This window comes from Scyliorhinus canicula, chromosome 9 (genome assembly GCF_902713615.1).
Source record: "Scyliorhinus canicula chromosome 9, sScyCan1.1, whole genome shotgun sequence".
Classification (NCBI taxonomy): domain Eukaryota; kingdom Metazoa; phylum Chordata; class Chondrichthyes; order Carcharhiniformes; family Scyliorhinidae; genus Scyliorhinus; species Scyliorhinus canicula.
In genome coordinates this window covers 171,888,676-172,032,854 of record NC_052154.1, presented here as the reverse complement: position 1 = coordinate 172,032,854, position 144,179 = coordinate 171,888,676, and the positions used below count along the sequence as shown (strand labels likewise).

At 45.9% G+C, this 144,179-nt stretch overlaps 1 protein-coding gene across 4 annotated transcripts; it reads right to left on the bottom strand.

The window, feature by feature from the left end:
• Nucleotides 1–45,400: 45,400 nt before the first annotated feature.
• On the bottom strand, nucleotides 45,401–115,645 carry chka (choline kinase alpha). Of its 4 annotated transcripts, none has more exons than XM_038808198.1 (12): nucleotides 114,898–115,645; nucleotides 106,544–106,652; nucleotides 87,452–87,508; nucleotides 66,000–66,113; nucleotides 63,032–63,165; nucleotides 60,639–60,743; nucleotides 57,565–57,623; nucleotides 57,295–57,382; nucleotides 50,567–50,675; nucleotides 47,677–47,783; nucleotides 45,948–46,029; nucleotides 45,401–45,742 (listed from the first exon to the last, which is right to left on the bottom strand). In XM_038808198.1, the coding sequence occupies exons 1-12, from the start codon at nucleotides 115,119–115,121 to the stop codon at nucleotides 45,683–45,685; spliced, it is 1,248 nt and encodes a 415-aa protein (XP_038664126.1). In that variant the 5' UTR covers nucleotides 115,122–115,645; the 3' UTR covers nucleotides 45,401–45,682. The 4 variants fall into 4 exon arrangements, with proteins under 4 accessions (XP_038664126.1, XP_038664129.1, XP_038664130.1 ...); XM_038808201.1 differs by lacking the exon at nucleotides 114,898–115,645 and adding an exon at nucleotides 90,317–90,388; XM_038808202.1 differs by lacking the exons at nucleotides 106,544–106,652; nucleotides 114,898–115,645 and adding exons at nucleotides 90,317–90,388; nucleotides 93,579–95,603.
• Nucleotides 115,646–144,179: the final 28,534 nt, after the last annotated feature.

The window sequence follows — 144,179 nt, the reverse complement described above, 5'->3', positions numbered from 1 at the left end:
CTTTCCAGTTGGATGAAGCTTGCCATGTCGTTTAACCAGGTGTTAACACTTGGTGGCCTTGTGTCCCTCCACTGAATCAAGATCCTTCTCCGAGCTACCAAGGACGCAAAGGCCAATATTCCGGCCTCCCTTGCCTCCTGTACTCCTGGCTCCACCCCAACCCCAAAAATCGCTAGCCCCCACCCTGGTTTGACCCTGGTTCCCACCACTCTCGATACCGTCCCCGCCACCCCCTCCCAGAACTCTTCCAGTGCCGGACACATCCAGAACATATGTACATGGTTCGCAGGGCTTCCCGAACACCTAACACACCTGTCCTCCCCCCCGAAGAACCGACTCATCCTAGTCCCCGTCATATGGGCTCTGTGCAGCACTTTAAATTGGATGAGGCCCAACCTTGCGCACGACGACGACGAATTGACCCTCTCTAGGGCATCCGCCCATGTCCCATCTTCTATCTGCTCTCCCAGCTCCGCTTCCCACTTGTCTTTCAGATCCTCTATCGGTACCTCCTCCACCTCCTGCATTATTTTGTAGATGTCCGAGACCTTCCCTTCTCCGACCCAGGCCCCTGACAGCACCCTATCACTCGCCCCTCCATCGGGAAGCAAGGGGAATCCTTCCACCTGTCGTCTGGCAAATGCCTTCACCTGCAGGTATCTAAACGTGTTCCCCGGGGGGAGCTCAAATTTCTCCTCCAGCTCTCCCAGGCTCGCAAACCTCCCCTCTATGAACATGTCCCTCAGTTGCCTGATGCCCGCCCTGTGCCAGCTCTGGAATCCCCCGCCAGTGTTCCCCGAGACAAATCTGTGGTTCCCTCTCAGTGGCGCCGCCATCAGACCCCCCACTTCCCCCCTGTGTCGCCTCCACTGCCCCCAGATTTTAAGGGTGGCCGCCACTACCGGACTCGTGGTATACCTTGTGGGGGGGAGCGGCCATGGTGCCGTTACTAGCGCCCCCAGGCTTGTATTGCCGCAGGACGCCCTCTCCATACGTTTCCAAGCTGCCCCCTCCCCCTCCATCATCCACTTGCGCACCATCGATGCGTTCGCCGCCCAGTAGTATCCGGAGAGATTGGGTAGCGCTAATCCTCCACTGTCCCTACTCCGTTCCAAGAAAATCCTTCTCACTCTAGGGGTGCCATGCGCCCACACATAGCCCATAATGCTGCTAGTTACCTTCTTGAAGAAGGCCCTGGGGAGGAAGATGGGCAAGCACTGGAACAGAAACAAGAACCTCGGGAGGACCGTCATTTTGACTGACTGCACCCTCCCTGCTAGCGACAGCGGTACCATGTCCCACCTCTTGAACTCCTCCTCCATCTGCTCCACCAGCCTTGAAAAGTTCAGCTTGTGGAGGGTCCCCCAGTTCCTTGCCACCTGCACCCCCAAGTACCTGAAGCTCTTTACTGCTCTCTTAAAGGGGAGCCGCCCAATTCCCTCCCCCTGATCTCCCGGGTGTATCACAAAGACCTCACTTTTACCCACATTTAATTTATATCCCGAAAAGTCCCCAAACTCCGCTAGTATTTCCATTACCTCCGGCATTCCCCCTTCCGGATCCGCCACATACAACAACAAATCATCCGCATAGAGTGATACCCGATGCTCCTCCCCTCCCCTTGTCAGTCCTCTCCAACCCCCTGAACCCCTCAGTGCCATCGCCAACGGTTCGATCGCTAATGCAAATAGTAAGGGGGATAGGGGGCATCCCTGCCTGGTACCTCGATGGAGCCCAAAATACTCCGACCTCCTCCCGTTTGTAACCACACTCGCCATCGGGGCCGAATACAGCAGCTTCACCCACTTGATAAATCCCTCCCCAAACCCAAACCGTTCCAGCGTCTCCCACAGGTATTCCCACTCCACCCTATCGAATGCCTTCTCCGCATCCAGTGCTACCACTATCTCAGCCTCCCCCTCCACTGCTGGCATCATAATTACATTCAACAGCCTCCGGACATTTGTATTAAGTTGTCGTCCCTTTACGAAACCCGTCTGGTCCTCATGGATTACCCCTGGCACACAATCCTCTATTCTGGTTGCCAGGACCTTTGCCAACAGTTTGGCATCTACATTCAAGAGGGAGATAGGCCTGTAGGACCCGCACTGTACAGGGTCTTTGTCCCGCTTCAGGATCAAGGAGATCAGGGCCTGTGACATTGTCGGGGGCAGAGCCCCCCCCTCTCGTGCCTTATTGAAGGCTCGCACCAGCACTGGACCCACCAAGTCCACGTACTTCTTATAAAATTCCACCGGGAACCCATCCGGCCCCGGCGCCTTCCCCGCCTGCATCTGGCCTATCCCTTTAACTAGTTCCTGCAGCTCTATCGGCGCCCCCAGCCCCTCCACCCGTTCCTCCTGGACCTTTGGGAACCTCAATCTATCGAGGAAGTTCTCCATTCCCCCCCTCCTCCTGGGCGGCTCAGACCGGTACAATTCCCTGTAGAAATCCCTGAAGACCCCGTTCACCTCTTGCCCCTTCTGCACTACGTTCCCTCCCTTCTCTCTCACTCCCCCAATCTCTCTGGCTGCATCTCGCTTGCGCAGCTGGTGTGCTAGCATCCTGCTCGCCTTTTCCCCATACTCATAGACCGCACCCTGTGCCCTTCTCCATTGCGTCTCCGCCTTCCTAGTGGTCAGTAGGTCAAACTGGGCCTGTAAACTGCGCCGCTCCCTCAACAGCCCCTCCTCTGGTGTCTCCGCATATCTCCTGTCCACTTCTATAAGTTCCCCCACCAGTCTCTCCCTCTCCTGCCTCTCCTTCCTTTCTCTGTGTGCCCTTATGGAGATCAGCTCTCCTCTGATCACTGCTTTCAGGGCCTCCCAGACTACCCCCACCTTCACCTCGCCCGTGTCGTTCGTGCCCAGATATCTCTCAATGCCCTTCCGGACCCTTCCGCACACCTCATCGTCCGCCAGCAGCCCCACATCCAGGCGCCACAGCGGGCGCTGGTCCCGTGCTTCCCCCAGTTCTACCTCTACCCAGTGTGGTGCATGGTCCGAAATCGCAATGGCCGAGTACTCCGTGTCCTGCACTCTCGAAATCAGCCCCCTGCTCAGTACAAAGAAGTCTATTCTGGAGTACACCCTGTGGACGTGGGAGAAAAAAGAATACTCCCTCGCCCTTGGCCTGCCAAATCTCCAAGGGTCTACCCCCCCATCTGCTCCATGAACCCCCTTAGCACCTCCGCCGCTGCCGGCCTCCTATTCGTCCTGGAACTCGATCTGTCCAGCCCAGGGTCGAGCACAGTGTTGAAGTCCCCCCCCATGATCAGGCCTCCTGCCTCCAGACCCGGAATGAGGCCCAACAGGCGCCTCATAAACCCCGCGTCATCCCAATTCGGGGCATATACATTTACCAGCACCACATTCTCTCCCTGCAGCCTACCCTTCACCATCACGTACCTACCCTCCTTATCTGCTACCACCTGCGACGCCACGAACGACACCCTCTTTCCCACCAAAATCGCCACCCCCCGGTTCTTTGCGTCCAAGCCTGAGTGGAACACCTGTCCCACCCACCCCCTTCTCAGGCGCACCTGGTCTACTACTCTCAAGTGAGTCTCCTGCAACATTGCCACATCCGCCTGCAGTCCCTTTAGGTGTGAAAAAACCCTTGATCTCTTGACCGGTCCGTTCAGCCCCCTCACATTCCAAGTAATCAACCGGGTCGCGGAGCGACCCGTCCCTTTCCCCTATCTATTAGCCATGTTCTGTCCCCTGTCCGCCCCGGGTCGACCCTCCCCTTCTGACCCGTTCCCCATGGCAATGGCCCCCCCCCCTCTCTCCTCCCGTTCTTCCCTTCCCGTCCTCAGCCTTTCCAGCAGCAACCCGGTATCCCCCCCTAACCCCCCTCCCACCCCCCCCCCCCCCCCCCCCTGGCTAGGACCCCTCCTAGCCGCGGTGTATCCACCATCGTACTCCCGAGAGTCAGCTGGTTTTCGCTGACCCGGCTGCCCCTGCCACACTCCGACTCCTCCCGATGTGGGGGGGGAGGGGCCTCCCCCCCCCTTGCCATCCCTCTCTGACCCCGCTTCAGCGCGGGAAAAGCCGCCATTGCTGGCCACACCCCACTCTTCTCTCCTCCCCCTTCCTCCGTCCCGCGCGCGGGAAACAGGGGAGAGCCCGCGCTTTCGCCCGGCCACACCCTTCCCCGCCATCTTCAATTCCACCCCCGTCCCCATCCACACCGATAACAAAGCCCCCTTAAAACGAGAGGAAGAAGAAAGAGAAAAAGAAAACACGCATAACCCACCTGCTCCCCCCCCGTCCCGCCTCCCCAACTTAACAATATAACAATATAAATAACAAATCGCAAATAAATACATAAATACATAACTATGCCTGCATAACTAAATAACTAAATAACTACCCAATAATAACGTACTTAACCAACAGTAACCATAACCCTTAAAGAACAGATCCAAAAAACAGTAAAAAAGCCCCCCCTACAACAAGAATAATTAAGGGAAGTTGGCAACGGGAAGAGACACACAAAAAGGGAACAAAGAAACCCCCCATAACACAAGTTTCAAAGAAACCAAATGATCCATCAACTTTAACCAAGTTCCGACCTGGCCTAAGAAAGACATGGGCCACTTGATCAGTCAAGGGTACTCGGGCGGCTTCGACCGCCGGCGTTCCCAAGTTCTAGTTCAGGTCCAGCTTTTCCTCCCGAACAAAAGTCCATGCCTCCTCTGGGGTCTCAAAGTAATGGTGCTGGTCCTTGTAGGTGACCCACAAGCGCGCTGGCTGCAGCATTCCAAACTTGATCCTTTTTGCGTGCAGCACCGCCTTCGTTCGGTTAAACCGGGCCCGCCGCTTTGCCACCTCCGCACTCCAGTCCTGATATATCCGCACCGGCGAATTCTCCCATTTGCTGCTTTTCTCCCTCTTGGCCCACCTCAGCACTTTCTCCCGATCGCAGAGACGCTGGAACCGCACCAGCACCGCCCTCGGGGGCTCGTTTGCCCTAGGCCGCCTAGCCATGACCCGATATGCTTCTTCCAGCTCCAGGGGCGATGGACCGGCCCCCTCTCCCATCAGGGAGCTCAACATCTCCGCTACATATTTCGGGAGATCAGGCCCCTCCAGGCCTTCTGCTAGGCCCAGGATCCTCAGGTTCTTCCGCCTCATTCGCGTATCCAGCTCCTCAAAGCGGCTCTGCCATTTCAGGTGGAGTGCCTCGTGCACCTCCACCTTCCCCACGAGGACCGTGGCTTCCTCCTCCCTCACCGCCATCTCCTGCTGCAGCTCTCTTATCGACGCCTCTTGGGTCGCCTGGGCCCCCATCAGCCTTGTGGTCGTCGCGTTCATGGACTCTAAGAGTTCCACTTTCAGCTCCGTAAAACACCGGAGGAGAGCGGCCTGCTGCTCCTCCGCCCATTTTCTCCAATCTTCTAGTGCGCCCCCGGCCGCCATTTTGGTCCTCTTCCCCCGCTTTTTTGGGGGAGCTGCTGCCGCATTTTTTGTCGCCCCTCTCCGAGTACCGACCATAAAGTTGGTCTCACTCTCCTCAGGGAGCCTTCCCCCACCGGGATTCGTCTTTACAGTACCGTCGGGGCCCTCCAATCGGCCCTTAAACACCTTTGTCGCAGGAGCTGCCAAATGTGCGACTTAGCTGGTCATAGCCGCAACCGGAAGTCATTTTCTCCCAAATTTACACCCACCAACAATAAACAATAATCAGTGACGAATGCAATCCAATTCCCATATCAACAACAACATCCCATCCTCCCATCAAACCCCCAAACAGCAGCCCGCATGTTAACAGAAACAAATAACAAAAAGGAATCAGGAATCACCCATAGTCACCATTAACACAAACAGTGCCCCTCCTCCCAACCCCCCCTAATGTTCGATGTTATCCAATTCTTGAAAGTGCATAATGAATAACGTCCGTGAATTGTAGAACCCTGTCATCCTTCCCCTCAGTTCAAACTTAACCTTCACAAGAGTTAAGAATTCCAGCAGGTCCCCTCGCCACGCCAGGGCACAGGGTGGAGAGGTTGATCTCCATTCCAACAGGATCCGCCTTCGGGCGATCAACAAGGCGAAGACTACGACATCTGTCTCCGCACCCGTTTTGAACCCCAGCTGGTCCGACACCCCGAATATGGCCTCCCGAAGGCTCGGGTCCAGTTTCACGTGCACCACTTTAGAGATTACCCTAAAAACCTCCTTCCAGTAATCCTCCAGCTTTGGACAGGACCAAAACATATGAACTTGATCCCCCCCCCCCCCCCCCCCCCCCCCCTCCCCCCCACCCCATCCCCCGCAACGTTCACACACATCTTCTAGGGAGGTGTGCTCTATATACCACGTTCAGCTGTATCAGCCCCAACCTCATGCACGAGGTGGAGCACCTCACACCAAAACCCCTCCTCCATACCTTCTCCCAATTCTTCCTCCCACTTTGCCTTGATCCCTTCCAGCGGTGTGTTCTCCTCTTCCAAAATAGCCCCGTAAACGGCCGACACTACCCCCTTCTCCAGTCCCCCTATCGTCAGCACCTCCTCCAGCAATGTGGAGGCCGGCTCCACCGGGAAGCTCTGTATCTCCTTTCTGGCAAAATCACGAACCTGCATGTATCTAAACATTTCTCCCTGCTCCAGCCCATACTTCGCTCCCAGCTCCTTCAATCTTGCAAACCGACCCCAAGAAACAAATCTTTTAGTGTCTTAATCCCCTTCTCCTCCCATCTCTGAAAATTTCCGTCCCACTTCCCTGGCTCAAATCTATGGTTCACCCGAATCGGCATTTCCCTTGACCCTGCCCCCAACCCGAAGTGTTGGCGAAACTGCCTCCAAATTCTCAATGAAGCTATTATTACCGGACTCCCTGAGTAATTCCCCGGGGCCATCGGGAGCGGCGCTGTTGCTAGTGCCTTCAATCCCGACCCCCTACACAAACTCTCCTCCAATCTGGATGTGAAGTAATTCACGATGAATGCAAGCTTTTAGAGGACAGAGACAAGAGTATGAAACACCATTCTGATATGGGAAATACAAAAATACAGTACTGACAGAGAACGGAAGATGATTTTACAGAAGTACAGTGCATTTCTCCCATAATGAAATGTACTGATGGGAATTTCTATTTTTGCACACAGAATGAGAATGTTATTTTTTTAATCTACCTACTGTGTATATATAATATAAAGATGTACCTTAAAGCTGCTGTGGTCATGATTCTCAGACCAATTCTTGGGTGCGGATCTATTGCACTGCTGGAGATGATGCTATGTAAACAAATTGTTACCTGGGAGTACGCACTTCGGCCCCCCCCCCCCCCCCCCCCCCAACCCTCCAGTAATTTCTGCTGCAGCCCACACAGCATACCAAGCTGAGAAGGGTTCTCGCACGGGCATCCCTGCAGTTGCCAGAAGCAGCAGAAGTGGCAGATCTGACACCCATTTTGCACATCTGGATGACGCAGGTCCGTTCTACAAGTTCTCTTGTCACTCACCAAAGATCAAGTATTCAGCTGCAGGAGTGGCCCAGCACTTGTGTTACTCCAAGGACCAGGCACCCGACTTGCAGCAGAGGTGATTTTGAATAACCACTGCCATTGTAAAGTTTCTGTAAGTACTGGGCGGTGAGGTTCTGGATTTGGGTGGTGTGTTGCTGTTTGCTCGCAGGGAGCACGGTAGCATGGTGGTTAGCATAAATGCTTCACAGCTCCAGGGTCCCAGGTTCGATTCCCGGCTGGGTCACTGTCTGTGTGGAGTCTGCACGTCCTCCCCGTGTGTGTGTGTGGGTTTTCTCCGGGTGCTCCGGTTTCCTCCCACAGTCCAAAGATGTGCGGGTTAGGTGGATTGGCCATGCTAAATTGCCCGTAGTGTCCTAAAAAGTAAGGTTAAGGGGGAGTTGTTGGGTTACGGGTATAGGGTGGATACGTGGGTTTGAGTAGAGTGATCATTGCTCGGCACAACATCGAGGGCCGAAGGGCCTGTTCTGTGCTGTACTGTTCTACTGAGGGTAGAAGATTTGAAGGACAGTTCACACAAAGGTTGCAATGGGTACGAGGGCTCACTGGCAGAAGCTCTGGATCTGCAGCACGGCAGCGAGATGGAGCCTAAACTGCAGAGAGAACAGATTCTGTGCAATATCCTGTGGAGCAGTGATAGGCAGCTGTCTGGCACCCAACATCTTGGTGTGTACATCCATCAGCTTTCCCATGAAGAAATCTGAGGTTACGTTAAAATAACTTATCTGTGACCTTGCTGACTTGAACTGGCACACGACCTGGCCTGACCGTAGCCCACTTATGTCTAGTGATTCACTATATGATGATCCCAACTCTGTGAACGGGCTGGTTTAGCACAGGGCTAAAGAGCTGTCTTTTAAAGCAGACCAAGGCAGGCCAGCAGCGCGTGTTCAATTCCCGTACCAGCCTCCCCGAGCAATGTGGCGACTAGGGGCTTTTCACGGTAACTTCATTTGAAGCCTACTTGTGACAATAAGCGATTTTCATTTCATTTCATTTACAGGTCTCCCAGGTACGTACAGTGTTAGTATCTGAGCCGGTGGCTGCAACGGTCGTACCAAGTGACGCAGCCTCTCTATCAGTACTGTGTTGTTCATTTCCCTCCTCGGTGAAGTGCAGTGGCTGGGTAGGTGGGTGGCAGCTGTTTGGTGTCTGAGATTAGATAATCAGAATGGGAATGTTGGAGTGAGGGAAGAGGGGCTGGGGGTGGTAAGAGGTCCATGGAGACGGTATTGTGCATGATAATAGCAGCGGGATAAAGGTAGGCTGTGAGTTCAAAAGGGGCATAAGGCAAGGTGTAATAGCCCTAATGAGACCCACGGGGATTAGGCAATTGATCTCTCCATGGGGACTTGTGGAATATGAGCTCTCCCTCTGAGGGGAGGAGACCTAGCAGCTGAGGCTCGTGAAATTAAATCTGAAAAGCCAGCTCAGGTTGGGTCCGGCATGATTGGTAGTCCTGGCTGGGACCTATATGCTTTATGCCACGTTGTGACCTTTACTTGTCCCTTAAGAATAAGCCTGTGTATCTATCATCTTCTCAGGACTTCTGAAGATTTTGGGCGGGATTCTCTGACCCCCCCCCCCCCCCCCCCACCGGGTTGGAGAATCCCGGGGACCGCCCCGACGCCGGCTGCCGTATTCTCCGGCGCTGTTTTTCGAGCGGGGGCGGGATTCCCGGGCCCCGATGGGCCGAGCGGCCATCCATTTTTGGCCCGTCTCGCCAGCATGAATCACTCAACTCTGGCACCGGCGGGACCTGACAGGTCAGTATGCCTGGACGGTCCTTGGGAGGGGGGGGGGGGGGGATCCAAACCAGGGGGAGGCCTCCATGGTGGCCTGGCCCACAATCAGGGCCCACCCAAAGAGAACACCACACCCATGCGGCAAAGTACGACGCCCGGTCTGCGCATGCATGGGATCACGGCGGCGGTTCTGCGCATGCGCGATCTCACGCCGGTCCTTTGACAGCAGCTGGAGCGGCGCCAACCCCTCTGGTGTCCACCTAGCCCCCGAAAATGCGGAGAATTCCGCACTTTCGGGGGCTGTTGACGCCAGAATGGTTGGGGCCGGTTCTCCCCCCGGCGTGGGGACTTAGTCCCCGGAAGGGAGAATCCTGGCCATAATACTGGCGACGAGGAAAAACTACGGCTGCAATTCTGGACGTCTGGACCGCACTTGAATTCCTCAGCGTGAGAGCAAGGTCAGAGCAAATTTTAAAATGCCATTTTTTGAAAGGCTTGAAACTATTTCAGCAGGCGTGGAGGATTGAGACCAGTGTACTGAACAGATGCAATAGTACTTCAAAGCGAATGCTTGTATAGGAGACAACCAACAAAAGGTAATATTCCTGACCACCTGCAGAGCCCAAGTGTGATCAAAGGCCTTACCTACCTGGCAGCCCCAGGTTTGAAGACCTTTATTGAGCTGGTTGCATTTGTTAAAGAACAATACGATTCCAAACCATCAGTGCTTGTGCAGAGGTACCAGTTCAATATGGCTGGACGAACCCCAGGGGAGTCGGTCACGGAATTCCTGACGTGCCTTCGCTAACTGGCCAAGCATTGCGACTGTGGGCCATCCCTCCCAGAGATGTTGCGAGACCGCCTAGTGTGTGGCATTAACAGCATGGCGACCCACCGTAAGAATCTTCTTTGGACTTAAAAAGGGCCAAGAATTATCCCTCTCAAGTGAAAATGTGGAAAAGGGAGTCCAGGAGCTCCAGGGCTCCACGGATGTACATAGCACTGGCTGCCTCCCTTCCAGAGAGCCTGTGGGACCTGGTCGCCACTCAAGCAATGTTTTGTCAGACCCATTGGCCAACAGTCACTGCAGCCCATCGAGACACCTGTCCTGAGCTCCAGAAAGAAGACTCACAATGGTGCTGCACTTGTGGTCGCAGAAACCAGTGGAGTTAGGAACCCCAGAATCGACAGTGAGTGGGTCTCCTTGGTTGGATGAAACAACTACCCATAACCAGGGCTTTACACTTAGCACAACCTGTGAGAATGATTTTATGCAACTAAATTGCATTACAGCACCACATATAGCCCCCATTACAAGATCGCCATCCAGGTAAAGGGTCACCTATTAGAGATGGAAATAGATAGAGGGGTTCGATCATTCAACAACAAAAGCACCGGAACATTCATATGGGGATCCAGCACCTGGACCTTAGGGACACTAAGGCACGGTTGGCGACATACACGGGAGAGCCATTAATCATCATTGGGACAACGACGAATCCGATTACCTACGGGCAACAATCAGTTTGCCTACCACTGATAATGATGCAAGGGCCCAGGCCCAGCCTTTTGAACCTCGGCTGGTTACAGAGACTCTGCCTAGACTGGCAGCAGATCTTTAGAATGGGTGCAGGTGGAGTGTATGAGGAGCTGGAGGTTTTCCAAGATGGTTTAGGGAAGAGAAAAGGAGCCGTGGCTGAAATATGGCTGGACCCAGATGCCCAACCCAAGTATTTCGGGACCCACCCAGTTCATTATGTCCTATTGCCAAAAGTGGACGATGAGGTCAGCTGGCCGGAGAACTTGAGGTCCATTCACCCAGTTCAGTCCGCGGAGGAGGTAGCGCCAGTGGTCCCGGTGCGGAAGGCGGGCAAGACCATCTGCCTGTGCGACAATTATAAAATGACGGCCCCCTTTCCGTGAGGAGGTGTCGTCAGTGGCGGTGGAGGGCAGATGGACGAACGGAGAAAATGTTGTGTGGCTGTGCGGATTTTACAGCTCCGAAGAACATGGCGCATATGGAATGGACCCAGGTGGTGTTATTGAAAGTAACTGGAATGAAATTGTTGATAACTTTGATGTCATGAACCTGAAGGAGACCCTTCTTAGAGGAATTTGAAATGAAAATCGCTTATTGTCACAAGTAGGCTTCAAATGAAGTTACCGTGATCGAACGTTACCTAGTCGCCACATTCCGGCGTCTGTTCGGGAAGGCTGCTACGGGAATTGAACCGGGCTGCTGGCCTGCCATAGTCTGCTTTAAAAGCCAGCTATTTAGCCCAGTGTGCTAAACCAGCCCCTGGCCTGGATCCATGCATATGGATGCTGAACAGCAGAAGGAAATCAAGCCATGTATTAAAGGTTTTGGTGTCTTTGCCCAAACCCAATCTGGAACTGGTAAAACAGCCACATTTGCAATCTCAATCCTACAACAGGTAGAACTGGATATGAAAGAATCAGAGGCCTTGGTGCTGGCTTCTACCAGAGAACTGGCACAGCAGATCCAGAAGGTAATCCCTGGGGGACCACTGTTGTTTGTGATATACATAAATGATCTGGACGAAGGTATAAGTGGTCTGATGAGCAAGTTTGCAGACTGGTGGAGTTGCAGATAGCGAGGCGGACTGTCAGAGAATACAGCAAAATATAGATAGATTGGAGAGTTGGGCAGAGAAATGGCAGATGGAGTTCAATCCAGGCAAATGCAAGGTGATGCATTTTGGAAGCTCTAACTCAAGAGCAGACTATATGGTCAATGGAAGAGTCCTGGGGAAAATTGATGTACAGAGAGATCTGGGAGTTCAGGTCCATTGTCCCCTGAAAGTGGCACCGCAGGTCTATAGAGTGGTCAAGAAGGCACACAGCATGCTTGCCTTCATCGGACGGGGTATTGAGTACAAGAGTCGGCAGGTCATGTTACAGTTTTATCGGACTTTGGTTAGGCCACATTTGGAATACTGCGTGCAGTTCTGGTCGCCACATTACCAGAAGGATGTGGATGCTTTAGAGAGGGTGCAGAGGAGGTTCACCAGGATGTTGCCTGGTATGGAGGGTGCTAGCTATGAAGAAAGATTGAGTAGATTAGGGTTGTTTTCATTGGAAAGACGGAGGTTGAGGGGAGACCTGATTGTGGTCTACAAAATTATGAGAGGTATGGACAGGGTGGATAGCAACAAGCTTTTCCAAGAGTGGGTTTGTCAATTACAAGGGGTCACGATTTCAAGGTGAGAGGGGGAAAGTTTAAGGGAGTGGAAAGTTTTTTACGCAAAGGGTGGTGGGTGCCTGGAATGCTTTGCCAGCGGCGGGTACGATAGCATCATTTAAGATGCACCTGGACAGATATATGAACGGGTGGGGAACAGAGAGAAGTAGACCTTGGAAAATAGGCAACAGGTTTAGATAAAGGATCTGGATCAGCGCAGGCTTGGAGGGCCGGACGTGGCACCAATGCAGGAAATGAGATCAGAAACTGAATGCAGAAGCTTCCAACATTGCTGTAGGAACTCCAGGGTGGGCATTGGACATGTTGAACAGGGGATATATATCTTCTAGATGGATCAAGACGTTTGTTTTAGATGAAGCTGATGAAATGTTGAGTCATGGATTCAAAGATCGACAAGGCCGGGATTCGCGGATCCCGCCCCAGGTGGAGGGGTGCGAGAATCCCATCACGCCGCTCCAGCGCCAGGCCGTCGATTCTCCGGTCACCGGAGAATCGGCGGCAATCGCACCTGCGCAGTCGCCACGGCGCCAGTCAAAGCCGTTGAAAGCGTCCCCCGCGGCGATTCTCCGCGCTCGATGGGCCGACTTCCCGCCGTGTTCCGCTGAATCCCGCCGCCGTGGTTTACATACACATTCTTCCAGCAGGTTATGGAGTGCATTCCTCAAGGGTTCACAAGGATGTCCCAAGACTACCTGGACGCCGTGTTGATTGCAGGAGCCACTGAAAATGAAAAATGAAATGAAAATCGCTTATTGTCACGAGTAGGCTTCAGTGAAGTTACTGTGAAAAGTCCCCTAGTCGCCACATTCCGGCGCCTGTCCAGGGGAGGCTGGTATGGGAAGGAACTGAGACGGAACACTGAGATAAATTAGAAGTTCCCCCGTCATATCGCGGAGGCAGGTATCAGCCTGAAAAGGGGCAAGAGCATCTTTCAGGAGAGAGAGGTCACAGGACCAGTACAGGTTTGGAGGGCCGAAGGGCCTGTTCCTGTGCTGTATTGTTCTTTGTTCTTTGTACCTGAGGTAAAGGGTTGACAAGGACGGTTTACACCCGAAGGAATAGAAGGTTTGAGTTATTAAGTGGGCACCAACACCAGAGAATATGACGAAGCTATGGGCATTACTAGGGCTCGTTAATTATTATGGAAAGTTCATTCCAAATCTGCCGACCATACTGGCATCGACATGCGCTCTTAAAGCAGCAGCAGGAATGGGCATGGAAGGCGCTACAAGAGGAGGCATTTGCCAAAGTAAAAAAGCTTACCGTTATCCTTTAAGCTTCTAACACATTACGATCCTTCTAAACTGCTCGTAATCACGTGTGATACCGCCTCATATAGCATTGGGGTGATGCTGTCCCAATGGTGGGATGATGGGCCTATGCTTGAAGAGCCTTGGCTGACACAAAGCACAGGTGCCGTCAGATTGAAAAGGAGGGACTGGCAGTGATTTTAACGGTGAAAGAGTTTAATCAGTATGTCTATGCATGGCACTCGGCAATCAGCACTGACTACAAACCCTTACTCGGCCTCTTCAAAGAAGACAAGGTGATACCACCAATATCGCTGGCCAGGATCCAGCAATGGGCATTACTGCTGGCAGCGTATGAGTATACCTTCAAGTATCACCTGGGTGTGCAGATAGCTCATGCAGATGCCCCTAGCCGACTCCCATCGCCTATACATGCCACCTCCCCCCCCCCCACCCCCTCCGCACCCATCCCCCACACCCCCTCCACATTCCTCGCCAGTAGCGGACAAAGTCCTGTTGCCGCTAAATTTTCTGGACACGTTGCCTGTCACAGCCTCACATATTCGTGTGTGGACTCAAAAGGATCCTACGTTGGCAAAGTTGTGCCATGTCGCCCCACATGGGGGACTACAGGGGAAGCTGCCTGAAGAACTGCAACAGGAGCTCAGTGTGGGAGATGGCACTCTCCTGTGGGGAGCTCACGTATTAGTCATGAGGCAAGGCAGGAAAACCATTCTACAGGACCTGCACAATGGACATCCAATATTCTGGTTCAAATATGGAGGCGGAATCCTCCATAACTCGGATGACAAGTTGGTCAGGGAGATACCGCCGATGGGACCCCTCCAACGGTCACCGTGGAAGCAACGCTCCCCGACCTATTACCCGCTGTTACCACCACCACCCCCAGACCCACCCCACAGCTGTTTGAAGTGCAGCCGCGGGCAAAGCAGCGAAGGAGACCACCTCTGCCTCCAACAACAGAGGAACTGCGAACTTCAGGGGGGCAGGGATGTAATAAACCTCACGAGACCCACGAGGATGATCAACTTGAATATGGGCACTCCCACTGAGTGGCGGAGGCCTTGAAACTAACATAGAACATAGAACATAGAACGATACAGCGCAGTACAGGCCCTTCGGCCCACGATGTTGCACCGACATGGGAAGTCAAAACTAAAGCCATCTAACCTACACTATGCCATTATCATCCATATGCTTATCCAATAAACTTTTAAATGCCCTCAATGTTGGCGAGTGCACTACTGTTGCAGGTAGGGCATTCCACGGCCTCACCACTCTTTGCGTAAAAAACCCTACCTCTGACCTCTGTCCTATATCTATTACCCCTCAATTTAAGGCTATGTCCCCTCGTGCTAGCCACCTCCATCCGCGGGAGAAGGCTCTCACTGTCCACCCTATCTAACCCTCTGATCATTTTGTATGCCTCTATTAAGTCACCTCTTCACCTTCTTCTCTCTAACGAAAACAACCTCAAGTCCATCAGCCTTTCCTCATAAGATTTTCCCTCCATACCAGGCAACATCCTGGTAAATCTCCTCTGCACCCGTTCCAAAGCTTCCACGTCCTTCCTATAATGAGGCGACCAGAACTGTACGCAATACTCCAAATGCGGCCGTACCAGAGTTTTGTACAGCTGCAACATGACCTCATGGCTCCGGAACTCAGTCCCTCTACCAATAAAGGCCAACACACCATAGGCCTTCTTCACAACCCTATCAACCTGGATGGCAACTTTCAGGGATCTATGTACAGTGGACACCGAGATCCCTCTGCTCATCCACACTACCAAGAATTTTACCATTCGCCAAATATTCCACATTCCTGTTATTCTTTCCAAAGTGAATCACCTCACACTTCTCCACATTAAACTCCATTTGCCACCTCTCAGCCCAGCTCTGCAGCTTATCTATATTATACTGATATCACACAGGCACATTGATGTGGGCAGCACGGTAGCACAGTGGTTAGCACTGTTGCTCCACGGCGCCAGGGTCCCAGGTTCGATTCTCGGCTTGGGTCACTGTCTGTGCTGAGTCTGCACGTTCGCCATGTGTCTGCATGGGTTTCCTCCAGGTGCTCCAGTTTCCTCCCACAAGTCCCGAAAGACGTGCTTGTTAGGTAATTTGGACATTCTGAATTCGCCCTCTGTGTACCCGAACAGGCGCCGGAATGTGGTGACTAGGGGATTTTCACAGTAACTGCATTGCAGTGTTAATGTAAGCCCATTTGTGTCAATAAAGATTATTATTATATCATATTGATCTTGTAATGATTGGAAAATGTTAAGAAAATTGGATCATAAATGTAGTGAGCAATTTAAGGGTTAAACGCCTGGAGTTGGAATGTGTTGTTGAAAAAGGATTTTGTCTTGCTTCTAGGAAACAGCAGGTGAAGTTGCCCAGGAATGTGTTTATCAGTCTGGGCTAATGCATAGTGGTTTGCCTGGGGAAGTCCCTGTGGAGTTAATGTGGTTTTGCAGCCTGCAAAGAGAATTTCTTTTCTTGAGCTTTGGGAGATGAGATCATTACTGGGTGGAGCCAAGGAAGGTAGAGAGACATTTCGAGAGCTGTGGAGAGAGGCAATGTTGGAGAAAGCAGTTCGCTAGACAGGGTTTTTGGAGGAAGGCTCTTGGAAGTGAAGTCTGATCCCTGATCTGGCAACCCTTGTTTTTCTTGAGTCCACAATTAAAGGTAGTTTTCTTTTCAAGTTGGATAGATAAAAAAAACAGTAATAATATTTTAAAACAGAGCAGTCTTGTCTGAAGACAAGAGGCTGAAACAACTTAGTTGAAGCAGATATTTGAATATATTCAGCCAGAGTCTGAAGTGGTTCCAACCAGAGCCAAAGCAAGTATTACTCTATGCCCTGCTAATTTTAAGATGGATCAAGAGCTGTATGTTTCTCTTCTTGTTGTTTAATGGAAAATTATTTAGTTGTATTAAGGGGTAAGCTGTTCTTTTCAGGTGTGAAGTTGAAAGTTTAATATTGCATTCATAATAAAGTTTGCTCTTAGAAATGCCAAAGCCCTATTCGTTCATGCAATCACTCCTGGAGCGAGTCATTCTTTCCACACAGTCTTAAAATAAATGAAAATATTGGGGTTTCAGTCCAATATCCTAGCCACTGTTGGGGTCTGGTCTGGGATTGTAATAATATTGCACTGACATCATATTGATATGCTGATATCATACAGATACAAGACTGATATCATATTGATATACAGCAACACTGATATATTGATATCATACTGATATCAATACAGATATACTTATTGCATACTGATACAACACTGATATAATACTGATATCATATTGATATCATACTGATATACAGATATACTTATAATAAACTGACATACTGATATATAGGAACAAAACTGATATTATACTAGTTTCATACAGTTACACTGATCATATTGATATCATGTTGATGTCATACAGATATTCTGATATCACACTGATACAACACTGATATCATACTGATATCTTACAGATAAACTGATATCATACAGATAGTAAACGTAAAGTCGCCATAGTCCCAGATGACCATTGACCTTTGAGGGGGAGAGCTGACAGGTGCTGATTTAACCTGAGGATCACCATTCCTCAAGCGAGGGGCAAGGCTGAGAAGGTGGAGCCTTCATGAATAACCTCAGCCAGTTGGGGAATTGAACCCGTGCCTCGCTCGTTCATGAACCAGCTGTCCAGCTAACAGAGCTAATCCAGAGATATGTGTTCAATAATCCAGAGATATGTGTTCAATAATCCAGAGATATGTGTTCAATAATCCAGAGATATGTGTTCAATCCCTCCATGACATTTTCTGAATTTGAATTCAGTTAATTTTATAAATTTGGATTGAAAACCTAGTGCCATGGATTGTCCTAAAATACCAACTGGCTCATCAGTTCTCTTTGAGGAAGGCTCCAGGCCCACAGCAATGTGATTGAAATGGCCCAGCAAGCCACTCGGTTCTATAAAACTGCAACAAAATGTCATACAAGAATAAAACCAAATGGTCTACTCAACATCAACTTGGGCATCGGACACAGCAAAAGCACATCCACACAATCAATTCTGCAAAATCCTGCTCACCAACATCTGATTGGGAGATCTGTCCTATAGACACCCCAACAACAGCGTGGCACAGTCACACTCACAGGATTATACCTATGATGCACGATCAATAACTCTCGAAGCGAGATTGAAGTACAATTGAAGGCTTTATTGGACTAGATGTTTCCCCCAGCAGCGCAGGTACAGAATGCAGCAGCTGGGGAGACACAGACTCTTATACTCCGCCTTACTGGGTGGAACCAGCAGGCAGGCTTCACCAATGATATTGCTGTCTCAGGTACCTCCCACACCAATGATCTTACAGCCTCAACCTGGGTACCGTAATACCCCTAATACTGACTACCACACCCTATTAATCATTGTCCCAGATTCCTCCATTACAATTCCTGGGTATTTACAGACCCACTAGAGATTGCAGCATCATGGCACTCAGCCTGGAGTACTCAGGATTGACTCTGGACCCCAGGAGGTCTCACGGCAACAGGTCAAACATTGGCATGGAAGCCTCCTCGCTTCCATGATCAACACCTATTGCCCTAGCCCAGCCCTCAACTGGCAAACCAGTATTTCTCCATGTTGAATGCAACTCGAAAGAAGCACTGAGCGACAGCACAGAAGGGAACTGATCAAATGTACGCAAGAGACATAACATGCAGTTACGGTAGCACAGTGGTTAGCACTGTTCCTTCACAGCACCAGGGACGCGGGTTCGATTCCCGGCTTGGGTCACCGTCTGTGCGGATTCTGCACGTTCTTCCCGTGTCTCCGTGGGTTTCCTCCAGGTGCTCCGGTTTCCTCCCACAAGTCCTGAAAGATGTGCTGTTAGGTGAATTGGACATTCTAAATTATCCCTCAGTGTACCCGAACAGGCGCCGGAATGTGGCGACTAAGGGATTTTCACAGTAACCTCATTGCAGTGTTAATGTGAGCCTACCTTGTGATGCTAATAAAGATTATTATTAAAAAAACAATGAACGAGCGCCCCGCAGCCGCGTCCACATCCGGCCCCCCGCGCAGCCTCCAAAAAAAAAAAAACAATGAACAGAGGTAAGTGGTTGCATAACTAATAGATCAGATCTAAGCTCTGCAGTCCAGGGGTCCAGTTGTGAATTGAACAACTAACAAGAGGAGGAGGCTGCATGAACAATCTCATCCTCAATAATGGTGGAGCCCAGTAAGGAGCACAAATAACAAGGCTGGAACATTCGCAATCATCTTTTGCCAATTACTGCCTCATCAGGCTGACTCCTACCAATCTCTCCCTGGCATTCAATGGCAAAACCATCATTGAATGTTCCACCACCAATATTTAGGAGGGGCCACTATTGATCAGAAACTTAACGAGACCTGCCGCAGTGGCTACGAGAGAGGGCCAGAGGCTGGGAATCCTGCAGCTACTGGCTCCCGGAAACCTTACGACAATCTACGTGGTGGCACAGGCCAGACTGATGGGTTGCTCTCCACTTGCCTGAATGAATGCAGCTCCAACAACACCTGAGTGTAATGATATGTATATATGTAGACAAGTGAAGGGTTAATTATTACATCTTGGTGTAACACAACCACTAGAGGGCACCACTAGTTGCCAGTATAAATATAAGAACTCAGGGAATCTTGGGTATTCACGCCAGCAGAGTGAAAGCAGAGAGAGATAGATCACAGCACCTGTACCACTGAGAAGGACAAGGGCAGCAGGCAAGTGGGAACACTAGCATCTGGTGCCTCCATAGTCACACACTATCCAGGCTTGGAGACACATCACCATTCCTTCAGTGTTGCTGGGACTGAACTCTGAGATATCCGACATAACAGTAACTTGAGCGTACCATCACCATGCAAACTGCAGCAATCCAAGAAGGCAAATCAACCATCTCCTGCAGGTCAATTAGGGATGGGCAATAAATGCAAGCCTCACCAGCATTGTCCACATCGCATGACTGAACAAGTAAAGAAACTTGCAGAAACAACATCTCCATTTCATGTGATCAAATATTTTCTGCTTTTTATTATAATCAGGAACTAATGAGAGTGGAATGATTGCCGTAACCAAGGCTACGCATTTTGCTTGCGGCTGAGCAGTAATAAAATGAAATAATTCAACGTAAATAAGCCAGTATCTACATCAGCACAAGGCGTGCCTGTTATATAAAACATTATGTTGCTGATTTATTTCAGCTATTGCAAAAATTCTGTGACGAATTGATGCCAAGATATGTTTACGCTTTACTGGGCGACTCTGGCAAATGCAGAAAAGATTATTAGTTTCAAAAAAGCGAAAAATGCAGCGACCCAGATTTGAAAGGCTAAAGCGTAGCGTTCCGCAAACATTTGACACTTATTCTGGTGGCCATCAGTGAGACCGTATGCAAAGCAGTTGGCCTAGGAATTTTAAAAAAAAATTAATTTACAGGATGTGGGCATCGCTGACTAGGCCAGTATTTATTGACCATCCCTAGTTGCCCTTCAGAAGGTGGCGGTGATCTGCCTGCTTGAACCGCTGCAGTCCTTCGGGTGTAGGTACACCCACTGTGCTGTTGGGGAGGGAGTTCCAGGATGTTGCCCCAGCGACAGCGTAGGAATTGGCGACAAATTTCCAAGTCAGGGTGGTGAGTGACTTGGAGGGGAAACTCCAGGTGGTGGGGTTCCCAGGTATCTGCTGCTCTTGCCCTTCTAGATGGTAGTGGCCGTGGGTTTGAAAAGTGCTGTCGAAGGAACCTTGGTTAGTTGCTGCAGTGCTTCCTGTAGATGGTACACACGGCTGCAACTATTCGTCTGTAATGGAGGGTTTGAATGTTCGTGGAAGGGGGAGAAATCAAGTGGACTGCTATGTGCTGGATTGTGTCGAGCCTCTTGAGTATTGTTGGAGCTGCACACATCCAGGGAAGTGGAGAGTATTCATTGCACTCCTGACTTGTATCTTGTAGACGGTTGATAGGCTTCGGGGGGGGGTGGTGGGGGGGGTGGCGGTGGGGGGGGGGGGGGGGGGGGGGGGGGGGGGTCAAGAGCCACGGTGCATTCAAGGCTCCAGAGACAGCTTGCTGGTTGCAAGGAGCCAGCTAGATTGGCCAGCTCAGACACTGGTCCAGGGAGAGTAGGCAATTGGACTGAGCAATGGTGAACAGCTGCCATTTCTTCAATGTAAAGGAGCAGTGTGTTTCTCCTGGATGGTCAGTGAAAAACGCAAACTTACCTTCTGGGTACCAGCGGTGAGCAGTCCCTTTAAGAACGAATGCTGTTCACCTCAAAAAAGAACAAATAAAACCCAAAGAACAGGCATTTATATAGCACCATTCACAATCTCAGGGTATCGCAAAGTGCTTTTCAACCAATTATGCATTATGGAAGTGTAGTCACCAATGTGGTCACAACCACTTGCCGCAAAAGGCAATAGAATAAATAACTAAATCATTTTAGGTGCTAGTTGCAAGAAATATTGGCCTGGGCCCCCAGGAAGACCGCCCTGCTCTACTTCATGTAGCGCCATGAGAGCTTTTATGTTCAACTGAAAAGGCAGACTGTGCCCCAGGTTAGAGTCTGGAAGACAGTACCTCGAACAGTGCAGCACTGCCTCAGTACTGTACTGAGGTGCCGGCCTGGATTATGTGCAGACACCAATCGCAGCATTGACAGTACCTAGTGTGGTTATTCACAATCCATTTTACCACAGTTGGATAAGTCAAGGTTTGCAAATCCTCCAGGATTATCCTGAAGTCCCCAAGTATTGAAGATCAATCTCCAAGATCTGCTGGAAGAAAACAAGGCAATAAAACCAGAGGAGCATTGAAGACATTTTCTTTGAAGACTTATGTATTTTAGTTATAAAGTATAGGAGTGGCCAAAAACAAAGTCCACTTGACCGTATGCAATCATCAACATGAATCAGAAAGAGTTTGCTTGCTTTCGAATTTTCAGGGAAGGCAGCGTTCCATGGGAAGGCAGTACTCCATAGGAAGGCAGTGTTCCATGGGAAGGCAGCGTTCCATGGGAAGGCAGCACTCCATGGGAAGGCAGTACTCCATGGGAAGGCAGCGTTCCATGGGAAGGCAGCGTTCCATAGGAAGGCAGTACTCCATGGGAAGGCAGCGTTCCATAGGAAGGCAGTACTCCATGGGAAGGCAGCACTCCATAGGAAGGCAGCGTTCCATGGGAAGGCAGCGTTCCATGGGAAGGCAGCGTTCCATGGGAAGGCAGCACTCCATAGGAAGGCAGCGTTCCATGGGAAGGCAGCACTCCATAGAAAGGCAGCGTTCCATGGGAAGGCAGCGTTCCATGGGAAGGCAGCGTTCCATGGGAAGGCAGTACTCCATGGGAAGGCAGCACTCCATGGGAAGGCAGCACTCCATAGGAAGGCAGCGTTCCATGGGAAGGCAGTACTCCATGGGAAGGCAGCGTTCCATGGGAAGGCAGCACTCCATAGGAAGGCAGCGTTCCATGGGAAGGCAGCACTCCATAGGAAGGCAGCGTTCCATGGGAAGGCAGCGTTCCATGGGAAGGCAGCGTTCCATAGGAAGGCAGTACTCCATGGGAAGGCAGCACTCCATGGGAAGGCAGCACTCCATGGGAAGGCAGTGCTCCATGGGAAGGCAGTACTCCATGGGAAGGCAGTATTCCATGGGAAGGCAGCGTTCCATGGGAAGGCAGTACTCCATGGGAAGGCAGTACTCCATGGGAAGGCAGCACTCCATGGGAAGGCAGTACTCCATGGGAAGGCAGTACTCCATGAGAAGGCAGCATTCCATGGGAAGGCAGCACTCCATAGGAAGGCAGCGTTCCATAGGAAGGCAGTACTCCATGGGAAGGCAGCGCTCCATGGGAAGGCAGCGCTCCATAGGAAGGTAGCACTCCATGGGAAGGCAGCGCTCCATGGGAAGGCAGCGCTCCATAGGAAGGTAGCACTCCATGGGAAGGCAGCACTCCATGGGAAGGCAGCGTTCCATGGGAAGGCAGCACTCCATGGGAAGGCAGCATTCCATGGGAAGGCAGTACTCCATGGGAAGGCAGCACTCCATGGGAAGGCAGCGTTCCATAGGAAGGCAGTACTCCATGGGAAGGCAGCGTTCCATGGGAAGGCAGCACTCCATGGGAAGGCAGCACTCCATAGGAAGGCAGCACTCCATAGGAAGGCAGCGTTCCATAGGAAGGGAGTATTCCATGGGAAGGCAGCGTTCCATGGGAAGGCAGTACTCCATAGGAAGGCAGCACTCCATAGGAAGGCAGCGTTCCATAGGAAGGGAGTATTCCATGGGAAGGCAGCGTTCCATAGGAAGGCAGTATTCCATGGGAAGGCAGCGCTCCATAGGAAGGCAGTACTCCATGGGAAGGCAGTACTCCATGGGAAGGCAGTACTCCATGGGAAGGCAGCGTTCCATGGGAAGGCAGTACTCCATGGGAAGGCAGCGTTCCATAGGAAGGCAGTACTCCATGGGAAGGCAGTACTCCATGGGAAGGCAGCACTCCATGGGAAGGCAGTACTCCATGGGAAGGCAGCACTCCATGGGAAGGCAGCGTTCCATGGGAAGGCAGCGTTCCATGGGAAGGCAGCACTCCATGGGAAGGCAGCGTTCCATGGGAAGGCAGCGCTCCATGGGAAGGCAGCGTTCCATGGGAAGGCAGTACTCCATGGGAAGGCAGCACTCCATGGGAAGGCAGCGTTCCATGGGAAGGCAGCGTTCCATGGGAAGGCAGTACTCCATGAGAAGGCAGCGCTCCATGGGAAGGCAGCGTTCCATGGGAAGGCAGCGTTCCATGGGAAGGCAGTACTCCATGGGAAGGCAGCGTTCCATGGGAAGGCACTATTCCATGGGAAGGCAGTACTCCATGGGAAGGCAGCACTCCATAGGAAGGCAGCATTCCATGGGAAGGCAGCGTTCCATGGAAAGGCAGCGTTCCATGGGAAGGCAGCACTCCATGGCTAGGCATCGTTCCATGGGAAGGCAGTACTCCATGGGAAGGCAGTACTCCATGGGAAGGCAGCACTCCATGGAAAGGCAGCGTTCCATGGGAAGGCAGTATTCCATGGGAAGGCAGTACTCCATAGGAAGGCAGCACTCCATAGGAAGGCAGTACTCCATGGGAAGGCAGCGTTCCATAGGAAGGCAGTACTCCATGGGAAGACAGCGTTCCATGGGAAGGCAGCATTTCATGGGAAGGCAGCTTCCATGGGAAGGCAGTACTCCATGGGTAGGCAGCATTCCATGGGAAGGCAGCGCTCCATGGGAAGGCAGCGTTCCATAGGAAGGCAGTACTCCATGGGAAGGCAGCACTCCATGGGAAGGCAGCATTCCATGGGAAGGCAGCACTCCATGGGAAGGCAGCGTTCCATGGGAAGGCAGCACTCCATGGGAAGGCAGCATTCCATGGGAAGGCAGCACTCCATGGGAAGGCAGCATTCCATGGGAAGGCAGCGTTCCATGGGAAGGCAGTACTCCATGGGAAGGTAGTACTCCATGGGAAGGCAGCGTTCCATGGGAAGGCAGCACTCCATGGGAAGGCAGTACTCCATGGGAAGGCAGTATTCCATAGGAAGGCAGCATTCCATAGGAAGGCAGTACTCCATGGGAAGGCAGCGCTCCATGGGAAGGCAGCGTTCCATAGGAAGGCAGTACTCCATAGGAAAGCAGTACTCCATGGGAAGGCAGTACTCCATAGGAAAGCAGTACTCCATGGGAAGGCAGCGTTCCATGGGAAGGCAGCGCTCCATGAGAAGGCAGCGTTCCATGGGAAGGCAGTACTCCATGGGAAGGCAGCGTTCCATGGGAAGGCAGCGTTCCATGGGAAGGCAGCACTCCATGGGAAGGCAGCGTTCCATGGGAAGGCAGCACTCCATGGGAAGGCAGCGTTCCATGGGAAGGCAGCGTTCCATGGGAAGGCAGTACTCCATGGGAAGGCAGTACTCCATGGGAAGGCAGCACTCCATGGGAAGGTAGTACTCCATGGGAAGGCAGCGTTCCATAGGAAGGCAGTACTCCATGGGAAGGCAGTACTCCATGGGAAGGTAGTACTCCATAGGAAGGCAGTACTCCATGGGAAAGCAGTACTCCATGGGAAGGCAGTACTCCATGGGAAGGCAGCGTTCCATGGGAAGGCAGTACTCCATGGGAAGGCAGTACTCCATGGGAAGGCAGTATTCCATGGGAAGGCAGCGTTCCATGGGAAGGCAGTACTCCATAGGAAGGCAGTACTCCATGGGAAGGCAGCGTTCCATGGGAAGGCAGCACTCCATGGGAAGGCAGCACTCCATGGGAAGGCAGTACTCCATGGGAAGGCAGTACTCCATGGGAAGGCAGTACTCCATAGGAAGGCAGCATTCCATGGAAAGGCAGCACTCCATGGGAAGGCAGTACTCCATGGGAAGGCAGTACTCCATAGGAAGGCAGCATTCCATGGGAAGGCAGCACTCCATGGGAAGGCAGTACTCCATGGGAAGGCAGTACTCCATAGGAAGGCAGCGTTCCATGGGAAAGCAGTACTCCATGGGAAGGCAGCGTTCCATAGGAAGGCAGTACTCCATGGGAAGGCAGTGCTCCATAGGAAGGCAGCATTCCATTGCCACATTGGACGGCCAATGGAGAGAACCTGAAGGTGAGCATTGGGAGATGGCAAGTCCTTTAATGAAGCCTGTCATATAAAATATTATGTTGCTGACTTATTTCAGATACTGCAAATATTCTGTTAAGTATTGGTGTCTAAGTTACGTTTAGATTTTACTGGGGGGTTGCCCTGGTAAATGCAGAAAAGGTCTTCACATCCAAGAATACATTCAACCAGATTTACCAACCCAAGTTGCATACATGATGGACTTAAGGCCAATTGCAGGGGCACGTTCAATGTGTCCCAAATCAGCATTACAGCTCCTCAAAAAATAACAGTTAACAGCCAGCTCAAGCTGGTCAAAGAGGTCTCCAAAAATGGTGCTATCTTAAAATGGCAGTTGGGTACCTTAGAACATCTGAAAGATAACTGAAACAGGTAGACTTCTGTAAAAATCAGAGTGCTGGCCCAACATCTGAGGTGCTGTACCCAGCAAGTGTCAATGATAAGAGTAAAGTGAGAGGATTGGGGAGACAAGTCTAACATTCCACCAACCCAGAGCATACATTATTGAAATCCATAAGCACTCACAAAGCGAAGTATCTGCACCTTGGACTGAATTCAAAGCAATCATCTTCTTTTTGCTTGCCTGTGATCTACAGCCGATGGATGTACAGTCCATGTCAAAGGATTAGAACCAAAACCCACTAATACTTTTAAAATTGAGCACAGGGGACGTACTCCACATTCTCTCTGTCATCTAATGGAAAATTGGAGGAAATGAATGTCATTCCTTCTGTTTATGTTGGAATATTGTTTTACTTGTTTTAATAAACTGAGAAACAAATATTTAACTATTTAATGAATAAATGTATTATTTCAAAAAAGATTATTTTGCTCTAATTGGCAAGTTTAATTATTCCAATATCACTGGCGACATCAATCATGTGCTTTTTACACCCCAATATCAGTTGATCACATATTATATATTTTTTAATATAAATTTAGAGTACCCAATTCTTCTTTTTTTCCAATTAAGGTGCAATTTAGCGTGGTCAATCCACCTACTCTGCCCATTTTTGTACTATGGGTGGGGGTGAGAGACCCACGCAGACACGGAGAGAATGTGCAAAGTCCTGGAAGTCGTGAAGTTGATGTTCTCAAGTTAATTTTTCTGAAGAAATACTCAGTGGGTGTGGATTTACAAAAAAAAACATTTGATAAGTTTCAACAATAACAAGATAATGTCAAACTAATGGGGCTGATGCGCACACTTACAATTTCCTAAAAAAATGACCACGGTCTTGGTTATGTTTAGTACCCAGAACCATAAGCTCTGAAATTTGGTTTGAGCCGAGACTGAAACCAGGCCTATCTTTCGATTAGTTCGATATTGGACCGAACCTTTGACATTGACTGTGACAGCCCATTTAATTTTAAATTCGCCTGTGCGTGATTCAGCAGACAAACGTTGAAGTCCACTTTTGGGCATGCTTAGTGGGGTGTTACGCAGTAGCGCCCAGAAACACCCCCTTATTCAACAGAACTTTGATTTTTGGTTTGGTCTCAGGCAGTTTCTCTTCTCCAAGGCCACGCTTAAGAGTCATTTCCTGCTGGCGAGCTGATCTCACCAATTTGCTGATTTTTTTCAGCATAGTCACAACAACATGAGAAGGTTTAAATCTTTTTCACCTTTAAGCCTGATCTAATCCTGATGATAACATGAAAGGTAACCAGGAAATGGCAGCCAGCTGACCAAATTATATTCTTTCATGCAGAAACGGCATCAAACGGGCAATTCTGCTTTGGCCTCAGCTGCAGTATTGGGTTGATATCTTGGCCCCACATTGAAGGCCTTAGAGAGAAAATGAAATGAAAATCACCTATTGTCACGAGTAGGCTTCAATGAAGTTACTGTGAAAAGCCCCTAGTCGCCACATTCCGGCGCCTGTTTGGGGAGGCTGGTACAGGAATTGAACCGTGCTGCTGGCCTGCTTGGTCTGCTTTCAAAGCCAGCAATTTAGCCCTGAGCTAAACAGCCCCTGTAAAGAGCCCCTGAGAGAGCTGAGGACACTCACAGGACATGTATGAGGGGTACGGGATCAGTTACACGGGACGATTAAAGAAATTCGGATTGTTCTCCTCAAAGCAGATAGGTTTAAGAGGAGATTTTTTTAAAGTGTTCAAAATCATGAAGGGTTTTAATGGAGCAAATTAAAGAGATATTACCAGTGGCATAAGGGGATAGTTAGTAGCCCGAGCACAGATATTTACAAGAATCGTCAAAACAACTAACGAGGAGTAGAAAATTATTTTTATGCAGTTCAAGGTGCCTTACAAAAGGTTGCTGCATAAGATAAAGATGCATGGCATTAAGGGTAAAGTAGTAGCATGGATAGAAGATTGGGTGTTTCTCTGGTTGGCAATCAGTAGCTAGTGGTGTCCCTCAGGGATCCGTGTTGTGCCCACAGTTGTTCACAATTTACATAGATGATTTGGAGTTGGGGACCAAGGGCAATGTGTCCACTTTTGCAGATGACACTAAGATGAGTGGTAAAGCGAAAAGTGCAGAGGATACTAGAAGTCTGCAGAGGGATTTGGATAGGTTAAGTGAATGGGCTAGGGTCTGGCAGATGGAATACAATGTTGACAAATGTGAGGTTATTCATTTTGGTAGGAATAAAAGCAAAAGGGATTATTATTTAAACAATAAAATATTAAAGCATGCCGCTGTGCACAGAGACCTGGGTGTGCGGGCAGGTTGTTTCCACTGGCGGGTGAAAGCAGAACTAGGGGACATAGCCTCAAAATAAGGGGAAGTAGATTTAGGACTGAGTTTAGGAGGAACTTCTCCACCCAAAGGGTTATGAATCTATGGAATTCCTTGCCCAGTGAAGCAGTTGAGGCTCCTTCATTAAATGTTTTTAAGGTAAAGATAGATAGTTTTTTGAAGAATAAAGGGATTAAGGGTTATGGTGTTCGGGCCGGAAAGTGGAGCTGAGTCCACAAAAGATCTGCCATGGCCTTTTTGATGAAGCTCGTGTCATCCCTGTTGGGCGCGTACACGTTAACTAGTACCATCCGTGCCCCATCCAGGGCCCTGCTGACCATGACGTACTGCCGCCCCTGGATCTGTAACCCTCTTTGTCGCCCTAAACATCGTCCTCTTGTTGATCAATATTGCCACCCCCCTGGCCCTCGTCCCATAGCAGGAATGGTAGGTTTGTCCCACCCAGCCCTTTCTTACCCGCAGTCGGTCCTGCTCCCTCAGGTGCGTCTCTTGGAGGAAGACTATGTCGGCCCTCATGAGGTGGGTGAGGACTCTGGATCTTTTCACTGGGCCGCTGAGTCCCCTTACGTTCCAGGTGACTATCCTGGTGGGGGGCTTCTGTCCCCTCGTTCCTGTGGGATTAACCATAGTTACCTGGTGGAACTGCCCCTGCCCTCCGGGGTTTCCCTTTGTTAGGGGGCTGTCCAGGATGGCTGCTGTCGCTGCTCCCTCCATGTGGGTAGTCCCCTGCCCTCGGGGTCTGCCTTCGCCCAGAGACCATACTGGGTGGGTGCTTGCAGCGACTCCTTGTTCCGAGCCCTTGGTTGTGGCACTTTGTAGCCCTACTGTTATTTCCTTTCTAGCCTTGTTTGTCCCCCTTCCCTGTGTCCCCCCCGTCCCTCCCTTCCCCCCTCTCTTCCCCCCCCCCCCCCTCTCCCGTATACCCCTCTTTTGTCCCTCTTTCCCCTGTTTCTATCCCCGTTTGCTCTCCCGACTCTGTTGAGTGCCAGCCCCCCCCCCCTCCCCTGCCTGGCGCCTTCCCCCCTGTTGTGGGCACGCTGCGGCCCTGTTTAGTTCCATGCCCCCAGCGCTAGCTTTACTGCTGGTTCAGTGGCCCCCATCTCGGGAGTTACTGTCTCGCTTCTCCCTTGCCTGACCTCTGCCATTTTCCCCCGTCCTACCCAGCACTCCTCTCACTTGCTCTCCCTTCTCCGCTACTCTCGTTCCCCCGTGCTGGGGTCTGGCCTCCCACCTGAAGCGGTCCCTCGGGTAGTGATTTGCTTTTTGTTCAGGGTGCGCTCGCCGTGGCGGGGATGTTGGCGGGGGGGGGGGGGGGGGGGCCTGGCGTTGCTTCACCCCTTCCCTCCCCACTGTCGGAGTGTTGTTGCCCCTTGCCAGGGGCCCCTTCGTTTCTACCCTTCCTGTTGGTTTTCCAGCCGGTGTTCCTCGACAAACTTGTTTGCTTCGGCAGGGGCTGTGAAGAAGTATTCTCTTTCTTGGTGTGTGACCCAGAGTTTCGCTGGGTACAGCATACCAAAAGGCACTTCGTTCTTGTGAAGAGCTGCTTTCGCTATATTGAATTCGGCCCGTCTCCTGGCTAGGTCTGCTCCAATGTCCTCGTACACTCTAATGAAGCGTCCTTCCCATTTGCAGGTTCTGTTTTGCCTGGCCCAGCGCAGGATTGTCTCCCTATCCCGGTACCGGTGCAGTTTGGCTATGACTGCTCTCGGGTGGTCCCCTGCCTTGGGCTTCGGGCGCAGCGACCGATGTGCTCTGTCCATTTCCAGTGGTTTGTTGAAAGTTTCCCTCCCCACTAAGTTGCCCAGCATCTCAGCCACGTATGCCGTGGGGTTTCTACTCTCGATCCCCTGTGGTAGGCCCACTATCCTTACATTTTGCCTTCTCGAGCGGTTTTCCCGATCGTCCACTCTGTCCTTCAGGCTTTCCTGCATTGTGACCAGTTTCACCACCTCCTTCTCCAGGGCGTGACCCGGTCGCTCAAGTCAGTCGTGGCTTTTTCCAGCTCCTTAATGGTCACCTCTTGGGCTTCCAGTTTCTCCTCTTGGGCTTCCAGTTTGTCCTCTGCTCTGCCCAGGGTGAGCTGCACCTCTGCCAGGGCCTTGGCTATTGCTGCCTGCACTGCAGCCTCCATGTCTGCTCTGGACTCTGCCTTGTTTTACTGCTGATGTTCCTGATGCGCTATCAATTGCACTTAAAGACTCGAATCGGTACAAGCGAGGCTTTATTACAGTGAGATGTTTAACCTCCGACTGCAGCTGGTAGAATGGCAGCTCAGGAGAACTCATGCATATTTATACGGCTCCCTGTGGGCGGAGCTAGCCGGCAGGGGCTACCGAAGAACCTGTAATACAGGTACTGCTGTACATCCCCTAATACAGGCACACACACAATTACACATTGGTGGATCACCACATTCACCCCCTGTTAAAAATGAGTCCGGCGGGGGTGATGTGGAACTATATACAGAATCCGTGAATTATTTACAGAGGGGAGGGGGAAAAAAAATTAAGTGTTCATCTTGCAACCCGGTGCCCGTCAGAGGTAAAGTCTGTCCGGTGGTCTGACGGTTCGTTGGGAGCGACGCAACAGCGGTGGCGACGTCTGTACAGGCGGTGTCGGCGTTGACGGCGTCGGTGCTGGCGGTGTTGGTGCTGGCCAGTGGCTGGATGACTCCGGGAGCGTACCAAAATCTTCCAGGGGAAGGAGGGATGGACCTGGTGGGGCTGATGCTGGGAGCGCCGGGGGAGGGGAGGGTGGCGCGTGGGTGGGGAGGTGTGTGGGTGTGGGATCGGCACCCGAGGGAGCCAGGTCCCTGAGCGAGACTGTATCCTGGCGGCCGTCGGGGAACTCCACGTAGGCATACTGGGGGTTAGCGTGGACCAGGTGTACCCTGTCCACCAGAGGGTCCGCCTTGTGGAGTCTGACATGCCTACGCAGTAGGACCGGCCCTGGAGCTGCGAGCCAAGTCGGGAGCGACACCCCGGATGTAGACTTCCTAGAGAAGCTAAAAACACGTTCATGGGGCGTGTTATTCGTAGCAGTGCATAGTAGAGGCCGGATGGAGTGCAATGCATCCGGGAGGACCTGCTGCCAGCGAGCGGCTGGGAGGTTTCTGGACCGTAGGGCCAGCTGGACGGCCCTCCAAACCGTCCCGTTCTCCCTCTCTACCTGCCCGTTTCCCCGGGGGTTGTAGCTGGTCATCCTGCTGGAGGCGATACCCCTGCTGAGCAGGAACTGACGCAGCTCATCGCTCATTAATGAGGATCCCCTGTCGCTGTGGATGTAGTCGGGGAAACCGAACGGAGCGAATATGGAATCGAGGGCCTTGATGACGGTGGCAGACGTCATATCGGGCATGGGATAGCAAATGGGAACCTAGAGAATTCATCGACCACACTAAGGATATACGTGTTGCGGTCGGTGGAGGGAGGGGCCCATTGAAATCCACACTGAGGCGTTCAAAGGGGCGGGACGCTTTCACCAGGCGCGCGCGGTCTGGCCGGTAGAAGTGCGGCTTGCACTCCGCACAGACCTGGCAGTCTCTGGTGACTGTCCGTACTTCCTCGACGGAGTAGGGCAGGTTGCGGGCTTTCACGAGGTGGTACAATCGAGTGACCCCTGGGTGACAAAGGCTGTTGTGCAGGGCACGGAGTTGGTTTACTTGTGCGCTGGCACATGTACCTCGGGAGAGGGCGTCTGGGGGCTCGTTGAGCTTGCCGGGGCGATACAAGATCTCGTAATTATAGGTGGAGAGCTCGATTCTCCACCTCAGGATTTTATCATTTTTGATCTTGCCCTGCTGCCTGTTGTTCAACATGAAACCTACCGACCGTTGGTCAGTGAGGAGAGTGAATCTCCTGCCGGCCAGATAATGCCTCCAGTGCCGCACCGCCTCAACGATTGCCTGGGCCTACTTTTCAACAGAGGAATGCCGAATTTCGGAGGCGTGGAAGGTGCGGGAAAAGAATGCCACGGGTCTGCCTGCCTGGTTTAGAGTGGCGGCAAGGGCGACATCTGAAGCGTCGCTCTCTACTTGAAAGGCCAGTGACTCATCTACTGCACGCATCCCGGCCTTGGCTATGTCTGAGCGAATACGGGCGAAGGCATGTTGTGCCTCGGCTGTGAGGGGAAATTGAGTGGACTGTATCAGTGGGCGGGCCTTGGCCGCGTATTGTGGGACCCACTGGTCGTAGTAGGAGAAGAGCCCCAGGCAGCGTTTCAGGGCCTTGGGGCAGTGGGGAAGGGGGAGTTCCATGAGGGGGCGCATGCGGTCGGGATCGGGCCCCAGTAGTCCGTTTTGGACTACGTAGCCGAGGATGGCTAAGCGGTTCATGCTGAATACGCACTTCTCTTGTTGTAAGTGAGGTTGAGGAGAGATGCGGTGTGGAGAAATTTGGCAATGTTGACGTCGTGGTCCTGCTGGTCGCAGATGGTGACGTTGTCCATGTACAGAAACGTGGCCCGCAGTCCGTACCGGTCAACCATTCGGTCCATTTCTCTTTGGAATACCGAGACCCCCGTTAGTGACGCCGAAGGGAACCCTAAGAAATTGATACAGTCGACCGTCTGCCTCGAAGGCAGTGTAGGGATGGTCCGATTTATGAATGGGGAGCTGGTCGTCGGCGGATTTAAGGTCAATCGTTGAGAAGACCCAGTACTGTGCAATCTGATTGACCATATCAGATATGCGAGGGAGCACGCGTCGAGCTGCGTGTACCGATTGATGGTCTGGCTGTAGTCCACGACCATCCTGTGTTTCTCCCCAGTTTTAACCACTACCACTTGGGCTCTCCAGGGGCTATTGCTGGCCTCGATAATACCCTCCCGAAGCAGCCGCTGGACTTCGGACCTGATGAAGGCCTTGTCCTGGGTGCTGTACCGTCTGCTCCTGGTGGCGACAGGCTTGCAATCTGCAGTCAGGTTGGCAAAGAGGGAGGGAGAGTCAACCTTAAGGGTCGTGAGGCCACAAACGGTGAGTGGGGGTAGGGGTCCGCCGAATTTGAGGGTGAGACTCTGGAGGTTACATTGGAAATCCAGGCCCAGTAACAGTGTAGCACAGAGATTGGGGAGAACGTACAGGCGGAAACCGCTGAATTCAACGCCTTGTACAGTGAGGTTGACTACACTGAAACCTCGGATATGGACAGAGTGGGATCCGGCAGCCAGGGAGATCCGCTGGTTGGCGGGATGGACCGCGAGGGAGCAGCGCCTTACCGTGTCCGGGTGGATGAAGCTATCGGTGCTCCCGGAGTCTAGTAGGCAGGAGGTCGCGTGGCCGTTGATTAGCACCGTCGTCGAAGCGATGGCCAGGTTGTGAGGACGGGACTGGTCCAGCGTCATGGAGGCAAGCAGCGGGCGGTCGTCCGAGGATTCCGACGAGGAGCAGCAGCGACCCGGGTCCCGCGGTCCAGTCCCGAGGGGAGGACAAAATGGCGGCGTCTGAAGTACCTGTGGGGAAGAAGATGGCGGCGCCCATGCAGCGCACGTTGCGGACGCGGGGCAAGATGGTGGCACCCACTGGCCGCACGTGGACCTGGGGGGGGAGATGGTGGCGCCCATGTTGCGCATGTTGTGGGGGAGGTGCAAGATGGCGGCGCACATGGGCCGCACATGGCCCCGGGAGAAGAGGATGGCGGCTAAGGGAATGGAGAGAAGTTGGGCGCGATAGCGGCAACTGCGCGGGCCTGGCATACCACCGCAAAATGGTATGCCATTTTCTTGCCACAGGATTTACAGGTGGCGGCGCGGGCTGGGCAGCGCTGGTGGGGGTGCTTCTGTTGGCCACAGAAGTAGCAGCGGGGACCCCAGAGTGCGCGGTGTGGCGAGCAGCGCAGGCATACTGGGCGGGAGCGGACCCAGTCGGGGGGGGAGGGTCGGTTGCGGGGTCCACGAGGTGTAGGATGGGTGGGCCGCGTGGCGGGCGGGGTAGGACTGTACATTACGGGAAGCGACCGTCATGGAGAGCGCTAAAGTTTTTGTCGCCATTAGGTCGAGCGCGGCCCCTTCCAGCAGTCGTTGCCGGATGTGGTCCGATGCAATCCCCATAGCGAATGCATCACGCATGAGGAGATTGGAATGTTCCGTGGCCGTGACGGCCTGACAGTCACAGTCCCGTACTAGAGGGAAAAGGGCCCGCCAGAAGTCTTCAATCAACTCATCAGGTAGTTGTACGCGAGTGGCGAGTACATGCCTTGCAAACAGAGTGTTCGTCTTCCGGACGTAATTTTCTTTAAGGAGTTCCATGGCGCGTGCGTAATTCAGTGCCTCCTATATCAGCGGGAACACGCTGGAGCTCAAACTTGAGTAGAGAAGTTGAATTTTCTGAGTTTCCATCGGTGCGGGATCCGCTGAGGTGATGTAGGCCTCGAAGCAAGCCAGCCAGTGATTAAAGTCTTTTCTGGCGTTTGGCGATTGCGGGTCCAGCTGCAAGCGATCTGGTTTGATCCTGATGTCCATGATGCGGAAAATCTCACTGTAATAAATTGATGCGCTAACAATTGCACTTAAAGACTCGAATCGGTACAAGAGGGGCTTTATTACAGTGAGATGTTTAACCTCCGACTGCAGCTGGTAGAATGGCAGCTCAGGAGAACTCATACATATTTATATGGCTCCCTGTGGGCGGAGCTAGCCGGCAGGCGCTACCGACGAACCTGTAATACAGGTACTACTGTACATCCCCTAATACAGGCACACACACAATTACACAGTGGTGGATCCCCACAGTTCCCTCAGCACCTCGGCAAAGGCTACCTTCCAGTTCCAGTTCCCCCCTGGCCTAAGGGGAAAGTGCTCCAGCTCTTTTTGTTGCGGCAAACTTTCCGTTCTGCAGCTTCATGCGCCGGGCCGGTTAGCTTGTCTGAGCTGACTCGCCTATGGCCCCTTCTGCTTGTGGTGCCCTTTCTCCCTCTGCTTTGGCTCCCTTCTGGCTTTTCTTTCCCCCCTTCCTTCTTTTCTCTCTTTCCCCCCTTTTTCCCCCTTCTTTTCTTTCCCCTCCCTTCTCTCCTTTAACCCTTCTTTCGCCCCCTTAAACCCCTTTTTCAAAAAATGTTTTCAAAAAAGTAGAAAAAAGGTTCTTTCTCTTTAAGAGTCTTCTTTTTTAAGTATTAAAATATTTTTAAAAAGGAAGTTAATTTTTTCCCTCACTCACCTACACACTGGGTCAGTAGGGTCGAGAGAAAGAGAGGCTTCTGGTCGGGCCAGAAGTCCTCCTTTGTTCCGCTGCCTGCCTTGTGGTTGCGGTCGTGGGGGTGGGGTGGTGGGGGTGGGGGGGGGGGGGGGGGGGGGGGTTTTACTCCCACTGGCTCGGTCCCCGCTTTGGTCTGGGCTGCTCGTCGTGTCCCGCGTCCTCCTGCCGTGCGGGGGTGGGGCAGTCCGGCCGGTTTGCGCATTTTTCTTTTCCCCCTGTGGAATGGGACACGACTGCCGGAGGAGCTCCTTTGCCCCCCGACCGCTCTCCTCCCCTGCCGGAAGTCGAATCCACCATCAGGAGCATTGATACTCGGAGAGATCTGGGCGTGCAGGTCCACAGATCCTTAAAAGTGGCAGCACAAAGGGATAGGAAGCATGCAGTCGGGGAAGGCGCCAGGTCCGGATGGGTTCCCGGCTGAATTTTACAAGGCGTATGCAGACCTGTTGGGTCCCCTGTTGGTTAGGACCTTTAACGAGGCGAGGGAAGGGGGGGCTTTGCCCCCGACGATGTCTCGGGCGATGATCTCCCTGATTCTTAAGCGGGACAAGGATCCCCTGCAGTGTGGGTCATACAGGCCGATCTTACTTTTGAATGTGGATGCCAAGTTGTTGGCAAAGATCTTGGCCGTGAGGATAGAGGACTGTGTGCCGCAGGTTATCCACGAAGATCAAACGGGGTTTGTGAAGGGGAGGCAGCTGAACACCAACATAAGGAGGCTCTTGAACATTATAATGATGCCGGCAGTAGAAGGGGAGGCAGAGATTGTGGTGGCGCTGGACGCGGAGAAGGCCTTTGATAGGGTTGAGTGGGGATAATTGTGGGAGGTGTTGGAAAGGTTCGGGTTTGGGGAGGGGTTTGTTAGTTGGGTGAGGCTGTTGTATGAGGCCCCGATGGCGAGCGTGGCCATGAATAAGAGGAGGTCGGAGTTTTTTTGGCTATTCCGAGGGACAAGGCAGGGGTGTCCCTTGTCCCCTCTGCTCTTTGCGCTGGCAATTGAACCCCTGGCTATGGCGTTGAGGGAGTCGGGGAGTTGGAGGGGGCTGGTCCGGGGTGGGGAGGAGCACCGAGTGTCGCTCTATGCGGATGACCTATTGTTGTATGTGGCGGACCCGGTGGGGGGAATGCCGGAGGTGATGGGGATTCTCCGGGAATTTGGGGATTTCTCAGGATACAAGCTCAACTTGGGGAAGAGCGAGCTGTTTGTGGTACACCCAGGGGATCAGGAGGGGGGAATCGGCAGGCTTCCACTGAAAAGGGCGGAGAGGAGCTTCAGGTACTTGGGGGTTCAGGTGGCCAGGAGTTGGGGGGCCTTGCATAAGCTTAATCTCACGAGGCTGGTGGAGCAAATGGAGGAGGAGTTTAAGAGATGGGACATGTTGCCGCTGTCTCTGGCGGGTAGGGTACAGTCAATCAAAATGACGGTGCTCCCGAGGTTTCTGTTCCTGTTCCAGTGCCTCCCCATCCTTATCCCGAAGGCCTTTTTCAGGCGGGTTAATAAGAGCATTACGGGGTTTGTGTGGGCACACGGGACCCCGAGGGTGAGAAGGGTGTTCTTGGAGAGGGGCAGGGACAGGGGGGGCTGGCGCTGCCCAACCTCTGTGGGTACCACTGGGCTGCCAACGCAGCGATGGTGCGTAAGTGGGTGATGGAGGGGGAGGGGGCAGCATGGAAGAGGATGGAGATGGCGTCCTGTGTGGGCACAAGCCTGGAGGCGCTGGTAACGGCGCCGCTGCCGCTCCCTCCAACGAGGTATACCACGAGCCCGGTGGTGGTGGCTACCCTCAAAATTTGGGGACAATGGAGACGGCACAGGGGTGAGGTGGGGGCCTCAATGGGGACCCCGATACGGGGCAACCACTGGTTTGTCCCAGGGAGAATTGATGGCGGGTTCCTGAGTTGGCACAGGGCAGGTATCAGGAGGTTGAGGGACCTGTTTGTAGACGGGAAGTTTGCGAGCCTGGGTACGCTCGAGGGGAAGTTCGGGCTCCCCCTGGGGAGCGCCTTTAGGTACATACAGGTAAGGGCGTTTGTCAGGCGGCAGGTGGCGGGGTTCCCCCTGCTGCCGCCACGTGGGGTCCAGGACAGGGTGCTCTCGGGGGTGTGGGTTGGTGAGGGGAGGATCTCGGCAGCGTACCAGGTGATGCAGGAGATGGATGAGGCCTCGGTCGAGGAGCTGAAGGGTAAATGGGAGGAGGAGCTGGGTGAGGAGATAGAGGAGGCGACGTGGGTGGACACCCTGGGGAGGGTGAACTCCTCTTCTTGTGCGAGGCTTGGCCTCATACAGTTTAAGGTTCTACATAGGGCTCACATGACGGGGACAAGGATGAGTCGGTTCTTCGGGAGTGAGGACAGGTGTATCAGGTGCTCGGGGAGCCCAGCAAATCATGCCCATATGTTCTGGGCATGCCCAGCGCTGGGGGAATTTTGGAAGGGGGTGGCAGCGACGGTGTCGAGGGTGGTAGGATCCAGGGTCAATCCGGGCTGGGGGCTTGCAATTTTTGGGGTTGCAGTGGAGCCAGGAGTGCAGGAGGCGAAAGAGGCCGGTGTTCTGGCCTTTGTGTCCCTAGTAGCCCAGCGGAGGATTCTTCTTCAGTGGAAGGATGCGAGGCCCCCAAGCGTGGAGGCCTGGGTCAACGATACGGCAGCGTTTCTTAAACTAGAGAAGGTGAAATTTGCCCTAAGGGGATCAGTGCAGGGGTTTTTCAGGAGGTGGCAGCCATTTCTGGATTTCCTGGCAGAACGATAGGAATAAGGCCAGCAGCAGCAGCAGCAGCCTGGGGGGGGGGGGGGGGGGGGGGGGGGGGGGGGGGGGAGGAAGGGGATGGGGGGGTTGTTTCATTGTTTTGGACCGGAGGGACGGGCATAGTTGCTCTATGTTAATGGCGGGCGATGATTTATTTCTTCCTCTACGTATACACGGGGAGGGGGGGGGGTTTGTCGAAGGGGCGGGCGCGTGTTTTGTGCGAATGGCGGGTGTTAATTTACCTCTTCCTTTGTCTATGCGCGGGGGGGGGGGGGGGGGGGGGGGGCTGTTTTTTCTTTTTTCTGTTCTTTGTAAAAAAAAATTACTTTTTCAAAAAATTTTGAATAAAAATTATTTTTAAAAAAAGGTTGCAGCATAGGTGGAAATGGTGGTAAAGAAAGAATATGGCGTGCTTACCTTCATCGGACGGGGCATCGAGTGTAAAAGTTCACAAATTATGTTACAGTTATATAGAACGTTGGTTCGGCCACATTTGGAATACTGTGTCCAATTCTGGTCACCACACTACCAGAAGGATGTGGAGGCTTTGGAGAGAGGACAGAAAGGGTTTACCAGGGTGTTGCCTGGTATTGAGGGTGTTAGCTATGAGGAGAGATTGAATAAACTGGGATTGCTCTCCCTAGAAAGACGGAGACTGAGGGACGACCAGATAGAAGTTTTTTAAATTATGAGGGATATAGAAAGGGTGAACAGTTGGAGGCTCTTTCCCAGGGCGGAAATGACAATTACAAGGGGCACAAGTTCAAGGTGAGGTGGGAAAGGTTCAGTGGAGATGTGTGGGGGAAGTTTTTTTACACAGAGGGTGGTGATGGTCTGGAATCCACTGCCAAGTGAGGTGATTGAGGCAGACATGTTAGCGACCTTTAAGACATATCTGGATAGACACACGAAGAGACAGGGTATTGAAGGATACATGTGGTTGGTCTAGTTAGGACACATGATCTGCGCAGGCTTGGAGGGCCGAAGGGCCTGTTTCTGTGCTGTACTGTTCTTTGTTCAACTCGTCTTTCATTTCCCTCAGATCCTTCACGGATGATTGAGGTGATGACGAGGGGAAGAGGAACACACTGAGGATGCACTGTTGCATGACTCCTGCGTACTCTCCACCAATGCAGGTATACACACACCTTGGTGGATCCTGCATTACAGCTAGATTGGGTGGTACATGATGAAGCGCACATCACATGTGAGCAGGAGGAGGTGTTGGAGACAGGGACAGCAGTGGGGAGTCCCTGTTGAAGAATGCAGGGTTGTCCAAGTTCTGCTCAGTTGGACACAGGTGCTGGGCCTTGGGTGGGTCATATATAAAAAGAAACTTGTGGGAAATGTGTGTGCTGCTGTCAGCATTTCCAGAGGCACCGGATAACCTTGGAGAGAGATTGGAGGAGTCCATCTCTGGCATTACAGCCATGATGTCTCAGGCATTGATGGCCACCTGCATGGAAAGAGTGGCCATCCCTGTGGAGAATCAGATGAGACAGGACACGGAGTGCTTGCTGGGCCTGACCAATGGCCTGCCCAGGCTGACTGCCTCATTACGCAGGATGTGGTAAAGACTCATCTCGGTGACACGCAGCCAAATGCTCTCCTTATTTTGACCAGCTAGTAGGTGGGCCCTGACAGAGAGGGGCAACATGGCAGTGAGGTATCTTCTCAAAGCTCCCCCACTTTCCCCTGCCCTCAGACAACGTCACACATACTACCTCTGAGTCTGCCCCTGGTGCCAGTGGAGAAGTCTTTGACAGGGCTCTCAAGAGCTGCAAGAATGTCCACCACCAGCATCTAAACCATGAGAGCCGGTTAACAGACAACCTGCCTCCAGCTCAACTAGAATGGAACAAAGTATCAGAAATAGGTCTTAGGGATTCACTTGGTTGCTTACAAGTGTTAGTATTTGATTAATGCTCTTTATTTCAATGACAGCACGCATTTCGTGGGAACTCTTCATTGTTATGGCCTCTATATTGTTGCATACCTCATTCATCCTGGACATCAGCTGTCTGGTGAATGCTATGATTATCCTTTACAGGAAGCAAAGAGTGTGAATTTGATTGTTAATGTTCGCAGCTTGACTATTAGTATGAGGTGTTAGGGCAGAATGGGGGAAGGGGTTGCCAGAGGGTTTGTGATGGAACTCAAGTCACACATTACGTTCAGTGCACATGATGAGTCCACTGCAGGATTCCCAGCGGCAGCTAGATGGGCAGCTGCAGACTCCAGTTCCTCAGAGTGAGCTTTGACTCCGTTGATAGCACCCACTTTTGAATCACTGTGTTCTGGGTGCAAGTCCCTCTTCAAGGTTTGGGAACAAATATCAGGCCCAAGATCCAGTGCTGCATTGTTCGAGCCTTTAGCAGCCCTTCTGGGATGGGTTCAGAGATGGAAAGGCTGACAAAGTGGCATCTTGCCATCAAGCCATTTTGCCAGTGGCAGGGAAGGTGGTAGACAATTTACCTGCCTGGAGCCCAATTGAACCATTTAAGTAACCAATTAAAGGTCTCTTCCAAACCGTGGGCATTTTGCCTACTTTCAGAGGGCTCACTAATGTGGGGACAGATTACCAGGTAAACTCTGGCAGCTTTCCTGCCTTTTGTCAGGAAGAGTTTAGGGTGGAGTGGAAGTCCTTCTGTTAATCTTGGTGCACCTTTATTTGGTGTAACTCTTGGTCCACAGAGGGGTTCCTGGTGGCAATGGCTGACATTGTGGTAATGACATCACCTGTCCTCAGTGACACTCCCTCCATGCTCCCTCCCTCCATCACTGGGCCCTGACCAACTAATTCGGACTCCTCCACAACCCCAATCTACAGACTTTGAAGACATATGGCCCTCTGATTGGACATTTGAGGAAGGCACAGTCCTCAATAGTGGCTGTTGCCAGCAGAACTTGGTGCCAGGTTATGCCACCCACGGAACTGGGATCACCCCCCACCCCCACCCTGCTTTCATCCCGTGATCTAGGGAGATCTTCTGCCTCCTCTTCGGCACATCGTCTTTTGGATGAGGCATTAAACCAAGGCCCCATCTACCTGCTCAGGCGGCTATAAGGAGCTGCAGCTGAAGATTTGGAGGGCTGTGGTAAGTCATTGCCATCGTGTGGCCACCTGCTCTTCTTGGGAGGAAATCTGCTTCCTGAAGCCTGAGCTTCCTGATTCACAATTTCTCTGACGTCTTGAGGAAGCTCACATACCCATCCTTCGAGCTGGAGCTGAAATGTGGGGCAGCACAATGGTTAGCACTGCAGCCTCAAAGCACCAGGGACCCAGGCTCAATACCAACGTCTGGTAACTGTGTGGAATTTGCATGTTCTCCCAGTGTCTGCATGCGTTTTCTGCAGGTGCTCGATTCCTCCCACAATCCAAAAATGTGCGGGTTAGGTGGATTGGCCATGCTAAATTTCCCTTCGTGTCCAAAGGTCAGGTGGGGGTGGTTACAGGAATAGGGCCAGGGATTGGGCCTAGGCAGGGTGTTCTTTCGAGGGGCGGTGCAGACTACATGGGCTGAATGGCCTCCTTCTGCACTGTAGATTGTATGATAAATAAGTGCTAAACGTTGCTGCTGCCTCTGAAATCATTTCAGGTTGACAGAAGTGATCCTGTCAACAGAAGCCTGGGTAACCATGAACTTGCCAATGTTCATTTAAAGGTTTTCAAACAAAATAATTGATCACTCCCCACTATACACCCGCCTCATCCACCCAAGCACTCGGTATTAAAGCCAGAATGCATTGATTAAAGTGGGACTTAATGATCTCTTTGGATATCTTAATTACTTAACACCTCCACCCCATCCCCATAACCCAGCAACCCCACCCAACACTAAGGGCAATTTTGAACACTAAGGGCAATTTATCATGGCCAATCCACCTAACCTGCACATCTTTGGACTGTGGGAGGAAACCGGAGCACCCGGAGGAAACCCACGCACACACGGGGACAACGCGCAGACAGTGACCCAAGCCAGAATCAAACCTGGGACCCTGGAGCTGTGAAGCGATTGTGCTAGCCACAATGCTACCGTGCTCCCTAATAAAAGTGGACTTACTTCCCTTTGGAACATCCATTATGTTAATGGTAACAATGATTAACCCGAAAATCTCCCATAAATCCCCTTGAGCTATAAATTATAACGGAATAAAAGGGGTAAAAATTATCCACAGTTAAGAAACTGGGACCGAATTTCCTATATACCAGTCATCTTCAGTGGGATCAAAAGCACACAAAATATGTTGGGTGGGTGCCATGATCATTAAGCACACGATTGGGAGGGAGGAGGAAGCACGGTGGCACAGTGGCTAGCACTGCTGCCTCAAGGCGCCGAGGATCCGGGTTGGATCCCGGGTCACCATCCGTGTAGAGTTTGCACATTCTCTAGGTGTCTGCATGGGTCTCACCCCCAAACCCAAATATTGGCCACGCTAAATAGCCCCTTCATTGGAAAAAGAAGAATTGAGTACTAGGAAAATGCTGCTCCTTTGCTGGTCTGCTGATCCTAGATTTTGGACCTTAAAAACTTAACAAAATGCTTTCAGCCGTGGCAAAAATATTTGAACCGGCCTAGTGGTTACAAGTTGCCTCATGGCAAAACTCTTCACGCTTCCCTAAAATAAGACCCACTAGATGGCGAAAATGAAGCTAGCAGGAGGAACTGAAAGCTCTGAAAGTTATGGATTTCAAAGTGAGTGAACATACATTATGAATCCATTCTGAATTTTGCCATAGTCTTGGAAGTGAATTATATTCGCTTTGTCTATTTCATTAGCTTTGTTTGTATTTCCTATTTCACAGGCCCTATTTCAACCAGGTGGCAGAAATATATGACATCTTACATTGAGTAATTAAAAGGCAGGAAAGGACAATGAAATAGTTTCTATTTGGGGATTTTAGTTCCAATGCTCTGCATTCATTGCAATCACAGTACAAGGAACTATATGCATTTAGAAATTTCTATTAATTTGATCGGAATTTATGGCCATCTTTAGCCATTTTGACATAGACAGCAAAATGAATAGTCTTCAATCAGTATTTCCTTATGCCACCAGGGAAAAAAAAAAGCTTTAATAAAAGTTTTGATGTCAGTACATAAACTGTGCATACAGTGAGATTTTACAAAAATACAACTGATTTGGCATCAACATAATAAACATAATGCACCACATCACTGCATTAAAAATGTAAAAGCATTTGTCATATTTTCTTTTATAACAAATCAATTCTCCAACACACAAGGTAAATTCTGATTGCTTAAACTGCAATTCCACAAGTGCAATTTACTCTGTCTTACAGAAAAGATCACCGTGTAAGGTGCCCATGCACCTTCCTAGTAAAGCAGAAGTACTACACGAAAGTAACAATGTTGGTTATTGTCAGAAACAATGCAACATTGCACCAAGAATTATTCAGTGCTACCCAAATGTAATACTGTACTAAAAATTTACATTTTAATTGAGTGTCATTAGCTTAGTCTGACTCGGAAACAGCTCTTTAAACAGTATTTTTAACAAACAAGTTTATTGCAATAGGATTTGGAACTTTACCGGAAACTGGGTGTTTACTATGTCCATATCCAGTAAGAAACTTAATTATGATGAGCTAAAATCTACTCATTTGCCATACTTCATTTACTGCAAAAAAATGTACAAACCTACACGTAGGTGTTAACATGTATGTTAGTGACAGGTTCATTAATAATATTGTGCTCAAGATACTTCAAGAAGTAGTGTCAAGACGGACATATCGTCAGAATTTTAAACTAATTTGCAAAGTACCTCGTTCCAATCAGTTTTGGCTTTGGTCTTAACATCTGAACTCACCATACTATTTACACAGTATAACATGTTCAACAAGACAAAGGCAAAGGCTCAGGTGTTAGCTTAAATGCCTCCATGTGGGCACATCAATTGGGTTACAGACAATACACAATAGAATACAAAAAACTATGAATAAATATTGGTCACTGTCATTCTACCTCATGCACAGAAAACTGACAACAGTAGTACTCAAAGTTCATAATGCAATTTTCCTGGGAATTTGCGAATGAAACTACAAAACAGGCTGCCGCAGAAATAGGTCAGGAAGTGGCATACTGGAGTTGAAACGGAGTTTCAGCAAGGGAACAGAACATGTGATAGCAAACTGGCTGCCCATTATACATCCTGCCCCACTCACTTTAACTTGACTGAAAGCAAAATTGGGCTGGGCATATAATGAGCAACTAATCTTCCATTATGCATTTTGGGTTCTTGCCAAAACCGTATTTCACCTTTTTTTATGACTAGTTTTAAAGCAGAAGAGTACTTCTGCTAATTTTTTTCAGAGATTTGACTGCAAATAATACAGGTTTCAAACTTACAACTAAAAACATATTACCTTGCTTATTCTACATTTTGTTATTTAGAAATAAGAATAACAACATTAATGAAATTGTATTTTTTCAAAAGCTGAGGCTCAGCTGCATAATGACAAACAACAAACAAGAAACGCCATAAAACCACTACAACTTAATATCTCAAACTATGATTTTTTTTCCCGTCTTCTAAACTATGACATGTCAGAAAGAATTATCATTCACAACTTTCCACATCAGTCTACCGAGAAATACACATTATTTGACTATCTATTGCCAGAGTTCACATTTTCTTTCCTAGCGGCATGCTCCGTATAAGATCAAAATAAATGTAGGCACAGATTGGCACCAGCTATAAACTAGAGATTACCCAAGCGTATGTAATGCTACTCATGGAGTTTAACAGGTTAAAAATGTGCAGATTGCAGCACAGTTCACTGAAAAATATTCCGATGCTAAAGCAGCTAGGCCCCCCCCCCCCCCCCCCCCCCCCCTCCCACCCACACCCCACCCCTTTCGAGTCCCATCAGTCAGCTAACTGGTCAATCATCAACAGGGTCATTTGTACTACTGCCCCGTCTGGCTCAGATGTCAGTCTGTTGTATTAGAACAACTTGGTTCCAATATTCTTTCACCAGCCGTGTCATTATTGAAGCAAAATTAGATTGTGTTGGACATGCAACCTCAGCTTCAGGAGGTTTACCGATTTTCACATTGTACTACATATAGCGATGAGTCTGTCTTTTAATATAGATTTCTAGGCAAGTACTTCCAGGTTTTGAATCAACTTTTCTCTCTCTTTACCCAAAAGTTGTTTTGTCAACAAAAAAAAAACACAGAACATGTAAAAAGCACTTAAAAAAGACAAGTCACATTTTCCAGCCAGAGGAGGATTTGGGTGTACACTACCTAATTGTTCACTAAACATCTACTTTAACAAATGAAGCTCAGTCCGGAGAATTAATTAGCAATTTTGTACCGGATTAATATTACTGCAGTTTTCAAAGTTCTATTCACAAAGCAAGTTCTGAAAGAGTAAACAGGCCTTCATTTTTGCAGAACGTAAGCTTATATTTTTTGTCTTTAATTCTACAGGTCCATTTTCTAAACTTCTACCACATGAAACAAATCCACAGTCCATATCTCTGCTGAACACTGCTGTGGTTTTCCATAGTCGACTCTTGACACTTAATTTTGCTTGCGTCTTCGTCTTTACTCGACAACACTGACTGCTCCCAACGTTTTCCCAATCGTCAAACGCCTAGCTGCTTCTTCTGTTCGAAGTAAGTTTCAAATCTTGCTAAAGCATAATCCTGCGAAAGAAATGATTTACAGTTAGCAGTTTAAAATACTTCAGAATGGAAATTCAATCCTCACTTATAACCCCGTCTCCTAATATCGAGAAAATGTTTTATCGCAAGAACAAAGATACCACAATTTTGATCAATAAGTGAACGAAGGTAAATGAAAGCCACGTGTGCTTTCTTTCCAAACTTGTAACAATTATATTTCACTCACCAAATATCCAAATTCGATTGCTGAAATCCGAGCCTGAATAATGGACCACAAGCCCCAAAAGAAATGTGACGCAAGTGCATATCTGCAAATTTTAAATACGTACAATATCAATAGATGTCACAGTTGAATTAATAGATCAGAAAGGAGTAACTTTACTTAACATGGCAATATAGGAATATACAGGACTATTAAATACCATGACATATCATTTCACTAGTCCAAAATATATTGGGCTGCATTCTCCGGCCCCCCCAGGCAGTTGTCTCTCGGGTGCGCACCATTCACTGGCGGTGGGATTCTATCTTCCCACCACTTTTCAATGTGATTCCTCACGCCGCCAGGAAACACACGGTTGGCAGTGCTCTTCCAGCGGGAAAAGTGAATGGCAATGACCGGAGAATTCCAGCCGTTTGCATTCTCTCACTGCCCCCATTTCAAGAAAAAAACGAATCAGGCGAGATTTAACTAAATGGGAACAAAGTCCCACGGTGAGCGTGTTTAGCTGTGCGTTTCCTGGTGCTTACAGCGCTGAGAAACACAACGGTATGTGACAGCGCTCACGGTCTCAGCGGGGAATGCACAGCCGTGGCCGCCCATAGCTCCGTTTTGTGCACTGAGGAGCTCATCTCTGGAGCCCCTGAAGTGACCCCCAAGGCCCAATGCATTTTAACAGAAGTATTATTGCACCCAGTTATCTGTCAAGTGAACTGATTCATACAAACTAATGATGAATTAGGAGCAGTTAGCCCTTTGAGTCTGCTCCGCTATTCAGTAAGACCATGGCTGATCCGATTATAACCTGAACCCCACATTCCCACCCAACCCCGATAACCTTTCAGCCTTTTCTGATCAAGCATCTCCCTACCTCTGCCTTAAAAATGTTCAAAGACTCTGCATCCACCACCTTTTGAGGGAGAGGTCTAAAGAATCTCAAGCCTCAAAGAAAGTAATTCTCCTCATCTCTGACTCAAATGGATGATTCCTTACTTTGAAACAGTGGTACAGTGACCCCCCCCCCCCCCCCCAGTACTGGATTCTCCCACAAGAGGAAACATCCTCTCCAAAGCCCTGACAAGACCCCTCAGGATCTTATATGTTTCAATCAAGTCTCCACTTACTCTTCTAAACTCGGAAACAAACCGAGCCTGTGTAACCTTTCCTCCTAGGACAACCCACCCATTCCAGGTATTAGTTTGGGAAATCTTCTCCGAACTGCTTCTGATCAATCTTTCCGTAATTTCGGAGATCACTACTGTACATAGTCCTCCAGATGTGGTCTCACTAATACCCATGTACAACCAAAGTATAACCTTCCTACTGGTGTTCAATTCCTCTCACAATAAACAATAACATTCTATTAACTTTCCGAATTACCTATATGCTAGCCCTTTGATTCAGGCACGAGGACACCCAGATCCCTCTGCATCTCGGAGCTCTGCAACCTCTCACCATATAGATAATATGCTCCTTTCTTATTCTTCCTGCCAAAAGGGACAATTTCACATGTTCCCATGTTTCACTCCCATTTGCCAAGTCTTTGCCCACTCACTTACCCTATCTATTATCGCTTTCGATTCATTGGAATGTTTCCCCACTTTGGAATTTGGTTTTACCATACAAGTTCATGATGGAGCGCAGGTTGCACTTTTTAACCATACAGGTGTATACTGAACTGCAGAGGGTGAATAACGGTTATTTAAGAAACAGTGTCACCAATTGTAATAATTACCTATTTATCTCTTCTATCATTTGATCCTCCATTTTTGCCATCTGTTTGTCATCCAAGTCGTCAAATTCATTCTCCAACTCAGCACTGTAAACCCTGATAAAATGGAGCTGTCATAGAACAATAATAAAAGTTTTTTTTCAGTGAGAAACCAGTCTGGCACGCATTATTATGTGGTCTGCAACAAAGATATTCAAATTAAATAAAGAAATTGCAAAAGTTGTACATTTTATTTGTTGGTCTGACCTCATTTGATTGATAAGAGTCCATATCAGAACATTTAATGTAATTAATGAGTGAGTGGCTGAAATTGAGGGACATGTGCAAATTTTGCAGAGTAGGAAATATTAATTCCAAACTCTATTTTATGTTAAACCGCAACTGTAACATAAAAAGTTCAAAGGCGCAAACTTGCAACAAAAACAAAACAAATTCAGGATTGACGTTCGGAGGTACTTTTTCAGACAACATATTAATTACCCAGAATGGTTTTCCAAGTAGAAGGATAGAGGCAAACCCTCAAGTTGAATATTTAAGGAAGAATTGGATGTTTTGACTTGAGTTGGAGGATATGATGGGAGTTGAGGTAGATGGGCCAATTGTCTTCCTCATGGAATAAAACATGCAACTTACATTGCTTTTTATTAACCATAGGAATTTTGGTAGAATTTTTGGATGTTGCAAGTAAAAGCTTTTCTTAAAGCTGCCATCTTGAAGAACTTGAAGGTCATTAAAATGGTGCCATACAATCAATGAAGCACTAGAAGCTCCACTCATCCAAATTGGGCAAGGCTAACCCTGCTGGAATTTCCAAAATCAAAACTCACTTAAGTGGCAAGGCAGGCTCCTACTTAAAGGCTCAAGCCTGGCTGGCTCCTCCCCAATTCCCTACTTGAATGGCTGAAATGGAAGATACGAAACAATCTGCCTCATCAGCGCACCCCAATTCTTCTGCAGTCTTTTCAAATGAAGCAAAAGAATTGACTAATTTTTTTAAAAGCAGTGGAGGATAGAATGAATATGGAATTAGGATACGGAGCCTGTGAGCAAATGACATCACGGTTCTCATAAGTTCATAAGATACAGGAGCAGAATGAGGCCATTCGGCCCATCGAGTCTGGTCCGCCATTCTATCATGGCTGATATGTTCCTCATCTGCTACCTACAATGAAACAGACCAAGAGCGGGAGTGCAAAATCAGCCAGAGCATCGCCCGCCTAGAACACATGATCTAGGAGCAGGAGTAGGCAATTTAGCCTCCCGAGACCAACACCCTCAATGTGATCATGGCTGATCCCATTCTGGCCTCAACTCCACTGGCCTGGAAAAACCCTTCGACCCATCACCAATAAAAATCTCTAACTCCTCCTTAAATTTACTCACTGACCCTGCACCCATCGCACTCTGGGGTAGAAAATTCCACAGATTCACAACCCTATGGGAGTAGTTTCTCCTCAAATCTGTTTGAAATTTGCTACCCTTTATTCTTAGATTCTAACATCTCATTTTAGAATGCTGCATCTCTTTCAATGCTTTGGTACAAATGGGCAGTTAAATTACCTAGAAGTGGCACTGGGTCGGGATGCCAAAATTATCCCGTCCACTCCCAGGTTTCACAGGGTAGGTTTGAAGGTGAGTGGGAAACAACTGTGCAGGTGTCAGGCAAGATATTTAAATATTATAATCGACTTAACAGCAATATTAACTTCACATTTTGGCATAAATAGCCAGGCACCTGTTTCCCAAACTCCCAGTAACTTGCCAAAGTGGAGGTGGTGAGTAACCCTCTCCAGAATTAGAAATGAATCCTTTAACTGAGTCACCATGTCATCCTTTCTGCCTTCCCGGATTGATCTGGAATCCAGCCTGGGGAATTGCTCATGCCATGACTCAGTTAAAGAGTCGTTCCTCTGAATAAATGCCATGGTATTGTGGAAATGGGTGAAAAAGTGCTTGTGGCTTCCAAAATCATTCAAGTATTCACCTTGACTTGGAAGTCTGCAGTAAACACAACTGCTCAACGAATGGAAGTTGTCCTGCAAAAATCCATGCATAATTTGTGTGGGATCAAGTTTCATTAATGAAAATGTTTTGCAGCAGGAATGAGAACAATTCACAATCAAGGCCTCAAAATATTTTAAAAGCCTCTCCGGCTTTGAATTTGGGAATTTAATGCCAAGTCTACTGGAACTTCCAAATTCCATTAACATTATCCAGATGCAAACCCACCCCTCAGCCTCGAGCTCAGATGCCTCAAGCCTTGTTCCGAGCTGCTACGGGCACCTTTTCATAAACAAGCTGACCGTGATAATGTGCACCTTGGTCCTAGCATGTAGGGATAGCACTGTCGTCATGGGGAAGGACCTCCTGCATCAGCAGTCTGCAGAGATCTGCTGGTCCTCTGGCCAACATTTTGTGGGGTTGCTAATGGTGATGATGTCACCATGTCAACCATTTTAGGCCAACATGCTCATGAGCAGCTAAACCTGGGAAGTTAGAGTCACATCTACATCTTGCAGTGCCTATTTTCATTGATTGGTTGGTATCTTTCTCAAACATGCCAGATACATCAGAGAGAGAGCAGGGTCCATTTGATGAGATTGGCATTATACAGTGATGAGTGCATAACATCAAGAGTAGGCTACAGATGGAAATAGAATCTCAAAACTGTATTTGAAATTGATCTTACTTTGATTTATTTAACTGTTAAATGTGACCATCTAGAAATAAAACAAGGGTTGAGGGATTGAGATAGTCATACCAACAGTAACTCACGGATATTAATGATTTGTGATCAGCATTATGATTGAAACCATAAAATGTAGAATCATTGCAGATTGTGCTTTGGAATTTAATGGTTAAAAAAGAATTCATTGAAAATTAAATAACATACCTGCTGCATTTTGGAGGGGTAATTCTTGATATCAGTTTTGAAAAATGGATACTCGTCACAGTTGTAGTCATACATCCATTCACAGAAGTGATTTCCAAAATCAAACCCTCTACAGTAAAAAAAGAACATTTTTGGTAAAGAGTCCTATTTATTTATTCTACATCTCAGTTATTAATGCATGCAATAAAGAACTAAGGATTGTCACAGCCAAATATTTATGATAATGTATCAACGTTAGGATTTCTTTTGTGAGCAATTTCCTCTTTCTATAAATGGTGCAACCAAATTTGTCTGTTAGCATCGCCCAGTAATACTTACTTCATACATAGATCATATTTTCCATCAACTGAAAACCCATTTAAAGTACTCTTCTGTAAAATATATTTTATGATTCAGATTTGGAAAGAAATGACGAGGTGTGCCAGAGAGAGTGTATTCATATTTACGATATATGGTTACAGCACCAAAGCAGGTCACTCACTGCACCCAGTCCACACCAACTCTCTGCACGAGCTATTCAGCTAGTTCCACTCTCCCTGCCCTTTCCCCTGAACCCCACATTCCCTTTTGAAAGTCACACTTAAATCTGTCCAATATATACCTCATGAATGGAAAGTCACAATTATCAGAATTTTCAGAAGATATCAAATTGGTTGGAGGCACGATGGCACAGTGGTTAGCACTGTTGCTTCACAGCGCCAGGGACCCGGGTTTGATTCCGACCTTGGATGACTGTGTGTGGAGTTTGCGCGCGCTGTGTCTTTTTGCATGGGTTTCCTCTGGATGGTCTGATTTTCTCCCCACTGTCCAAAGATGTGCTTGCTAGGTGGATTAGCCATGATAAATTGCCCCTACGAGGGTATAGATATTCTAGCAGGTGGCCAGAGAGACATAGTTCAAGATAGAAAGATATGGGCGCGATTCTCCGCCCCCCCCGACGGGTCGGAGAATAGCGGGAGGGCCTTCCCGACATTTTTCCCGACCTCCCGCTATTCCCCCCCCCCCCCCCCCCCCCACGACACGAATCGCTGCTTTTTTACGGCGAGCAGCGATTCTCCCCTAGCCGATGGGCCGATTTCCTAGGCCTTTACGGCCGCACCACGGCGATTGGTGGGTACCGATCGCGGGCAGCGGGTACGAACCCCGCGCACTCTTTGTTACTCCGCCGCCCCACTTGATCAGTCCGCGGGGCGGCTGAGGGGCATAACGGCCCGCGCATGCGCGGGTTTCACGCATATGCGTGATGACGTCATCTGCGCATGCGCGGGTTGGAGCCGTCCAATCCGCGCATGCGCGGCTGACGTCATCATATGCGTCAGCCATCGTTAACTTTGGTGCGCGGGGTAAGCGAAATTCGCTAAGCCCGCGATGCCGAAGTTCACGGGGCCCCGCTGCTAGCCCCGCCCGGGGAGCAGAATCGGGTCCCGGGATGGGGCGCGGAGGCTGCCAGGAAACACGGCCGGTTTCAGGGCAGCCTTCACGACTCTCCGCATTTGCGGAGAATCGCGCCCATGGTGTGAGATTCTCATAAAATGGGAAGATTTAAAACTTAGTAGAGGGACAATAGTGGGTAAATACAGCCCATTAAAAGCCAGCAATGCAGGTAAATAAGGTCACATGTAGACAAACTGAACATTTAGTTTTGTATATAAGAGACAAAGAATGCATAGACGCAGTGACGTTGAAGGCTGTGGACTGAAGATGCCATTTTGGGCACATCATGTTAGAATGGGTATAAAAGCATTGAAAGAGATGCAGCACAGGTTTGCTGGCATGGGAGAGTTACAGCTACAGAGAAAGACTCAGTAAAGTTCAGGTTTGTTTTTACTTAAGTTGGTCAAGTGTGGTGTTGATGTTTAAATTTTCATCCTGGTTTTGAAATCCCTCCTAACTCTGGAATTCCCTCCCCACATTCTTCGGCCTCTCTAGCTCACCTTCCCACTTTAAGGCATTCCTTAAAACCTACCTTTCTGACTAAGCAGTTGATCACCTGACCTAATATGTCCTTATATGGCCTGTCATGTTATGTTTTATCATGCTTCTGTGAAGAACCTTGGGACATCTTATTACACGAAGGGTGCGAGAAAAACAAGTTGTTGAGCGGAGTAGTTTATAATTAACTGATGATTCGTCAAGATAGGGATTACAATTTAAGATCAATAGAAATGTCTGGTTTCTACCTATCCTCCTTTGTAAATATGAATTTTCATTAAAATAAACAAGTACAAATACTGTAAATGTGGTGGAGAGAGGGCAGCATGTTGGTGCAGCAGTTAGCACTGCTGCCTCACGGCGCTGAGGTCCCAGGTTCGATCCCGGCTCTGGGTCACCGTCCGTGTGGAGTTTGCACATTCTCCCCGTGTTTGCGTGGGTTTCGCCCCCACAACCCAAAGATGTACAGAGTAGGTGGATTGGACACACCAAATTGCCCCTTAATTGGAAAAAATTAATTGGATACTCTAAATTTATTTTTTTTAAATGTGGTGGCAAGAACCAATTGATACACCGGATTGGGAGATACTGCATTAAATGACCTGCGAACTTGCCAGTAAGAAGGAGACACATGAAAAAGAAAACAGAATACACAAATAGTGGGTCGGGTATCTGGTGTCCTTTCAACCTGTCACTCACTTCCCCATTATGTGCACTAATTTTCTTTCTATTTAAAAGTAATGGCATGAGAAATAAGAGTAGGCTCATGGCTCCTTGCACTTACTCCACCAATCAGCATCATGACTCATCTACTTCAACTCTACTTTCCTGGGCCTTATTTCCATACCCCTTGATTCCCTTGTGTCGAAAAATCTTGTGTGATCTCACCCTTGAATACACTTAATGATCAAATATCCACAAGCCCTCTGGGATGAGAATTCCAAAGATTTACAACCCTCTCTCCTCCTCATCTGCTGTTCTAAATGGATGACGCCTTATTCTGGATTGGATTGGATTTGTTTATTGTCACGTGTACCGAGGTACAGTGAAAAGTATTTTTCTGCGTGGGAAGAAAAGGGAATAAAAGAAAATACATAATAGGGCAACACAAGATATACAATGTAACTACATAAGCACCGACATCGGATGAAGCATTCAGGGTGTAGTGTTATTGAGGTCAGTCCATAAGAGGGTCATTTAGGAGTCTGGTAACAGCGGGGAAGAAGCTGTTTTTGAGTCTGTTCGTGCGTGTTCTCAGACTTCTGTATCTCCTGCCCGATGGAAGAAGTTGTAAGAGTGAGTAAGCGGGTGGGACTGTAATTCTGAGACTGTGATTCGTAGGTCCAGACGCTCCAGCTGGAGGAAACCCTGGCAACTGGATACTGGAATGGATGGTTGTAGCCCTGTCAATATCCCAGCAATAGCACTAAAGACTTGTGTTCCAGAATTAGTCGATCCCCTCGCCAAGAGGTTCCAGCACAGTAACAACACTGGAAGCAATCTGACAATGTGGAATTCTGCCCAGGCATGACCTGTCCACAAGAAACAGAGATAATACAATCCAACCAATTCCCATGCCATCAGCTTCCTCTTTATCATAAGCACAGTGATGGGTCATCAACAGTACTGTCATAGAATAGTCATAGAATTTACAGTGCAGAAGGAGGCCATTCGGCCCATCGAGTCTGCACCGGCTCTTGGAAAGAGCACCCTACCCAAGGTCAACACCTCCACCCTATCCCCATAATCCAGTAACCCCACCCAACACTAAGGGCAATTTTGGACACTAAGGGCAATTTATCATGGCCAATCCACCTAACCTGCACATCTTTGGACTGTGGGAGGAAACCGGAGTACCCGGAGGAAACCCACGCACACACGGGGAGGATGTGCAGACTCCGCACAGACAGTGACCCAAGCCGGAATCAAACCTGGGACCCTGGAGCGATTGTGCTATCCACAATGCTACCGTGCTGCCCCTGTCAAGCAGCACTTACACAGCAATCGCCTGCTCACTGATGCTCAGTTTGGGTTCCGCCTGAGCCCTTCAGCTCCTGATCTCATTACAGATTTGGCCCAAACACGTAACTGAATTCCAGAGGTTAGGGGAGAGAGTGACTACCCTCGACAGAGGCAGCATTTGACCAGATGCGGCATCAAGCAGCCCTGGCAAAATTTAAAATCAATAGGAAGGAGGGGGAAATCTCTACTGGTCAGAATCCGACCCAGCACAAAAAAAAGTTGTGGTTATTGGAGGTCAATGATCTCAATCCCAGGACATCACTGTAGGAATTCCTCACGGTAGTGTCCCAGGCTCAACAATCTTCAGCAGGTTCATCACTGACCTTTCCTCCATCATCAAGTCAAGTAGGGGTGATCATTGAAGATTGCACAATGTTCAGCGCCATTTGCAATTCCGCAGATAATGAAGCAGTTCACATCCACAGTGAGGTCAGGTATAATGCCTGGACCTGGTATGTCTCTCTTATCGGGACCATGATTCAATTTGAATTGGTTTTTGGAGCAGGATTAGGGGTTTGCCCTGTCCACACTCTGAGATCTGGCTTTGTAACTCTGATAAAGTAATTTTTAAAAAACCTAGACAACATTAAGGTTTGGGCAGACTAGTGGCAAACTACATTTGCAATACACAGATATCAGGCAATGACAATCTCCTCTTGACATTCAACGGCATTATCATTGTTGAATCCCCCATCATCAATAACCATTGACCAGGAACTGAACTAGACCCATCATATAAATAATGTGGCCCCAAGAACACAACACAGGCTGGGAATTCAGAGGCAAATAACTAAGATCCTGGCTCGGTAAAGCCGATCCATCTACAAGGCACCAATCAGGTGTGTGATGGAAATACCCTCCACTTGCCTGGATGAGTATAGCTCCAAAAACAATCAAGAAGCTCGAAACCATCCAGGACAAAGTGGCCTGCTTGATTGGCACCCTATCCAGCAACCTAAACATTCCATCCTTCCACGACACGTGCACAGTAGCAGCAGTGTGTGCTATATACAAGATGCAGTGCAGTAATTCACCAGCACCCCTTCAACAGCACCTTCCAAATCTGCAACCTCTACAACCTAGGAAGGCAGTAGATGCAAGCCACATAACATCCTTTTTTAAATTTAGCGTAAATTTTTATAAATTATTTGTGCCCCAATTAAGGGGCAATTTAGCGTGGCCAATTCACCTACCCTGCACATCTTTTGGGTTGTGGGGGCGTGACCCATGCAGACACGGGGAGAATGTGTAAACTCCACACGGACTGTGACCCAGGGCTAGGATCAAACCCGGGTCCTCTATGCGCCACCCATCACACACCATCTTGACTTGTAACTATATCGCCATTCCTTCACTCGTCACTGGATCAAAATCCTGGAACTGCATTCATAACAGTATACTTTACACCACCATGGACTGCAGTGATTCAAGGTGGATCACCACCACCTTCTCAAGGGTAATTAGTGATGGGAAACAAAGGCTGGGCCGGCCAGCAATGCCCATCCTATAAAAATAAGAAACCTTGCAAGAATTTCAAGAATTTCACGTGGGTCACTCATCATTTTTCTAAATCCCAGAGAATATAGACCCATTTTACGTAATCTCCCCTCATAAGACAAAGTCTCATCCCGGGAATCACTCAAGTGAACCTTCATTGAGCCTTCTCCAAGGCATCCTTCCTCATGTCAGGAGCCCACAATGGACACAATAGTCCAGGTGTGGTCTCACTGAAACCCTACACAACTGCAGGAAGACTTCCTTTCTCTTATACGCCAATCCATTCGATATATATGTCAATGTCATTTCATTGATGATCTATTATAATACCTGCTTCAGTTTGCAAGTCATTTAATGCAATAAATGTTTATTTGCAATTGGTATATTCATCGGATTTTCCCCATCACCCATTTGCTCCTTTGTCTGTTTTTTTCAATCTCACTAAAATGCCAGTTAATCTCCTGGCCTTCAGCATGGTGAAACACTATAACCAGTCTCTTTGCTTTGCAGATGATGACAAATGTGATGTGCATCATCAAAATGTTCTATTTTTACTTCTAATTTTTAATCATCCTAAATCTATTATTGCCAGCAGCCTGCTGACTCTAATCCCCAAATTTAATGAGGATAAGACACATCTGTGAGTTAGTCATATAGTGGTAATGCTGAAGTGAACACTATCTCAGAAAACAATGTGTTCCTTGCAGTAATATTCTCAATCCAATTACATGTACTGATGAAAAGGTCCAGTCAATCGCTTAGTAATTCACTTTCTAACCAGGAGCGATTCAACATCCAAAAGGAAATGCCACAAATACTCTCAAATTTTGAGGGATAAGAATAGGTTGTGGAGTTCATTCTAAAAGTTAAGATTTCATGAGATGAGGTTATGTATAATCAGGGATGATTAGTTATCATCAGACACCACAGGAAGACTCCAATCACATATCATAGAATTTATAGAGCAGGAGGCCATTCGGCCCATCGAGTCTGCACCAGCCCTTGCAAAGAGCACCCGACTTAAGCCCACACCTCCACCCTGTTCCCGTAACCCAACCTAACCTTTTTGGACACCAGGAGCAATTTAGCGTGGCCAATCCACCGAACCTGCACATCTTTGGACCATGGGAGCAAACCCACGAGAACATGCAGACTCCGCACAGAGAGCGACCCAAGCCAGGAATCAAACTTGGGACCCTGGAGCTGTGAAGCAACAGTGCTAACCATCGTGCTCCATCCATTAATTTTATCTTCATTTTAAACAAAACTACAATTACCTGAAATTATAGCTGCTGTATTCAAAGTCAATGAGCATCAGTTTCTGATCACCAGGGTTCTCAGTGTGTTCCAGTAGCAGGAGATTACCTGGGATGAAAAGAAGAAATCAGATGAGGTATTGGACACATATGCCCCAAGGCTTTACACTTTGACCTAATTGGGCACTGCAAATAATTCCAAATTAAAAATCTTCCAAAAAGAGAATAAACATTACGGTCAGCCAAATGAAGCAACTTTTATTTTTATGCATAAAATATAAGCCATCTTACCTTCCTGACAATCATTGTGACAGAAAACAATTGGCGATGGAGTTGCTTGAAGCAAAGACCTGAGCAGAATGAAAGAGCGACTGTAAATGATAGCGTAAAGCTCGAGTTTCCAATGCTGGATTCACAAGTACAACAGATACCACTCTCTCGGAATACTAACTGACTTGTTTAAAAGGAACTATATTTTACCATCGATTGCGGGGGGAATGTACTGATGCACCAATTTGTTCAAGGGTTGTGTAGTAAAATGTGCATATCTCGCTAGTTGTACGTTGTGCTCATTAAAAGCAATTTAGCAATTTAAAATGTTCAAGCTATCTTCTTACAAAATATACAAATGTGTTACAACTGCGAAGTGCAACACCAGCATTCACAGTAAATAGCAACGTTGCACTTTTATAAACAGAGCATTAAATAACTAACAGAGACCTGCAAAACATTTGCGGTCAGGTTAGTATCTTTATTACAACAATACTTCTTTAAATACAGCATTTCTAGTTATTCTTTCACCAAAGATGTTAACAGAATTAAAATATCTTGTGTATGTGTAAAAACAAATCTAGGGATACAAATACAAATTTTGTCAAAAATTTGACTTTGTGGCCTGTTTATGGTCATAGAATATGAAAGACTAATTAGGAAACACAAGGCCATAAGACATAGGAGCAGAATTAGGCCACTTGGCCCATCGAGTCTGCTCCACCACTCAATCATGCTGATATTTTCTCATCCCCATTCTCCTGCCTTCTCCCCATAACCCCTGATCCTCTTATTAATCAAAACCTATCTATCTCGGTCTTGAAGATACTCAGTGATTTGGCCTCCACAGCCTTCTGCGGCAAAGAGTTCCACAGATTCATCACCCTCTGGCTGAAGAAATTCCTCCTCAGCTCTGTTTTAAAGGATTGTTCCTTTAGTCTCAGATGGTGTCCTCTGGTTCTAGTATTTCCCACAAGTGGAAACATCCTCTCCACGTCCATTCTATCCAGGTCTCGCAGTATCTTGTACTCCCCCTTCATCCTTCTAAACTCAACGAGTACAGACCCATAGTCCTCAACCGTTCCTCATACCACAAGCTCTTCATTCCAGGGATCATTCTTGTGAACCTCCTCTGGACCCTTTCCAAGGCCAGCACATCCTTCCTTAGATACGGGGCCCAAAACGGCTCACAATACTCCACATGGGGTCTGACAGGAGCCTTATACAGTCTCAGAAGTACATCCCTGGTCTTGCATTCTAGCCCGCTCAACATGAATGCTAACATTTCATTTGTCTTCCTAACTGCCGACAACCTGCACATTAACCTTAAGAGAATCGTGAGCAAGGATGCCCCTTTGTGCTTCTGATTTCCTAAGCATTTCCCCATTTATAAAATAGTCTATGCCTAAATTCCTCCTTCCAAAGTGTATAACCTCACACTTTTCCACATTGTATTTCATTTGCCATTTCATTGCCCACTCTCCTGGCTTGTCCAAATCCTTCTGCAGCCCCTTTGCTTCCTCAATACTACCTGTCTCTCTACAGATCTTTGTATCATCTGCTAACTTAGCAACAGTTCCTTCTTCCAGATCATTAAAATATATTGTAAAAAGTTGTGGTCCCAGCACAGACCCCTGAGGCACACCACGAGTCACCGGCTGCCATCCTGAAAAAGACCCCTTTATCCCCACTCTCTGCCTTCTGCCAGTCAGCCAATCCTCTATCCACAGAGTTGAAAAGAGAGGTTTACATCGAATGGACTCAGTATTACTCAACGAATAAACACACTATTTGCTTGAAATCTGCCTGTTAACAAATTTGGCACCTATCATTAACGAAAACAGGTTCCCGTTTTTGTTCCCCGACAAAGTTCTTGTTTAGGATTCAAGTTTCGCAGCAACATCATAACTGCTCCGTCCTCAAGTTAATGACATGCTCACTGGAGTTAGACTGTGTAGAACCTCTGCAAAGTATAGACTGTTATCATCTTCTTCGTCTACAGAATCAATGCTGATATATTCTTAAAACTCACCCGATGGCTTTTCTGAATCATTTTCATTCTAATCTAGTGAATTTTCATTTTTAGCACCAGGAATAGCTTTTGAACAATAGGTTGTGTCAAATAGTTGTGTGAAATGTTCTCTCCAGCCACAGTAACTGTTGTTGGGCTCCATACCTTCTGCAATGCTTCTTTGCTCCTCTAATCACCCTACCCCGCAGCTGCCACCATCAGCTGTTGACAGTTGCACGAGCGTGACGTACTGTAGTCTGCCGTATGTCCGTTTGTGTGGCAGGCACCATCCACCAACAAACATGCCGCTTAAACTGACAAATCAAATCTATCCAGACAGACACAAGCTGAGTATTGCTATTTTAGATTTCTATGAAATAAAAGATTGCTGGCCTTCCCCTGTTCTGGACAGTTTTAGTATTTCTCAAATATCTGAAGAAATATTGGCTTGTGTGTGTTTCATCGCTGTTACGGTATATTCCAATTTCGTGAGCACGCAATCCTAGTGCGAGGTCTCAACTGCTGGGGAGAGGGTAATGCCAAGGCGAGTGCCATGGTACCACCTCCTGCCCTGTCCCCCACCACCCAGGGGTCTCCAATGAACTGGGAGATCCCCTCCATGAGCTGTTACGGCTGGTCCACATTCGTGTGAATCAGTACTAAACGACGCACTGGTGAGGACTCGCAGGCGAGGTCGTTGAGTCCCGGGCGCCGTGTGAATCCGGTGTCCATGTATTTAAAATGAACCATTCGGCTCATTTGAATACTCAGTTCTGGATCTCGCCCAGGGAGGGAGAGATCCAGATCATGCCGGCAGAGCGAGTCAGGTGACTCGCGATTGGCCCGGCGTGGAGCCCGATTTGGGGTTCTTGCGTGATTCGCCTGGCGCAGGGTCGCTGAATCGCACCCACTGTGTCAGGGCTGGTAAATGTGCAAGCACTGGGAAATTCATATGGCCTGTTTAGAACAGAAAAGTTTGACTCAGTAAGAATTTATCCGAGTTTCTTCTTTTGAAATCTAAAGTTTTAATACTTTAGATTTTAAAAGCACACATGTAAATGCTATTAATTCAATAAAGCCCTACCTCAGCTTCGCCATTTCCTGCGGCAGGTTGTAACTGAGAAGTTTGTGGAACATTCTAGCGTGAGATTCTCTTGTAAAGCTGATTCGCAACACTTGCTGTAAGTACCTATCATTAATGATAAATAAGCGCAATGTTGTGAGAAAAGTCAACTGCACATAGGTATACAAATGATTTGTTTTGACAAGCTTGAAATGCAGGAAACAATACCACAATAAATAATTCTAAAATGTAAAGCCACAATCCTCAAAATATGCATCAATAGAGTGAAGCTCGAGTTTTTGATTGGTTTACAGATTGCAAAATTAAATTTCCTCAAACTGAATTACACAAATAGTTGAAATATTCTTCTTGATGGGAACTGTCTTTCCTAGACACAAATTCCTCAGGCTGCTATTTGTAACACCTTTATAAATGTATTTGTGAAGATATTTGTTCAATATCTGCGCAAAATCATTCGAAATATTAGCTGAAATCTTCACATACATACATAATTGCTACATAGACTATTCTGAAGAATTCTTAACACTATGTCTTGTTAAATGCAATTAAAACATCTGGATAATCGGACTGCCAAATGGCAAGTGAGGATATGTCCAAATTCACTGTTTCTCTGCAATAAATCTCAAACAAATGCTGCCTCAATTTATTAAAGTAGACGGTCAAATCCCTGGTTAGAGTTTGGGTTGTTTGGCTGGGGTGGGCAGAAATAATTGTGACACAGTTTCCTCTCCTGATTAGTGTTGACTGATGAAAGCTGTATTTGTGAGAAAGAGGATTCAGATAGGATTAGGACTTGGCACTGATGATCTTTCCAGACAAATGGCCCAGCAACAATGATCTTCCTAGTTCTCACATACACGATGGCCACTTGCAGAGAGGGACTGTCAAGCCAATACCCTACATGGAACCACAAACCACTAATTTCAGGAGAGGCGGGCAAGGCAACCAAATTGGTGATGGGGAAGGGGAGAAGAAAAAGGCTGGAGGCGGGTATGTCTAACCCACATCTTTAAGATGCTTTAATGACTGCCAAACCAAGGTTGCAATTTCTGCACAACAATCCCACACATGTCAATGGCAATAGAGTCGCAACCATTTATTATAGATGTAATGGCGTTAAATTACTCTGCTCAAATGGTGAATGGTAAAATGTAATTCCTAAGCTTGGGGGAGGGGGGGAGGAAGGTAGGGAGAGAGAGAGAGAGAGGATATACACAAGGCTCCAGTGGGCGAGTGTCCAAAATTGTGCAATTCAACAACAAAAACCCAAATAATCCAACTCATGGCGCAAAGTATCTATTTTGAGTGTTTAATATCTCTCCCAGAAAATTTGAATTAATGTATTATTTTGTTCTAGTTCACAGCACAAATATGATATTCGACTTCAAAAGAAAATCGTAGACTTAAACTAATCCATTGTGATTAATTTTTCATATTTTATAGTTTACATTTAGTATTTTTTGCTGTGATTACAAAAGGGGAGAGAGTCATTAATTTTTGCAGGGGCAATTCTAACTTTGTGTAACAAGACACAGGAATGTGGTGGGCTTTTGCATTGCAGGTGGTACAGTTAATGGGAGAGGCCAGGTTTACCAGTTGCTTCTGGAACAGCTAGCTGGAAGACATGGTTCATACATACATAGAACATACAGTGCAGAAGGAGGCCATTCAGCCCATCGAGTCTGCACCGACCCACTTAAGCCCTCACTGGTTCAGTTTGGTTCAAAGAAACATCTCTCTCCCAAAGTTGTCTAAAGATAAGCAAATAAAACCCAATTGTTGACATAATTCACGAGTGTGGTATTTTAATATATATGGGTTTTCCATAACACCATGCAATCAAAATGTTATTTTTTTATTCAAGTACTGGTATTGAGGTTTCTGTTCAGTAAGTAATGGTTCCTGTCGATTTCTTTAATTCTCTCTCCCCTCCTTGGAATGTCAGGATATTTTAGAGGGTTTCTGTTAACATGGAAATCTGTCAGTGTTTTCATAGCTCATTTATTCCTTTCAACCCACAATGATTAGAGCCATTAAACAGTAGGTACAAAAGATTGAGCAATTGCACGTAAACGGTGAAAAGAGCTTAATGAATTGCTGAAAATAACGGAGCCTTTGTAATATGTGATGGAAATGGTTATTGTTAGTTGCCAATGATAACTGAGTGCAGTGTAAGTGGTGGGAACTGTAATCACATTCGGAATACCTTCCTACTTAAATTCACAGGGATTAATTGGTACACGTACAATCAACCAAGCCAATCCAAATTATCCTTCAAAAAGATGTAATTTCTTCACCCGTAAAATACAGTCAAGTTAAAAACAAGTCCACGAAACACTCAAAATATTGTTTATAGGTAGTGCCCAAGTTAAATGCGCTGGCTAAGTACTCACTTCTCCATAGTGCCAAACAACCACGTCGGTTCTTTGTTAAATGGCATCGTCATTCTATGGAATGTGGCCATCTTTTTTGCTATTTCTGCTGAAATACTTGGAATAGCCAATTCTCTGGTCTCCAATTTCCGGCTCTAGAATAAAGTGATAAAACATTTGTGTCGCAGGTCAAATATGTACAATATGCTGAATGCTGTTATTTTACACCAATATGCAAAATTGATACATGATAAATGCCTATGTATACAAATTGCCAGCGTGCAATCTGAAAACACTTTGTTCATTTTCAAATTCACACTTTCTATATTTAACTGCGAAACGTTTTTCACAGCACAAGTCATTGTCTTTGTTAATTGTGCTTGCATATCTTCTATTTACCCTGTAGATAAAGACTGGAAAGTGTAATCTCAAACCTGGAGAAAAGGGCAAGTATCTTTTACGGTTTCTTAATGTTCATTTAAACAGATACCTCGGGAACATATGTTCATTATTATATACTGTCTAATGAAGATATTGTGAGCAATCAATTTGTTGATGTGCATTAAACAGTAACAAGGGATACACACATCAAGAGGCTAGGCTGCAATCCCTGAATCAATTACAAAGTTAAATAGCTGAACATGATCTTTCCCAACTAAATGTGGCTATTTGGAAACACTTGCAATAGATGGACAAACCACGAAATGCTAATTATTTACACTAAGGAGATTTAATTGAAATGGCGGTTCTTATGCAAATCCCATGAAATTTCACTCAGTCAGTATGTAAATATCCTGTTGACTGCAAATTATTTTCGAATTTAAAAGGTGTTCACTGGTATTTCAATATTTACATATTTCAGGATGTCCGTTTTTATATTCATTAATTTTGCTGCTTCGTCGTTCAGTACAAAAGACGAGGGGTGTGATTTAACCACCGCCTTGGACCTAGTGTGGATCTGGGCGTACCGGTTAAATAGCGGGAAAGGACAAAAATCGAGGTTTGCGCCAGACGCAAATCAGTTTGCTATCTAACCAGCGTCTGAGCACAATTTCCCCAATATTCCTGGCGGGAGTTTGGGATCTGGGGGTGCAACTGGCTCAGTGGATGGCACTCAGAGAAGCAGGGACACGCAAGGGTAGGGGGGAGGCTTGTGGGCTTTGAGGGTCCCGGGTTGGAATCCCTAACTGATCGTCGGTATCTCTCCTTCTCCAATTCCTTACAGATATACAAAATATGGCTGTTTATGTCTGTCTGGTAGGGGGTGGGGCCTCGCAGTGCTGTCTGGCAGGGGGTGGGGCCTCGCAGTGCTGGTAGCACCCCAGGCAGCCAGATGCCAGAGAAAGCGGCAGCAGCACTGATGCAGGCTGGAGACAGCACCCCATGTGCAGGGTGCCGCCGCACCACGAGGATCTGGCCGCCCATCAGGATGAAGAGGAACCTCTGTAGTGTTCTGCTGAGCGCTCCACAACCTGGCACTGCAGCAGGGCGCCATGTGGCCTCGTCTGAGGAGCCGGGCCAGGAGGGGCTGGAGGTCAAGCCCAGGAAGTAGCTGCAGGATGTGGCAGAGAATGGAGGATGGAGGACAGCTGGTGGTGAGGCTCCGGCATGTCCAGAGGACCAGGGAGGCACTCATCCTCACCCGATTCTCATAGGGCAAAAATCTTGTCCCTCAGCTCTTCCTCATCCCCCCTCTAATCACTCCCCCCCCCCCCCACCAATCCCACTGTCCCTACCCCCCACCAAACCCACTCCTCCTCCCCCCTCAATCCCACTCCCCCTCAATCCCACTCCCCCCCCCCCCCCAAAATCCCACTCACCCCACTCCCCCCTCCATCCCACTCCCGTCCCCTCCCTCCATCCCACCCCTCCCTCCATCCCACCCCTCCCTCCATCCCACCACTCCCTCCATCCCACCACTCCCCCCCTCCCTCCATCCCACTCCCCCCTCCCTCCATCCCACTCCCCCCTCCCTCCATCCCACTCCCCCCCTCCCTCCATCCCACTCCCCCCCTCCCTCCATCCCACTCCCCCCCTCCCTCCATCCCACTCCCCCCCTCCCTCCATCCCACTCCCCCCCTCCCTCCATCCCACTCCCCCCCTCCCTCCATCCCACCCCCCCCTCTCTCCATCCCACCCCCCCCCTCTCTCCATCCCACTCCCCCCCCCTCTCTCCATCCCACTCCCCCCATCCCACTCCCCCCCCTCTCTCCATCCCACTCCCCCCCCTCTCTCCATCCCACTCCCCCCCCCTCTCTCCATCCCACTCCCCCCCCCTCTCTCCATCCCACTTCCCCCCCCCCTCCCACCATCCCACTTCCCCCCCCTCCCTCCATCCCACGCCCACCCCCCCCATCTACCATGTACCCTCCAAGGGTTTGTGTAACATCACCTCAGGGTGATGGGCCTGTGTTAGCACTGTCAAATGTTGCCCTTCTAATAATCTTTATTAGTGTCACAAGTAGGCTCACATTAACACTGCAATGAAGTTACTGTGAAACTCCCCTAGTCGTCACCAGAGGGAGAATTCAGAATGTCCAATTCACCAAACAAGCACATCTTTCGGGACTCGTGGGAGTAAACCGGAGCACCCAGAGGAAACCCATGCAGACACGGGGAGAACCACCCCACCCACCTCCCCCAGCTGGCTGTGTAATCCTCGTTAAATCAGGCGGCAGGAATAGGCAGCTATGAACACGGGGGGTTTCACGCTTCATTCCTCGTTCAATCCAACAGTCTGCAATTTTGGGACAATTCTGCCCGAAGTTGCTTTTTTTAAAAACATGCTCAATTACGATTATTCATTTGGAAGGGATGCAAAATTTTTACCGTGGACCATTTCATAACAACAACATCAAACACACAACTAATGGCCTGTTGCCAAAATATTTTTCCCACGTCTTTCATTTTCGACAAGCAGCAGTAGCTCAAAGACAACACAGCACAATCGACGATTCACACAGCCAGAGGCAGAGACAATCAGACTCACTGCAATGAACTGTTCCAGACGACCCTGAGGAAAGATTCCATATAGCTTCGGACCAAGTGAACGTTCTGCCAGGATAGCAAACATAACACTTTCCAACACCATGGCATCCTCTCCCTATGTGAGAGACAAATGAACACCAGTTAATATTTTGTTACTTAAACAATTGTGCCTATTAATGTGCATTAACTATCCGATACTTTGAAGTGACTGGTGGATGTAACCAATAACAGATAATGCTGGATAAACTCGGCAGGCCTGGCAGCATCTGTGGAGAGAAACGGAGTTAAAGTTTCGGACCTTAAACTCTACAGAACTGTGGAACTAACTAAACTTTAATTCTCCAAAACAAAACAGAATTGAATTTTGGAATCTCTGTGCTCAACAAGCAGAATAAAATATGGGTTAAAATTGCAGGGTTTGATCTCTTTCCGTAACATGACACTTTTTAATCCCAGTCCCAAAAACAACCTGTTTTACCACATCACTGGGATATGACCAGTCTATCACGGACAAGATGCACATCCTTTGAGAGGGAAGCTAAACTCCAACGAAGGTGAATTGTGACCAAGTTAGCGATAGTTAATTGGGACCCTGTTGATAGCTACTGTCAGACTTGGCGACCCAATACCCGAGTCAGGCATGTCCTCCAGAATACAAAGCAATGCTGATGTTTAGCTCATTGACAGTGTGGGAGAGAGAGATGGACAATTGGTGTGGCACAGGAATAATTCCCACGTAGGATGGCCCTAACTAGAAGAGTAGCAAGAGGTTTCTGTTCAGCTAGTTAAACTCCCGAAAATATTCCTCCTCACAATAGGTGATTCCTGAACTTTAGTACTCGTTAACCTGTGACTATTTTTAGGTTCTCTAGATTGACAATGGGTTGGAATTAATGGAGGTTACTGGGATCTCGCCCATCAGCCGCAGAGTTGGTGAAAGTCAATCATCACCTGTTTTTTGGAAGGTCCGCTCAACTGAACGTTGTTCAGGCATTTAACAGGCCAGCAGCGGGTCTGAATCAAGGACCCTGGGGGTGAAAGTTCTGCTGGGCAAGTGCTGCCCTCCAATCAGAAGCCACCAGTAAGGCATGGCTGCTGCTGGTACAGCACCCACCCAAGGCCTAGGATCGAGGGACGACTCAGGCACAGGTGAGCAATGCTGGAAAGGGAGGGTCACAGGGTGGGAGTTGAAGGGGTTGGCAGCAATTGCTGACTCTCAGCATTCCTCCCCCCCCCCCCCTTCACTAATCCGTCCTGATGTCAGGGCCCTCAATCTGGCACTGTGCTTTTGGACAGGGCACCTCCACTGGGAACCCACAATCACATATGCCAGGGTTTGGTGGCCGTACTAACTGCATGGTGAGCCTCCTGCTAGCGATTACCAGTGGCGGTGGGATAAGGGCCTCAATTAGGAGGGTGTTGGGAAGGCCGTCCATGAGCCTTTCTACCAAGGGCATAATTGGGGCGCAGACAGAAAGGTGGTGGGATCCCTCTCACCACCCTCCCACCGATTTAAATAACTCGCAGCTACCAAATTCACCATGGGGGAGGGCATATGATTCTGCCAAACGGTGCACAACTGATCAGCCACACAGGAACTCTTACATGAATTTCTCAACAGTTTGCTTTGAAGGCTCAAATATCAAACACATGGAAGACACAAAGTCCCTTCATCGTTCACTGAAATTCTCCTTGTTACACATGTAAATATGTCAGAAGACATGGAGGCCAATATAAGTCAATGAAAGTTGAATCATATTTGACACTCATCCAGGTCAGTAAGTAATAATTAATTAATGAAAACAAAAGTCTCCATTATATGATTGACATTTTTTCCATAAGGTCTCCAACAACTAAAAGGATTAAAGCTAAGTGAAATTCCAAGACATAAAAAGACTTTGCAAAATTAATACAAAGTAGGCTCAACAGAAAGCAGACTGTACTAATGAATAATAGCTACTGAAGCTGGCAATTTATGATTAGCCAAATCTCACAGAGATTAGAGTATCTCGACTATTTTCACTTGTGGCCATAACAGAATAAAACCATAGAAATCTTACAGTGGAGAAGGAGGCATTTTGGCCCACTGAGTCTGAACCAACCCTCTGATGGAGCACTCTACCTGGGCCCATTCCCCCTCTGGAGCACCCGGAGGAAACTCACACAGACACGAGAACGAGCAAACTCCACACCGTCACCCAGGGCTGGAATTGAATTCGGGTCTTGACGCTGTGAGGCAGCAGTTCTAACCACTGTGTCACCGTGCCGCCCCTTGAATGTTAAAAGTTTCAGGCAGCATTAAATGGGGAGAGGTCTAGTGCCCCCGTTCGCCACGGGTCACATTATGCCTGCTAAACCTCACAAGGGCCAAAATTGGATTTGCCCCGAACCAGGGTGCTAACCCAATTTCCATGAATTTGAATACATTTTAATGTAATCAAACGGCTTCACATCATAACATCTTCCCACCCAGGGCACCACGGTAGCATAGTAGTTAGCACAATTGCTTCACAGCTCCAGGGTCCCAGGTTAGATCCCCGGCTTGGGTCACTGTCTGTGCGGAGTCTGCGCGTTCTCCCCGTGTGTGCGTGGGTTTCCTCCGGGTGCTCCGGTTTCCTCCCACAGCCCAAAGATGTGCAGGTTAGGTGGATTGGCCATGCTAAATTGCCCTTTAGTGTCCAAAATTGCCCGTAGTGTTGGGTGGGGTTACTGGGTTATGGGGATAGGGTGGGGGTGTGGGCTTGAGTAGGGTGCTCTTTCCAAGAGTTCGTGTAGACTCGATGGGCCGAATGGCCTCCTTCTGCACTGTAAAATCTATGATTCACCCCTGATGGTGTAATGTCACGCTGGCATGAATCACTGCTTGTTTTCAAAAGCGAAAACCAGCCGTGATGACCACGCTGGGGCACCTGGTGATTGAAGGAACCAAGCTGGGCATTGCCCCCTGGCAATGTGTTCCTTTGCTAGGTACGTTACTTTTCTTCAACATACCACCTTGGCTTAGCACAGACTGAGATAGGTTCGTACGAAAGGCATTTTCTTCTTACTAGGACATGTGTTCTTACTACTTACAAAAAGTGTTTTTGTAATGACACTTACATCAATGCAAAAACATTTGTCCCTCATCACTCAAATTCATAAATACTATTCACTAGAGATACATTTAAATGAAAGCAACAGGTGCCTTTATCCAACGCAAGTTCTATATACATCATTAAAATTTCTGGTTATGGCATCAGTATGTTTATTGCAGCTCCAATCGCAAATTGAAACGCTTTCAAACAAATATTTTTAAGAACAGGGTAAACACCTGCTGCCAAAATGTAACAAAAATGCATGCATTGACACACCATTGCACATTGAACCTTTTGAATAATTTTCCAATGGGTCAACCTGACATTTGGCACTGGTTTGAGGTAAAGGATATCCCACAAATAAGGATATTACAGAAAGCTTTTGGTCATGTTTCTTTTCTCAATGAGATAGCTTCGGACAATGGACAAAATACCGATCAGCGTCGATTCCTTCAGTCGAGGGGAAAGCAGTCACAATAGTCAGTTCTGGATGTTCTCCCATGCTCTTGGATGTGTACCTCTCAGTAGTAAAGAAAGACTCTCATTTACACGCCACTTTTCATGACGACCGGACATCTCAAATAAGTTTAAGTCAATGAAGTGTAGTCACTGTAGTGACGCAGGAGACATTGCAGCTAATCGTGTTGAGCAAAACTCCCACAAACAGAATGTGATAAAACGGATTTGTGTGATATAGATGGGGGGATATACTATTGGCCAGGACACAGGGGACAAGTCCGCAGGCAGTTGGGGCCTCCGTTTAGTGTTTAATTAGAAAGACGGCACTAACCAGTGCAGCACTGCCTCGGTGCTGTATGGGGTGTCGGGCTTGATATTTGTGTTCAAGCCCTGGAGTGGGACTTGAATTCAGAATCTTTCATGTTGAGAGGCAAGTGTGCCACCAACCGAGCCACACTTGACACTAGGCAAGGTAATTTAAACGTATCAAAGGGACTTTCCGTATTTCCCGTGTGTGCAGGGAGTGAGTGCCATGTCAACATGTGAAAAGAAACTATGAGACCGGCGGTTCTTACAGGGTGGCTGGCCTGATTGTGTGGAGCCTGACTGACTAGACATAAAGACGGATGTGTGAAAAGCCCCTTCACTGAAGAAAGTCTGGGCAGGCTAAAGGGTACGAAGCATAAACTGTTGTCCGTTTTTATGGCTGATAGGCACTCTCCCACCCAATTCAATGTCGAGACAGCATAACAAGTGGTGGGGCACGATGCAAATTGCAGTGTCCGTGTCTCTCAGTTGTGGGGAAAAAGCAAGAAATCAATTCTCCAGTCTGCCGAAAAGTACCAAGTTGTGTTTTTTCTGAATTTGTCCCGTTCATAAGGAAAGTAATGCTTTCACGGTGCATGGGGTGAGCATCCACCATGGTAGCACATCAACAGCATAGCCTATAAATCACTGGCCTGGCCTCTCATGTTACCCTTAGATGGGTGGCACAGTAGCACAGTGGTTAGCACTGTTGCTTCACCATGCCAGGGACCCGGTCTCGATTCCCGGCTTGGGTCACTGTCTGTGCGAAGTCTGCAAGTTCTCCCAGTGTCTGTGGGTTTCCTCCGGGTGCTCCGGTTTTCTCCCACAAGTCCCGAAAGACTTGCTAGGTGAATTGGACATTCTGAATTCTCCCTCAGTGTACCCAAACTGGTGCCATAGTGTGCCAACTAGAGGCTTTTCACAATAACTTAATTGCTGTGCTTATGCAAGCCTACTTGTGACACTAACAAAGACTATCTCTAAAGTTATCTTGTCTCTTCAAGTGTGGATTCCAAGATATCTTATCTAATTGTCTTATCAAACCATTGCATGTTTTGCCAGAAGGTGCCTGTGGGCCTCTCAAACTACTTTCACAATCTGTTATTATTCTTCAAAACCTTTGCTAGACCAGCAATGGAGGTGCACCTCCTGTCATTCTTAATGCTGAAAGCATTTGTTTTGTTGCGTTTTCAACAAGGCTGCTCAAAATGATCACACCAGTGGCAGATATAACGACTGGCAACGGCTTCACCCACCAAATTATTGGATAGAGGCCCACGGCGGGAGTGGGCGAAGGCTTTGACGGGTACATGTGCAAATGAAATCCCTGTACTCTGGGGAAGGCAGACACTTGGTTAGAAGGTCGGGCACCTACCCTGTAAGACCATGTCCTCCCTTCCACAGGGCAACAAAAGCATTCTCTCCGACAAACATTACTGTTCATCGCACAGTGGAAAAGTCAAAGTCTGACTAACTAACTGCTAATCGCTGTAAGGATCCAGTGCAATAGAAGTTCAATCCTGTAACAACTTTCACCGTGACATGCAGGGCTCGCCATGTGTTGGATCCCGTCTGCCGATAGGGTTCCAGCAGACAGCATAGCCGTGACCACACTTCTTGTGATGCTGACATGCTAGTGTCTGGATGCCAATTGCAATTAGGCATCAGACGCCCAATTTTTGTTACTTTACCTCTTCCTTTTCTACATACGTGATAGCCTTTGGCAGGTGGAATGGGTTGTCAACCCTGAATACTGTGGTCGGAGTCGAGGTTGACAGCTCGTGGCAGCAATAATGCCGAGGCTGGAGGTTTGTTCAAAAGGAGCCTTGTGTTACAAAAACTCAGCAGCAAACAGCTGAAATAACTGCTGTGAAACTACTAATTCAGAAATATCTTTGCGTCAGGCAGGAGGAGAAAAACCAATTTGCCTATAAAATTGGCTGGCCTCACACGAACAGTGTGGAAATCACCATGCACCTATTTCAAACAAACAAGCATGTACATAGGTGTTTAGAGAATTCTAGTTCTTATGTTCAAGAAGCTCCCGTTAAAATTTAATGGAGCAGATTTTCCTGTTCCAGCTTCTGAGACACCTGGGCCAGAATTTCCTGGCCCCTCCCGCCGGCAAGACCATCTCGTCCCGTGTAAGCCAGCGGACATTTCAACAGCTCGCCTGATCTTCCACAAAGGAGCCAGAGACTCCAGGCCCTGGAAACAGCCAGAAATATTAAAGATGGATTGTGAGGACTCTACAACCTATATGGAACCAGTCTAATAATCTATTCATCTGAAATTAATGGATGGGAAATTATCTGCCTGCCTTGTGGGTATGTGATCCTCCTTACCCGATTTTTCCTCAATGCTCTGTACCTGGATGATTCAATGTACCCAAGTTGGGAACACAAACGATCTGCACCAAATTTTTTTTTTTTTAATTCACCGAGATTAATAAATATATAATCACGGGTGAGATGTTCCGGCTGCTCATGCAGACGGGATCTTCTGGTCCCTCTGTCACGCGTTTCCTGGCGGCGTGGGGGTGGATTCAACGGGAAATCCCATTGGCAGCAGTGGGGTCAGAAGATTCCACCTCCGGCCAATGGCAAGCCGTCGAGGAACACATGGCGGGAGGCCAGAGAATTTTGCCCACGTTTCATCTAACCTCAAACTCTAAGTGGTAATTAAATTTTATGCATCAGTGTCTTCCACCGATGGCAAGATTCAACTTGACACAACATGGCTAACTACAAGGTGCTGCAGGGAGTGGAAGTCACAAATGGCATGCCAATGTGCCATTCTCATCATTATAGTTTCAAACATGAGAAACATACGAATGTGGTATCTAGGGACAGAGCACTAAAAATACTCTTACAGCACGGGATGAGTTGAACAATACCACGGCACAATTCCGCCTTCTGAAAACCTAACCCAAATCGCTTGCTGAATCTTTTGTGCATGTACGGGCATTACATAAAACAATTCGTACAAGGTTAAGACAGGGAATTTTATAGTATTGACAGCTGCTGAAGGGCTCTGCACAAGTCAACAAAACGTAAATTCTTTCCAATGATTTACAGTTTTCTCACTCTGCCAGTTTTTCCCTTTGATCTATTTAGCTGTGCCTATTTCTTTTCACACAAGTCTACACACAGTGTTTTTCCACTGCGGTTTACTGGAGCAGACTAAATGAGATTCTGTGCAAACATCATTTGACTCCCCAGGGTGACACAGGCTATTGATGAAAATGGGACCTGAACCGTTCCACAGAACACTGCTATCCTGAAGCACTTGAACTTACAAATTTTTAATTTAAATGTTCCAGATTTTACCCCAGCCATAACACGGATAGGACACAATCTCACAGTAACAGCGTGTAGTCTGGATGCATTCCAGAGATGTATCCGAACACTGAATTCCAACATCTGTTGCCAAGGTTAGAATATGGCCTTGTCCAGAAATACAATAAAAACACTGTTAGCATGTTGGGTCTGATGTAGAGAAATCTTACCCTTTTTTTTAAAAAAAAACATCTCAGCTAGCTTTAGTGCAGAAGGAGTGCAAGTGACCCATTTTTCCAACTACCAGTTAATACCAGCCACAGCAATTTAGACCTCTTTCAAGTAATTTTTGTGAAAAAAATTGTTTTTTTAAAGTATTACATGGCTTCACAATTTTTGATGATAGTCGTCTCGAGAAAGCGAGTGCAGATCTTTTGCAAATTCTTCCACTCAAACATCATTCTCTGTGGAGGCTGTCTAGGGCAGGAACCGCATTGATGAGTAAAATATGCAGATTTTACATTTGAGGAGTTTTTGCGCAGCCATGGTAAATTTTTGACCTCAACATATTCTACAAAAACAAAATTAAAATGTAAGCAATTGATATGTGAACAAACTATAAGCTTCAAATGGAGTCCAACAATTATAACCCTTCTATGTTATCACAATGTTTGTTTTAGAGACCAGGCTAACAGCAAAACAATACTTAAATTAAAAACAGGGCACGATGGTCTTTGGGGCTGCAACGCGGTAGAAAGTGGACTCCTGATCCAGTCAACAAAATAATGCAACAAATCTCTGCGGTAAGGAACAGAAACCAGGTGCTCCTCAACATCTCATATGAATTGTGCACTTTGGTTGTTCCAAATAAAACATCACAAAAGCAGGACAGTTGTCTCAATTATTTGTCAATCTGACCCCCCAAAAAAAACCTAAAATATCCCAGCAGAGTTAATGTTTCTTAATCTAATTTACTCCCTGTTGCAAATAAGCTACAAGCACACATCCCGCTTCAAACAAAAAAAGAGATGCCTATTCAGACAGAGTTCCATAAACTACAATGTGATCACATAAGAGGTTCGTCGATAACCAAGATAAAATTCTCCACAGAGCTGGATTTTAAACATGGGTGAGCCCTTAATTGGCATGGTCACACGTCCAATGTGAAAGTTCTAAAAACTGGAGGGCCAGAGACCTTCCAGCTTCAGAGAAGCACCCGGCTGCAGTACAAGGTAACTGGGAGAGTACTTCAACAAGGTGCCCTCCCAGCCACCTCTTAAAAACTTTTAATTAAAAATGAAGAAAAGCAGCCAGGCAACATACATGCATGCATGAGGGCAGTACCCTCACCAAGACAGACAAGCAAGGCCTGGAAGCCTGCCAGAAGTGCTGGCACCCCAGCCTGCCACTTAGTGCCCACCTTCAGGTAGTTAATCTGCACCCCCCCCTCCCTACCCCCCGTTGCATTGGCAAACTGGAGGTCTCTCTTCTCTTCTTCGATCCCTGCTCAACAAGGATCTTAACGCGATTAGTCTCCTGCCCAGCACATGCCCTTTCTGGACCTCAAACCTCAGGTCAGCCCAAATGGCTGACGTCAGAAGCAGCAATCTGGCTGGCCTCATCATTTTCCGGCTCTATCCACCTCCATTTCTGATGTCAGCAGGAGGGCCTGAAAATTCAGCCCAACATTTATATCAAGCTGTTTATACAGTATTACCAAGGCACATACTATTAACATAATAATTACACTTTCCTTTGAAGATCTTCCCTAGAATTCTACACTATTTACATCTGCTTTCTTTTTACTTCTCCCGCTGCACACCAAACCTCTTCACTCAACACCGCCACACACAATATGGCAGCCTTTCCATGCCTGTAATTGCAAGTCTGATTGAATGTTTTCCACAGTGACTTAAATGAAGCCTATTTGTGACAATAAGCGATTATTATTATTATTTCCACTCTCTGTAACAGATGTGAGTCTTTTGTTTGTTTATGTTAATGTATTTTGATTTCTGTTTTTTTCTAAAGTTCTTTAATTTAGCAAGATCCTGTGTGTAATGTTTCAATATTATGGAATAACCATTGGCCCAGAATTTCACGCCTGCTTTTATTGGGACACAGGCGGGCTGAAGAAAAAGGCAGTGAAACCCATGCAGATGCAAAATCCTGCCCCCATTTCTGGCTGTGCAAATTATCATCTGGGTGGGAAAACAGGTGTAGTAGTTTGGAGGGAAGATGGAGGAGCCATTGCGTGTAGTAGAAAAAGATTTCAGACCCCATTTTAATACGAGCTCAGTGCTGCAGTGAAGGACTTCAGAAACACCTCCTTATTAAGGTGTCGCAAATGCTGTTGGGGAGCAGACCGAGGTTGGTGAAACTTTATATAAAGTTATTCGAACTATTGATAGTTTGTTTAAATCACCTGGACATTGTAGTGCTGACTTTAGTCGGGACGGAATAGTGCTGGATCACCTCAGGAGCTGCAAAGTTACCTGGCAGCAACGTGGGCATGAGGCACTCCTGCCTGGCTGTCATAGAAACTGTCTCTCTCTGAAGGAGACCTCCAATTCATGTTAGGCACAGCTACCTAGATGTGGCAAGCACACCGTCGCCAGTGTAGAAAGCAGAGAATATCTAGGCAGATGGTCAGAGACATCTGTGGAATCAGGCAATTGCAGCAGTCAAGGTTACGATAGCCCCAAATCCTTTTGCAGCAATCTATGTTGCATTTTACAAGCGGCAGTCTGCTGCACAACCAGTTACAGATGCCCTGTTTGCACAGTGGCAGACTTCAGAAACTGTCCCACGAGCGTGGACTCCCATGCAACAGATAACTTCCCTGGGAAGCATGGGGTAATTGATAGCACACATGTGGCCATCAAGACCCCCGCCAATACATCGGAGCAATTTATAAATCAGAAGGGAATCTATTTTATTTACGTGCAGGTGGTATGTGACAAGAGATTCCTGCAGGTGCGGGGCTTGATTTTCAGGCAGATGTCACAACGTCCTAATCTTGCAGAAGTTGGCATCAGGGGCTGGCCTTATACTGGGTTTGCAATATGCTTTGCCTGCATCTGGAGCCTTCAGAACCTGCAGGTCAGTCTCAGGCAAAAACCCTCCTCCATATCATGGGAATATAGGCAGCACGGTGGTGCAGTAGTTAGCACTGCTACCTCACAGCGGCGAAGACCCAGGTTCGATCCCGGCCCCAGGTCACTGTCCGTGTGGAGTTTTCACATTTGCAACGTGTCTGCGTGGGTCCCAATCCCACAACCCATAAGATTGCCCCTTCTCAAGTTTTTTTAAAAAAATCATGCAAATAGGGTGGGTAGGTACTTCCACAATGGAAATGGAATTTTGGGCTCGAGAAATTCCTGACTCAGGAATGAAAATTGGATCTATGGTGTGAAGTATTTCAATTTTAGTAAAGCTTAATTGATCAGGTCAAACTTGCAACCATAGTAACTAGTAAACAAGTGGAAAGGACATGAATAGTGCCAGTAATCCTCATATTTTCCATTCAGGATTTCATAAATCGGCTTACAGCTCTGAACATTCAAATTAATTCACAAGCATCTTGCTCAGTCCATGCTCCTGTCAGACTGGGGTTTTTCTTTCTTTCTGTCTTTCTTCTCCACCCCCCTCCCCTCTCACCGGGCAAGTCTTGGAACTAGAAATGTTTGTGACAATTCAATTTGCTTGTAAACTGCTCATTTTCTATATTTTAACGCCGCTTTGTTCATACTTATGGAAACATTCCAGCCTTGTAAATTGAACAGAAATAGAGTATTTCTTGAATAATAATAATAATCGTCATTATTGTCACAAGTAGGCTTACCATTAACACTGCAATGAAGTTACTGAGAAAAGCCCCTGCTGAGAGAGGCTCAAGTGTTGAACTTCAAAGGGACTTGGGTGTCCTTGTTCATGAGTGGTGAGCCTGTGGAATTTGCTACCACAGAGAGCAGTTGAGGTCAAAACACTGTTTTCAAGTTCTAGATATAGTTCTTGGGGATAAGTGGATCAAAGGACATTGGGGGAAAGCGGGAAAAGGTTATAGAGTTGGATGATCAGCCATTATGGATGGCACAGCAGGCTCAAAGGGCAAAATGGCCTACTCCAGCTCTTATTTTCTGTAAGTCACTGAAAGCTAACACACAGGTACAGCAAGGAATTAAAAAGGCAAGTGGTACAGTGACCTTTATTACAAGAGGATTTGAGTCTGGGGACAAAGATGTCTTACTGCAATTACATAGATCCTTAGTGAGACTGCACCTTAAAATCTTTATTAGTGTCACAAGTAGGCTCACATTGGTACTGCAATGAAGTTACTGTGAAAAACCCTAGTCGCCTCACTCCAGCACTTGTTCGGGTACACAGAGGGAGAATTCAGAATGTCCAATTCACCCAACAAGCACGTCTTTCAGTCCTTGTGGGAGGAAACTGGAGCACCCGGAAGAAACCCACGCAGTCACGTGGAGAACGTGCAGATTCCATACAGACAGTGACCCAAGCCGGGAATCAAACCCAGGACCCTAGCGCTGAGAACCAACAGTGCTAGACACTATTCTACCGTGCTGCCCATAAAGACCTGAAGTCTTGTGTGCAGTTCTGGTCTCCTTACCTAGCGAAAGATATACTTGCCCTTGAGGGAGTGCAACAAAGTTTCTTCCTCGCATGGTGGGATTGTCTCACACGGAAAGATTAAATTGACTGGGCCTTTGTTCCCTAGAGTTTAGACGAATGAGAGATGATCTCATTCAAACATACCAAATTCTTACAGGGCTCAACAGCTTAGATGCAGAATGGACATTTCCCGAGGCTGGGATTCTAAAACCAGGGACACAGTGGACGGACTTTTCCCAAAATTGCACGTGTTGGGTCGGGAGAAAAAAGCAGCACAAAACTCGCTGGCTCCACAGATGCCTTTATTCGCCTGATTAAGCAGCAGTCTGTGCAAATTCCAAGTGTTAGCGAGGATTACACAACCAGCTTTGCAGGGGGGGGGGGGGGGTTTTAAACGCCAGCATTCAGACATCGGGGTACTCTCAAGTTAATTAAGGCCCCCCCCCCCTCACAGACAAGGGGAGCACCCATCAATCCTCACACGCAAAAGGACAACTCTTTCTACCACTCAAGATCAGGGCACTCCCTGACCACACCTCCTTCAGTCTGGTCCCCACCGCCCAACCAATATATGAACAATGTGCTTCTCTCTCTTTCTCTCCCCCCCCCCCCCCCCATGTCCCTCACCACCCAGGGCCTATATGGACCTCTTGGCCCCTGGCATGGTCATCACGATTGGTTTTATTTTTTGAAAATCAGTCGTGATTCGCACCAGCCAGGTGGGTGGGAGGATAAGGCACAGGCAGGAGAATAAGGCGTGGGCTGACGTTACAGCACCAAGGCCAGTAAGTAAATGTTAATGGATTTTAAATCATGGAAATCAGGTTCACGCCCTATCTGGGGTGGCCACAACGGGATTTGCGCCTGCAGCAAATGGGACCACTAAATTCCGCACAGTCTCAGAATAAGGGGCAGGGCATCTAAGAATGAGTTGAGGAGGAATTTCTTCACTCAGAGGGTGGTGAATCATTGGAATTCTCTACCCCAGAGAGCTGTCATTTAGTGCGTTCAAGACCGAGATCGATAGATTTCTACATATTAAACATCAAGTGCAAGGAAATGTTGAAGTAGAAGGTCAGCCATGATCTCAGTGAATGGTGGAGCAAGGGCTGAATGGCCTACTCCTATTTCTTATGTTCTTAACTTTAAAACAATTCCATTCTCCTACCTTCTGCTCTGCCACGGTTCTGATTGCACAAACTTTCACTGAAACATCGGAATTGAAATACACAGTGTTGCCGACGAAATGGACAGAAGAAAGGCAATCAACATAACTGGTACTTAACTACTGGCACGTTAATGTTTAAAAAAGACTCCCCAAGGGCAGAATTTCATGGCCCCATTGTGGCGGGGCAGGGCCATAAAAGTCCATCGACTTTGGCGGCACAGATCTTGCCAGCAGGCAGGTTGGTAAAATTCCAGTCTAGGAATCTAAATATTTGGGATTCTAAAATATACTCTGGAAATACAGTCCAGGATGGACATTCCATCAACAAATGAACTGCTTACATTTTTGTTAAAACAGAAAGGCCCAGATCTTCCAGTCTCCAGCTCATCATTGGAATTGCCCGGAGGTTTGAAAGTCCGATGGTAATTCCCCTGCTCCCCAGGTCCTTCCAAAAAAAGTCTCCAACTCCAACAGAGTCGGAGACGTTGGACAGTTCTGACTTCCTTACCCAGGAAGTATTGAACAGAAACATTCCAGGCCAACTTTAACTATACTATTGTTCCCCTAAACATTCTGTGACTCCCCTCTCTACCCCCGACCCCCATTCCTCGAAACCCCGTCTTGAAAACCAGCCCCCGATCCCAGAGTTCACCCACCTAACGTGATCTGACTAGCCCACACCACCCAACTCTCCCCGATTTCCCAAGTTCCCTGACCCAATGTGATTAGCTACCCCAACGAGACCCTGAGTTGACAACCCCTCATGGTCTGGCAACTACTCCCAACCTGACTACCTCTGACCCACCTTACCTAGCTGCCACCCTATCCACTCACCTCATCTACCATTTATACACCTACATTATTCCCCCCCCATTTACTAACACTCTGAAAAGCTGTTTAAGTGTCCCAGAACACTTACTTGAATACAGCAGCTAGTGCCATTAAAAGAGGACTTGACTCGTTTTCCCTTGATGATCCGGTGTTATGAAGCAGCAGCCGAGTTGAAAGTACGCTCCGTACTTCTGAAGAAGCAGAGATCGGAGGACCAGGGCAGAAATGCAGAACTCCGGAGTGGTACAGCAAAGTAGGCGCAGCGTGATAATCCTCCTCGGAGATACAGGCCGAATTAGCCACCTTCCCCAAATAGTTTTATTACTTTCCATATTGTAGTTCAAAATTATTTTACCTTGATGGCCCAGTGAGTAAAGTAACTATCATTAACAGCAACAAAAAAAAAGTGTAGAGCCAGTAGACTCCAGAATCAAAATCTGATCTAGGTTGATTTAACAGATCTCAGCTAGGATGGGTTGTTGGGTTTGGGGGAGTGGGAAAGAAGTCAATCCTTATCAATAGGGAAGAGGGGGGGGGGGGGAAGAGGAAGTCCTCTGGTCCGCCAGCCGTATTTTCCGGCACGGTGCAGCCCTGCAGGCAGCGGGATTTTCCGTTCCCACAGCCGACCAATGGGGTTCCCATTGTGCCCACCCCACGCCATCGGGAAACCCTTGGGTGTAGGTGTGCTGGTGGCAGACTGCAGGATCCCACTCTCAGAGAATTCTGCTGCATATGTGCTGATATTGGATGAGGGCAGGTTTGGATTTTGCTACATTGTCTGCCCCTATAGTTGAATAACTCATACATGGAAAATACCATTTGGCTAACCCTAACCCTGTGGAAGTCAATTACCACAGGAAATGAGAAGAAAAACTGGAAATTTAGATATCTATACAAGGTATGATAATGTGCACATGTATCATATAATGGCTATGTTTGTTAATGGAGACTTGGCTCAGTGGTGGTCCTCTTGGCTAAAGTCAGATGGTCATGAGTTCAAGCCCACTTCAGGACTCGAGCCATTTTTCCATGCTGACACTGGCAAGAATTCACCCATCGTTCAAACCAAATGGCAAACTTAGACCCCATCTAAAAGATCCCATGGTATAATTAGAAAAAGTGAGTTGGCCAGACAACATTCACTTAATGCAGGGGAAACACAGTGGCTAGCACTGCTTCCATTCAGCATCAGGGACCCACGTTCGTTTCCGGCCTTTGGTGACTGTGTGGAGTTTGCACCTTCTCCCAGTGTCTGCGTGGGTTACCTCCCAGTCCAAAGATGTGCAGGTGAGGTGGGGTTGCAGGGGACAGGGGAGTGGGCCTGGGTAGGGTGCTTTTTCGGACGGTCGGTGCAAACTTGATGGGATTCTACCGATATAGCAATTGCATAGTTGCCAACTGCTGGCATGAAGATGGGCCATAAAGTAATCAGTACATGGAGAGTAACAGATGCCAAACAGAGACCAATGTTGCTCATCCTAGATGTTTTGCAAATGTCAATGTAAATCAAGAGGTAGCGATTACTAGTCAGAAAGGAACCATAAGACCATAAGACATAGGAGCGGAAGTAAGGCCATTCGGCCCATCGAGTCCACTCCACCATTCAATCATGGTAGAACAATATAGAAATTAATATACTATGTATTAATACAAGTATTAACCATAATTGTGTCTGTTAAAATTACTGGCTCTATTTCCATAAGTTCTTTGCATACCATACTTGCTGGTAATGAATTCATCACTTTTGTGATTCATTAACTTTAATGGATCATGCCACGTACCATGATGGCAGATAGTGATTTAATTCCTCAGTCACAAAGATCAGAGAACAAATGTCAACAATGTGGAAACAAGTTGTTACTGATGTGTAAATAAAATAATGGATGAATCTCAGACAAATGGATACTCAAGATTTGTATCACCCGACCTTCAAAGATTGCACAACTTCATTAATTTAAAAAAATAAGAGCCACAAAATCTGGCTTCATGGCTTCAGCGCTACAGGTGCCGTTTTGGTTCCAAATGCCGTCTGTGGTACGTGTACACAATTCTGCCACAGCAAGTGGAGATCTCTCTCTGCTGAAGCAGGGAACATCTCCTAGCTTGCAGTCCAGTGTTGCACAAGAGAGGTGACTGACATTATGCCAGTGAGCTCCTGCTGCTTCCAGTGTATGACATCTTGTCCTGAAAGAGAGAGGGAAGTGTGTCCATGAGTGAGTCCTTTAAGGAGGTGCAGAGCGGTTTTAAGCGGTGCAGGCAAGCTTTAAGTGGTGGTAGCCTAGCATGATCCTGTACCTCAGCAGGGGCATGCAGCCATGCAACAGCACAGTTAGCAGTGGGCTGCATGCAGAAATCATTTAAAGGAGCAAGCAGCACAAAGTTTGCCTGCTGCCTGTATTTGAAGAAATCGGCATAGATTAATCCCACTTCGTATTTGCCATACCTATTTATGGGAAGGGGAGGGTGAAGGAGCAACTTAGAGGAGTCAGAGGTGGAGCCAGTTATGAAGGGAATTCCAGAGCTTGGGGCTGAGACAGCTGAAGGCACAGCAGCCATTGATGGGTGAAGGAAGTGGGAAAGTGGAAAGAGGGCAGTATTGTTGCAGAGGACTGGAGGAGTTGACAGGATCTAATGGGATCTCGCGAAACATCGCGATCTGGATCTCGCCCTCGCATGGCAGATCCACATATACAAATCTAAATGAGCAACTAGGCTCTTGTATGCCATGCCTGATTCTCCCGAGGCTCGGGGATTGGACATCCGTGTGGATGATCTTGCCATGGTGCCATTTAGCACTGGTCCACACAAACATGGGAAATGGCACCGGGGGCAGGGTATCAGTGCCAAGATGCCCGTGCTAAGGATCGGGCCCAGGGGTGCCCTGCCCTTACGAGGTGGGGAGGGGGCTCAAGGACCCCCTAACAGTATGTTGGGGGTCCAGAGGTCACGGTGGAGATGGGTAGGGAGATCGGCAGTGCAGAAAATGAAGTAAGTGTGGCCTCAGCAGGTTGCTCCTTGCCAAGGCCAGAAAAAAAAGTCCCGCTTAATAGTGGGGCTGCTTAATCACCAAGAAACACCCCGTTAAATGTGCCTAGAATGGGTCTCCTTTTTTGGGGCCTTAAATCGTGCCCAATCCTCCGACAGAAGGCAGAAATCTGCCATTTTCAGTAGATTGGATGAACTTGAGCATTTGCTTCTGATGGTGCAAGAGTTAATCGCAGCAGCTAATTTTAATCTAACATTTAGCATAACAATTACAAGATAAATCATTGGCTTCAACTGCTCAATCACAATACGCTTTAAAATGGACACGTGTCAAAATAAAACTTCCAAGAGGAAGTTTGACTCAAGACCTTCACAGGAAACTCTTCTGCCAAATGCGTTATCTTTTTAAAAATAAATAATCACAACAAAAACAAAACTTATGCATATTTTATGTTCTTATTTCTGAATAGTACACCTGATAGAACATTGTGTATAGCTGCAGCTAAAAGGTCACAATTACACGGCTCATTGCACTCCCATTGTAATCATTTCCGTTCCTATTTCGTGCACAAGACCACAGGGTTTCGCTTTTTTGCAGAAAAGCAAACTTAATTTTCTCAAAGTGCTAATAAAAATCCTGAAATCCAATCAAGTGTTGCAATTTAATTTATTCAATGAACTTGAAACAGTGACCTTGGTCACAAACCTTTATTCAGGGATATCTGAGTTACACATTGCTTTGTGGCTTGTCAGCTTTTTAGGTTACCAGATTAGCTGTTTAGAAACTGCTCGTCAGCTTTTCTCTGACTTCTGTAGGTTGGCAATAAAAAAAAAACTGCTCTAACTGGAAACGCTGTTGGGGGAAAAAAAAAACAAGTAGCAACGGTGGCATGCTCAGCCTTATTCCGAGCAAAAGATTTTCTTTAAGTTAGATACAAAAGCAATTACAATTTTCTGATTTGCAGGTTTCAACATTTCTAATAACAGAGGCAACAAGAAGATTCAGTAACAGATGTGCAAGGAATAGAGTAATAAATATGAGAAGACCATGAAGCAGAACAACTATTTTAGATCACCAACCACCTTAAATGTGCCTCAGGTAATAAAGCAGAGCCATCTTAATTGTGCCAACATGATTCTGTGCCGTAACCGTTACAGCTACATTGCATGGTTAAGTATGGAATCAATGTGCAAGCCTGCAGATTATGCTACTATTGTCAGGAGAGACAGAGGACTAAGCACAGTTCCTGCATTTAGAGTTATTGATGACCTCAGCAGATAGTGTCACCGTGACAATAGCTTAGCTTGTTCGACACTGTTACCACCTCAATATTAACACTGCCTCTTCCCTTTCACAACCCAGTTGAAATATCTACAATTTCTGATGATGGCTCTCTGAAAATGACTTTTTAAATCTCATCTACAATGTGGTCAGCCTTTAGCATTACCAAAATAGATTAACTGGTCTCTGCACCATTGTTGTGTGTGGATCCCTGATGTGCACAAATTGTCTGGCACGTTTGCTTACCTGACAATGGCTATACTCATAGGTTGGATTCTCCACTGGCGGGATTCTCCGTTGTGCTGGCAGCGCACCACGCCCAGGGATTTCCCAACAGCGTGGAACTGCCCACAATGGGAAACCCCATTAACCGGCTGGTGGGAGGGAGAATCCCACCACCAGCAGGGGCGCACCACACCAGAAAACTGGTGTGGCGGGACGGAGAATCCTGCCCACTAATTTTTGGCTGTGAAGTCCTTTGGGACAGGCTGAGATTTGCGAAATGCATTACTTAAATGTTTTCTTTTCGTTTTCAGGAATAATTTCCTCCAACTGTAAACGGTGGCGGATCAATATCGAAGTTTAATGACTGCTAGAAAAGTAATAGCTTTCTTATTAGATAGAGACATGCTCATTTCCCCTGCCCCCCCCCCCCCCCCCCCCGCCAATGACAATCATCGGGTTTTTCCCCCCCCTTAAAAATGGGGAGTGGGGACTCGTTAAAATTAACATTTATTTAAATATATTACAATTAGGTTCTCGCCCTTTGATGGCGGCAACATTATATCATCGGTAAAGGACATGGAGAAAATCGGGAAACACAATCTTTCCAGCGGGAATTTCCCGATTCTTGGGGGATTTTGTGCCCGCATGCGCATCTCACTGAAGGCTAATACGGGCACAAAATCTCCCACTTCGACATTTGTCACATCTCAAATTTGCTGTGGGGTTAGTACTAGAAAATTGGATCATATGAAAGCTGAGAGGTTGGGAAATACACCACTGCTCATTAATTGGGGCGGGGAAGAGGAGGTAAATCAGAAACAATTTTCTGTTTACGGACATGCGGCAAGAGCAGAAATTAATGCAAAATGTTCTGATCACACAAGCTTTTGGTGTTGAGTAAAGGAACATTTATTGCAAGTATTTAGTCTCCACATCATGCAACCCCAGGCAAAGTGTTGCATAGGTTAGACTCCCACTGCTGTATCTCAACAAATGCCTCAAACTTTGAATCTATATTAGTTTCATATTTCTCACAGCAGTCAAAGAGGTGGTCAACTAAATGCAAATTAGGTATAATTTTATGCTTTATATCCACTCAGAACTGGACTGAGGCAGTCCAACTCATTTCCACATAAACTCCTTACAATCAGACAGATGAAATTAACATCCTAATTTCGCTACTTTTAAATCATGCAAGCTATATTTGGACATCAATGGACTATAACAACAATTTGCATTTATACAGCACCTCCATAAATGGTCGAAGGCATTTCACTGGAGTATTATCAAACAAAAGGTGACATCAAGTCACATAGAGAAACATTAGGCTAGGTGACCAAAAGCTTGGTCAAAGTGGCAGTTGTGAAGGCAGGTCTTAAAAAGGAGCAAAGAGAGTTAGGGAGGCAGGAAGATAATTCCAGAGTTTGTGTCCTTGGCCGATAAAGGCATGTCTGCCAAAGGGGGAGCAATTAAAATTGGGGATGCGCAAGTGGTCAGAATTGGAAAAGCTCAAATGCGAGCTTTGTAGGGCTGCGTGTGGTTAGGGAGAGGGTTGGGAGAAGTCATTTGAAAGGACGAGAGTTTGAAAATTAAGGCAAAGCTCAACCAGGAGCCAATACAGATTAGTGAACAAAGGGGTGATGGGTCTACCGAACTTGGCACGAGTTAAGAGTATGGATAAAAGGAATCTGACCAGGAGTGCAACAAAATAGTTGAATCTAGTGGTAATAAAGGCAAGGATGAGGGTTTCAGCAGTTGTTCTGAGCTGAGGTAGGGGCAGTAAGGCAATGTTGAGATGGATTTAGGTGAACTTAGTGAGGTATGGGGAGGTGGTGGCATAGTGGTATTGTCACTGGACTAATAAACCAGAGACTCAGAGTAAACCTCTGGGGATCCAGGTTCAAATCCCACCACTGCAGATGGTAGAATTTGAATCCAATAAAAATCTGGAATTGAAAGTCTGATGATGACCATGAAACCATCGTTGACTGTCGTAAAAACCCATCTGGTTCACTAATGCCCTTTTGGGAAGGAAATCTGCCACCCTTACCTGGTCTGGACTGCATGTGACTCCAGACCCATAGAAATATGATTGACTCTTAATTGCCCCCTCAAGGGCAAATAGGGATGGGCAACAAATGCTGGCACAGCCAGCAATGCCCACGTCCCATGAATGAATTAAAAGAAAATATGTGGTAGGATGCTCAACTCAGTGCCAAATAGGAGAACAGTCTGTTCAGCCTCAGATACAGGCCATAGAGAGGGATGGAGTCAGCGGATAGAGAACAAAGTCTGTGGTGGAATCCATAGGCAATGACTCATGTTTTTCTAATATTGAACGGGGGGGGGGGGGGGGGGGGGGGAAAGAGGCATTTCTGCTCATCCTGCATCACAATTCTGATCCAGTGGAGAAGTCAAGTGAGGTGACAATGAGGTAGAGTTGGGAGCCATCACAAAATGTATGGAATCAGTTGTGTTTTTGGATAATGTTGCAGAAGGCAGCATGCAGAAGAGAAGTGGAGGGGTCAAGGATAGATCCTTGGAGATATCCGAGGTAACAGTGTGAACAGCAATTGAAAGTTTTGTAGGTGATTCTCTGGATAACTAGTGATGTGAGTGGTACCAGGCAGGTGGAGGATTGAGAAGAGATGTTGGAGGAGAAATGGAGTGGAGAACACATCAACGGTTGAAGATCAGTTGAGTAGGACAGGGGAATAGTTTACCATGGTCAAGATCACATAGGATAGCATATGTGACTTTGATAAGAGCCTATTTGGGATTTTAACATGGGTGGAAACCTAAGCAAAAAGATTCAAAGTTAAACACAGGAAAGACGGACTCGGATTTGGTGGGCGTGTTCAAAGACTGGAGAGGAAAGAGGTTGCAGACGGGGCAGCAGTTTGTAAAGAGGGATGGGTCAAATGTTAATTATTTGAAGAGAGGTGGGATGATGGCAGGCTTGAAGGGTAAAAGGACAATACCAGAGGCAGGAGAACCGTTAACATCAGCTAAAATGGGGTTAAGAAAGGAAGTTGGGTGGTCAACAATTTACTGGGAATAGGATCGAGTGAGCAGGAAGTGGGTCTCATGAAGTGGCAAAGACAGCTGAAATGTACCTGTCCAAGATTTGGTGAAAAAGGAACCCTCCCCCGCCCTCACGGATATAAAGATTTCTTAATTTCTGCCGGTAATGTAAAATTAAGACAAACTTACCCGAATAGTAAATGTTTCCTGGTCAGTCTGTTTGGACTCCCCTTTATTACAGGTCATCTATCAACAAGACAGAAAGCAACTCATTTTTAAAAAAGATGAAGTGTAAAGTAAGCCTACATCCCATTTATATTCGCTGTCCCACTCCCCCCTCCCCCCAATCCTCACCCCATCCCACAAAACCCATTAATATAGCTGCTAAAACCTGATCTGAGATTCAACATCTAAAATATTAATAAGAGAGCACAAATACAATGCTGGGCCATTAGACGTCAGTTACTCTACTACAAATTTTGTAAAAAGTAGTGCCACCTGGGTTTAAGCTGGATCCTTTGGAGAAAGAAGTACATCAACATTTTACTGTCAGACTACTTGTCTTATACTCCTAGAATCTTATGGTGGCATTTGCTATCAGAAATAGAATATTTGGCAAAAATATTATGACAAGCACAGAATGCGAGGGGGAGAGAGAAATACACACACGCACCACCCTCAAAGGCAGACCCATTCTAGAAGTTACAGGTTTATAAATTCCTGAATTTGAAACGATAGAGTAAACCAGACAGCCATAAAAAGTGTGTGTACAGAAAGATAGACAAACAAACTACCTGCAGAGAGATAGATGAACGAGTGGGTGGTAAAGACTGGGACTTAACAGTGCAAGTATACAAAAGGAGATACACATGCTTATAGGCAGGGAATCATACATGATAACATTTATATGTTTGGATTACTATTACTTTTGGGGGGGGGGGCTTATTTTTAAATAACCATGCGGTTTTTGAAATGCTGAATTAAACAATTTGGCCCAGATTTTAAATAGCAGAAATTGCTGGAAATCTAAGTTCCACCCTCAAATACAGCGTTTCCTATTTTTGCAGGGACAGGTCTGGAGTTGGGCTGAGCTTTACACGTGTGTTTTATGGAGGCAGCAGGGCATATAAATCATCAGCTCCTATATCAAAATTGTATTTTGGTAGGCTGGAGTGTAAAACCTGGTGTGCAGATTAGACCAGCCCAAGAACCGATGTGAACTTGGTGGATTTGTTTCGATAGCCAGGGAGGTACAGCGCACCTTTGGATACAGTCCCGTCAGTCCTTGGAGAGGCAAGAAGCCTTTAGCAAGGGGAAAGGCAATCTTTGGCATTGTTAAAAGCAAACAAGATTTTGCATAAACTCATTGGAATGGTCAAACCTGTCAAGGGATTTAACTCTGCTGGGCTTTAAATTTTTTACAGAAGTGTGTCATTAAAAAATAATCAGTCCTGGTTATTCCCAAGAGTGGTGGGCCTGCTGTATAATCCAGCCCACTTCCTGGAACTAAAAAAGGAACTGCAGGCTGCCATTTTTAAAGATCGGGTTTACAGAGCCAGGTATTCTTCCAGCTCTGCATTCCCAATCCAGGAACAAAAAAAATCTGAGTCTCTCTATTTCAAATAGTAAGGATTTTTCAAATATCTTTAATGGAAATGAGAATGAGAAAAACTAAAGATTACACAAGCATTCTGTGTACTGTCCTAGGAGAAATTATTTTGTGAGCCTTTTAATTAAGTAGTTGAGATTTATTCAAACATAAAAGTGAGTGGGATGCCACAAAAAAAATAGTAAGAAGTCTTACAACACCAGGTTAAAGTCCAACAGGTTTGTTTCAAACACGAGCTTTCGGAGCACGGCTCCTTCTTCAGGTCTGAAGAAGTGGCATTGGTCACCTGAAGAAGGAGCCGTGCTCCGAAAGCTCGTGTTTGAAACAAACCTGTTGGACTTTAACCTGGTGTTGTAAGACTTCTTACTGTGCTCACCCCAGTCCAACGCCGGCATCTCCACATCATGGCTACAAAAAAAATAAATCCTATTCATTTATCACCTCTGGAGGAGAGTTACAGGATGAGATTATAAAATAGAAACATTATAATAGGTGCAAGATATTGAGATGCTTTATAACAGATTCATTGAGTCAATTCACAATTTTCAGTAGCAATTGTAAACCGCAGTTACCCATGAACCCCACTGATCTGAGTAGTAATACAGACTCCCCATAGATAGAAAGGCTTTTAAATGCATAACTCACTGGTAGCATGTTGTTAATTCTTTTGCCAAACATTCAGCACTAATGAAATTTGGGAATTATTTGGTTTTCCATGATTTACAAATAAAGCTACATTTAAACGTAACCAGTCATCCATTATTCTTTGTATGCATAATGTTTTACCATGTTTAGCTTTTCCCTAGGTGGCACATTGCTTTTTACACAAAAAAGTTCTTAAATTCATACGTTCTCCTCTTTTCCTTACAACAGGTCGCATTTCTTTAACTTGCTGTCTGTCACCCTCCATTATTCTGACCGAGGCCACCAGGCACCCTGCTCCCAGGGCTCTACCAATGCCACTCTTGGGTCAGCGAAAGGAGCCATACGACAGCAGCCCAGGCTGACTTGCTCTACAATATAATTTCCCATTAGAAGGAAATGTCATGCTTTCACTTGGCAGTTCTCCTCCCTCGAGATTGAGAACTCATGGCAAGGAATCACAGGTTGGGGCCTGATATCTGACCCTTCTTTCACAAGTCAATAAATTCTTCTACATGGCCATCTGATTTTTGAAGTTTCAAGACCGAAAGGCAATTTTTTGGGTGCTAAACCATACTGTACTGTCTGCTATCAAGCACATTCCAAAACCATTACGTAAGCCAGTTATACAAAAGCCTAAATAGAAATTACTTCCAAAATAAAAAACATTACAGTTGAGCAAAATATTTTTTTTTATTACAGTGAACTTAAAAAAGTCCAATTTAAATAGAGACAAAAATTTATATCGTAGGATTGTTTACAACTGCAGAAGATGCTGCAACGTCAGAGATCAGATACTGTACCGTGAATCGTGTCTGTCACCTGGAAACCAGAGTGCTCAAGGCACGATCGCAAAGGCACGATCGCATGGGAGCCTGCAGCAGAGAACATATGCAAGTACAGCCAAGGTGGTATAGAACCCCCACAACATACGCAACTCCACACATCAGACATTACGGCAAAGACTTGTCACAGATTGCGATCTGGTTTCTTTCACAACGGTAATTTTAAATTATATAATTTTACAAGATATATTAAAATCTATTAATATATTAACCAGCTGATTTTGCCTAGTCAAATTTCACCTGGTCATATTTCAATTCTTGAGGGATGGCCCATCATGTTAGATAGGACTAATTTGCAAATCCAGATGGCTTTTGATGGCAAATTAACTAAATTCAAGTTGCTTTAAAAATGCATTGCTAACATAAGCAGATACAGCAAGTATAAGTCTGGATATCATGACGTTTATTTGAAGAACATCAAATTTGTAAAAATATAAAATATTTGCTATATTATACAAAGAATTGCAGCCTTGTTTTTGTTTAGATTTTGTCATGTTCCAAGTAGATACAATTGATTCTTTCCAAGTATTTTTAACTTGAAAAAATAGAAAATAGTTCGCCACTGCAGTTGGTTTGAATAGTGAAGCACAAGGGTACAAAACTACACGAGATGTTCAGGTTAGGGAGATTGGCCATGATGAATTGTCCCTTAGTGGCCAAAATGCAAGTCAGGTAGAATTACGGGGTTACAAGGTTAGGGTGGGCGAGTGGGTCTTGGCAGGGCGCTCTTTTGGAGGGGCTGTGCAGACTCGATGGGCCGAATGGGCTCCTTCTGCACCGTAGGGATTCTATGGATTCTAAGAGATGCTGCAACAGCAAAAGATTTACTATGTCATCTAAGCTGCACCATTGTGCTTTTGTCTTTTTACTCACTATCCAAACAGCAATTTTCATATCTTTTATTTTCTATCCAGAGACCTGGTTCAACAACACTACTACATTGACATGAAGTTTTTCCCAAGCCAATACAACTCTAGCATTGACCAGGTGACATGATATGATAGTAAAATAGAGGCGAAATAAATTTATGCTTTTTATCATGTTCCGTAAGATGGCATTAGTTAGAAATCTATAATGAAATGAATTTGGTAAACCATTTTAACTGCTGGCCATCAGAAGAGGGCTAGATTTACTTACCAGTGCCTTTAAAGTTATAATTATACTTCATAGTTTAGTACACTTGGCCAATTAATACATTCTATAAATTCACCGTTTTTCCTGCACCACACAAATATAACTAGGTTTCAAACTTGTGCCAGAATTTAAAGTATTTATCACAAATTTGTTGCAGACATTATGCAACTCAGAAGTAAAAGCTGACTTCACATCATATAACCACTACATTCCTTTTTTGATCCTTTTGGAGTGCCGGTTTTTCTCCCAAACATGTTTCTGCGGGCACCAGGCGTTCTCAGATAGCATTGCCAAAATGGCTATTCTCATCATGTGCGAACGTAGCCATGAGTGTCAGCTGGCTATTAAGTGTGTGGTACAGTTGAGATGGCCCAGTCATGATATGATGTTGAAGTTCAACTTCTAACTAAATCGTGGTCAGGAGAGGATCCTAGAGGTATAATCTCCTACCCAAAATCAGCTAACACTGCATAGATTTAAGACTGAACCGGTGGTCTTCTGCTTTGCATAACTTGCTATTCACTGGATAAACGTGCTGAGCCTTCAGGTGTGTCATTTGTTTGATCAATTGTAATGTTATTTACCTGTACAGAATTATACAGTTAAAATAAAATTACCAGTTGAGTGTTGAGATCTACTGGAAACATAATTTAACTCATGACCTCCAGAATGACATAACTCACTCACCCTTTGGGAATGTTGATTAAGTCTCAGCACAGCTCTTCCCCAATCAGAAATCTTCTGCAAGTGCTCAACAAAAAAATGACTTTTTCATCCTAAACACAGACTGTAGGCACCGACAGCTTGTACAAAAATTCTACAACCATCTCCATTTTAGATTTCAGCAATTAAATAAAGAGGTGAATTTATCATGTCTGCCTTGGTTGCTATATACCAGCACTACGATATATATTCTTAAAAACAAAGTTTTACATTGCCTGACAAATCCAAATCTCATAAAGGGAGCTAGCTATATGATTCCCAATGTCTCTCAATAGTGCTTGTTACCACATTTTAATGTTTCAAGGCAACCTGGAAGAAGATAATCTATACAGAAATATTTTATTCCTCAAGCAAAATTATAAAATCTTGCTTCATTGAAATCAGGAACATTGACCGCCATCCACTGAAAAGCAGGAGGGGTAATTCTATACAAATTTTTTTCTTCCAATTGTCTTCTAGCCAGCAGTCATAAAGCATAACAAGAAGTTGTGGCGAGACACTGTCAAGTTGGACAAATATATATAACATTTATGATCCACCCATTGGAATATTTTTACTATTTAAAAAAAAAAGCAATAATTCAACGAGGCACAGCACACAATGGAACTGATGATCATCTTTAATACTGGAAGGTCATGTATTTCAATACCAACTTGTCCTGTAGCATATACACACACACACACAAAGTAAAAACCAATATATATACCTATGATTCTCACTAATAGATTGATTTTTTGGTTATTGGTTGAATTAATTACGTAGCATGATTTTTAAGGTGTCTATTATCACAAGTTTTTTTCAATTTAATTTTGAACCTTTATTGTTCCTGGAGATATTGGACCTTTAAGTATTAAGCAAAATCTACAAAAATCATGTACACAACAAATTAAATATATTTTAATTCAAACATGGCTGTTAGAAAAGATTCTTATAGGCAGCCAGAACTAAAATTCTACACAGGTCACAGTCAAGCATGTTCCTTTGACAATAAAAACAGTACTATTTGCTCAAATTGTTTTGAATATTAGCTTTCCCTTATAAAGATTCAATATTTATAAAAACAAAAGATATTCCATTTAAATAATAAAACTGAAACATTGCATTGAAAGTTCAATGGCATTTGCAGTTTCAGGAGCATTTGACTCAAGTCAAGGATGATTCCAGGTTAAATCCCAGTTTCTGTCGAGATAGTTAACCTAATCCTGAATGAGAACACTAGAATGGGGTCATAATTGAAAGAGAAGCAAAAAAAAAAAAATCTTAATCACTACCCAGAAATTCAGAAAACGTGCATTTGGGCAATGGTTACGGCGAGATCAGACTCAGGGCAAAGCTGGAACACGTTAACAGTTTAGAGGCATACCTGAATGAGGGCTGCCAGCGCCCACAGAACCGCCTGTATGAATCATTCAGGAGGTGGTTTTGGAACTGGTGAAAAAAGTTGCAGCTGTAATTCTGAAACCCCAGTATTTAGTAATCTCAATGTTGACATGGATTTTCACAACACAAGTTACAGAAAGAAAAAAAGACTTTAAATATTTTCAATAGAGCAGTTCTTTCCTAATCAAAAACCAATCTTAAGTTTGACTGCAAAACAACTATTAGATGGAAGTCTAATGCTCATTCTGAGACTTCAATAATGGATTATTTTACTGGATCCAAAAGGGAAAAGGAAAAATATGATTATTAGGTTTGTAGAAGTGATCAAGTGACAGTAATTTGACACCAGTGAACTCTGTTCTTCATTTATAATGCAAGACGGGGAAATCTACTCCTGACAAAATAACTAGTGCTTTGAATGTTGAGATAGCGTACTGGGGGTTGGGCCAGGTGGAGAGGGAACTAGGAAACAATGCAAGAAATTAAACAATTACTCGAAGCAAACTGTCTAGTGATTGAGCTGAGTCACCTCAAGTTATGAGATTATAGCTATTACTGAAAAACGGTTTACAGGAGAGAGCTGGCAGCTTAACAGACCTGGTTACAGAAATTTGGGAAGCAAAGATGGGGCTAAAAAAGGGCGGCAAATGTGCAATACTGGTTGCAGAAACAATTACATGTGTCAGGAGGGGTAATATACTAGAAGAAGCATTAAATGAGGCCTTGACAAAATATGGGTTTAACCAAGGAACAAAAACAAAAAAATGGGGCAATCACACTGCTGGAAGTATACATTAGATCTCGAGAAGCCAGAGAAGATAGAAAAGCTAATATTTCAGTTACCCTAATATTAACTGGGATAAAATAAATGTAAAGTTTACCGATATAAACTGGGATAAAAAAAACTGGGAGAGTGCAGAATTCTTAATTTAATTCAGGAGCACTCTTTTTTAAGCCATTACATTGCAAGCACAAGAGATCAGACAATTCTGAACTTAGGGAATGAAGTTGGGAAGGGTGATCAGTGGTAAGCGTTTTACGGATAGTGACGGTAATTCAGCTGATTTGGCAGTTATAGAAAAAAGGATAACAACAGAACAAGAGTAAGAGTAAAAGTTTTCAAATCTAAAATTGCAGCATTTTGTTTTTATTCATGAATTGTTTTTATTTCAGATTTCCAGAATCTGCAGCACCTTTTCTTTTATTTTTAGTAAGTTTTCAATTGGGGAAAAGCCAAATCGATTTTGTTAAGCCGAGGTGGGATTTGGCAAAAGTTGATTGGAAATAGTCACTTGGAAGGTAAATCCAAGCCAGTTTAGTGGGTGGGATCGGAGGAGAGGATAGAGCTCCCACTAAGGAACAAGATGGGACTTCCAAATGTGGTCCCTCCTGGATATTGAAGAGTCAGAAACACCCGTGACAAATACTGGAAGCTCAATACTGCAGAAAGTTTAAAAGAAATTAAAATGGAAATTAGGATAGCATGAAATATTGGGCAGTGTAAAAGCAAAAAAGATACTGTACAATTACATAAAAAGCAAGGCGAACGACTAAAGAAAGAGTAGGGCCTGGATTTTTGCAACAGCAGAGAGTCATTTTGTTCCAAAAATGGCATAGGAGCCAACAGTCTGATTCCCTATGGGATTGTTTAAAATCAGACATAGGTTTAAAAATGTCAAAAGGAATGGTCACTTTAAAATGTCAAAAGTAGCTGTCAAAAGTGTTAAAACTCCTGCCCTTAAAAAAAAAATCATCGCTTGTTATTTCACTGTCTGTTGGCATAAGCCCGAGGGTTGTCATTACTGAATTTGTGCAGCATGACTGATTTCACAACTTCCATTTTCACAATGAAGCACCTTCTAGTTTACAGTTCAATTAACAGCTACACGTTGTTATACTTTTGAAAGGGGGACTATAAAGTCCATTGTTTTTACAAAAGGATTAACCATTTGAATGAAATGTTTGTTTTTATAATGGATTATGTCATTGAAGAAATGTAAATGTACTGAATTATTTATATGAAGGAGTATCTTTTTTAAAGAAAAAAAGTCTGCAAGATACCCCAAACTATATTATTTAATCTCAGCATGGGTCCCGAGGACTGCCTATGGTGGATACTGGGCAAGCTTGCATGGAAGGTACCAAAAGTGGTATGAGTGGGGGAAAGGGGGGGGCATTGGTTAGCATGTATTGGCACCTAGTTGCCATGGGGCTATATGGGACCATGTGGGGTGGGTGACAAGGCATAGGTTATCATGGAAGTGGGTAGAAGGCATAAGGTGGGATGTATGGGGAATTGGGAGTGTGTAGTGGAGTGAGCGCTTGAGGGGCTGTTTTTTGTTTTATTGCTTTAAAAACCATGCACCAAGGCAGGCCTTCCATCCATCCCACCTCAACATCCGGCAGCCTCCATATTGCTCCTATTTTCATCCAACTCCCCGATCCAACATTTTGGGGCACTTACACCCAGGTTGGGTTTGCAGAGCTGGCAATTGTCCAAACTCTGTGGTTTCAACCTGGAAATGAAAATTCAGGCCACGGGCTTAATGGAGACCAAAATGCGATCTATATTTGGAGGCAGAGGATGTGGGCTTAGTTCTCAATGAACACTTTACATCTGTAAACAGAACAGGGAATGAAGTTTAAGTCTAATAGGGAATGGCGAAGAAGTTTGCAGATGATACAAGCATTGGCCGCATGGTTGATTGTGAGGAACAAAGCTGTTATAGACTGCAGGATGATAACAACGAACTGGTTAGGTGGACAGAAAAGTGACAAGCGGAACACAAGTGTAAGGTGATGCATTTGGTGAGGGCAAACAAAGGCAAGTGAATAAACAATAAATTATAGCATACTGAGAAGTATAAAGGAACAGAGGGATCTTGGGAGTGCAAGTCCACAAGATCCTTAAGGTATGGTTAAGATATATGGCATACTTTCACCCCATTTCCACTTGTGCTTTTTCAAAAACCTCCGTTCTATTCACCGCACCTTTCCAATATCCAGTACAAGATAAGCAGAAATTTATCCCATTAAATATTGGAAAGGCTGAAGCTATTGCCTATGGCCCCTGCTTAAAACTCCATCCCCAAGCTACCGACTCCATTTCTCTCCTTGGCAGCAGTCACGTATTTCCCTGTTCACAACCCGTGTATCAAATTTGACCTAGAGATAGCTGCCACCTACATTTTTGTGCCATCAATACTGCCATTTTCACCCCCATTACTGCACCCATCTCAACACATCTGCTACTGAATCCCTCATTCATGCCTTTATTACCTCTAGACTTCACTAGCCAAGGCAGTTTTGCCTGGCCTTCTACATTATAACCTCCTTAAACTTGAAGTCATCCAAAATGCTGTTGCCCTAACTCGCACCAAATCCCATTCACCTATCACCCCTGTGCCCATTGGTCAAGCTACAACTTGATTTTAAAATACTCGTGTTGTTTTCAAATTTCCCCAAATCTCGTCCTTCCTACCCTTGAAATCTCCTCCAACCACATACCCCCTGTTATCTGCACTCTTCTAATTTTGGCCTCTTGGGCATCCCAAATTTTAGTCAATCTGCCCTTGGTGGTTGAGCTTTCAGTTAGCTAGACCCCAAGCTCTGCAATACCTTCCCAAAACCGCTATACCTCGCCTTCCTCCTTCACCATCTTTTTTGGTCATCTGACCTACTATCGCCTGATGTGGCTTGGTATCATATTTTATTCTCTTATGCTTCTGTGAATAACCTGGAGATGTTTTAATAAGGTGCTGTATTGCAATTGGTCAAGACATAATAGAGCAAGAAGGATCTGCTAGAATTGTATAAAGCACTAATTAGACCACAGCTAGACTACAGAGTACAGTTCCGATCACTACATTACAGCAAGGATCCAATTGCACTAGAGGGTACAGAGGAGATTTAAGAGGATATTGCCAGGAATGAAGAGTTTGGGTTTTGAGAAACAACTGTATAGGTTGCACTTGTTTCTTTTGGCAGAGAGGATGCTGAAGAGTGATTTAATTGGGGTGTATAAATTTTTAAGTGGCCTATATAGAGTGTATAAGAAGGACCTATTCCCTTGACAGAGAGATCATAACCAGGCTGGAATAAATTGAATATAATTGGCACAAGGATTAGAGGGGAGCAGAGGAGAAATGTTTTCATTCAGAGGTCGGAAACTCATTGGCTGAAAGAGTGGGTAGAGGAAGAAACCCTTATTGAATTTTTTTTTAAAGTTCTTGGAAATGCACCTCAAGGACTGTAACCTGCAAGGCTATATAGACCAATAACTGGAAAGTGGGATTAGATGAGACTGTATGGGCCGAATGGCCACCTTCTGTGCCATAAATTTCCAATTTTTTTCTATTTGAACCTTCCAAGCCCAATTTGACACAAGCTTCAGCACATTATGCATAATCGTTCAACTTAGTAGACACTCCAACAATGTATGTATTATCTATAATTAGAAAAATAATTTAAGTCATGTCCGTACCTTTTTTCAAAACATAAAAAGGTCATCTTTCTCTACCTTCTCATACCAATCAATACCACTGAATGACTAAAGGTACTGGTAGGCACTTTGCTCCTGTGCCTCCTCCATACTCAGATTGGTTGCGTAGTAATGGATGATGAGGCCAGGAGTAGGAGGCAAATATTTGGTCCCAGGCCCTTAATGTTTCCTTTCCTCTGGACAACCATTTTGTTTCCAATTTACACCTTCCTAAACACAGCAACTAAGACCAGATATTTACTGAAAAGAAATATGGAGAAAGTATACATCTTTTAAAAAAAAAGACCGCATCATACAGCAATCACCCGGTTTTCAATTTTGCATTATACAAATCAAAAGGAATGTGCAGTTTGAACTGCAGCATGTGTGTGACATGCCATGTCAGGTTTCGGCACATGAAGTTCGGAAACTATCCAGAGGTTCTGCAAAAATATTATTTTTAAAACAAAGATATTTTGTAGAATACTTACTGCATCATTCTGTAGAGAATGTAATCATGAGAATCAGCATAAAATATAATCTACAGCTGTATGAACGAAGTTTGTGCACACTGACTGACTTGCTTTTATTTTACTGTCAGTTTCATTTGATTACGGCAAACAATAGCAAAACTGAAAATAGGGCTGTTAACCAATTGAAAAGCTGAATGTTGGTTTGAAGAAGTTTAACTACTCAATTTTTAAATTGTAGATTAACCAACCTTGATTCATTCTAATGACACAGCTCAGTAACTTAGTATCATTGACATCAATTTTGTATTTAAATTTCTAAGTTTCTAGCACGGTTGCGAGTTCACAAAGAACACCTCCTTAAAAGTTTCCTTTTTTTTTAAATTTAGGGTACCCAATAAATTTTTTCCAATTCAGGGGCAATTTAGCATGGCCAATCCACCTACCCTGAACATCTTTGGGTTGTGAGGGTGAAACCCACGCAAACACGGGGAGACAGTGACCCAGAGCCGGGATCGAACCTGGGACCTCGGCGCCGTGAGGCCGCAGTGCTAACCCACTGCTCCACCATGCTGCCCAAGTTTCCACAAATATGACTAAAACATAACTATTATTTCAGTAGGCCTACGCATGAATTGTCAGCTGTTTTGGACAATTGCACAGGAACAAGTCATTGTCTGGACTTCCTCACACTTTGGCCAGCGCAGATTGTCCAAATTTTTGAAGCAATTTTGAGTAAATTTAAACTGATTTGTTAAATTCCTGTCAACTAAAAGATTTGTTAAGATTGTTTGGGGTATGTTGTAACACCAGTTCATTTCAGCTTTCTTATTAGTACGGTCATGAGGAACAATATAATGGATTTAGAGTAAAGCTTCAGGGTATGGCTACTTCACTTGGTCGTATGATTCACTCTCTCTCTCTGCCTCCTCCCCCACAGATGGAAGTGTTTTCTCTAGTGCATGCGTGTTTTTGTTGGCAAGGTCCAATTTAAATGACAAACAGGAGCTCTTAAGTGTTCAGAAGAACTAAGTTGCAGCAGTTTCATAAATTAATTTTAAATCCCAATAAAAAGTTTAGTTCTTATTCAACTTTTCTCTGTGGGTGTGAAGCTGCTGAACAAGTTAAAGTTTCCAATGAACTTGCCTGTTATTTCAAACACAAAATTCATATACATTGCTAGAATGTATCTGAAGAAACTAACAGCATGACTTTTTACATAAGGTGCAGAATGAATAAATAAGTGGCAGTGGACATACAGATCTGGCATTTTGACTCTGACAACTCACATTTAAAAAGGTTGTCAATTACTGTATTAAAAGATAAATCAGTAGTAAATATTTAAACTGCTCTAGTGTACTAAATACAAGAACCGCAGGTCTGTGTGGACTATAAAAATCTTCAGCCACAGAGAATGAACATAGAACATAAATGTGCAGAAGGAGGCCATTCAGCCCATTGAGTCTGCACCGACCCACTTAAGCCCTCACTTCCACCCTAACCCCATAACCAAATAACACCCCCCTAACCTTTTTGGTCACTAAGGGCAATTTATCATGGCCAATCCACCTAACCTGCACATCTTTGGACTGTGGGAGGAAACCGAAGCACCCGGGAGGATATCCACGCAGACATGGGGACAACATGCAGACAGTGACCCTGCAGGGAATCGAACCTGGGACCCTGGCGCTGTGAAGCCACAGTGCTATCCACTTGTGCTACAGTGCTGCCCAAGTGAAACAATTAAGTAAAATGCCATAAGCATTTTTTCCAAGTTAATTATTAATCCCCATACATTTTTTAGATGGAATTGGTAAGAATTTTAAGACATTTGTTTCACTTTTAAATTGTAATTTACAAGAAGCATGTCAAAGTTACTTTAACTTTTAGTTTCATGGTCTTAATTCTTAGCAAACTAAATAAGGCACTGGCTAGAATCACAGGGAATGGAACTCTAGCCCATTTGAAAAAAAACAACAGTATAAAACAGGTGACAATAAATTATTGTTTTTTTTAAATTTAGAGTACCCAATTCTTTTTCCCCCCCTAATTAAAAGGGGCAATTTAGCATGGCCAAACCCCTATCCTCCACATCTTTTTGGGGTTGTGGGACGAGACCCACGCAGACACTGGGAGAATGTGACCTGGGCCAGAATCAAACCCGGGACCTCAGTGCTGACCATTGTGCCGTCCTGGGTGACAATAAATGAATCACCCATCAATATTCAGTTATTTCAAACTATCAGGGGAAATAAGAATTATCAGCAAAGATGTTGCTGTATTCTGTATAATAAACCTGTTTAATTTGTGCTAGACACACTTAGGCAAGGATAGATAGAAACATAGAACTCTTAAATAAAAGCCAACATCTACTTCAAAGATGCCAAATGCTTGCTGGAAAATACCTTAAAATTTAATTATTTCTGTTTGACATTTTTGCTGTACACAATTCTTAGGATTGTACAAATGAAAATAATGTTGGTACATGACAGTGAAAAAACTAGACATACAGAATCAAAACCTGGAGTTTTAACTGCCTTCAAAACAAACTATTAATGAGTTAGCCACCACTTGGATCCAACTTCGACAGGTTTATGCTAATAAATTGCATTCAGTTCTGGCCCTGCACCTCCGGAGAAATATATTGACATTGGAGATGGTTGCCACAGATTCACCAGAATGATATTGGGGTTGAAAAGGCTGAATTATGAAAACAAGTTATAGAAGACTAGGCCTGCATTCACTTAATTAAAACAGGTTAAGGGGCAGCACGGTGGCGCAGTGGGTTAGCCCTGCAGCCTCACGGCGCCGAGGTCCCAGGTTCGATCCCGGCCCTGGGTCACACTGTCCATGTGGAGTTGGCACATTCTCCCCGTGTCTGCATGGGTTTCACCCCCACAACCAAAAAGATGTGCAGGCTACGTGGATTGGCCACGCTAAATTGCCCCTTAATTGGAAAAAAATGAATTGGGTACTCTAAATTTATATTAGAAAAGGGATCTAATTAAAAGGTATTTAAGCCGATTAAAAGATTTGCTGTTCAGATATTTACTCTGGTGGGGGAGTCCAGAGCAGGAGGGCTTAAGCTCAAAATTGGTCTTTCAGGGAAGATTTGCACTGTCACTGCTATACAAAACATTCAGCACTTTTGTGTTTTTGCTAATTGATAAACAGAAATCACAGTAAATTTACACACTCACACAAACACTGGCTTACTAATAATTGAATGAGCAGTATCAAAATCAAAATTCTTCGTGAACTGTAGGGAAAATCATCAGCATGTTAATTATTTTGATCATCCTAAAGTAAATGGGACTGGAGAGGATCATAGTTTTGAACCTCATTTTGATAAAGATGTGGATTTAACATTTCTTAATGTCATTAAATATTAATTGAAAATATGTCATTCGGAGTCCACATCATCACATTAAAAATAACAGTTTACCAAATTACACTTTCCATTACTTCAGTGAGCAGACTATCAAAAGTTTTAAAGTAAACTGTGCTTGTGTTCTACTCCATGGTATAAAGGATTAAATGTTCTTGTTTTTAAGTTGCCGAAGAAGCTTTGCGGATATTACTTACTACACCTCAGGGTATGTTCCACAGAAAAATATTTTTCTGTTCAATAATTTCAATATAGAATTCTTACCGTCATCCTAGTGCAATAAATATTGTGGTGTTATGTTTTTAAAGGCAGGATTTGTTTTTAAAAAGTGCAGTTGCAGTTGTACTCCCAGTCCCAGCACTTTGTTCGAAGGTTGAAACTAAGCCGCCTTTATTCCCCTCCTTCCAGCCCCCAAATATTACCTCTTCTGCATGATTTTGGCAACTTAATTTTTTTTTTAAAAAATATTATATTTAGTGCTCTACCATTTAGATAGGTCACGCTATTTTACATAGTGGATGTGGTAGTTTGATCGCTTCATTAAATGAAGTTAAACTTTTAAATTATTGATCCCATCTATGTATGACACTCCATTTGATGAAAGATATTGCAATCATATGTAAAATAGTTGCTACAAAATAGACGATTGTTGATGATTTAGTCTTCTAACTGGGTGCTTCAATTTTTTGATAATGTGTACATGCCCATTTCATTAATTAAATTTTTTCCTGATTATGAAAGTCATCAATGTTAGGGTATTGACACCTGCAGCCACTAAAACTCAAGCCATTACCGAAAATCATCATCAATAAAAGTACACATTATCGAAAGGTATGTAATGCTTTCAAAGGTAATGTTAATGTGGTAATTTGAAGCAAAGCAGCTAATTTTTCAATAATTAATTCCTTCGTAGATTCATAAAAGGCATCAAGTAAAAAAAAAAATCAAGTTTAATTTGCCACAAACAAAGATCTATTGGCTCCATGGGGAAATTTGGGATTCTCTCTCCTTCCCAGTGGCTGTAGATGCTGAATTAATTTCATGACAGTGACAGATTTTTGCTAGGCAAAGGTTTCAAGGAATACGGAACAAAGTTGGATGAATGGAGCGGAGGTACAGATCAGCCATGATCTTACTGAATAGCAGAACAGGTTTGGGAGCCTGAATAACCTGCTTGTGTCCTTTACAGAGTTACTACCAAAATAATTGCAATATTTATAAGTAACGAGGTCTGGGGTAATCAGATTAGAATCATAGAATTTACAGTGCAGGAGGCCATTCAGCCCATCGAGTCTGCACCGGCCCTTGGGAAAGAGCACCCTACTTGGGCCCAGGCTTCCACCCTATCCCTGTAACCCAGTAACCTCATCTAACCATTTTGGACACTAAGGGGCAATTTAGCATGGCAAATCCACCTAACCTGCACATCTGTGGACTGAGAGGAAACCGGAGCCCACACAGACACGGGGAGAAAGTACAAACTCCACTCAGACAGACACCAGAGGCCAGAATTGAACCTGGGACCCTGGGGCTATGAGGCAGCAGTGCTAACCACTGTGCCACCGTGCCACAATTGTAAGATCTTGTAAAATGTCACTTCTATTTCTGTGGAGTATATGAGAACGGTCTTGTGAATGTAGCACAGGCAGTTATTTTTGCAGCCAACCAAAGTTAGATGCAATAGAAACAATAATAAATTTGGATGGATAGCTCCTTTGGTGGTCAATCGTACATTGAGCAAATTTCAGGAGGCCTAAAGTTCTCATTTACGTACTCCAACATGGACACTCAATCCCAGGACAATAAAAGATGAAAAATTACGAAGCGACATCGGTCTCAGCGTTACTCAGCAAGACCACCTCTGTATTACATCAGATCATCAAACAGAGAATTAGGAGTGACATGACTTGGGAAACAGTGCACCAGATTGCCAACCCACACTTCTGTCAGTTGAGGTTCGAATGGCGTGTCGCTGATTTTATGTTTGCATCTCTTACTTGTCAACAAATTGTAAGTATAGCTAGCTGGCTGCAAGACAGGAAACCAAGAGGAGGGTATGGGGTACCTACACTCAGTGGCAAAAGAGGGAGAGTGGGTCATACAAGGATCAATCCTGGGCCCGGTTATTCACTATGCATGTTAACAATTCAGACTTGGGAATGAAAAAGTACAAATTTCTAATTTTGTGGACAATGCTAAATGGGAGGGATGGTCAACATGGAGGTGGACAGCAGTATATTACAAGGTTTCCAAAATGAATAAATGAGTATTAAATGAACATCAACATTTTGGTAAGAAAAATAAGGAAGTCACCTATCACTTGTAAAATAAATCTAAATGAGGCAGTAAAGCAAAGGGATCTCGGAGTACAAATACACAGATCACTGCCCCTTCCGGGGGGGGGGGGGGGGGGGGGGGGGGGGCTTTTGTTAATCTACACTTGGGAGTACTGCATACAGTGCCAAGTACCATATTACGGTAAGGATACAAGGTACGAGAGAAGATGTAAAAAAACAAATTTAATGGACGATACCAAAAATGCACGTATGTACATATCCAGAAAGGATTAACAAATTGGATCTCTTATATCAAAAATTAACGGTGCAGGGGTGACCTAATAATTTTGACCAATTAAACAGTATGGGGGCAAGATTTTCCAGCCTCCCCCATGGCAATCTTCCCAGTGGTGGTGCCGGTTCACTATTGGCCACCGGCAGAAACATCTGGCTCCACCAATGTCTACGTCTTGTGTGGCTTACCCATCCAGCCGCTGGGGAACCCTGCCTGGAAGGCTCCACCCTCTTTCTACTTGTGGGGAAGTGAAAAACTAGAGGCCATCACTGTAAGTCACCAAGATATCAAATAGGCAATTCAGTAGAAACTTTTATTTAACCTGAGGATTGTGCGAATGTGGAATAGCCCCATCCCAGGAAGTGGTGGAGGTGAATAATTAGATGCATGTAAGGGATGGGGAGGTATGCCTATGAGGGCGAAGGTAATTTGGTTATTCTAATAGAAATAAATGAGAAAGGCTGAGAGTAAGCTCAGATGCAACATTAACACCATCATGGATTAGTTAGATAATGGCCTGCCTCTGTACTGTATATTCTGTGTAAATCTATGCAAACGCAGGAAAAGAGGGATAAAAGAAAAATGATTATATTTTGCGAGATCATTTTTATAATGATTAGTGCAAAGTCCATCCAATCACGACTTGAAAATAATTTCTTGTTTTATCACAAGCAGTGTTTTAATTTGAGCCATGAAATGGCTTTCCTGTGACAAGTTAATTACAACAACCAGAAACTGTTCAATGTATTATAATTGTGTGTATAAATAATACAACTGTCCCATTATCATTGCTTCCATCAGTAATGTACAGGGACAAATAGGATCTGTGTGCATTATTTTAAGATTGTATCTGTGGTGATCTGCAGATCATTTACCCGACAAGAGGAACATTCAAAATTGTCTCAAATTACATATTTTCCCATTAGTTGCTGATTGCAAGACAAACACTGCCAGTTAAGGCAATTTGCACTCCTTGTAATTATTAACTACCATAGTCATACACAACGGTCACCAGGGGAAAGGAACTTAGAAGATTAAATTGTCTTTGATCTTTTCACTCTTCACATGTCCAAAATAAGCACACTACCACAAATGTTTAGAACCGTCAGCATAAAGTTCAACAGAGCTCTGACGTACAAGTGTAGAATCCTACCTTTTGATCATTTGTAACAGGTGTTTCTTCTAAATTCTTAAGTATTTGTTTACGGGTCTGTTCTAAAGAACATGAACTAAACCAAACAGTTCTATTGCAACGACCTGATGTTTGCAAAGCCAATAAGTGACATGTCTAGCAGTTTACAGTATTGAAACGGAAATATTTTTTAAAAAAAAGGATTTTCCTTTATATGCACTTTCAGGATTAATGTTTCAGTAATCTGCAGGGAAACTGGTCATTTTCAGTTGCACCTTTTCTGAAAAGAAGCAGATTTCTTATTAGCTACTATATTTCTCAATTCCAGTGAACTACTAAATGATTCATTAAGCTTTACATCAATCTAGATTGCCATTTACTCTATTCTACACTGGATAAATATTCTGTCACACAAAATTCCTAATCTGCATTATTATTCTCTGCAAACTGGAAAATTCAAATCTTTAATTATGAAAGGAATTTTAAGCGTCTCAAATGTATTACATCCACTGTTTTCAGATTCTGCTTATATTGTAGATTAAACGAGAACTGTAGCTCAGTATATTTTGTTTTATTTACAAGAAATTTCAACAACGAGAAGCATTTGTACCAATTTATTGTAAAACATATTTACTCTTGCTCAGAGCAAAGCATGATTTGTGCAATTTTCACACCATATTTTTAAACTTTATTGTTGATGCAGAACGGCTTTGATTCACATGGAGACACATTAATAAACATTTTTGGTTAATAGAAATGGTGCTCAAAATGAAAACTGCTTATTCAATCAAATAATTTATTCCATTACAATTTCTCACTAATTGCTAATACTTAATGGAGACATCTTTAGCTGTCAGACAGACGTACATCATAAATGAACATCCCACATCGGGAAACACAGTCTCACCTGAAGAATTGCACCATACAATCGAAGGAGAACACACCGTGGTTCATCCTTTATACAGCTTTTAGTATCAGGCAATGAGCATTGAAAAAGTAGATTACTAAGACCACCCCTGCAAAATAATAAGAAAGAAAATATTACAAAAATAGAATGCAAAACCAAAAATAGAAGGCTTAAGATTTTCAGCCAAATCAGTTATAAATCATTTGGAAAGCCAAGAAACATTATTTAATGGTTCCGAATTCAGATCTTGCCTTACAGATATTCTCATAGGTACAGCAACACTAGCCATTCCTATAAGTGGCCTAAGTATTTCGGGGTAGTTTCTCCCACAGTTGCTTTGGTGGTTATTTTCAGTGCAATGTGACCCACACAAATAATCACAATTATAAATTTATATTAAAAATGATAAACTATGATCGCTCTCATTTATTTTAAGATCTTCAGGCAGCACGGTGGGTAAGTGGTTAGGATTGCTGCCTCACGATGCCGAGGTTCCAGGTTTGATCCCGGCTCTGGATCACTGTCCATGTGGAGTTAGCACATTCTCCCAGTGTTTGCGTGGGTCTCACCCCCACAACCCAAAGATGTGCAGGGTACGTAGATTGACCATGCTAAATTGCCCCTTAATTGGAAAAAATGAATTGGGTATTCTAAATTTTTTTTTAAAATTTTAAAGTCTTTCTTTTCTTATAAATTTTCTGACCTTGATCTTCTTTGTTTACTCGCTGGTGTGCAGGTAAACCAGAATGGAATACCTTTGTTTGACAAGAACCTTCAGTCCTTCCTGAAACGTGTAGACGTTTCACTACCAGTGTCTGTGATTAGTTAACATAATTACCATACTTTTAATTTATAAAAATTAAGATTAATCCTGTATTTCCTTTTTTTTTTTATAAAAGTGTCCCGAATTTATATGTAAAAAAAACTATTTTAATCAAATTTGTCCAAACCATTCTATTTTATTTAAATGAGACATGTCATGTTTCCTCAGTTTTCTTTGAGAGAAAAGACCCAGGATAGTTAATCTTTCTTCAAAACATTATTTCCTTAACTTATGGGATCAACTATGTAGATTCTTGAAATTGAAAAATTGCATGCATGATTCCAAATCCAATCTCACCAGGGCCAATTATCTTTATAAAATTACCGCTTTGGATTTCTACTCCTTGCAGTGCATTCCAAAATTATATGGACCATTTTAGAAAACATAGCCTGGGAACTTTGTGGTGGTCTAGCAACCATTTGCAATCCATTTTAATACGCTTATTCTGTCTCATGGGCTCACACCTACTTCGTTGTTTTTTTGAAAAATGTTTTTAGTTTTTCAACAGAGGGACATTACCTCAAATAATGCAGAACCAGACAAGTCTGGGGCATGCCGTTCACATTTGGCTTCCACCTCCAGGAAGACTCTGCTCATTCCGGTTCTGGTTAGGTGCACTCTATGCACCACTTTCAGCTGCATTGGCTTAGCCTTTCGCATGTGGAGTTGGAGTTGATTCTGTTCAATGCTTTGCTCCAGATGCCCCACCCTATTTAAATCCCTAGCTCTTCCTCCCATTTTTATCTCATCTCATCCAATGGGGAGAGTACTTTCACACCTACTTTTAAGAGTGGTAAATGCCATTTAAAACCCGGGTAGATAGCAACAGCACTTCCCCATCTACCAAGGCCATCTTCTCCTCAAAGAAATGCAATGAGTTAGCCATGGCCACCCCCACTCCTAAAACCACTCGCCCCCGATTAGCTCATAATACTCCTCAAGATACTCCTTTATTATCCCTCATGATACTTTTCCAATAGTGCAATAAAGCTAACAATTTGATGGTTCAGCCCTTGCCTCTTTCTGAGCAGAAAGGTGGCGTTTACTACTTCTGAGCTCATTGGCATTTGGCCTGTGCGAAAGGAACTCTTGAAATTGTGCATTAGAGGAACAGCAATTGTCTGAGCCAATTCCTTTGGAACCAGGAATAAATTTTCTTTTTTGGTACCCCAGTACTCCTCAACAACTAAATGTAATTAAAATTTGTCTGTTGGCTGCACAATAATTATTTGAAATGCTAACAGATGCAAATCAAAAGGCTGGGGAATTAGACAACGTTTATTATCTTTAGTTATTGAATCATCAAGGAAGTTTTATTTCAAGGAAAGTGACTGATACGTACAAACTATGCAATTTCACATATTGGCAGCTGTTAAAAGCAAACGGACATGTGTCAGGAGATCACTCTTTACAAATTAACATCCCAATTTCCTTTACCATTGAGAAGAATTAATTTGGATAGTTCAGTGCACCCACTTCAGTATCAAATGCATACATATATCATTAGGGAGCAGTCCTGTGGTCTGCATTTTCCCACTGCCTACTCCATCTGGGAAAGTTAAGAGAGGATAACTGGAGTTATATCCAATGTGACAGGCTGGAGATGCAGAAAAAAAACTAATAAGTTTTGGAACTTCCTCGGCTTTTTAGACAGATTATGTATTTAAATCTAATATTGGGTGTATAACTTTCTTATGTATATCGTGGGCTGAGAATATCTGAAGAAGTCATATTGGACTTGAAATGTTAACTCTTGCTCCCTGTTTGTAGCCAACAGTCAATTCGGGCAAGGGGAGGGAGGGACCTTCAGAGGGACCAGACGCCAATCAAAAGGGAGAGGGGGAAATAGTGTTGCACCTCCCACCCACCGCCACCCCGGGCCAGACCGAAAGTTTGTAAATACAGACAACTAAGAACAAGCTACCACAATGCAACACACAAGTCGCTACGTTACCCCACCATGTACAGGATTGATGAACCAGCGAATAATAAAAAAAACACGCCAGCTGGCAAGGGGAGGGGTCTCGGGGAAGTAGGAGGAGTTGGGATTAGGAGGTTAATTCAAATGCAAGGCTTTTGTATAAACTGTAACTAATGTGTGCAGATTTGTTTGTTTATTTTTGTTGTATAAAAAGAAAAAACTCGAATAAAAACATTTTTTTTTTTTTTTAAAAAGGTTTCTCGCTCCAGAGTGTCAGTGTAGATTCAATGGGCCAAATGCCCTCCTTCTGCACTGTAGGGTTTTGGTGGATGTCCAGCATCTGCAGCAATCTTCTTTAATTAAAAAAAATGGTATCCACATAGTGTTTTCACAGAATTCAGACGTAACTGGTGGTTCTGTGGCCTGCAAAATGCATAAGATTACAGGTTGCAATTCAACGGAGACATGGCATTCTTATGAAAACTATCTCTACTGTGATTGTAAGGGGGAAAAAGCACTGGGAGAAAACCTGAACTGTTACAATGTTCAAACATAGTTTCTGACCTTCTCCAAAAGAACTCATGTTTCGAATTTGACCAAGCAAAAAAAGTGAATGCTTCGCTTCTGAAAGAGAGGACTCTGGCGAATGTGTCACAACTTGATGCAATTTTTTTTGTGTGATCTGAAAACCTGGTAGTGTGAAGTCTGGATTATCACATGTTTTGAAGCATTCGCAACAACCAAATTACAATATATTTCAAGCTTTCTGTGCCACCCGTATTGAGCAATTCAACGCTGCAAGCAGTCTCAGTGACACATGTTGCTACAATGTATTCTGCAAAACATGGATATTATACACCCCGTAGCCATACCAGGTAATTTTCTAACATGAACGCTTCCACTTACCCGAGTCGTGATTTTTATGTTGGATCGCACAAAACTAGTTGGACTTAGGAGGGTTAAATTATTAGAACAGATTGCATCAAGCTGACATTTATTCCATTGAGCATGGCAGATTGAGGATGAATATGTTATTGAGCTGTTTATAATGTTAAACAAGATTTCATGGAATAGATATTGAGAAACTATTTCCTCGGGTGGCAAAATCAACCTTAATGTTATAGAGCTAGGCCATGCAAAAGCAAAATCAAGGAGTCCCTTTTCGCACAAAGAGAGCAGAAATTTGAAACTTTACAAAGTGGAGCTCACAAGACAGATTTTTTTTTGGGGGGGGGGGGGGGGAGAAAAGAGACTGCGGCAGGTGGCAACGGTATTCCGGGATAGGGAATAAAAAGTGAGAAAATGACACCGAGTTGCAGATGAGCCACAATCTAGGTGAAAAGCAGAACGTGCCCAGGAGCTAAACGGTCCACTCCTGTGTTCCTGTAACCAGGCTGATGCACCTGTTTATTCACTTGCCGCAAAGACAATCACATGAATTTTATGCAATATATCTACTTTACTTAAACTTCAAACCTGGGTGGAACGTTTTATTCCTCATCAAATGAGACTAATTAACTCCAATCATTTGTATTTATAATTGGATTGAATGGATAAACTTTAAAATTTACATCAAATAAGCATCCCATCTCATAGTATTTGGCTTCAAATGGAATACATTCTGAACACCCAAGCATTCCAGCCGAATGGGTTCCACCTGACCGGGGGTGGAACTGAGTTTCTGGCAAGGCATTTTGGAACTGCTTTTTGGGAGATTTGAAACTAACTCGGCAGGGGCGTGCGAACTAAGAGGTAATATGAGAGAGGGATGCCAAGGTGCACAGAATATTGGTAAAAAGGTAGGTCGCACTAAAGTAGGGGATAATAAGGTAATAGGTGGGGTCATAGAAAAAGAGAACAGGCTGAATTCTCCACCGTCGGGATTCTCCATTTTGCTGGCAGCCCGGGGGCTTCCCGGCAGAGTGGGGCTGCCCCACAATGGAAAACCTCATTGACCAGCCAGCGAAAGAGAGAATCCCAATGGCATGCCGTAACCAAAATCTGCATGCAGGTGAATGCACAGATGTGGTAAATAAGATTGGCGAATTACAGACAAGATTGCCATGTGGAAATATGATTGTAGCTATAACGAAAACCTGGTTCAAAGGACATGATTGGGCGTTAAATATTCCTGACACAAGGTGTTCAGGAAAGACAGGACAGGAAGAAAAGGAGGAGTGGCAATATTTATTAAGGAGAGCATGGCAGTGCTAGTTAAAGGTGACACCCCAGAGAAGTCAAGGACAGAATTTATTTGGCTAAAGCTGAGGAAAAGAGGTGCAATTACATTGCTCAGTGTAGTGTGTGGGCCACCAACCAATGGGAAGGATATAAAGGAACAAACGTGCAAGGGAATTACAGAGGTGCAAAAATTATAGAGCACTTAAGGGACTTTAATGATCCAAATATAGACTCGTATCGTATTAATGTAAAAGAGCAGAGATTGTGTTCAGCAAAATTATCTTCAGCAGTTTCTCAGTCCAATGACAAAGAGGCACTGCTAGAGTCAGTTCTTGAAAATGAAGCTGGCAGTAAAATATTCAGGGGGCATGGTCATTGTATCATAAAGCTGAGGCTATGGAAAATGACAAGGAACAAGCCAGAGTAAGAATAATTAACTGGAAGAAAGCCAACTTTGAGAGGCTGAGGACAGATCTGGCTGAATAAACTGGAGTCAAACAGTTGGCAGGAAAAATGGTACCTGATCAACGCATTACCTTCAAAGAGGAGCTAATTTGGGCACAGTCAAGGTATATGCCCTCAAAAATGGAAAAGGTAGGGCAAACAAATCCAGGGCTCCCTGGATGACAAGGGATATAGACATTAAGATAAAGAAGTGGTATGCTTATGACTGATGTCAGGTGGAAACTAGAATTGAAGACCGAGTTGAGCGCAGATGGCTCGGAGAGCAGATGAAGGAGGCAATAAGAGCAGCAAAGAGAGAGTATGAAAAGAGACTGGCAGCTAACATAAAAGGGAATCCCAAAGTCTACCAGCACCATATAAACAGTTTAAGGTTGGGAAGAGGAGGGATAATGAGGGACCGGAAATTGAATTTACATATCGGCAGAGGGCATAGCTGGAGTACTATATTAATACTTTGTATCTGTCTTTATCAAGGGAGATGATGCTACCCAGACCATGATCAAATAATTCAGACACTAGAAGGTCTTAAAATTAAAAAAGAAGAGGTATTGAATATGCTATTTGTACTTAAACGGTTGATAAGGCATTGGGACCAGATGAGATGCATGCAAGAAAGGAGAGTGGAAATTGCAGAGGTAGCGTTCATAATTTTTCAGTCTTCCTTAGGCTGGGTACTGCCCACGGTCTGGAAAATTGCAAACATCACACCCTGGGAGAAGCCACGACACTATTAATCAGTTTAACTTTGGTGGTGGGAAACATCTAGAAACAATACTTTGAGACTAAGTTAATAGTCACATGGGCAAATGAGGGCGGATTAAGGAAAGCCAGCATGGGTTTCGAAGGGAAAATCATGTTCAACTAACTTGCTGAAGTTCTTTGAAGTGGTAACGGAGAGGGTTGATGAGGACAATGCGGTGCACATGGACTTCCAAAAGGCAGCTGATACCATACTGCGCAACAGACTTGAGCGAAGTTGTAGCTCATGGAACAAAAGGACCAGTAGCAACATAGAAATGAAATTGGTTCCTGCTCCTGGGCCAGAGACTACTAGTTAATGGACATTTTTCAGGCTGGGGGAAGGTTTGTAGCATGTTGGAACCCTCACTTTTCCTGATACATATTGATGATCTCGATCTTTGAGTGAGGGCACAATTCCAATGTTTAGGGATGATAGAAACCTCAGAAGCATTAAACTGTGAGGAGGATAATGTAGACCTTTAAAAGAACATAAGACAAAATGGTGGAATGGGCAGGCAGGTGGCAGATGACGTTCAATGCAGAGAAATGTGAAATGATTCATTTTGGCAGAAAAAACATGGAGCGACAGTATAAAATGGGGGTAAAACACTAAAGGGTGACGGGTATCTCAGTGAATCTGCGTATTAGTCATTGAAAGTGGCAGGTCCAGGGGCAAGAACAGTAAAGCCTACAGTATTCTGGGTTTTATTAATAGGGGCATAGTGTACAAGAATAAGGAGCTGATGTTGAACATCTATAACTTGTTCAGCTTTAGCTGGAGTATTGCATCCAGTTCTGGGCACCACACTTTAGGAAGGACATGAAGGAACTCAAGAGAATGCAGAAAAGATTCACGAGGATGGTGCTTCCTAGGATGAGAAATGTTAGTTATTGAGATGGATTGAAGAGGATGATTCTGCTTTCCTTGGAGAAATGTAGGCGAAGAGCTAATTTGATTGAGAAATTCAAAATCACGAGGGGTCTGGAGGGCACAGTGGCAAAGTGGTTAGCACTGCTGCCTCACAACATCAGGTTCAATTCCACCCGTGGGTGTCTGGAGTTTGCACAGTCTCCCCGTGTCTGCGTAGGTCTCTTCCTGGATTTCCTCTCACAGCCCCAAAGAAGTGCATGTCAGCAGGGGTTACGGGGATGGGGGGGGGGGGAAAGAGAGCGGGGGTGTTCTTTAGGAGGGTCACTGCAGACCCGATGGGCCAAATGGCCTCGTTTTGCACTGTAGGGATTCTATGGATGAGTAGATGGGGAGAAACCATTTCTATCGACGAAAGGATCGAGAACGAGTCGGCACAGATTTAGAATAAACAGTTACAAAAAAAAGCTACGTTAATAGTAGGAAAAGCGAAGGACAAAAACGCAGTAAGTGGGTCAGGAATGTGGAATGCTCTGCCCACGTCTGGTGGAAGGTTCAATCGAAGCTTAGACCGTTATCCGAACAAGAGGGATTGTGGAAGGTTACGGAATGGGGTGGAGTGGAGGGGAGGGGGTTGCAGACCACCATTCCCCCCCCCCCCCCCCCCAACACCCCCGCCCCAAGTGGCTTCCTTCTCCGCTGCACCGGTTCGGCGATTGTGACAAAAACCCTGCTGGATCAAATTCTGCTCACCACGTCAAAAAAAAATTACCCCTTTCTCGGTAAACCCGAACTGGCTTCATGTTGTACCGTTCCACCCATTCCCGGCACGATGCCGTTTAGCATTTGGAACTGTCGGTAATCTAAAAAAATATAATAATCCAAAATTTTTCTTCCCCGCCCCAATTTCTTCCACCATTTGAACACAAGGTATAAACGCTGATGGTGATAGTATGGGACTTATCGGAAGCCTTAACAACCCTTCAATGTTGTCCTTTCATTAAACACTTTGCGATTGGGGGGGGGGGAATAAATCACAACTATACAGATGGGGGGGGGGGGGGGGGATATGGAATGAAAACTATTGACCGGATTATGCTGCAGCTTTTTTTTTGGATCCTTCACCACCACCACCAACCCCCCCCCCCCCCCCCCTTTCTGCAGGATGTCGCATCGCCTCCATTTTTATTCAACACGTTTTTAAGATTTCATGGCCCCGAAGTGTCTTCAGATTTAAGACTACTCCATTTTTTCAAACGCCACCAAAAAGAGAAGGAAAAACAATCAGAAATAATTCCGTCAACACTCAAGGATATAAACATATTTTAAAAGTACACACACACACACACACAAACCTTATGATGCTAATTTGAAATTCGTCTTCTGACAAGGTTTTCCAAGCACCTCGAAGGAACTCTTTGCACCAAAGATAAGCTTTATGCTTGACTTGGGGCTCGGGCGCGTCCTGTCTTGCCGCTTTGTATTCCGTGCTCTCTTCGTGCTGAACGCGGATCCCGTTCTGTGCGATTAGCAGTCCCATCCCCAAAGTGTCCACCGCGCTGGAGAATTTGGTTTTCATTTATATCGACGGAAAAGAATAAAAAATGGCAATTATCACTTTAGCGCGGTTTTTCCTAAACAGAAAAAAAAGGACTCCCCTCCTCACGGTTTTGAATGAATCCCCTCCCCTCGCTCTTTACTCCAGCAACAAAAGGGTTTTTTTCCCCCTCCAAGGCTGGAAGACAAAGGGAGGGAGAAAGAGGAGAGAGAGAGAGGGGTAAGAGAAAGAAAATAAATCCAAGTCTATTAAAACAACCACACCTTAAAAGCCCGGTATCTCTGCGAAAGAGAGGAGGGGAGGGGGGGATCAATATCTTAAAATTATTTCTTTTGAACTGTGTCAAAAAATATAATTTTAATATATAGATAGAAGTAAATGCAAACGTCGGCTGATAAATCTACAGGTCTTGAATTTCTCAGTGATGACAAAGTTAGTAGCTGCAAATAATGGTGGACGTCTTCCACTTGTTTTAAAAACCAAATCCCCTCGCACAGACTACCAGCTCGGAGGGCAGCACTCAATGTGTGCCGCTGTGAGGATGTGCGATCAATATAACACTCATGACGTCTTTACAAACAAGCACAAGGAATGTGATTGGAAATGCAAGCCTGCCTCCGCCCCCATGCTATCCAATGGGCCTACAGCAGTAACGCCCTCAGCCCAGGCCTGGTACAATCGCTCGTCATCCATCCATTCCGCACAAGGCCCTTTCTGCCCCAATTGTTTCTTGTTCTGAAAACTGCACTCACTCAATGTCCTCCTTTACCCTGGCGGAGGCCCCACAGAGTTTTTAAACCCAGAGTTCCGCAACAGCAACGAGTCCCCTCCCTACTTTTTTTTTCAGGGAGGGGGTTCGATTTGGGATGGGCATTTATAATAATAATCTTTATTATTGTCACAAGTAGGCTTACATTAATACTGCACTGAAGTTACTGTGAAAATCCCCTCATCACCTCATTCTGGCACCTGTTCGGGTACACAGAGAGGGAGAATTGAGAATGTCCAATTCACCTAACAAGCACATCTTTTGGGACTTGTGGGAGGAAACCGGAGCACCCGGAGGAATCCCATGCAGACACGGGGAGAACATGCAGACTCTGCACAGGCAGTGACCCAAGCCAGGAATCGAACCTGGGACCCTGGAGCTGTGAAGCAACAATGCTACCCACTGTACTACCGTGCCGCCCTCCCAGAGTGCTGGAAAGGCACAGTACATCCATCAGCAATTGGGATGAGAAAAGACGGGGTTTATGGTTTGCAGATTGGGATTCTGATAAAGGGTCCTTCATTGGGGGGGGGGGGGGGGGTCCACTATTGCCTGGTGCAAAGGAGCCAAATGGTCAGAAGAGGCTCAGATACGTTTTAGAATTATTGCATGTTTAGATTTAGGAGCACCTCTTAGGCCATGAAGAGAAGGGCTGCTCCCTCAGGCCCCTTAACTGGAAGTCTGTGGCTCCCGACCTTGCCCACCTGCCTTCTCGGTTGCTGTCATCAACAGGATCCCACCACCTCCCAATTGTGACTAGCAGCCTTCCTCCTCCTCCTCTCCCTTCCAATTGCAACCTCAGCCTTCTTCGCTGCAGCCTCCTGTCACTAAATCTCTGCTTCGAACAAAGTGGCACACTGTCACTGAATTAATTAAATGAGACCCTGCCATCAGGTGCAGAACTGCCTTCACATCCCTTTGCCTCATCCGGTTTTGGCCCCCCGATACTTATCCACATCCCCATTAATATCTGGCCCTTTGTTTCTGCACATGTGGGGTCCTGCTATACCTGCAATGATCTAATATTTGTGGTGTGGGAACAACTCAGGAATCTCTTGGCAGTTAACTCCAGGAATAAAAATGACTTGTAAGAAGTTGGAAAGAGATTCAGTGAGAATGTCTTTAATGCCAAACCAGAAAGTCATGAAACAACAAATCTGAAATAATTGACATTAGCAGAACCATGGGTTACATATAGGAATATATAGAAGGTACAACACAGAACCAGGCCTTTCAATACACCAGCTTGTGTCAACATTGCAAGAGCAAATAGTTTGAATCACATTTATCCATTGTTCTCCCATATTCCTTCAATCCACCTACAGAGTTGAATCTTATATGTTGACATAGTTTCTTTCAGAACCACCAAATTGGAAGCGAATTCCACATCCTCACAACTCTGAGTGACAAAGTTCTCATACTCTCTGATCTAAATTTCTTGCATTTAATCTTGCCCCTATAGCCCCTTATGGTGCATTGGCTTCCAGATTTTTAAGTTACCTGAAATCTGGCGGAGCCTGATGATGATCTTGGTGGCACTGGCATTTGATCTGTCAAGTGCCAGTTTGACATTTGCTACCTCTTTGTACAATACATCTGTAATGTTAAATGCCAGGCACCATTCATGTATAGTTCAAGTCTTTTATGTGCACCTGCTATGCAACACATAATATATTCCACAAGGCTCTCTGTGTTGCATTTGATACTAAACACAAAATAATTCCAGTTGGAAAACTTCTGCTACCAGTGATTCTTATCCAGCAATGACCCTTTCTTATGCCTGTTGCTGTCTTCTTTCACTTGATTTTTCTATTGTTTAAACCCATTTTCTGGACCAAGCAAGCAGCAACCAAACTTTGTACTCATATGGTGGCTTTAATATAGTACAATATCCCAAAATATTACATAAGTGCATTATCAACCAACATCTGAAACAGAGCCTCATCAGCAGATATCACGAGAGGTGACCAAATGCTTTGTGAAAGAGAGATTTTCAGTAGTGCTTTAAAGGAGGAGGGAGGTAGAGAGGGAGGGAATACCTGAGATTAAGACCTTCACAATTGAAGGCACGGCCACCATGGTGCAGTGATCAAAATCAGGGTGAGAATCAGAGAAGTGCAGAGATTTTGGGAATGTTATTGATTTGGAGCAGGTTACAGAGCTAGGGAGGGTGAGGCCATGGAAGGATTTAAAACAAGAATAAAAATATACTAATAATAACAATCTTTATTAGTGTCACAAGTAGGTTTACATTAACACTACAATGAAGTTACTGTGAAAATCCCTTAGTCGCCACACTGGCGCTAGTTCTGGTACACTGAAGGGGAATTCAGAATATCCAATTCACCTAACAGTTTGAATTGAAATAGGAGTATTGCCAAGCTCGAAGTCAATAGAGGTCAGTGAGTACAGGAATGCTGGGTGAGTGGGAGTTAATGCAGGTTAAGATAAGGCCAGCAGAGCTATGGATGTGTTTAACTTTACAGACAGTACAAGGTGGGAACCTGGCCAGGAAAACATTAGAATAGTTGAATCCAGTGGAAACATAGTAATGGATGAGGATCTCTGATGCAAATGAACTGAGGTGGGGAGGAATAGTGCAACATTACAGAGATAGTACAGAGGCAGGAAGTAGCCGGTTTTGGTATTGGAGAGGATATGGATTCAGAAGCTCAGCTCAGGATCAAACAGGACACAGAGGTTGCAAACAATATAGGTTAGCCCCCAAACTGGGAAGACGATGGAGTCAATGACTAAGGAACAGAAACTTATGTTCTATCATATTCTTGGAGACTTTGGCTGGGTTGAGCGGTACTGTTGTATCCCTGTTTTGGCCAAATAACCAAAGCTCTGTACTGCTAGCATCCTCATCAAAGCTGATCTGTAACTCTCATAAGGTCCTGGTTTCCTCACCAATCCTCTCTGCAGTCTTCCCATCCCTTCAGATAATGCTGATGCCATTGACTCTCTGAGAATTCACCTGAGGAAGGAGCAGTGCTCCGAAAGCTAGTGATTTGAAACAAACCTGATGGACTTTAACCAGGTGTTTTAAGACTTAAGGAATCATTAAAGGTGTCAGTTAATGAGTGTAGATGTGGATATTCTATTCGTTCTTGCATTTCAACTGCACATGAACAGACTGGGGCATTAAGATTGAGTTTGGAGGCATTTGATGGGGTATGGATGGAGGGGAGCGCTGTAAGTTATGACTGGGACACAGTCAATCACATGTCTAAGGTTGTGATGGATGTTACAAGCATCAGAACAGTGGAGCGCAGACTTTCACATTGATGTGGTGGGACTTCAATTAAAGTATTCAAAATGTAATTAAACCCAAATTTTATGGCACATTTCTAATATTATCAATGGATCGCATGGGCCATGGGGTTTCAGATAATCACCTGGTTAAAGGAGGATCTAAGCAGACAAGAGTTCAGTGCTTCCTCTGCCAACCGCACATCCAGAGGGCCAATGTGAGGTGGAAGGGAGGGCAGTGGCATGGTGGCACAGTGGTTACCACTGCTGCCTCACAGTCCCAGTGACCCAGGTTTGATTCTGGCTTTGGGTCACAGTCTGTGTGGAGTTTGCACATTCTCCTGTGTCTGCGTGGGTTTCCTCCAGGTGCTCCGGATTCCTCCCACAGTCCAAAGGTGTGCAGGTTGGGCGGATTGGCCATGATCAATCCGCCCAATTGATCAATGCACGGGGTTACAGTGTTAGGGTGGGGAGTGAGCCCAGGTAGAGTGCTCTTTTGGAGGGTTAGTGCAGGCTTGATGGACCGAATGGCCTTCTTACTGCACTGTGGGGATTAGAACATAGAACAGTATAGAACAGTACAGGCCCTTCAGCCCACGATGTTGTGCCGACCATTTATCTTAATCTAGGATCAACCTAACCTACACCCCTTCAATTTACTGCTGTCCAGGTGCCTGTCTAAGAGTGGCTTAAATGTCCCTAATGACTCTGACTCCACCACCTCTGCTGGCAGTCCATTCCACACACCCACCACTCTCTGTGTAAAGAACCTACCTCTGGCAACTCCCCTATACCTTCCTCCAATCACCTTAAAATTATGTCCCCTCGTGACAGCCATTTCCACCCTGGGGAAAAGTCTCTGGCTATCCACTCTATCCATGCCTCTCATCACCTTCTACACCTCTATCAAGTCACCTCTCACTCCAGTGAGAAAAGCCCTAGCTTCCTCAACCTTTCTTAATAAGACATGCCCTCCAGTCCAGGCAGCATCCTGGTAAATCTCCTCTGTACCCTCTCCAAAGCATTCACATCCTTCCTATAATGAGGCGATCAGAACTGGACACAATAGTCCAAGTGTGGTTTTATAAAGCTGCAGCAAAACCTCGCGGCTCTTAAATTCAATCCCCCGTTAATGAAAGCCAACACACCATACGCCTTCATAACAACCCTATCTATTCTATGGACTCTATGGAAAGGAAAGGATGGATGGCATTGCTGGATATTGGCAGAAGGGGATGAAGCTGCCAGTGTTAATGGAGGAGGAATATTGCCAGGATCACAGAGTGGCACTTGCTCCCAAGGGACTAGTCAGGGAAAGGTGTGAGGGGAGATGGGCTGGAGAGACATGAAGGAGTAGACAAGAACCCATGTTGGGTGGCATGGTAACACAGTGGTTAGCACAGTTGCTTCACAACTCCAGGGTCCCAGGTTCAAATCTCGGCTGGGATCATAGTCTGTGCGGCGTCTGCACATTCTCCCCGTGTGTGCGTGGGTTTCCTCCGGGTGTTCCAGTTTCCTCCCACAGTCCAAAGATGTGCAGGTTAGTAAAATGGCCATGCTAAATTGCCCTTAGTGTCCAAAAAAGGTTAGGTTGTGTTACTGGGTTCTGGGGATGGGGTGGAGGTGTGGGCTTGGGTGGGAGGCTCTTTCCAAGGGCCAGCCCAAACAGTCTGGCGGAGAGATCAAAAGCACTGTGTAAACTAATAAGACCAAGAGCTGACAAATCCCCTGGACTTGATGGCCTGCATCCTAGGATCTTAAAAATAATAGCTGCAGAGACAGTGGTTGCATTGGTTGTAATCTTCCTAAATTCCTTAGATTCTGGAAAGGTCCCAGCGGATTGGAAAACTGCAGATATAACTTCTGTTCAGGAAGGAGACAGAAAACAAGACATTATGGGACAGTTCGCCTAACATCTGTCATGAGGAAAATGCTGGATTCCATTATTAAGAAAATTTCTAGAAATCTAGAAAATCATAATGCAATCAGGTAGAGACAACAAGTTTTCATGAAACGAAAATCATGTTTGGCAAATTTATTAGAGCTCTTTGTGGATGGAACAAGCAGGATGGATAAAGGGGATCAGGAGATGACACGAATTTGGATTTCCAAAAAGCATTTGATCAGGTCATAACAATAATCGCTTATTGTCACGAGTAGGCTTCAATGAAGTTACTGTGAAAAGCCCCTAATCGCCACATTCCGGCGCCTGTTTGGGGAGGCTGGTATGGGAGTTGAACCCGTGCTGCTGGCCTTGTTCTGCATTACAAGCCAACTATTTAGCCCACTGTGTTAAACCAGGTGTCACAAGAAAAGAGCTCATGTTGCTGGGGTAATGTATTAATATGCACAGAGGACCGGCTAAGTAACAGAAGACAGAAGGTTAGGATAAATGGGTCATTTTCAGGTTGGCAAACTGTAATTAGTGGGTTGCCACAGGGATCACCACAGGGGAGGTTCAACTATTTACAATCTAAATTAAAGATTGGAAAGGATGAAAGGACCAAGTCTATTGGAGCCAAATTTGCTGACAATACAAAGACACGTAGGAAAGCAAGCTGTGAGGAGGACACAAAGGGTTGGCAAAGGGATAGAGATCGGTTAAGAGAGGGGCAAGAACATGACAGAGGGAGCATAATGTGGGGAAAATTTGAGATTGTCCACTTTGGCGGGAAGAAAAGCAGAATATTATTTCCCTTTAGTCATTTGAGGCGAAGATAACCATGTTCGTCATCTGGGATATTTGGTAAAGTCACAGTGGGTACATAGGTGACAGCTAAGGCCTATCTGCGCACACAGAGTTTGCTTCAAATAGTGCTGTGTTATGAAGATTGTTAAACAAAATATTAATTTGTAATTTCATCAGCTGGTCATTTATACACACATATATACATTAAAACTTTTTTTTTTCAAAAGACACTTTTACTAAAGAAAGTACGGTGCCTTGAAGTAGCTGCTAATTTGCATCTATGAAGTCACATTCCATTCCATGCAGAACCAAAGTGTATGGAGACCAAAGCAGAGAAAATGGCACCTCTGGAACGTGTGCGGCTCCTTCCTAACTCATCAAGATGGAGGGTGGATCATTCAAGAGTTAATGGCTGGGACATTAAAAAATTATTACCTCAGCGAAAAGAGACAATGGCTAATTATCATCCAGACATGGGTAACCAATTTCCTTTGGGATTAACAGTTGATTTCTTTGAACTGCTGTGACTAAACCAGAGAGAAGTCATGTGACCCAGCTCTTGTGTGCAACTGCTGGAGGTTTGAACAAAGAGGCAGAAATGTTCCGGCAGCTGGAGAACACGACTGCTTTTTTTTCTCTCTCTCTCTCTCTCTCTCTCTCTAATGTATTCCAGCTTTGAACCTGTTTTACTGAGATAAAAATTTGTTGACATTCCTGCAGCAAACAGAGACTCCATTAAAAAGCCATTGGAGTTTCCACAGCAGTGACTCCAGTAGGAAAGGCGATCAACCAGCCACAAATGAAAAGCCGTGAAGAACCAGAGTGCGGACACAATCAATGAACTTTTATTGAGTTTATCTTTTTGACCTGCCTCTTACTTGGCCATGGTTAACATCCGATACTCTGTAAAGTTATATTCTTTTCTGCATGCTTGGGGTTTGAGTGTGAGTTTGCACTGAGTAGTGGGGAGTAGGACATTTTTGTACGTTCTTAACATCTTTAATTTTTTTGTACCTTGATGGGTTTCAGCACAATAAAATGAACCTCTTGCACGTTTAATTCAAGAATAATTCTTACAAACTGCACACAGTCGAGTACACACTGAATTGGTAATAAAGCATCCTTTTTAAAATCCAAAATTCTGCTCTCCAAAACCTCTGCTGTAACCAACTCAGGAGTGGGAAAAGAGGGAAGCCGGCCTATCTATTCTCATCTGGTTGTAACACTAGGACATCGCAGACAATTGAGCTTTGTATGAGTTCCTCTCCTTGATGTTCTCTCTGCTTCTGATTTGCACTTGTTTTCGAAGGAGGCCGCACTGCTTCTTTATTTGGCTGCGCCAGCTGCAGTGATCCTGGACAAGCCTCTCCAAGGACTCAAAATCAATATCAAAACTCCTAGGTGAAGCCTTCAGAGCATCCTTTACCACCATGAGAGTGCATCTCTACTCAAGCTCTCCATAGAAGTTGTGCTTTGATAAGAGAGTGTCAGGCATTCTGGCTACATGGTCAGCCCAACTCATTTGTGACTGTTTCAATATGATGTGGATGTTTGGCAAACCAGCTTGGGTGAGCACCTCAGTGCCTGGTATTTTTCCCTGCCATCTGATTTGCTAAAGCTTCTGAAGGCAGCTCCGGTGAAAGTGGATGAGTTTCTTGGCATTACACTGGTACACAGTCCAAATCTCAGGTGCTTAAAGCAGGGTGGGCAGGGCTGTTTCTCCACAGACTTTCAGTTTGGTAGGCAGACTTACTCCTCTTCGTGACCAGATTGCTGAAGATTACACTTGCTTTGGAAATTCTTGCCTGTGTCTTTTTGTCTATATAGAGAGCTCGAGAGATTATAGTGCCAAGATAAGTGAATGTACTCACTCCTGACAGTTTCTAATCATGGGCTGAAACTTTAGGGTCAAGATAGGATTTTCCTTGAGCAATTTGACACATTACTTCAGTTTTCTTTGTGCTGATTGCAAGGCCAAAGTTGTCACATGCACTGGAGAACAAGTGCATGCTACATTGCATGCCCAGCTCTGAACTGGCAACTGGTGCAGTCATCAGGAAACAGGAAATCATGAAGGATATCCTTGGAGATCTGGGTGTTTCCCCAGAGTCGTCTCAAAATTGAGCAGATTCCTGTCAGTATGATATCTGATTTGGATGCCAGGATCACCAGCATGGAAGACATTAGAGAGCATGCCAGAGAAAAACATGTTGAAGAGGGATGGCACAGCCTTGTTTAACTCCATTAATGTTGAGAATGGGTCATCATGAGAAATGTTTCAGGTCAGCCATATTTCTCTGTTACCTTCCAACGGCACTCATGGCTGACTGTGGTCTTGGTCAGTTCAACAAACATGGCATAGAGATCCATGTTTTGTTGTTCTTGGCATTTCTCCTGGAGCTGTCCAACTGTAAACACCAAACCGGTGGATCCTTGACCTTTTCTGAAACTACACTGAAGTCTCTCGCAGAAGATCCTGGTTGAGATGTTGCATTAAGTGTTGGAGAAGGATTCTTGTGAAGACTTTCCTGATGATGGTGAAGAATAATCTTCCTCTATGATTGTCACAAGATTGGCTAGTTCCTTTCCACATGTACTGGTGAACATTGTAGACATCTTTTGTTTTCTTGAAGGATGGTTCCTTGCTCGCACATAGACCACAAGAGTTCAGTGAGTCCCTTGACCAGGCATTGACCTCCATTCCTTGATGGCCCTCAGCTTGGATAGCCATTATTTAAATGGAGGGAGTCTGCAGAATGCTGAGGTGCAGAGGGATCTGGGTGTTCTTGTACATGAATCACAAAAAGTTAGCATCTAGGCACAGCAAGCAATTAAGAAGGCAGAGGGAATGCTTGCCTTTATTGCAAGATGAATAAAGTATAAAAATAGTGAAGTTTTGCTACAATTGTTAACCAGGGCATTGGTCAGATGTTATTTAGAGTATTGCATACAGTATTGATCTTCTCACTTAAGGGCTATACTTGCATTGGAGGCACTTCAGAGAAAATGAAATGAAAATCGCTTGTTGTCACGAGTAGGCTTCAATGAAGTTACTGTGAAAAGCCCCTAGTTGCCACATTCCGGCGCCTGTTTGGGGAGGCTGGTACGGAAATTGAACCGTGCTGCTGGCCTGCCTTGGTCTGCTTTCAAAGCCAGCGATTTAGCCCTGTGTGCTAAACCAGCCCCATTACCAAGGTTCACTCGGTTAATTTATTGGATGAAGGGGCTGTCTTATAAGAAAAGATTGAGCCTGTACTCATCAGAGTGATTAGAATAAAGAGAGATGATCTTATTGAAACATATATGAATCTAAGGGCACTTGACAGAGTACATATCGAGAGGATGTAAATAAGGGGCCCAACATCTCCGATGAGACAAGGTGGAATTGCTTCTCTCAAAAATTGATTAGTCTTTGGAAATCTCTACCCAGAGAGCAGTGGAGACAGGGTCATTGAATATATCCAAGCCTGAGTTAGATTTTTATTCTACAAGGGAGTCGAGGGTTAATAGGGGCAGGCTGGAGCGTGGTGTCAAAGGACACAATCAGATCAGGCATGATATTTTTGAATGATAGAGCAATCTCAAGGGGCCAAATAGCCCCTTCCTTATGTTCTTGTGCTCGCGACAAAACTTGCGCTGCAGAGGCAACAGGTTTCGAATAATGAAGACATCGTCAATCGTCACTTAGAACATAGAACATAGAACAGTACAGCACAGAACAGGCCCTTCGGCCCTCAATGTTGTGCCGAGCCATGATCACACTACTCAAACCCACATATCCACCCTATACCCCTAACCCAACAACCCCCCCCCTTAACCTTACATTTATTAGGACACTACGGGCAATTTAGCATGGCCAATCCACCTAACCCGCACATCTTTGGACTGTGGGAGGAAACCGGAGCACCCGGAGGAAACCCACGCACACAGGGGGAGGACGTGCAGACTCCACACAGACAGTGACCCAGCCGGGAATCGAACCTGGGACCCTGGAGCTGTGAAGCATTTATGCTAACCACCATGCTACCCTGCTGCCCCATGACTGCAAGCTGGACATGTGTTTTGGATGACCTCGCGTACATGGAGAGTTAAAAATGGGAGGTCAGCCAGAAGCGCGTTGGAATATTCAAGTCGAGATGTAACGTAGTCGTGGATGAGTGTTTCAGCAGCAGGTGAGCTGAGACAGGGGTGGAGTCGAGCAATGTTACAGGGGTGGAAATAGGAGGTCTCGTGGTGGGTGTGAATATGTGGTTGACAGCTCATCTTGGGGTCAAGTATGACCCCAAGGTTATGAACATCTTATTCAGACCAGACAGGTGCCAGGGCAAGGGATGCAGTCAATGGTTAAAAAAAAAGAGTTTGTGGCGGAAACCAAAGATAATGGCTTCAGTCTTTCCAACAATTAGTTGGGAGGAAATTTCAGTTCATCCAGTACTGAATATAGGACAAGCAGTTGGGAGGGGGGGGGGGGGGGGGGGGGGGGGGTCAAAACAGATGATTTTAAGGTAAAGCTGGATGTAGGGCAGGGCACAGAAAAGAAATAGGAGGAGACCGAGGAAACACCCTTGGGACACACCAAAGATCTATCCTTACCAACAATTAAGAAGGTTAACACCATGTAGCACAGAGCCATTTGCTTGATGTGTGCCCCTGCCACTGGATTCCGTATCACCCTGTTACTATTGGGCAGAAAACTGCCTGAATGGAAACCTGGCTCAAAAGATCGTAACTTTTACTTTTTCTTTAGAAAGCTTGGAAATGAAATGAAAAATGAAAATCGCTTATTGTCACGAGTAGGCTTCAATTAAGTTACTGTGAAAAGCCCCTAGTCGCCACATTCCGGCGCCTGTCCGGGAGGCTGGTACGGGAATCGAACCGTGCTGCTGGCCTGCTTGGTCTGCATTAAAAGCCAGCGATTTAGCCTGGTGAGCTAAACCTGATGAACAGGATCACAGAGATTACCAATTAACCTTTAACAACAACAAAAAAACACTTATTAAACATGAAAAGTTTGACTATAATACAGCACTCCTTCACTCTTCACACATGTACACAGATTTTAAGGATAACACAGGTTACACAAAATACCTTATGCTATAAGGTTTTCAGTAAACACGCAATCCCTGTAACCCAACCGACTAACTGTGGCCAGGCAACACCCTACTCTGAAACCAAGTGGCAAATGTCACTCAATCGATCTTCTGTGGATTTCTCCTCAAATTCACCCCCACCCCCACCCTCACCCTCACCCTCACCCTCAGATGACTATTACACTATGAGTCAACTGATCTCATTGGACTCCAGCTTCCACCTGAGTGTTTCCAAATTCCACTCTCGAACAGACACGCCTTAGAATCGTCTTTCAAATAATGCTTTCCCTCAGCTGTTTTCAGCATCTAGACTCTCCAATTCTCCTTTGAGTATTCCTTCTAATTGAATAGCCAGGGGCTTTCAAACTTTCACACAATCTCTCAGGGAACCAGCCTCCAATTGTTTCAACCTTTAACTTCACAAACTGTAGTAAGATTACCAACCTTCCGATATCACTGGCTTTTCACAAACCAACTCCACCAGGTCTGCACTGTTCAGCTCTGGCTTCAACTTCAATGAAGGTACCCTGTTCCAATGGCAGTTCATCTAGAATTTAGAACAGTACAGCACAGAACAGGCCCTTCGGCCCTCGATGTTGTGCCGAGCAATGATCACCCTACTCAAACTCACGTATCCACCCTATACCCGTAACCCAACAACTCCCCCTTAACCTTACTTTTTAGAACACTACGGGCAATTTAGCATGGCCAATCCACCTAACCCGCACATCTTTGGACTGTGGGAGGAAACCGGAGCACCCGGAGAAAACCCACGCACACACGGGGAGGACGTGCAGACTCCGCACAGACAGTGACCCAGCCGGGAACCGAACCTGGGACCCTGGAGCTGTGAAGCATTGATGCTAACCACTATGCTACCGTGCTGCCCCTGCTACCGTGCCTTTGTTCCTTTTTACTTCAATCTTCCTGGAAATTACTCTCATTCTCTAGCGTCCAGAACAAATTGTCCGTTAGCTTCTGGACCTGTTCTTTTGCCCATTACTCCATGGTATTTCTTTCTTGCTTCTAGCAGGGCTGTGAGAACTACTTTCTCTTTCAATGTTAAGCTCCAACTGCTTTGAATTCAGCTAAAACTAAAGGCAAAATGCCTTCCAACCCTAAAGGTAGCCGTAGTTGCTAAGTAACAGCTCATTCGTTCTCCAATCTCGTGTTTACTTTTCATGTCGTAAACTCTCTTAAGCACAGTACAGACATATTTTGAATTGAAACCAAAACCTCCCATACCTACAACACCTTTGTTCAACATGAATCGAACTAGAATTCTACCCTTTCTTACACAAAAACAATAAATTAAACTCACTTAAATCTATACCTAACTTCTAATATCAGATAATAGTGTGGAGTCTGCACGTCCTCCCCGTGTGTGCGTGGGTTTCCTCCGGGTGCTCCGGTTTCCTCCCACAGTCCAAAGATGTGCGGGTTAGGTGGATTGGCCATGCTAAATTGCCCGTAGTGTAAGGTTAATGGGGGGATTGTTGGGTTACGGGTATACGGGTTACGTGGGTTTAAGTAGGGTGATCATTGCTCGGCACAACATCGAGGGCCGAAGGGCCTGTTCTGTGCTGTACTGTTCTAATTCTAATTCTAATAATACAACCATAGATCACTTTAAACTATCTCTGCTTCCTGACATCCTTCGTCCATTACAGCTACAATAGTCTACGAGCCACAAGATGCAGCTTCAGCAGTTTAAAAAGCTTACTTCAAAAGCACCTCTCTAACCCACGCTCTTTATAAGAACATAAGAACATAAGAACTAGGAGCAGGAGTAGGCCATCTGGCCCCTCGAGCCTGCTCCGCCATTCAATGAGATCATGGCTGATCTTTTGTGGACTCAGCTCCACTTTCCGGCCCGAACACCATAACCCTTAATCCCTTTATTCTTCAAAAAACAATCTATCTTTACCTTAAAAACATTTAATGAAGGAGCCTCAACTGCTTCACTGGGCAAGGAATTCCATAGATTCACAACCCTTTGGGTGAAGAAGTTCCTCCTAAACTCAGTCCTAAATCTACTTCCCCTTATTTTGAGGCTATGCCCCCTACTGAGAAGGACATAAAAGCACCAAACTTGTGGCATCACCATCAGCCACCAGCCTCCTCTCTGAGTCACAGACCATTCTGGATTCGCCATATATCACCATTGCTTCATCACTGCTCAATCGGTATCTTTGAATTCCCCACCTAATCCTATCATGTAGGAACTTTCACCAGAGTGTGCAGTAATTTGAGGAAAATGCTTTCTCAGGGCAAATACACCCTGAGAGCAAATTTGAAAAATAATCTGAGCCCCCAACTTGTAAGGTGCTGACCCACCACAGTCCACCTGCATCATTGGGAGCTGAGAGTCTCTGTTGAGCAAGTGGGCAGAATCCATCGTACAAGACAAACAAACAAAACAAACGAAAGGAAAGGAGATGACAATTCTTCGATTAGCAAGCTGGAATGTCAGGACCATGTGCACGGGATTGACAATGACTTGCAGCTGACCGTCAATGTGTCAAATACAAAAGGCAGCAGGGTGGCGCAGTGGTTAGCACAACTGCCTCACGGCGCTGAGGTCCCAGGTTCGATCCCGGCTCTGGGTCACTGTCCGTGTGGAGTTTGCACATTCTCCTCGTGTCTGCGTGGGTTTCGCCCCCACAACCCAAAGATGTGCAGAGTAGGTGGATTGGCCACACTAAATTGCCCCTTAATTGGAAAAAATAATTGGGTAATCTAAAAAAAATTTTTTTTAAAATGTGTCAAATACAATAGTGACCGGCTGAACAGTAACGTAGCATCTGTAAAAGAGACCAGGCTCGCCGAGAGTGTGTCATTGAAAGAAAAGCGTTACTGTTTGTCTGACAGAGGGCGAGTCCAGAAGAAATGTATGACCAGCTGGCTTCGCTGTAAGGAATGCACAATGGTTCAGAACGTGTACTTGCCATCCATCTCTCAACTCAAACAGGGCCGGTTAATCTCAAGTGTCTGCGCTCCAAAGCTGTGCCTCACCATAGAGGGGAAAGACCTGGGCCGTGATTTAACTAAACGTCCCATAGCGACCACGTTTAGCCGCATGTTTCCTGGCGCTTGCAACGCCAAGAAACACAAGGCTATAAAATGCAACCCGCACATAGCTCCGTTTTGTAGACTGAGGAGTTTCACTCACCGGAACTCCTCAGTGTAGCGAGAGATCGGCGCCGGTTTTGCCGTCATGAAAGCCCACGAGTCCTGCATTGGCGTCAACACTTTGACCCAGAGACTTCCGGTTGCAGCTATGCGGAGCAAAGCCGCACGTTCGGTAGCTCCCGCCAGGAACGGACTTTTGGGCTCTTTTTAGAGCCCCCAGCGGTACTTGTTCGACGGTTCCCGACGTGGGAAGGAGTCAGCAGCATTTCCCCAGCGGTCTATGGTCTGGACCAGGAGTGGGGCGTGCAAGATAACGGTGGCAGCGCCAAAGCAAAAGCGAGGGAAGAAGCACAAGATGGCGGCCGGTGGAGACCTAGAGGCATGGAGGCAGTGGGTGCAGGAGCAGCAGGAGACTCTCCAGCGCTGCTTTCGGGAGCTCAAAGTGGAGCTGCTAGAGCCGTTGAAGGCTTCCATCGACAAGCTGCTGGAGACTCAGACAGCCCAGGGGGTGGCAATCCGGGAGATCCGACAGCAGGCCTCTGAAAGAGAGGATGAGGCCTCAGCCCTCGCGGTAAAGGTGGAGGTGCATGAGGCGCTCCATAAAAAGTGGCATGAGCGGTTCGAGGAGATGGAGAACCGGTCGAGGCAGAAAGGTTTGTGGATCCTGGGCCTCCCAGGGGGGCTGGAGGGGTCGGACATGGGAGCCTACGTGGTCGTCCTGCTGAATTCACTGATGGGAGCTGGGTCCTTCCAGGGGCCCCTGGAGCTAGAAGAGGCCCACAGAATACTGGCAAGGAGGCCCAAGCCGAATGAGCCGCCACGGGCGGTGCTGGTGCGGTTCCACCGGTTCGCTGACCGGGAGTGTGTGCTCAGTTGGGCCAAGAAGGAGCGGAGTAGCAGGTAGGAGAACACGGTGGTAAGGATCTACCAGGACTGGAGTGCGGAGGTGGCTAAGCGGAGGGCCGGGTACAACCGAACGAAGGCGGTGCTACACAGAAAAGGAGTGAAGTTCGGCATGTTGCAGCCGGCGCGTTTGTGGGTCAAATACAAGGACCGACACTTTTACTTCGAGTCCCCGGAGGAGGTGTGGGCCTTTGTGCAGGCCGAGAAGTTGGACTCAAACTGAGGGTTGGGTGCGGGGGTCTGTATGTAACTGTTATTTTCTGAGGGGGGGGGGGTTCTGTTTAATGCTGGTTCTGTGTCGTTTTCAGGGCGGGTGGGGCACTGTCTTTTTGTGTGGGTTCGGGGGATGGGCTCGAGGTGGGGGGTAGATTTGCAGTGTGGGGAGCTGATGGTGGGAAGGGGGGCTGGGGACCCGCGAGGGGATTGGGCCGACAATGGGAGATGCTTTAGAGGAGGCGGGGTCGGGCAGGTGGAAAGCTCGGGCTTTTTCCCGCGCTGAGAGTTGATGGGGCGAGGTCAGAGCTGAGAAGCGCGGGCTTTTTTCCCGCGTGAGAGCGGGAGGGGGAGGAGGAGAGCCTGCTGGTGGGCACTGAGGAGGAGGGGTAACCCCACGCTGGAAGGGGTCGGAGGAGTGGCGGGAGTTGCCGGGGTCAGCAGGAGTCAGCTGGCTTACGGGAGTACTATGTAGGGAGTAATGCAGCTAGGGGGGTCCTAGCTGGGGTGGGGGGGGTGGGGGGGTGGGGGCTGGGGGGAAGGGGTGTACCGGGTTGCTGCTGGAATCACCAGGAAGAAGCTGGAGTATGCAGGGGGGGTCGAGATGGGGGTTTGCCGCCGTGGGGAACGGGCTGAGCGGGAGGCGTGGGCAAGTGGCGGGCAGAGGAAGGGTTATGGCTAGTCAGCAGGGCAGGGGGGCAGGGAGCTCCCTGATCCGGCTGATAACCTGGAATGTGAGGGGACTGAATGGGCCGGTCAAGAGTGAACTCCTCTTCTTGTGTGAGGCTTAGCCTCATACAGTTCAAGGTGCTACATAGGGCTCATATGACCGGGACGAGGATGAGTAGGTTCTTTGGGGGCGAGGACAGGTGTACTAGGTCCTCGGGGAGCCCAGCAAACCATGCTCATATGTTCTGGGCATGCCCAGCATGGGGGAATTTTGGAAGGGGGTAACAAGCACGGTCGAGGGTGGTAGGATCCAGGGTCAATCCAGGCTGGGGACTCGCAATTTTTGGGGTTGCAGTGGAGCCGGGAGTGCAGGAGGCAAAAGAGGCCGTTGTTCTGGCCTTTGCGTCCCTAGTAGCCCGGCGGAGGATTCTTCTCCAGTGGAAGGATGCGAGGCCCCCAAACGTGGAGGCCTGGATCAATGATATGGCGGGGTTTATCAAATTGGAGAGGGTGAAATTTGCCCTGAGGGGACCAGTACAGGGGTTTTTTAGGCGGTGGCAGCCTTTCCTAGATTTCCTGGCAGAACGGTAGGGAAAAAGGCCAGCAGCAGCAGCAGCCCGGGTGGGGGGGGGGGGGGGGTCGTTTCTGTGGGTTGGGTTGAAGGGACGTGTACATGTGTTCTTTGTTCATGACGGGCGTTAATCTATTTCTTCTTTTTTGTATTTACCGGGGGGGGGGGGGGGGGTTTGCTCTTTTTTTGTTTTCTTAGTTGTTAATATTTTTTGTAAATATTTTCTGTTATTGATATTTTGTGAAAATCTGAATAAAAATTATTTAAAGAAAAAAAAAACACTGCCTCAGAAACGGAGAATCCAGCCCAATATCTTTACCTACTGAGTGATTTTAATGCAGCAAATGTGGCAGAGACTGCCATGCCAATGTTGGATTCCTCAGTCACACTAGGCAATGCTTAACATAGAATTGACCATCACGGCACAAACCATCGTCTTACAGGCTGCTACCAATCTTTATGGTAAAACCTTTTAGATATTTTGATTGTGAAAGTAAAGTGGATACATCAACCTTGATATCAAATTTGAACTAATAGAGGCCTGCTTCAAGCATTGTTCACTAAGTAGCTCTTTATTTAAAACATAGACGTATTAGATTAAACTGAGCCACTGAGCTCACTCTGTCCAATGGACAATGTTCAGTTCACAGTGATCTTTTTAAGCGATTGAAACTTTTGAGGGATAACGGACCATCCAAGGCACACTTTTGCAATAACAAACTGATATTTACCACTCAGAAAACTGAATCAAAGCTTCCTCTGTTTTGGCTTAGATTGGCTTAGATGGTTAAAGCAATTGTCTAGTAAACAGGAGATCCTGAGTTCAAATCTCAGCGGTGCCTTCGTACCTTTTCGAGCGGCATGGTAGCACAGTGGGTAACACTGTTGCTTCACAACACCAGGGACCTGGGTTCGAGTCCCGACTTGGGTCACTGTGCGGAGTCTGCAGCTTCTCCCCGTGTCTGTGTGGGTTTCCTCCGGGTACTCCGGTTTCCTCCAACAAGTCCCGAAAGACGTGCTTGTTAGGTGATTTAGACATTCTGAATTCTCCCTCCATGTACCCAAACAGGCGCCAGAGTGTGGCGACCAGGGGCTTTTCACAGTAACTTCATGGCAGTGTTAATGTAAGCCTATTTGTGACACTAATAAAGATTATTATTATTATTGACCTGCCGTTATTTATAGCCCATGTCTCCTGCTCACAAAACAACAATCTGCACTGATTTGGCAATCTTCCTCGGAAAGTTGGCACTATTATGTCCTTGGGAGATTTATGGATATCGTCACAAATATCTCCGAAAAGTCAGTTCAATTTCCAAGATTGTCATCCTTCAAGTTGACGAATACAAGCATGCATAACCATTAAAAAGAAAAATAATGGTCAGGAAACTTTACTATTGAAATAAATGTGAAATGAGGTCAATACATTGGCTTATCACTGCAAATATGACAAAGTTCATTCTGGGTTTCTCCACAACAGCACATAGTATAAAGCACATGACAGAAGAGCTTATGACTTTTACTATGCCACATGTGTAATAGGGCAAAAGTACAAGAGTGTCATAAAAGTTTGTCATCATATTTGCTTTTATAATTCGGAAAGCTTGGCTACGAGCTACAACTGCAAGGCTATGAGGGAAGTAATTCAATCAATATGGCAATCTGCCCATGGCTATATATGTTTGTTGAATTTGTTCTTTTTAAAATTTAGAGTACCCATTACTTTTTTCCAATTACGGGGCAATTTTAGCGTGGCCAATCCACCTAACCTGCACATATTTTGGGTTGTGGGAGTGAGACCCACACAGACACGGGGAGAATATGCAAACTCCACACAGACAGTGACCCAGGATTGGGTTTCAAACCCGGGTCCTCAGTGCCGTGTTGTTGAATTAGTAAAGTCCAAAGTTTTATTCTTTTTATAAAATGAGTGCTTTGAATGCATGACAATTTTTTATGCGTAGCACGGTAGCACAGTGGTTAGCACTGTTGCTTCACAGCGCCAAGGTCCCAGGTTCGATTCCCGGCTTGGGTCACTGTCTGTGCGGAGTCTGCTTGTTCTTCCTGTGTCTGCGTGGTTTTCCTCCAGGTGCTCCGGTTTCCTCCCATAAGTCCCGAAAGACGTGCTGTTGGGTGGATTGGACATTCTGAATTCTCCCTCCACGTTCCCGAACAGGCGCCGGAATGTGGCGACTAGGGGCTTTTCACAGTAACTTCATTTCAGTGTTAATGTACTACTTGTGACAATAAAACATTATTACTAATAGAGAATACTGTGGACTGATCGATCATGGAAAAAAGGTCGGCACGGCGGCGCAGTGGTTAGCACTGCTGTCCACTGGACCCGAGTTTGATCCCGGCCTCGTGTCACTGTCCATCTGGGATTTGCACATTCTCCCCGTGTCCGCGTGGGTCTCATGCCCACAACCCAAAAGATATGCAGGGTAGGTGGATTGGCCACGCTAAAATTGCCCCTTAATTGGAAAAAAAAAAGAATTGGGTCCTCTAAATTTATATTTTTAAAAAATCATGAAAACAGTTTCGACTTACAGAAGACAACATATTAAATTTAAAATACCACTTAGTCACCCTTCTGCCAAGAAAAAGAATCCATTCATTTTTAAATCCTGTCATTTCCTCACCTTTTCTCCGGAGTTCCTTGGCCCCTGCTGCACAGGCCCAGTTCCATGTGGCTTTTTTTGAGAGTAAGGATGAAGGGTCGAGCCTTTGTCAGACCTCATGCAGCAAGAACACCAGTTCCACTTTCCAACATGGCTCACTGACTGCTTTCTCTACTTCCTAGTTCAGGGCCCTTAGGCCCCTAACTGCAGCCCCTGCTGAGGTTAACTAACAGCCCAAAGCTGGTCACAGATGAACGAGTGGCCTACTTGCTCACCATCCAGCCACTCACTATCCAGGGCTTACACATGATGCATGGCCTTGATGTCAAAGGGCAGGCAGTGTACAAGATATCCAGCATATGCCTGTAAAGCAACAACAACTTCAATAGAGGAAGAGAAAAATCATTTTTTTTTTAAAGGTAACATTTGTTTCATGTTTGGGAAAAGAACACTGTCTGCCGCAGAGGGCCTTGTGCATCTTCTTGATACACATTATTCTGTTCTGAGTATTGCAAGCGCAGGCAGAAGGCAATGCGTGCCCAACAGCAGCATAAGCAGTGAATCACAGGACCTCATGTGATTATTACATAGAAATATACAGGAGTCATTGTGAGCAGCTCTTTTGAAACAAAATAAGGGACTGTGAGGGTAGGGGTTGCTGGTGACCAGAAGAGTGGGTGTGGGTTACTGGCGAGTGTGAGAATGGAGGCAGGGTGGGGCAGTGTTCTGGTGACCAGGAGAGCAGTGGGGGTGGTCTTTAAAACAACCAAAATGTACAACTTATCTTTTGAAGCCACAGCATTATCATCTCATTGGCTGGCCCACTCAAATCACTCAACTGAGACTCCCAGTCCATCACAGGCACTGTCCTAGAAATATGGCACAAAAGGTGTACTTTTGGGGCCAGGTGATGAGGAGTCAAAATAAAGACCAGTCCCAACAGACTACATAGCCCTCCACACCAGCACTAATCCTAATCACGGTTGCTTGCCTTTTTTTCCATACCCTGTCACCCATTCTTCCTCCATCCACCCATCAAATCAAATAAAAATTTGAATGTTAACATAGTTCTTGCCTCAGGTACTAACGCTAAAAATGAATTTCACAAACACACAGCACTATGCAAAAAAAATTCCCCTTGTCTGTTACTCTATGCCTCTTCCGTTTAATCCTGCAGCTATACCCCTTCAACTACAGAAAGGCATCAGTTTTATTAATGTAGCCTGTTGCTTCAATGTGTAAGTGCTTAAACTGCTATTGTTGTTTTTGGGAGCTAAGTGTGACCAAATATGCAGCTTGATCAATATCTGAAATTATCGACTAAAATAAAAGCAATATATCGCAGATGCAGGAAGTCTGAAATTTAAACAGAAAATGCTGGGAAAACGCAGCAGGTCTGGCAGCATCTGTGGCGAGAAATAGAGTTAACAGCCCGTAAATTTCTGCATGATTCGCGACTAATTCTCCCTCTGTGTACCCGAATAGGCGCCAGAGTGTGGTGATTAGGGGATTTTCACAGTAACTTCATTGCAGTGTTAATGTTAGCCTACTTGTGACAATAATAAAGGTTATTATTATTATTATGGTGCGCCGCACGTGTGCAGCGCGGTAGCATTGTGGATAGCACAAATGCTTCACAGCTCCAGGGTCCCAGGTTCGATTCCGGCTTGGGTCACTGTCTGTGCGGAGTCTGGGTCACTGTCTGTGCGGAGTCTGCGAGTTGTCCCTGTGTGTGCGTGGGTTTCCTCCGGGTGCTCCGGTTTCCTCCCACAGTCCAAAGATGTGCAGGTTAGGTGGATTGGCCATGATTAATTGCCCTTAGTGTCCAAAATTGCCCGTGGTGTTGGGTGGGGTTACTGGGTTATGGAAATAAGGTGGAGGTGTTGACCTTGGGTAGGGTGTTCTTTCCAAGAGCTGGTGCAGACTCGATGGGCCGAATGGCCTCCTTCTGCACTGTAAATTCTATGAAATCCTATGAAACCCAGAAGTGTGGACGCTCAGGCATACGTGCTAGAAGCACGCGGCGTTTAAACTCCCGGCCAGTTTTTTTTGACAGCTTGAAGCCCTGCATTATGCTGGAGCAGCTGAATGAAAAATCCAACTACAGCAATAACTTGGGTCCTGACCCATAATTCTGGTGTGGTTTTGGACCTCTTTATTTACACAGAAATGTTTTAGTCTAGTACAGAGAGGCAGGAGACATCGGGAGACAATTTTTGGTTGGTTAATGTTTTATATTATTCCTGTTTAGCGTTTATAAATATGTCAAAAATGCAAATAAAATGAAAGGAAGATATATGTTTTGTTTAAACTTTGTTTATCATGAGGCCGTTAATTCCATTAAAAAGATACTTTGCTGTATAAAGTGAATTTGAAGTCACAGAAGGCAAAATAATTATTTGTTTTAAATTTTGGTTTGTCATGGGGATGTTAATTCCATTAAATGAACTGTAATGGACAGAATGCGGTGATCGCTCGCTAACGGCTATGATTGTTGACCTAAGATACTCTGTGCTACTGGTCACGGGTTCTGTGGTTCCTTGTGTGGCTATTAAGGCCGATCCTAGAGCCGCATCTTCAATCACTCACTTGACAGGAGTTTCCAAAAGGTGGGATCAATCCTTGGAGGCTAGGTCGCGGGTATTCCTTCCTCGGGCTCCTTTTCCAGGCCTCCTCTTGTGGTGGACGTTCTCAAAGAATTGTGACCCTTCAATCTGGAGTTTCCTCCAGATTGGTCTCTTCTGAGCAAAGGTCTCCCAGACATTGGCGTCTATGTTCCATTTATTGAGGTAAGCCTACAAGGTGTCTTTGAAGAGCTTCGTTTGTCCTCCTCTTGTTTGGGATCCTTCCTGAGCTGGGTGAAGAAGATTTGCTTTGGCAGTAGGGACTCTGACATCCTAAGCATATGGGTAGAGTTGGTTTCAGATGATCATGGCCTTGATACTGGTGCTATTGACTCCTTCAAGGTCACTAATATTAACACGCCTTTCCTCCCAGCTGATTCAGAGCTAAAGTACATTTGGATTTTGCAATGTATTTTAAGCTGAGTTGTTTACAAATCCCCCTGATATAATGTTCATCCTTAGATGCCTCACTGATTACTTCAAATGGTTTAACAAAGTTTAATGCCTTAGTTGATACATGCAAGCCTCCTGTAAGCTAATGTGAACTATCTGTCTGACAGGTATTGCCGTTAATCAATCACCCACCCCGAAGAGTGCACTGACAAAGGACATCCCGAAATCATGTCAGAGGGGATGTGTGCCAGGACATTGTGCTTCAGCAGCTGCTGCTTATGGACATTGAACTTGTCAATTAACAATTGCCAAAACTCTCCCCTTCCCCTCCCTCCCTCCCTCCACTTCCCTACTTCCCCTCCTCACTCTTCCCTCCCTCCCCTCTTCCCTTCCTCCCTCCCCTCTTTACAAACAGACGGAATGGTTGTTTTTAAGTGAAAAAGTATATTTTATTGCAAGAAATTTGTAAACGTTGAGGTAGTTTTACGTCATTGTTCAGCTGATTATTTTTTAAGTTTAGAGTACCCAATTCATTTTTTTTCCAATTAACAGGGCCAATCCACCTACCCTGCACATCTTTGGGTTGTGAGGGTTCAGCTGATAAAGTTAAACATTAAGTTAAATGATAACTGGTTTCAAAGTTTTGTATTTATAAAATTATTTTTGTTAATAGATGTTTTACATTAAACTTTACAAGCTTCTACAAATGTCTTATTGAAACATCAGAAAACAACATTTCATTGAGATCATTATAAATGAGTAAGATCATTGTAGCAAACAAGGCAGAAACATATTTAACACGGGTAACACGGTGATGCGCTAGTTAGCACTACTGCCTGCAGGGATCCGTGTTCAATTTAGACCTTGGATAACACGTGGTGTTTGTAGATTCTCCCCGTGTCTGCATGGAATAGAACCATAGAATTCCTACAGTGCAGAAGAAGGCCATTCAGCCCATCAAGTCTGCACCGACCCTCGGAAAGAGTACCCTACCCGGGTCCTCTCTAACCTGAATCTAACCTGAACATCCCTGGACACTAAGGGGAACTTAGCATGGTCAATCCACCTAACATACACATCTTTGGACTATGGTTTGGGAGGAAACCCATGCCGACATGGGGAGAACGTACAAAGTCCACACAGACAGTCACCCAAGGCTGGAATTGAACCCGGTCCCTGGTGTGTGAGGCAGCAGTGCTAACCACTGCACCACCATTTCGGCCATTTATTTTCTTGTTGGGTAATGCACATAAGAACAAATACACCTCATTTGCAAAGAAGGTTTTCCTGACCTTCCCAACAGCGCTGGCCTCCTAGTTGTTGGAGGCGGTGCTGTTAGCAAGGGGTGGGGGGTCTTCTTGCCGATTTATGTGAAGATTCTGGAGGAGGATAGGGTGTCTATGGTGTCGATTCAGGCAAAGTGGGAGGAAGAGCTGGGGGATGCGCTATAAGAGGGATTGTGGAGTGAGGTGCTGCAGAAGGTGAATGCATCGACTTTGTGTGCAAGGCTGGGGCTGATACAGCTGAATGTAGTGTACAGGGTGCACATCACAAAATCAACTATAAGCTGGCTGTTCGAGGAGGTGGAGGATGTCTGTGAGCGGTATGGGAGGGGACTCGCAAAACATGTTCATACGTTTTGGTCCTGCCCGAAGCTGGAGAGGTCTTGGAGGACATGTTTACTACTACTAATAATAATAATCTTTATTAGTATCACAAGTAGTCTGACATTAACACTGCAATGAAGTTACTATGAGCACTTTGGTGATAGTGACCACAATTCAGTTACATTTACTTTAGCGATGGAAAGGGATAGGTATATACGGCAGGGCAAGAGTTATAGCTGGGGGAAAGGCTATTATGATGCGATGAGGCAAGACTTAGGATGCATAGGATGGGGAAGGAAACTGCAGGGGATGAGCACAATTGAAATGTGGAGCTCGTTTAAGGAACAGCTACTGCGTGTCCTTGATAAGTATGTACCTGTCAGGCAGGGAGGAAGTGGTAGAGCGAGATAACTGTGGTTTACTAAAGTATTTGAATCACTTGTCAAGAGGAAGAAGGAAGCTTACGTAAAGATGAGACGTGAAGGTTCAGTTAGGGCGCTCGAGAGTTACAAGTCAGCTAGGAAGGACCTGAAGAGAGAGTTAAGAAGAGCGAGGAGGGGACATGAGAAGTCTTTGGCAGCTGGGATCAAGGAAAACCCTAAAGCTTTCTATAGGTATGTCAGGAATAAAAGAATGACTAGGGTAAGAGTAGGGCCAGTCAAGGACAGTAGTGGGATGTTGTGCATGGAGTCCGAGGAGATAGGAGTACGTACCAGTCAGGCAGGGAGGAAGGGGTCGAGCGAGGGAACCGTGGTTTACCAAAGAAGTGGAATCTCTTGTTAAGAGGAAGAAGGAGGCCTATGTGAAGATGAGGCGTGAAGTTTCAGTTGGGGCACTTGATAGTTACAAGGAAGCGAGGAAGGATCTAAAGAGAGAGCTGAGACGAGCAAGGAGGGGACATGAGAAGTCTTTGGCAGGTAGGATCAAGGAAAACCCAAAAGCTTTCTATAGGTATGTCAGGAATAAAAGAATGACTAGGGTAAGAGTAGGGCCAGTCAAGGACAGTGGTGGGAAGTTGTGTGTGGAGGCTGAGGAGATAAGCGAGATACTAAATGAATACTTTTCGTCAGTATTCACTCAAGAAAAAGATAATATTGTGGAGGAGAATGCTGAGACCCAGGCTATTAGAATAGATGGCATTGAGGTGCGTAGGGAAGACGTGTTGGCAATTCTGGACAAGGTGAAAATAGATAAGTCCCCGGGGCCGGATGGGATTTATCCTAGGATTCTCTGGGAAGCCAGGGAAGAGATTGCTGAGCCTTTGGCTTTGATTTTTAGGTCATCATTGGCTACAGGAATAGTGCCAGAGGACTGGAGGATAGCAAATGTGGTCCCTTTGTTCAAGAAGGGGAGTAGAGATAACCCCGGTAACTATAGGCCGGTGAGCCTAACGTCTGTGGTGGGTAAAGTCTTGGAGAGGATTATAAAAGATACGATTTATAATCATCTAGATAGGAATAATATGATTAGGGATAGTCAGCATGGTTTTGTGAAGGGTAGGTCATGCCTCACAAACCTTATCGAGTTCTTTGAGAAGGTGACTGAACAGGTAGACGAGGGTAGAGCAGTTGATGTGGTGTATATGGATTTCAGTAAAGCGTTTGATAAGGTTCCCCACGGTCGGCTATTGCAGAAAATACGGAGGCTGGGGATTGAGGGTGATTTAGAGATGTGGATCAGAAATTGGCTAGTTGAAAGAAGACAGAGAGTGGTAGTTGATGGGAAATGTTCAGAATGGAGTTCAGTTACGAGTGGCGTACCACAAGGATCTGTTCTGGGGCCGTTGCTGTTTGTCATTTTTATAAATGACCTAGAGGAGGGCGCAGAAGGATGGGTGAGTAAATTTGCAGACGACACTAAAGTCGGTGGAGTTGTAGACAGTGCGGAAGGATGTTGCAGGTTACAGAGGGACATAGATAAGCTGCAGAGCTGGGCTGAGAGGTGGCAAATGGAGTTTAATGTGGAAAAGTGTGAGGTGATTCACTTTGGAAAGAATAACAGGAATGCGGAATATTTGGCTAATGGTAAAATTCTTGGTAGTGTGGATGAGCAGAGGGATCTCGGTGTCCATGTACATAGATCCCTGAAAGTTGCCACCCAGGTTGATAGGGTTGTGAAGAAGGCCTATGGTGTGTTGGCCTTTATTGGTAGAGGGATTGAGTTCCGGAGCCATGAGGTCATGATGCAGCTGTACCAAACTCTGGTACGGCCGCATTTGGAGTATTGCGTACAGTTCTGGTCGCCTCATTATAGGAAGGACGTGGAAGCTTTGGAACGGGTGCAGAGGAGATTTACCAGGATGTTGCCTGGTATGGAGGGAAAATCTTATGAGGAAAGGCTGATGGACTTGAGGTTGTTTTCGTTAGAGAGAAGAAGGTTAAGAGGTGACTTAATAGAGGCATACAAAATGATCAGAGGGTTAGATAGGGTGGACAGCGAGAGCCTTCTCCCGCGGATGGAGGTGGCTAGCACGAGGGGACATAGCCTTAAATTGAGGGGTAATAGATATAGGACAGAGGTCAGAGGTGGGTTTTTTACGCAAAGAGTGGTGAGGCCGTGGAATGCCCTACCTGCAACAGTAGTGAACTCGCCAACATTGAGGGCATTTAAAAATTTATTGGATAAGCATATGGATGATAAGGGCATAGTGTAGGTTAGATGGCCTTTAGTTTTTTTTTCCATGTCGGTGCAACATTGAGGGCCGAAGGGCCTGTACTGCGCTGTATCGTTCTATGAGAGGTGCTAAATGAATATTTTTCGTCAGTATTCACACAGGAAAAAGACAATGTTGTCGAGGAGAATACTGAGATACAGGCTACTAGACTAGTAGGGCTTGAGGTTCCTAAGGAGGAGGTGTTAGCAATTCTGGAAAGTGTTAAAATAGATAAGTCCCCTGGGCCGGATGGGATTTATCCTAGGATTCTTTGGGAAGCTAGGGAGGAGATTACTGAGCCTTTGGCTTTGATCTTTATGTCGTCATTGTCTACAGGAATAGTGCCAGAAGACTGGAGGATAGCAAATATTGTCCCCTTGTTCAAGAAGGGGAGTAGAGATAACCCCAGTAACTATAGACCAGTGAGCCTTACTTCTGTTGTGGGCAAAGTCTTGGAAAGGCTTATAAGAGATAGGATTTATAATCAATTAGAAAAGAATAATTTGATTAGGGATAGTCAGCACGGTTTTGTGAAGGGTAGGTCGTGCCTCACAAACCTTATTGAGTTCTTTGAGAAGGTGACCAAACAGGTGGACGAGGGTAAAGCAGTTGATGTGGTGTATATGGATTTCAGTAAAGTGTTTGATAAAGTTCCCCATGGTAGGCTATTGCAGAAAATACGGAGGCATGGGATTCAGGGTGATTTAGCAGTTTGGATTAGAAATTGGCTCGTTGTAAGAAGACAGAGGGTGGTGGTTGATGGCAAATGTTCAGCCTGAAGCTCAGTTACTAGTGGTGTGCCGCAAGGATCTGTTTTGGGGCCACTGCTGTTTGTCATTTTTATAAACGACCTAGAGGAGGGCGTACAAGGATGGGTGAGTAAATTTGCAGATGACACTAAAGTCAGTGGAGTTGTGGACAGTGCGGAAGGATGTTGCAGGTTACAGAGGGACATAGATAAGCTGCAGAGCTGGGCTGAGAGGTGGCAAATGGAGTTTAATGCAGAAAAGTGTGAGGTGATTCATTTTGGAAGGAGTAACAGGAAGATAGAGTACTGGGCTAATGGTAAGATTCTTGGTAGTGTGGATGAGCAGAGAGATCTCGGTGTCTATGTACATAGACCCCTGAAAGTTGCCACCCAGGTTGATAGGGTTGTTAAGAAGGCATACGGTGTGTGGATTGAGTTTCGGAGCCATGAGGTCATGTTGCAGCTGTACAAAACTCTGGTACACTGAGGGAGAATTCAGAATGTCCAATTTACCTAACAGCACGTCTTTTGGGACTTGTGGGAGGAAACCGGAGGAAACCCATGCGGACACGTGGAGAACGTGCAGTCTCCGAACAGACAGTGACCCAAGCTGGAATTGAACCTGTGACCCTGGCGCTGTGAAGCAACAGTGCTAATTGTTTAGTACAAGCTTGGGGGTCTTAGATGTGGATGTGGAGCCCGGTCCCCTGGAAGCATTTCCAAGGTGTTGGACCGGCCCGAGCTGCAGACGGGTGTGTGAGCAGACTTTTTACCCTTCGCCTCGCAGATTGCTCGTGTTCGGGTCTTTTTGGAGTGGAGGCCAGCTTTTCCGCCGTGTGCCTCGGCACGGCCGGGGGACCGGCTGGAGTTTTTGACCCTGGAAATGAAGAAGATAGAGCTGAGGGGGATGACGGAGGGGATCTACAATTGTTGGGGTTTGTTCATCATGCACTTTAGGGAGTTTGTTACCGTTGACTGTTGAGGGGGTGGTTTTATATTGTAAAAATTTTGAAAATTTGTCAAATAAAAATACTTTAAAATTTTTTTCGAGTACCCAATTCATTTTTTCCAATTTAGAGTGGCCAATTCACCTGTCCTGCACATCTTTGGGTTGTGGGGGTGAAACCCACGCAAACACAGCG

Excerpts from the sequence above, each read along its gene's own strand:
- chka (XM_038808198.1), bottom strand. The coding sequence starts at position 115,121 with ATGAAAACCAAATTCTCCAGCGCGGTGGACACTTTGGGGATGGGACTG. Across the intron at positions 87,509-106,543 it reads TGTATGGTGCAATTCTTCAG|ATGACCTGTAATAAAGGGGA; the intron begins GTGAGACTGTGT and ends TCTTGTTGATAG. Across the intron at positions 66,114-87,451 it reads AGGAAACATTTACTATTCGG|GGAGAGGATGCCATGGTGTT; the intron begins GTAAGTTTGTCT and ends TCTCTCACATAG.